Source organism: Neopsephotus bourkii, unplaced genomic scaffold, assembly GCF_033783945.1.
Source record: "Neopsephotus bourkii isolate Nb327-2 ecotype Australia unplaced genomic scaffold, CSIRO-AGI_Nbou_v1 NB_1820, whole genome shotgun sequence".
Lineage (NCBI taxonomy): Eukaryota > Metazoa > Chordata > Aves > Psittaciformes > Psittacidae > Neopsephotus > Neopsephotus bourkii.
The window spans coordinates 1058468-1168258 of record NW_026902293.1 but is presented as its reverse complement, the minus strand read 5'-3'; the positions used below and the strand labels follow the sequence as shown (position 1 = coordinate 1168258).

The window sequence follows — 109791 nt, the reverse complement described above, 5'->3', positions numbered from 1 at the left end:
ATTTGGGTGTTCAGTTTTGCTTAATGTGTTTGACAACCAAGTTTTGTTTAGACTTTGTAAATAAGCAAAGGCATTGTGTTGTAGGCTGTCCTGATAACACCAGCTAACCGATTCATCACAATATAAACAGGCTGGGGAGGCAATACTAAATTCACTTCATAGAAATAACATGGATTTTTGTTCATAAACTGAATTTTGAGATGTAGAGTATCCGATCTCAATCATAGACCTGCAGGTGAGAATATGTTATTAAAGTTACGGTCTTTTCCGTATGTGGAATGATGCAAATACTGCTTTGTTAGAGCCTGCTTTTTAACAGTGCACATGTTTAGAAGTATTTTCAAATGTGCTTTCAAGGCAAAACATGTCAATGTCTTTAGAAGAGATTAAATTCTTTCATTATACTGAAGTTTATATTATTTAATTTATCGAAGCCTGGGGGTGAGGAGGTCTATCCCAGAAATGTGTAAGATTCTTGGGGGGATGGGAAGAGTGTTTGTGGTTTCTGGAGAATAAATTCCTTGACTGTAAAGGGGAAACAAGATTTTCTATGTTGAATGTTTTTGTGTGATGGTGGCAGTTGTAACAAATGAGTTGGAAATAGGATGTTGACACTTGAGCTTTGGAAGACAAGAAATGTTTGGTAAATACTTTACAGAGCAAGCTTTTCCAGTCAGCCTGTACAAGAAAAGAAATGCGTTTAAAATAGAAGCTTAGTTACAAACATTTTTTTAGGCAGAAAATTGTTCAGCCTTCAAAGTTTCTTGCATAACTTTATAGAAAAACATCTTTAACTGCATTTATTTGATGTTAACACCTTAATTCAGAAAATGTTTTTTCTACTAACGGAATGGGTTTATTTTTAGCCTGTGTGTAGGTCCTTTGGCAGCGTTTCTTCTGAAGAATTTACTTAAAGATACATAATTAATTGTTTTTTAAGTTAAGACAGGAAGAAATTAATGTCAGATGTTTAATATCAATTATAGTGCTTTGTTTGGAGACCTTTTTAAAGAAGCGAGTCCAAAAAATTGTGTTAAAATCTATTGCAAATTGGATGCCAAGCAGACCTTAATTTTCACTGCTGTTCACAGCATATGTACAGGGCAGGCACAGGTTGGTTGGCATAACCTTCCTCACGCTATGTGCCCCTTAATAATTGTGCCTGATTATGATACTTAAGAGTTGAGAAAATACAATAATTGTCTTTTATACTTACCAGATTATATCTGGACTTTATTAAAAGAACTATAGCAGCAATAGCACTTTCTGTGATATAGGGGTATCCAAGTAGGTGTTCATATCATAGAACCATAGAATGGTTTGGGTTGGAAGGCACCTTAGAAGTACAAGTAGTTCCAACCCCCTTGCCATGGGCAGGGACACCTTCCCCTAGACCAAGTTGCTCAAAGCCCCGTCCTACCTGGCCTTGAACACTGCCAGGGATGGGGCAGCCACAGCTTCTCTGGGCAGCCTGTGCCAGGGCCTCAACACTGTCATAGTGAAGAATTTTTTTCTAATATCTAATCTAAATCTCCCCTCTTTCAGTTTAAAGCCATTCCCCCTTGTCTTACAGGTACATGCCCTTGCAAAAAGTCCCTCCCCAGATTTCTTGTAGACCCACTTTAGGTACTGGAAGCTGCTCTAAGGTCTCCCTGGAGCCTTCTCTTCTGCAGGCTGAACAACCTTCACTCTCAGCCTGTCTTCATAGCAGAGGTGCTCCAGCCCTCTGGTCATCTTTGTGGCCTCCTCTGGATTCACTCAAACAGATCCATGTTCTTCTTATATTAAAATGTTGTTTCACTTAACACTACCTTATGTCTGAGTAACAGCCTTCACCTTTTCTCCCTTCTGTCCCCAAGGTAAAAAGAACAGTTTTTTTGCTTACAGTGAAAGATGAATTCCAAGAAGTACATCCAGAAAACATAGGTGCCTAAAGTTCTGTTCATGCTTTGTTTTGATTACCCAAATCCAGAAGTAAAACTGCCCTGTAGCAAGCTTCGAGTACACTTCTGTTCAGCAGGTGCTTCAGTTTTCTCAGTTGTCTGAAATGGCTCTCCTGTGTCTGAGAGAATGTGAAGTCTAAAGGATGTATAGGAGAAGGATGGAGAAGTGAGGCTGGGACAGCATCTCATTGCTACAAGCTGGCTGCCTTATCTGTTGAACTGCAGTCATGCCACTGCTGACCCAGAACATTCAGATGTTTTATGCAATGAAACATGCCAGGAGAACTGGTGATGAATCTCTCCCATCCAAGAATAGCAGGTTTGTTTATTACCTCTATGGGCATTTTAATCCTCTCAAATGAAAGAGACTGGAATACAATTTAACCCTACAATTACCATACAATTTAAGCTAGTTTTTACAGTAATCTGGTAGAGAAAAAGAGGGGGCTGTGTTCCTTTTAAAGTGTGTGTTTAGTTCTTAAGGGATGCCGTCTTTCTTCTGTAAGGAAGGCTAGAGGTTTCTGCTGCTCAGGAAACACAGCTTCCATATCCTTTGTTAGAAGGCGTTTCCTCATACATAATTGTTAACTTGCTCAGGAGAAAATGTTGGGTTTAAACTGTCTTTTACCAAATTAATCTTTTTTACTAGCACTAAACAGAAGGCAAATATCTGCTCAACGAGCTTGGCTTTTGTGAATCCGACTTGGAAGCCTTTTATTGCACTTTCCAAGTGTGGCAAAGGAAGTGTCTTGTTTTTATCCAGAATTCAGGATTCCACTTGTGGTCACAAATGTGAATTTTAAATTGAAACTTACAACCCCATACCATCTTAGGTAGACCTTAGATTCATCAACATGAAGTATTCATTCTGCAAAAAGTGGTTGTATTACCTTTCCAACTTTTTGTAAGAGATCATTAGTAGTCATTCATATAAATAAAACTGAAGAGTTTACCTTTTTAAGTACAATTTCATACAGCTGTATGTTAGCTTCTGTTTTACTAGATCATCACTAATCTTGATTTACCATTTAATCACCATTTTAAAAGGTTTGGGATTAATTTAGTTACAACATTAGTACAGAAAATCTTTCATTAATGTCATTGAAGCAATACTGATGCCTTTCATGACAAAAGATGTGCTCTTAAGTACTATTCAGCGCACACTTGTTCAAAAATTACTTGACATTGTGCTAGCCTCATCACTTTCTTTTGTTTTCAGATATCCTTTGTAATCAGGAAGTGCACAAGTGCATGATGTTTGTGTGATACACTTTAATCTGCATGTAGTAGAGCCCTTCAGAATATATATATATATATATATTTTCTTTTGTTTGTATTGTGCTAATGACTTTTGGAATTTAAAGGTCATTATATAGAGCACAATATGTTGGCTGAAGGAGCCCATGCAATTTTAATACTGCTTAGCAGGCTGGTGAAAAGAGCAGTCTTTAACAGTATACACATTCTGTGGGAGTTACTGGTTTGTGAAGTGCAGACACTAAAGAAGAATACCAGTGGACTGGAAAGTTATTAGAGCTTAATGATACCCTGCAGTTAGATAAATGCCAAGACAAACCAACCATGCTTATTTTCAAGCCAGGATAAATTGATTTTGTGATAATTTCTTACTTGATGAATTATAAATAATATCTTGTGTCAGTATGATTTTCTCCTGCTGGTCATGTAATACCTTCTCTATAGTATCTTTTCTTTTCCAGACTGACTCACTTTTGCCCTGAAAAAAGTTGGTGCATAATGAGCAAGTATATAGTAATGAACTGTAGTTACAACCCTGCATTCTGTGTGGGTGGAGGTTTGTTTTCCTCCTTTTTGCTCTTTCCTTTTCTGCCCCCCCCCCCCCCCCCCTTCTTTCCTGCTTCAATTAAATCCAGCATTAAGCAGTCTCAAAATAACAACATATTTAGGGGAGTGTGTTGTCTGTTTGGGCTTTTCAAGAGATTCTCTCGGGGTATCTAGGGACCAGCGTTCTGCTGTTGGTGTTGGGCATAAACTTTAACCTAAACCATAGCATTAAAATTTGTTACAGTTTTTCAGGAAAGAGGCACATTGCAGAAATAAAGGGAAAATTGCCTAGAGAATTCTAATTGCTTAGAAGTTGTGGCACATGGAAAATAAGCTTAGAAATTATTTTCTTCTTTTAATAATCATATGGTAACCACAGAACTGCCCAAAACAATATAGTTCTTTTTTCTGTCTCATTTCATCTTTTTATTTCTTGCAGAACAGTAGAATGTATTGTGTGAAATAAAGTATGAGTGTTTGGCCTGTCTTCCAGCTCTTAATGAGGTGTCTTTGCAGGGAAGAGAGATAACTTAAAAGAAATTAAATCCTCCATTTTGTGAAATGACACACTTTGAACTTTTTTTTATATGCATGTCTGATCTTTCTAGCAAGCTGAATTTGACCTAGTTAAACTTACTTTGTTAACATAAGAATTTTAGAGTACTTTTACCCAGCCTGATGGTATGCCAACCATATGCTGGGCTGCATCGAAACGAGCATGGCCAGCAGGTCAAGGGAGGTGATTCTGCTTCTCGGCTCCAGTCATGGTACCCCACCTGGGGTACTGCATGTAACCCTTGGGGCCCCCAACACAAGAGGGATATGAACCCGTTGGACCAAGTCCAGAGGAGGCCACAAAGATGATCAGAGGGCTGGAGCTCCTTTGCTGTGAAGACAGGCTGTGAGGGAGCTGAGGTTGTTCAGAAGAGAAGGCTCTGGGGAGACCTTAGACCAGCTTTCTAAAGGCAGCCTACAAAAAATCTGGAGAGGGGCTTCTTACAAGGGCATGTAGTGATAGGATAAGGGTGAGTGGCTTTAAACTGAAAGAGGGTAAATTAGATTAGGTATTAGAAAAAGATTCTTCATTACGAGAACGGTGACTCCAAAAAGTTGTGGCTGCCTCAACCTTGGAAATATTCAAGGCCAGGTTGGATGGGGCTTTGAGGAACCCAGTCTAGTGGAAGGTATTCCTGCCCATGGCAGAGAGGTTGGAGCTATATGATCTTTCTGATGACTAGGTAACCCTTCCAACCCAAATCAATCTATGATTGTATGGTACATACCGCTTCATAAATTTGACTGCAAGTTCCCCATGAACACTGTGTTTACCAATATGTCTAGTTTGTTTTTTAGAAGTTACTACCTACAGTTTAATACTTTATGTAAACTGAAATTGTGTTGGTAGTGCTTTGAGTATGTTTACTAGAAATTCAGATGAGATAACCAGTGTTGGTATGTTAAGTGGTGGTGTCTGCTGGCTAGACTGTGTCTTAGAGTAGCAGTATATTGACGGGCTTCCTCTTAACTCAGTCATCCAGTGTTGTGCTTGTGCTTCAGAGGACAAGAGCACTTTGATTTGCTGTTTAAGTTTTTTGGTTTACTTTTTTGTGCTGACATGTTGAATGGTGTTTTTGTTTTGGAAGGAGATGATGGAAACTGGTCCATAGTATTGTTAACTTACCATGGATTGAGTATTCTATTGTGGTGCTGTGTAATGAAAAATCTCATCATTATTTGTTTAATAATGCAAATGATGTAAGGGGAAAACAGGTCTCCTGCTGAGTGCATTGAGGAAACAATATCCTAAATTTTGCCTTGCTAGTCCCATTGTCTTTTATCAGAGGAGGTCCCCATTTTGTGCTTTTTATAGTGCTGGAATTAGGTAAAGAGTAAGCTTTAGAAAGGTTACAGTAAATGCCACTGAACTGTGCCTGTCTGGTTCTTCCCTTCTAGGGGTATTTTTTTTTCTTTCTGTTTCCCATACGTCCTTTTTCTACCTATATGTGTCATTTGGTTCATTTAAATAAATGCCCAGGAAAAAACACGATTCAGTGGAAGTCCACTGTGAACTCCAAATTTTAATTTAGTGGAATTGTAGTGAATCTTGTAATTTAAAATAAAGAAGGTGTTAGAATAGCATACATAGTTATACACAGAATAACGTACATATTCCACACATAGATTGTGCAGATTCAACTTACTTTCTTCGTAGTATTTCCTGTGATTACTGATTTTTGAGATGCAGTCAGAAATAAAGTGTAATGCTTTGGGGATACTGTAAATGAACATGGTTTATTAGTGGATAGAGCTGTTGCTTTTCTTTTGGACAGTCGGAAATAGTGCTGTATCACAACAGAATAGTTCTAACTTCCTTCTTTTCTCAATTAAATATGTGTGTATCTGGAATAGAAACCTTACAAGATCTGTGAGATAATGGGACAATTTAATATGTACAAAATCAAGATGGCTGATACTTCCATCTTCTCAGGAACAAATAGTGAAGGGTTTTTACATCTACCTACCAAGGGAAGAGAAGAATATGTGAGAATTCTTGTGCTTTGTTTTGGAATTTAAATGCCGAGACTCTTCTTCCTCTGAAGTAAATAATTTAACTTTATAAACATCAACAGTATGAACTTAAAAATGCATTCACCAGACTCTAATAGTAAAATAACAATTCTTAGGAAAAGATTTTTATAGGCAGCATGATTACAACCATTAGCTTCCATAAACTTGAGATTGCCATATCAGTTTCCATTAGTGCACCATATATGCATTAAATATACCAAGAGAAGTGGACCATACGTAAGCCAGGTATATGTGGAACTTTTGTTTCATGTAACCCAGATATTGACAGTACTGTTTTCACTTTGGGCACAGTGTGGATGGGGCAACTGGTTTGGTTTTCCAGAAAAATTCTAACAATCCACTTAGAAATAAAAGGTAGTCTTCGTGCTCAGTTGGTATTTGTGCCTCAGACATAACGTTGCTAGGAGTTTTGCTTCTGAATTGCATGCTGTATTTGAAGAAGAAGAAATACTGCAGTTTTTGAACAACATTTTCTCGTTCTCTTCATTCTCTTTTGCAAAGACACACTGAATTTGATCAGAAATTGTAGTTAGCTGATTGTGCCAGAGCCTTGTGCAGGTTTAAATCATTCAGTCTGTAGTAAAACTTGCCTGAGTTATTTTCAGGTAAATATCTGATTGATTCTAAATTCCCTGTGGACTGATGTAGCCCAGAGTTCTGTTTGTTTTAAAATAAATACATTTAAGAAAAAATTCTATGCTTCAATGGATTTTTCAGATAAGGACTGAAGCAAGTCCTTATAAATAGCAGAGTTCATAAACCGTGGGTAGGAGTCTCTGTGCATTAAGGTATAAATTTGAAGCTGTGCGTCATCAAAGGTATGTTGTGAGGGTTCCAGCATATTTCGGTTAATAACTTCTCTTACTCTGGAGTCCAGACTGACCTGCATATTAAAACAGAAAGTCACGTAAATAATACTGGTGAATAGTACACGTGGGGGTTTAGGTTTGTTTTACTGTTTGAAAAGGCAGTCTTGTTTATTTAAACTGAAAGAGGGTAGATATAGATTAGACACTAAGAAGAATCTCTTCTGTGAGGGTGGTGAGGCACTGTAACAGGGAAGCCCAGGGAAGTTGTGGCTTGCCCCATCCCTGGCAGTGTTCAAGGCCAGGTTGGACATGGCTTTGAGGAACCTGGTCTAATGGAAAGTGTCCCTGACCAATGGAAGGTATCCCTGCCCATGGCAGGGGGTTTGGAACTGGATGAACTTTAAGGCCTTTTCCTGCCCAGAACATTCTGTGATTTCAGCTGGTGTCCTTCAAGAGTGTAAAAACTGATAAATATACTTGGGCAGAAAATGACTCTCGAAATTTGGAAGTAGTAGTATCTTTAGTATGGATACAGAAATTTTCTCCCTGAGGTGACTTTACTCTGGACAAGGCTGGCTGTGATCCCATTATTACTGAAACCTCAGAGACTGATGGACTATTTCTAGACCAACTTCCTGCTCTGTAATAGAGAGAATTTGTAATTTTTTATGACAGTTTGTTTCCTTGGGAGTTAGTACTATTGTAAAGAGACTGAATTTGGAGCAAGCAGTATGACGCAGACGGAAACTGTAACCCTGTTTTAAGCTGTTGCTTAATCAAATTCCTGTTCAAAAGCAGGGTGAATTGCTGCGAACCACAGATACGGCTATATAATGACTCCATGCAACATACAAATAATGTTCTCTTCTTTTTTTCTGCAAGACTCTAGTGTCAGTAGAGAGACATTAGTATTGCTGGAATAGGCTGACTAGATTTCAAGAGCATCTTTATAAATGCGTAAGTATAGCTTGCACCACAAACAATTAAGTTCAAGCTTTGCAATGATACTGCAAGGTTTAAATTTCCAGTCTACTTGGGAGGATTTTGTTCAAACTGAACTGAGGTGTCTTCAAAACTTGACACGTTTGCTAACAGCAACAGTGATGTGTAGTTTTGAAAACTTTCAGGAAGTCATCGTGTTTGTTCTCTGCCGTATTTTGTCAGCTGCTCTTTGACTAATTTGTGCTTTGCAAATAACACTACTTGTGGTTGCTGTGCTTTTGGGGAGAGCACACATCCCCTTTTAGTGCAAAGAATAAAGAAACTCATTTGTGCAACAGAATTTGATCAGGGATGAAGTGATCATCTGTATATTTGTGCCTCAAACTAAAAATTTCACACCAGAATGCCAGGGTAGCATAGGCAGAGCTTTTGCAGCCAGTGAAAGTAGCTTTGACTACTTTGAGCAGTTTTGAGGTGAGATCCTCAACAATGGGTCTGCCTTTTTTTCCCTTAAATTCCTACTTGATGACAATGGAATAGAGGGGCAATTTTTCCGAGTATTGTAGCTTTAAACACGATATAACTAACTATGCAAAGCAGCATCAAAGAACATATTGGGGAAAATTAAAATACCTCTTTTGGAGAAAGGATAGAAATATAATCTTCATAAATTAGTCTTGCTTTTTCTTCAATGACACTTTTGTTGGATTCTTGTTTCAGTTCCTCACAGGCCATCCAGAAAAGCATGTTTTCCTCACTGAATTCTGTTCGTAGAAATTCACGAAAAGCATTTCTGCCAGCTGGAGTAAGCATCAACTTGTCAAATGATTGAGCCCAGGCATTTACTTCTTCAAGAGTAGGAGCAGGGCTTGAGGAGGAAGAAGAGGACAGGAGGGGGAACGAGAGGACAAGAAGAGAGAAATGAATGACTGTCAACTCAAGCTGTTTGCAGCTACCATCACAATGGAACAAAATCACAAGGTTCATGGGGCTCCATTCCTCACTGGACCTACCTAGTGCAAACTCTAGTAAACATAAGATGCTTTTTCAAAGCATGCTTATAAAAAACTCAGATGCAGATAATTGCTAGTGCTTCAGTGGTGAAATAGCAATTTACTGCTCAAAGTAATTGCAGCAAAGAAGTCCCTCTGAAAAAGCTAAGTATTTTTTTCTATACCCAGTAGTCCTTATTGAATCATTGTTAGAAACTGAATGCAAATATGTAGAAAGAAGCAATGATTCAAAACCCTATAAAAGGTACCCTCCTGTCTTGTTACAGGTGCTCCTGCCTGTTTGAGCAAGAGGCAGTTACCTGACTCTTGGGAGGATTTGAGCTCCTCTTTATTATTGTTGTAAGGCTAAGCACTGCCAGTTACCTTCATTGCATAGCTGCTGGGTGGGAACAGGATGTGTTTTAAAGTTATTTCAGGAAAAAAGGGAGAATGTGTTCACAGTGCTGGTTTTTGATCTGCCATGCTATGAAAGTGGGGATGCAGTTACATCCTCTGTATAAAGTAAAGGATTATAGATCTTGGTTCCTTAAGAGATAAAAGACAGGTGACTGCAAATTCCACATAGACACAAATTCGGGGTAATTCACTTTAATTATTTAGTATATTTTGTTGGCTTTATGTCATTTTAGGTTGACAGAACACTTGGTAAAGACCATACCTTTCCTCGCAGTTTGGAATACCCTCTGCTTGCAGTTCATGAGATGTTCTCCTTGCTCTCTCTTCATCTTGATTTCTAACAGTAAGACTGCAAGGTAGCAAACAAAACTTCAGCTGGCTTTATAGAGGAAGAAGCTGAAGGTACACCAGATGCCTTTCCTCTGATATTTGAAAGAAATTAGGTAGCAAAAGCTAACAGTAGCCACATTACCCATAGTTGCACTCTGACATTAATTTTACACTTGAATAAACCTTGCAAACTTTAATGTAGCAGAATGCTATTCAATATTGTATCACATACATTTTCTATACAGGGGTCATAGATTCATAGAATATCTCAAGTAAGAAGGGACTCATAGAGATAATCATGTCCAAGTGCCTATATGTATATATATATCTATAAATAAACCCACAAGTGTTTATATATATAGGTGTGTGTGTATACATATATGGGATATATATCTATGAATAAATGTACACACATGTACCCTTTATTATGTAGCAGATCTGCTCTCTATTGATGCTTATTATACTGTGTATGCCCAGTGAAAATTTTACTTAAGTTAGATCTGATGCACTGGTTATGAATTAGATTTCAAGGCTCATATAATCACGGAATGGTTTGGGTTGGAAGGGACCTTTAAGGATCATCTAGTTCCAGCCCCTCTGCCATGGACAGGGACTCCTTGCACTAGACCAGGTTGGTTGATTTGGTTTTGGCGTTGTTTGAGCTTTTTTCTTCTTGGCTATGTTTTATATCTATAGGGCATGATGCTTGCCAAGACTCTGGTTTAGAGTGGTGATACCATGTTACAAAAAAACCTAGAGTTCAGAAGCTGAAGTGCAGGTTTTAAGCAAGCTAGACACTTCCGTGTGTGATGTTGGAACTGTAAGCGTCATTTGGATTTCAAATGTAGATCTAGCCAGACAGTGTGGTAACTGATCGCAGCTTTAAGAAAGTGCTAATACATGTTTAAAAATGTGAGGCCTGTGGCGTGAAAAGGAGATAAATATTTGCTCAATATCATTTTGAGTTTGACTGGAAATGAGTATGTCTCATTTGAGACATTATGGTTGCTCCATCCCTAGAAGTGTTCAAGGCCAGGTTAGACAGGGCCTTGAGTAACCTGGTATAGTGGAAGGTGTCCCTGCTCATGGCAGGCGGTTGGAACTGGATGAGCTTTAAGGTCCCTTCAAACTCAAACCATTCTATGATTCTGTGATTTCAGTTCATCATTTCAGAATAAGATTTAAAAACTAAGTAGTATTGTTAATTCTCTGTTCTTTTGGGATATATAGGATTCTGGCCTTTTTTAAATATGAAAAGTGGTATAGTATGTACTCCTCACACACAGATAAGTGATATGCTTGTCAGTTATTTTTGGATTGAGGGGAATCAACAGATCCAATAGAAAAGTGTCTTCATAGGATAATGCATTAAAGGGGAAAAAAAGACAAAAGCAGTAACTGCTCCTTTAAGAGACCATGTCATTCCTCAGAAAATGCCTCTCAGGCAGGCTCTTTCCAAGGTAAAGAAAAACAGACTAGAGCAATACTGCATCTTCTTAGGATTTGGAAAAGTAACAGGTTGGAGGCTTCAGTTGTGGCTGTAGGAATGAACGCAAGCTCTGAGCATCCAGCTGAGACTCATTTCACTAATTCTTCACTCTAAATCTACTATTAAGAGTATGCTGAATATTGGATGTTCAGCAACTTAGCTGCATGACTCATGTAGATTGCTATTTTTATTCCTATTCATAATTTTTCTGTTCAAAGTGCTTGAGCTATTTTGAGGAAAAGCACTGTGAATAGGGAATATAAATAGCATAATTACAGTTTGTTTTGCATTTCTTGCTACTAGAAAACAATTGTTCTCAAAAAAATCAAATTATTTTAAAGCTAAAACAAGCTGCTCTGTTTTGGAGCCTATTCTGGTTTCCCAGGTGATTCTGAAATGCAAATAGGAATGTTAGGCATCATGAAATTCAGGTACTTTCACAGACCCTATTGAGTAAATTGCTTTCTTTGAATTGTTTGAATAGAGAGGTGCACAGAAAATGAGCATCCTGGAAAATATCAGGTAAAATGGCAAGAAAGCAGTTTATCAACAATTTAAAAGATAATGCAAATTTTATGTACTCTTAGTAGCTAAATGTGCCTTATTTTTTCCCTTTTATGGAAAGACTTGTGTTTGTGTAATGCAGCTCTAGACTGAGCCACTTGAGAGTCCATTTTATGGAACCTTAAACCATTCTATAACCATTCTGTATGATTCTATAAGATTGCACTGGACAGGTATGCAAATGACACTGGAATTTGTATTGGGATGCTTTAACATAGATGCAGTCCTGTGAGACGGCAGACTCCGATTCCGTATGGGTACAGTACTTAATGTTTCCTTAAACTCTCCCATAGTTTACCTCTAAGCACCTCCTGAAAATCTTGGTAGGATCACAGCCAGAGTACTTGGCATCCTGCAAAAGAGCTCCAAGCACCCTTTAGTCCTCACAAAATGTTAACTATTTGCATGAGGGAGGGCAGAAGTGGGTATCTCTGCTTCTGATGAGTTGAGTACTAATAGCAAAGGAGTGATCAGCCTTCTCCTGCCTTTAATGGCATACTCCAGAGCATTTGTATCAGCTGCTGTTGGAAAAAAAATGGTGGAATAGTTGCCTAGTATGGGCTGTAATGTTATTTCTGACTTCTTCCCTTCACCTCAGTGCCAGGTTTGCTTGCTTTGAAGTGTGTATGTCGTGGATAGTGCATTTGTAAGAAGCACTCAGCTTGCTCTCAGTGTTTTGGTTGAACTCCTCCAGTTGTTTAAGACTTTTTATTTCAATGCAAGTTCTGGTCTTGCCCATTAATTAACATTTGGCCTTGAACGAGATACAGGACTTCCAGTAGGGGAAGCTTTTGTTTTCAATGAAATCACTTGGATCTGGAGGAGCTGGTTAAGAGAGACATGTGAACACATCACTAATTTAAGGAACCAAGTGATTCCTTTTCCTCTTGTTTTGATGCCTTGATGAATTTTCCTCCTTAACACTTGTCGTGGGAGTTCTTCTGAATTATGTTTTGCTTAACTCTTCATCTTCAGCAAATACCCACAATGTTTGAGGTCTCTGATCCTAAGGATCAGCTGGCAACAGTAATTAATGACGACAGATCCAGTTGCATTTGAAATAAAAGAACGGTGTTGGGCACCTGGTTATTTGCTTTCTGACCTACAAGTTCTACCATCTTCTCCTAACTCCACTTAACAGTCTCTGCTGCTTGTTAAGTCCCAATCCTGAATCTAAAGCAATGACATATTCTGGTATTGCTTTCAGTTTTTAGTGGAAACCCTGTTGAAGCTCAAGGCTGAGAAGAGCCAGTCATGCACGAAACAGACCTTCTATTACACAGTATTGACAACAAAAGTACAACAGAGACACTGTACAGAGATTATTTAAAGAAAATATATTATTTCAATGGCAGAGTAAAAAAAAATAAAAAGAGCAAACTAGAGTAGAAGGTTGTGCATAGTACTAGAGCACAGTAATCTCTCTTAGTTCCAGACTTGCAGAATTACCCAGCTGTTTTGTTTGGCTTGTGTTGTCTATATGCTGGCTATTGCCTCCCTCCCCTGCTGTTCTGTTCCCCAGAGGCTTGAATGAGAGGGGTTACCATGAGCAGCTGCAGCAGCAGCACCAACAAAAGCAGCAGGCATTGGACCCTCGATTTCCTGCACTGAGCGGAGCCTGTGCAGCACCTGGGGTCTCCTGGGTCGCAGACATCTGCCGTTTGCGCATCTCCATCCGCTCTGATCCCATGGGCTACAAGACAGCAAGAAAAGGGGGAAGTAAGAAACATATATATCTCTTTCCTTTTATTTGCCTTAAAAGTTTTACCAAGAAGTGCTGAAGGCCACAGCCCCAAAGGAATTGAAAAGCTAAATGCCTGATTTTATTCTTTTTTCCCCACAGAAGCTCTTGGGTGTTGAATGCTTTGGAAGATATACTCATTTGATTTAAGTGCTCTGATGGAAGGCAAAGGGCTAATGAATTCTGCACATGGGTGGGAATACAAAGAGAAGGGAGTGATCATGCAGAGAGCAAAAAATGGAAGTGAGGGCTCTCAAAGAGATGCAGCTCTTAGTACAGTGATATAAGCCTAGGAGTCGAAAAGGGTTTCCTGAGGTTTTGACTTAAAGGCCAGTCCTAAAAGAAATGGTACAGAGTAGGGGTAGTTACAGCCTGTTTTCTTTCTTTGTTTCTTTCTTTCTCTTGATTAGCCAATGCACAGGTTGAGTGATGCTTTAGTGATACTTCTGAGCTCTCCCGAAAATCTGGCCTTTGATGGTATGTCTCAAACCTGCTGGATGACCTGTAGCAAAGGGAAAGGGCCAGTGCTTGTCTGTCCATTATAGGTCTGACTGCCACAGTTTCTTTAATGTGTGTTTCTCTCAAGGAGTCATCAGTTGTTTCTGTAAGATGAGGAATTACTAATGGAGAAAGCAGACAACTGGATGTTAGTATTTAACATGCAGGGTTTTGGTCGCCTCCCCAGCTGAAGACAGCATGAAACAATTTTTGGTGGAAGCACTGGTCATGATTTTTGCACTGTTCTAGGACACCTTTTTGGAGCCTGAATTCTGCAGAATGTGCAGAGAAGGGGTGTTAATGACAAGTACCCTTGAAGTCCCTGTCCCTTTCTGACCTCTCTCTATGAGCTTCAAACCTGCTCTACAGCACTTAATGCTCTCCCTATTATGTTGAGTGTTGTGCCACATCTAAGTGACAGATGTCTTTTATATATGAAATGCCAGCTTGTACAAAGACGAGTGCTTTCTTTTGATTGTATTTGATTTTTGGATATGTTACTAGTCATCCTCCTGTGTCCTGGGTTCCCTGTGTGTGTAGGGTTTTTTCAGGTTGCTAAACCTTTTGAGGCCATGACAGGTGTGGGGGAATAAAAATTAGCTGCTACTGATTTTGAGTTCTTTGAAAAGTTATAATTGAATACAAGGCATGAAAGTTCATAATACAAAGAACTTAACACTGGAGGGTTAAAAGTTGTCTTCTTTTCTGAAATGCTCAGCCGGGTTTAGGAAACATTACTGTTATAACTTGAGGGAGAATGCACAGGCATTGCCACAGACTCCAAAGAGGTGTCAGGAGAAACAAGGAGATTATTTCATCAGAGAGCAGCATTATATTGTGCAGCATTACATTTTGCTGGAATGTTTTTTTATGCAGAATTTGTTTCTTACAGAGCTTAATACTTTTTATTTCTGTGAGAACCACCCACTCTCCCAAGAGGAAATGCATGACATGCTGAGAAGAAGATGCACCTGTTTTGCAGGGAGAATAAAATGTAAGAACAACAATACAGATAGAAATGATAACCCATTTTGTAACTCTGTTCACCTAATCTAACAAGCAATCTCTAAATGCCCAGAAATAGAAAATCAGAGCAAGAACATGGCTCCTAAAACCCCCGCAATCTTTCTTGTTTGAAAATGTGGAAGAATAAAGGCGAAACGTAGAATATATTTGTAGATTCAGATTTCTTTCCTTCAGAGTTTCAGATTTGCAGGAATAGAATGAAGCCCTAAACACTAATTGCCTTCCAGATACCTACACTTTTTAAAATAGCGGATCTTTGTATTTCGATTTGAAAATGATAGTATATAAACCATTACTGGAATGATAACATATCTAACAATAATTCAGGTTGCTCTGGACAGTAAACATTACTGATTACAAAAGCATAGCTTGGATTCAGACACTGTGCAGTTTATACAGACTAATCCAGCTACTCTCACTTTTGAGATGTTTTATGTGGATAGTTCACACATTCATATCTCTAATGCCTATTACAATTGAACTGGCAGTGGTCCAAAGTAGAAAAGCCGGTTCCTGTTTGCTTTTCTTTCTAAGAAGAAAAGTAAAGGATGGCAGAAGTAGGAAGAATACACTCCTCCTCCCTACCTCATCCCACTGCGACTTAAATCTTCTGGATCCATTGTTACCATTTCAGGTTCTTCAGAATTGCTCTTTGACATCTTTAATGAAGAGTATAGAAGTAGCTGTATGGCAAAAACTGTCCAGCAGCATCGTGTCTTTGTTTCGTTTCTGAATCATACACCTTACTTGTAAGTTTTCTGGTGCTGTGGGTTTTTATGAATGTTCACTATTGCATGATATTTCGCACAGTTTGCAGAAAATGAAGGAGTGAGCAACACAAAAATTCAAGGCACACTTTTTCAGATTAAATGATGCATTTTCATTTTTATTTGTCAGACGTATACCAACTTATTGAGTAAGCAAGTAGATTTGGTCATTTGTGTGATGAAGACTTTCTTTGAAAGATATTTTTAGATGCTTTCATAACAGAGCTGTATTAGAGTAATGGGAAATAAGAGAAACAGGATTAGAATGTATCCATTGGCTTAAAGACAACTCAAGCTCTTGAATTACAGAGCTCTTCAGTGATTATTGGGCATGTATTTCCTGTGGCAATTTTCAGTCATACTGTACATTTCATAGAGGTTTGGAGTGGATCACAAACTAATTTGGATGTGACTTCTGTGGGGTATTAACAGGAATACTGTGATAAGATACAGGAAATAATTTACTCCTCTGTGCAAGTACTATGGGCATTGCATGCCAAGAAATAGCATCTTTTCTATCTAGCAAGATGTTTAGAAAGTATGATTTATGCAGAAAAGCCGTAGGAGTTTGGGTTGTTAATGTAGAAAGGGGAACTGAGAAGCATATTGATACCTGATCAGTAAAAGGTTATGGTGTTCTATTCTCTGTTTCTTTCAGAGGGATATAATGAGTTAGCTTGGGCTAAGTAAAATCTAGGCTTGATTCTTATAGATAGCAGGGTAGGGAACCGAGCACCGGTGCAGGTTATTGCAAAGTTGTAGAAACTCCTTTGGCAGATAGTATTAAGACAAAAACGTATCAGACCAGTCCAGTTCACAGCACAAGCAATGAGTAAGTGATCCATTCCCAGCATTATTTTTCTAACTTAATTCTTCCCTGCCTTTTTTTTTTTCCCCCAAGCTGTTGTCAAGCACATCATTCTATCTCACCTTTCCACCTGGACCAGCTCCCTTTGGCTACATAGGAATGATTAATCTGCAGAAACGGATGCCTTACATTAGAAATCTAGGTTTTTGTGGTTCACCCTCTAACCTGAATTGCAAACTGAAGTGAAAATGTTCATGTTTGCAGCCCAATTTGTTTAAACGGTGTATCCCAGCTGTGATTGTACTGAGATCGTGCACTGCCAGACATGAGCCACTGAATGCACAGTAAGAGATGGGCTCTGCCTAAAGGACATGTCTTAATTTCACATGTATATTAATGGATATATAGTGGCTTTCTAAATTTCTTTGCTTTTTTACAAAAGAGATGTAATTAAAAAAAAAAAAAAAGAGGTAAACCAAGGAAACCCAAACCCTACAGTTTTGCAGCTGTGCATGGTGGTATAGCAAGTTTACTATGAGCTCCCTGTCTGCTGCTTTTGCTCTCCCATAGACTGCTTCTTGGCTGGAATAGAAACAAAGGCACAGACACTGAGTTTGTGCAAGTCATCTAAGGATTGTTTTTCAAAGAAAAGTACATTAAAAAGTATTAAGGCTGTCCAAGTATGACTGTACACAGAGCAATATAATGATCTTGGAAGGTGTATGGAAAAAAGTCATAGAGATGAAATCTTGCACTGAGCTAACGACAGAGCCATTAATGGGATGCAAACAGAAAGCCTTGTTTTATGTATGTAGTTGTTTTCCTGCGACCTCTACTATATCCAAAATCTCACTATGGGTTGTCTGAGTTCTCCATCATGCTTTGCTGCTTCTTGCTGCAGCCACCACAGCTGCATAGTGAGCCTTTCCAGACAACTGCTCCAATTACTGTTTTGGGTTGTTCTGTGTGCAGGAGTGGACAGTAGATTTATGAACATCTCCAGTGAATATTATTTGAGTAATTTACAAAAATTCCTTGTTTCTTTATAGTGCAGCCCACACTAGCAACAATTTAAACAGTTGCTTGACTGACTTGTGGGTCTGTGGGAATGGAGGTGGCTATTTTTTGGTCCTCAGTAGACTTCAGTTGCTTGAGTGCAAAAAGGAGAGGATTTGTTTTTTTAGACCTTCAAGTAAAAAGATCTTCTGTTCATATAATATTACAGTTGTTAATTTGGGACATCAGATGGTCAGAATGGGTGATGTACCATGTAAAACCAATTAGTAAACCTACTGCCTGTGTTCTTTGCATCAATTACGAGATTTAACAGTATGTATTTGTTGAAGGATTATTCACCTGTGGCTCCTACTGCTATAGTACATGGTACCAGTGATTAGCAACCTCTTCAAGTTCATTCTCGCACATTATTAATCCAAAGAGCCTCAACAAACTGTAACCAAAACCAGTGGAAGTCTTGACTGCTAATTGTGCAAGAGGGCTTTCCTTATTTGCTAGACTGATATTGTGGGTGATCAGGTTGTTTTAATAATGAAAAAATTGGAATCATCAACAGCATTTTGATCTAACGTCTTACTTTGAATTTGTAAAGGAAATTATATCTGTTGACACCTACATTTAGCTACACAAGTGGTGGAGTGAAGAAAAAGGGTAAGAGGCACATGGGTATTGCTCCCCCACCAGCTCCTGTATGTCATTAAGTACCATAAGAGGTGGCCTAAACTTGACCCCACAACCTGACTGTGATGCTCAAATAATGATCTCTGTTTTCTTAAACCAGTAGTATGATGTTGCAGAGAAATGCAGGTACAGAGCTGGGCAGGGAAAACCTTAGTAGTAGCAATCAGTTGGAAGACTTTGGAGCTTAAGGAGCTCTGAGAGCTGAAGTGTGTGTAAAAGCAAGTGCATTAAAGGATGAGACATAGTTCAGAGCTGTTATTTGGCTGTAGAACAAAAGGGTGCACTCCTGAGGAGAGCAAGGTGTACAGCCATCCGCCTACACGTGGCCCTGTCAGGTAGATCACTTAAGTCTGATAAGAGAATGGTTTTCAATCAGTACAGCATTGAAGTGAGAAAGAACTTGCGATTGAACTGGGCAGATTTCTCTCCACAGAGAAATTACATAATGCAGTTAGAAAAAATAAATAAACTTGGTGCATTTTCTGTAAACATCAATGCAACTGTTCTTCCATCAGCCAAAATATTCTGTTATTACCACATGTGCACTTTGAAAATGGCAATTGGTAAATACAGCCTGTTGTCATACCAGCCCCCCCAGGACAGTCTCTTATTTGGTCTGAATAGCTCTGACATAAAATGCTGACAATCTGAAATAAAACTGATACAGAGCTGTTCTTTCCAAGGTTTTAGGTTGCATGGCATGCAATTAGTATCTGCTTTTAAATGGATTTGCTACTGGCTAGTGTCAAGTATTTTCTGTTTCATTTCCTGGGACAATCAAATATGTCTGTCAACAAAGAAGATGTTTTCTTTGGGACATCAAGATCTTGTCGTGATAAGAGGAAATTATACATGCAATTTTGAAGTATTAATGCTGATTACGTGTAGCATGTGTCAAATTTTCAGTTGCTGAAAAACTACATCACTTCATTATGGCCACTGAAGAGGATTTATACCAGCTGAGGATCTGATCTGGTACTTGTATTTATGCTGTAGAGAAAAGTGACTTTGTATCTTGGGTTGGACTTAGTACCAGGTGGTGCTATGCAGAGGTGTTATGAATTGTCTGAAATGCCTTTCTTCAAAATATAAATGTTTTGTTTAAAAATCCTCCTTCTGCTTCCTGGATGCATTTACACAGATGGTTACAAACAGGGAGAGTTTTATCTTACCACTGAGAGTGACCTTTTCCATCTAACTAAGAAAACGCAGAGGGTGAATAAACTATTGTTCTCTGTTTCCACTCTGACTAGTTTTGTATTTATTCTGTGAGAGAATTCTTACTGTTTTGAGTATAAAGTAAATGTAGAGATGGATGGTTTTAGTTTTTCTACAGTAGTTTAAGTATGTTCAAGCTTCTAGATACATTTCTTTAAACAGTTTAAGATTCAGACCTATGGGATTCTGTTCTGTTTTTATTTATGTCATTTTAAATTCAGGAAGACTAACATCTCACAGGTTCAGGCTCAAATTACTGCTCTGTTTTGGGGGGTTTTCTTATGTCACTTGGGTAGCCTCACTGAGCTTTAGTGCTTTCCCTCTTTAAGATTGAGGTTGCTTCAAGGTAAGAGAGGAAGGTGCACGAAGAGAAGTTACTTCCGAATCTCAGTGGAGGGATTCACCAACCTCTTTTTGTGGCAAGTTTATCCCTGAATATACCCGGATTAAAAAAACCTCAGGTGCTCCCTGGTCTCTTGTTCTTGTTTAATTCTCTGTTACCTGAAAATCCCTTACTAGGTTACTGTACTACAAGACAGATCCATACCCTAAAATTTGTCTTGCTGAGCCATCAAAAATGGCTTTTCTTTCTGTAGGTTATCTCCCTGACACCAAAATGGAAATGTCACTGCTCTAAACTCCCTGTGCCTCCTTTATCTTCTCAGATTTCCAGACCTCTCAGAAGGTGCTATGAGAACGAGCAAATTGTGTGAGAACCCTCTGTGCTGGATGCTCTCTGTGCTTTGAGAACTGGGGTCTGCCTTCTCTGTCCCCACCATCTGGAGCAGCTACGTGCTTTGCTTGAAAACGGGTTGCAGAAGAAAACACAGAGGATTTTAAAACTAGAGATGGACGCTATCTTGCACGTGTTTTCTTAACGGTGTGTATAAATATCTTGTGGGAAGCAGTGAAGAAGGAGCCAGGCTCTTCTCACTGGTGCCCAACGAAAGGGTAAGTGACAATGAGCACGAATTGAAATACAGGAAATTCCATTTAAACAGTAAAAAATATGGATCACTGTGAGGATGATCAAACACTAGCACAGGTTGTCCAGAGAGGCTGTAGAGTCTCCAACCTTGGAAATACTCAAAACCTGACTAAACATGGCCCTGAGCGACCTGCTGCACTTGAGCTTGCTTGATTAATGGGGTTGGGCTAGATGATCTTCAGAGGTCCCTTCCAGCCTCAACCATTCTGTAATTCTGTGAATCACTTTTAGACTACTGATGGAATGAGGTGAGATAGATTTAACCAAAGGACTTCAACCTCTACCACCTCCAGCATTATTTCACCTCATCCTGGGTACAGTTTTAACCAATTGCTGGATATAACATGAAATGTATTTGAGTCCAATTACATCAATTTGACTGTACAAAGTAATATCAGCAGTATCAAAGACACCTGTGTCTGCTTGGTGAGGGATTGGTAGCCATGATTTAATAGAAAATATATGACTTTCTGGTTCATATGTATAGAGAAAGACTAAAAGGTTCTATTCTGATGGTTCCTGGGTAGTCAATGGGATCTGATTTCGGTAATAGCAAGTCACTGTGCATCATCAAGTACCCGAACAGGACAGTCAGTGTCCAGAAGGCAACAGGAGCTTCTGTTGCAGAGTTCCTTGTAGTGGTGGTGTTGTCTGGGTGAGATGAGACTCCCTGAATTGTGCACAGTTCTTAGATCCAGCTGGCCCATGCTCCTTGAGACCACTCCAGCACATGCATGATCCATCCCTCGTGATTATCTTGAGCTACACACAAATCTCTAACTACATTAAACTGTGTACAAGAGACTGTCCTAAGTGATCATTCCTGCATCTTCTTATGACAATTTCTGAGTCACTGGCTACTTACAAGTCTCCTCTATGCAATCTATGTAGAGTTGGATCAATTTTGCAGCCTTGGAGTCTCTGGAAGGGCCATATTCTCCACTCTGGATGTTAATCATCTCTGGAAGGGCCATATTCTCCACTCTGGATCTTAATCAGCATATTGAAACTTAAACTTGTCTAGGCACAGTGGGTCCTGCCTGGAGGAATCCACAGAACTGTCGAAATTAGTCAAATACTTAACTGAGAAAGGGAAGTAAGAGTTGAGTTGATCAGCTCATCTCTGGTTAGTTCACTGTTTCAAGTCAATCTAATGTAGCATCTATGCAAATGCCTGGTGCAGTTTCTGCGTGTCTCAGGGAGAGCGAGGTCCTTCTCTATATAATGATAACAAATTTAGTCCATTATAAATATGTCCCTAAAAAGCAATAAACCAAAAATAGAGGAAAAATAATGACACATGTTCTTGCTTCTTATCCAGCTATTAGCATCTATGATTCAGATATAAAGTACAAGCTCTTAGTACTGAATGCTGATGGGTAGTTAAAAAAAACCCAGAAACCCAGGGGTTTAAGCAAGCATCCGGAAAAGCTACTTTTGATAACAGTGGAAAAACTATGGTATGCCTTAAGAGTAATGTTGATGTACTGGAATACATATGTCTGTTGTGCCTTTTCCACTCCAAGGCATGCCTGTCTGACATTCAGATCATGAGGCAGTTCTGTATGTAACCTGATAAATGCAAAGGAGTGTGAAGGTCAGGAACAGAAACTGTTTCCCTGGCTAAAAGCACTTCAAATTATATTTAACTTAGTTGTAACACTTGTAGTATTTGCTAATGTCTCGGTAGAAAAGGTGGGCTACCAAGCAAATAGTCTTCAAAGGAGGAATGTTTAAAATCTAAGCCGCAAATGTCAAATTTAAAACCAAAACAAAACCCCAACCAAATAAACCCCAAACAAAAGATACACAGAAGATTGTAGACAATGGATTTTGTACTTTTATCCTCTTTTTATGCTAAAGCACAATGACATTTTCTCAGCTTAAAGTGCAGAGATTCTATTAAATATAATTCCTTAGGCATAATGTTTCCTCCTTGCACGCATTACACTCGGGCAGGTGGACAAGCCTTAACTTGTCAGCCCCAGCATGGGGCTTTCACAGGAACTACACAGCTTGTGAAGCCCTGTGGTAGTGAGTGCCCAGATGGGGGTCATCACAGCCGGGCTACTTTTCAGTCAATAACTGAGGCCTGATCCAAACTGCATGAAAGAAGAAAAACCACCTGTTGGCTTTAGCAAGCATTAGGTGAGGGTACGGAACTCTGGCCATTGCTGCTCTCTCTTCAGATCCCCCCAATAATGATAACCAGTGAGCTGGAAAAAAGAGATTCTGTCCATATCTGCTAATGTCATAAGAGGCTTGAAACTGGGGGCAAGCCCTAAGTAAGTCTCTGAATCTGTATTCTGTTAATTTAGAAATATTGGGGGCTGCTCAGCATACTCTCACTGAAGCCTGTGGTAGTTTACTGTCAACTGAAATATGAACAGGAAGCTCCATGTTCATGCTTCTTCCTCTTCATTGACAAATCTGACACACAGGCTTTCTGCATCAAGCAGTGCACTATTTTAGATAGAGAAGAATTATAATAGATGTTAATGATCTCACCCACACATATGCACAGGCTTTAGGCATAGTTATCGGATTGCCCACTTAGGGAGTTAAGAGCAAGAGCTCTTTGAAAGTGATTTTTTTTGGCATATCATAGTGGGGTGACTGAAATGGTTGAGGCTTTGTGAATGCATGACAGAGGTTACCAGAGAGGAGACTGCCAGCCACACAAAATTAAACAGCTTCTCATATCCTTGTTGCACCCAAGTCTGTCAAAGGCTTAAGTGGATAAAATGGCATAGATAAATTCTATGAGCTTAAATAACAATTCTGGGATGCTTTTATGTAAAATGTCCAGAAACTGAGTGCCTTTACCTGGTTACTTAATTTATTTTTCCAGAGGAGCAGTAGCTGGAAAGAGCTGTGTTCATTTATCCATATTAAAGCATTGCTTTACATTTCAAAAGGAATGGCTGAAAGCTTCTCACACCCACATAGTAACCGGTAATGGTACCTTGATCATGTCACCTGTAACTGAGGTCTTCTTCTTACCAAGAACTTAGGCATTTTCTACTCCTTTTTCTCTGGTATTCAGTGCTGCACATTTGGCCACCAGATCAGCCCACTGTCTGCAGAAAACTTCCTACACTGAAGTATTTTTCTGAGTAAAATCTGCTTTCATGTCAAGAAATGTGGTTACTCAGAGTTTCAGTATTTTTGCCTATTTTTTTAGAGGGATGCACTGTATCTGCTCTGGTAGTATTGCAAAGTATTGCTTTGGATTTTATCACATGACACTTCACTGAAGATATTACTCTAACATGCAATCAGGAGGGTCACTCTCTGTCATTGTTTCTTTCATGGGAAAGACATGGGAAGCTTTCCACCAGTTGGATAGAAAGTAACCTGGTCCAGCCATCTGTGGGTACTGCAATAGTGGAGCAGAACGAACACAAACATGGGTGTAACTTTGCTGCGTGCTGAGTCCCTTCATAAACCAGGTTGTGAACTGCAGTTAAGTTACACCAGTGTCAGGTCCTGCTCTGCATAGCCCAGGCTGTTGGCAGCCCTTGTCTTCCGTGGCAGCTGGAGTCAGCCTCAGTGGATGTATGTCAGTTCACACTGGCTAATCAGCTCTCTTGGAAGCAAAAACAAGCAAAAAAACCCTGCCCTTCTCCAGTGTTGGGAGTTTTACTGCTGCTTCAGCCCTGCTCTGGCTGCCTTTAATGTCAGAGGAAGTATCTGCTTCCAGTTATTTTTATGCAGCTTGCTTTAAAAAAAAATCATTCATTCATTCATCCTAATATTTTACAAACCTCTTCACTATGCAAACAGTGAAACCGGTGCACAGAGCAGATTGCTCTGCTCACTCCCATCATCTCCTCCTGAGCGCTTGGTTGCATTGTGCTCAATTATGAATGGTCTCCAAAAAGCCCATTTTACTGTACTATGAAGTGACTCATATCACACAGAAGCTCTGACAGCTCGCACTGGGTATGGGAGTCACATGGTGCCGTATTAGCTGGTGACTCATTTCATGTTGTACTCGGTGCCGAGATCTGACTCACATCGAACTGTGTGAGGAGCTGACTGACACTGTACTGGGCTGAAAGATGGTTAGAATCGGGATGACTCACCCTGGGGTGCATTAAGTAGTGATTCATGTACCCTTTCCTATTGATTCTTATTGTTGCGATTCACTTCGGATTGTACTACACTAGCATCTGGCTGCTTGGGCAGGGGATGCTCTGCGGTAGCAACCCTCTGCCTTGCAAGCTCAGCTGTAGTGCCAAATGGTACAACGTCAGCCAGGAGGAGTATTACCAGACCCAACTGAAAGCTGGATTTGACTTAGCACGCTGTTGTTTGGGTCATGACACTTCCTGGGCTGCTTTGCTTCACCTGGCTATGACAGATCTTAAAAGATGCCTACAAAGTTCAAAGCCATGAACCTCTAGCCAAGAATGCTCTTGTTTCTGAACACCAGGAGATCTCTGCGGTGTTTCCAAGACCTGCTTCCTCCTTGGGATAACTTCTCCTAGTGATGAAAAAAAGATGGGATGAATTTTGGTAACTGGCTGAGCCTTTGTAGTTGTCTGCACTTCAGTTTCATCACCTTGAGACCTGGGCTCCAAGAAGCACAGAAACCTTGTACTCTGACAACTCCTTTGTGGTACTTTAAGCTGAACCCTACTACTCTGTGAAATTCAAACTGTTCCTTTCAAGAGGTGTGTAACAGCCGAGGGGATGCTTCCATGATTAACTATTTGTGATCCAGAGCAATGCTACTAGAAGAAGTAATGATGGGGAGGGAAGTAAATAATAAATTAAACGGGAAATAAAGTAGCTGTTCTCACATCTTAAAGCATTTTACAAATCACAGTGCTAGTTTTATAGTCAGTTGAGTTGAACATGCCCTTAGTTTAGAAGGACGCTCCTAATTTTAACCTGAGCACAAGTACGACTCCTAGCTGATAGTAATTTTGGTGCTCTGTGTAGCTGAACTCATGGTTACTGGTTTTGGTCCCGTAGTCCAGCAACGGTGCCACTGGCACCACAGTATGCACCTCCGCAGAGCGTTGGGCCTGATGCTGATGTTCATTTGTGCAATGGGCACAAAGGTACGAGGAGACTCCTCACCCTCATGTCGTACTGGCAGCACTTAATGGAAAGTTTGGTCTTATATTTTTCAGCAGCAAACATGAAATAATGGAACGGGCACATCAAGTAAATTACATCAGTATTAAACTACTGTAACTCGTACTGGCATGTACAAGGATAATCTTATTTCACTTTCTGCAGTTGTGTCCAATTCTCATTACCTGCCGATGACGAATCTCGGAAAGAGCTCTTTTTCTCACCCGAGGACACATGATGTGGCAGGCTTATACTGGAGAGTCTATATGGGAACTCTCCTTATTGCTGCTCATCTCCCTAACTTGGTGGGGGAAGGCTCCAACAACGGCCGCACCGCGGGACTCCCCTCACGGAAGTGGGTGAGGGGTGATGGATGCTGCCTTGCTTTCATCCGCACTCGTGAGAAGAGGAAGAAGGGCCCCTGGGTGCACGGCGGGAGAGAGCGATCGACCCGAGCGCTGGGTCGACGGAGGCGGCGCGGAGCGGGGCACGATCCCGCCCCGGGGAGAGGCGGCAGGGCCAAGCCCGGGGGGAGCGTCTTGCTCTCCCTCCCGGGGCCGAGGTGGCGGGGTGTCACACGCTGGGAACCCGGGGAGAGCGGCGCCGGGAGCCGGTGGGGAAGGACGGGGCGGTGCGAGCCCCAGCGCTGCCGACGCTCCGGGAGACCAGAGGAAGCGCCTTTGGCGCCCGGTCCCTCCGCTTGCTGCCGGGTAGGGCGCCGTCGGCAGCGCCTCCCGTCCCGTCCCGCTACACCCGGGGCGGCACCAGCTGCAGCACGGGGGTCGCGGCTGCCGGCAAAGAGCCCGCAGTTGCCCGGGGCGCGGTGCCGAGGTGCCCGGCGGCCGCCGGGCGAGACCGAGCGGTACTTACGGTGTCGGCGGCGGGGCCCCCCCGGGATTCCTCGCCCGCTTCCCCTCCGGTAGCAGCGGGCTGGTCGCCCGGGGACGGCTGCTCGCCAGCCCCGCGCATGCGCCCGGCCCTCGCGGGTTCGTCTCACGACGCTGGCCGAGGATGCGGATGGGCTTCGCTGGCCGTGGCCGGAGCCGGGGACAGCGAGGGCGGCAGCCCGCGCTCCCTCCCCTCCGGGCCAGGCACGACGGGGCGAGCTGCGGCCGGGCCGTCCCCGGGGAGGCGAGCACAGGGCAGTGCTGCTTTTCAGGGGCCGTTTGCAACGGGAGTAGCGGCCGCAGCGGCGGCACGGCGCCGGCGGCGTGGGGAGGGCGCGGGGGGAGCCATGGGGCCGGCGCCGGCGGGGGGGAATGCCGGAGAAACCAGCGTGAGAGCGTGTGAGTGTGTGTGCGCGCAGGGGAGGTGGTGGGAAGGGCTTGCAGAGGCGGCGATGCCGCCGCGGGGCTCGGTGCTCGTGTTTTAATGTACATAGATGCCTTAAAGAATAGGAGTCGTGCTTATAAACCCGGGATTGGAGCACGCTTGCATTTTAAGTAACTGCAGGACGCATCCTCCCTCTCCCCCAGCCGTCTCTTGACTTCCTTGGGCGCACAGCTCGTCGCCGAAGGGCTCTCTCGGTCTAGCTCTCCCGGTTTAGCGGAGCAGATGCACCCCGGCCACGGTAGCCCCTGGAAGAAGTGTGCCCCGGGCAGGGGCTGTCGGGGCCGGCTCTAGCCCTGCTTCTCCGGGTGGTCGTCTCTGCAGCGCCCTTACCGACACCGCCACATTTTGGGGACTATTCACCTATAACGCCCCGCCACCGCGGCCCCTCGGGCAGACCCAAACCCGGTCTACTGGGAGGGCGCAGCGCGCCCTTCGGCGGGATAAGTGTTACGGGACGGCCGCTGCTGGCTTGGGTCACCGCCGTCCTCAGGCAGAGCGACACGGTCTTCCCGTGAAACCGAGACCGTCCGGCTGCACGAACGCTTTGCGCCTTCTCGGGATGACTGTCGGGTAGCCCTGCCTTCGGGGTTGCTCCCTTCCCGCCTGTGCACCGGCTGTGGAGCAGCGCGGCCTCAGGAGATGCCTTGCTGGAGCAGCTGGCTTCGGGGAGCGTTTTGGGGAGGATGTAGAAATGGGAAGCAGCGGGCTTTGCCCGTGGAGCGTTGGAGGCTCCCACGCCGGTGTCGGCTGGGGGCACGTGGGCGGGAGCGGCTTTCCCGGTGTGGGGAATAGGAAGAGGAGGAGGAGGAAGGGGCGGACGCGGCCCCACGAGCGGTACTCACGGCGCCGGGGGGCTCGGGGGCAGCGCGGGGCTGCGGCGGCTCGGCTCCGTGGCACGCTGGGCATCTCCGGCGCTCCGGGGAGAGGCGCCTGGGCGGCGGCGGCGCCGGGGCCGGCGGCTGCTCAGCCCAGCGGCCCCGCAGCAGGGCGGCGAGCGGGCAGCGGGCGGCAGCCTCGGTGCCGGCCAGCAGAGCCGCCAAGCCCGTGGGGCCGAAGCTGGGCCCCGTGGCGTCTCGACGGGGCGCCGAGATGAAGCGCGTGCAGGGCCGGCGGGAGGCGAGCTGCGGCCGCAGAAAGGGGCTGGAGAGCAGAGCTGACAGCGGGGCGAGGGGCCCGGCAGGCCTCGGAGTCTGCGGCGTGCGGGGAGGTGTGGAAGCGGGGTGACGGGGCGGGGGGGAAGAGAGAGAGAAACACAAAATAAGCGTTACCGGGGGAGGCGGGAGCCCTGCACAGCCCAGCCCCGAGCGGAGCCCCTCCGCAGCGGTGCTATTCCGACCCCCCCCCCCCCCCCCGGCCGATCGGCGCCTCTGTGCTCGGGGCTGCTCCTCGCTCCGCCGCAGTCACGCTCTCCGATCTTAACTTTCCTAAACCGGCCCCTCAGGAGAGGACTGGAGGAGACTTCTCGTACCGACACGGTTCCCCGTGGTGCTCAGGGCTGGCCATAGTGCCGGAGTATCCCGGGGAAGAGGTTGGTTACTTACAACCTGCACCCCTCAAGTTAAAACGGCCCCAAACAGCAGCCCCCAACCCCTCACCGGGCAGGGCCGCCGCCGCCTGCCTCTGTCCAGGGTCCTGAACCCGCCCAGCTGCTCAGCGGCCACGCTCTGCTGTGCCAGTGACAGGGCAGCATGATCTGCTCCGTCCTGCCGAGTATCAGTGCCCTGGAGAGAGAAAGCCACCTTACTAGAGCATGAGCTCAGAACAGGAACAGAAATCGCTTCCGTTCGGCCTCTGTCTCCCTTTTCTCTAGCAATCATTTCTGCCTATTTCTACTCAGGACTCCATTTTTGCATCAAGCCCAGCCCTTCTCAAAACATTCCCCATTTCTGGCCTACAACCATTCTCTAGACATCAAAGAGACAGTGAGGAACTGAAGTATGCACAGCATGAATAGTGCCCTTCGTACAATGATCGCACTGCCCTTGAAGGCTAAAGCCACTGGCTGCTGCAATGAGAGAACATGGCTGTGGTGCTGTTTGTGCCTGGGGAAGGTATTTGTTAGAGCTGAGACCAGCAGGGAAAGATGCCATTCCTGCACATATGGAGAGCTTGCTGTTGCTTAGCAGCAGAGAGTTCCCCGAGGTCTATTCAGAGAGGTGAACTAGGGTGGAAGCTGGACAATTTTCCCAGGAGAGCTGTAAAAATAGAACGCCCCACCCCAAAACCCCACTCAGTATTTGTCCGTCAGGGTGGCAAGGTTCCCTTCTGCAAATCTCTGCCCTTTTGGTCGTGGCACAAAGCACACAGCTGGGATGCTAAATGCATTACTGTGCTGAATTGCAGTTGTCAAGGCCTGGACAGGACCCATGGAGGTGTTGTAGGTTTGCCAATTAAGCTTAAATGATACTGGCTCACTCCTTGGCACAGAAAAGGGAAGAACATCTCAGTAAATGTACCATGGTAGCTCTTCATGTGCCCTGAGACTAAACACCTGTTACCACTGGCCTTTGAATCCAGCTTGAGTCACTCTGCTAGGAAGGGCAGTCATTTCCCAGACCAGTGAGGGGATGTGACTCCCCTAAACCCTCTCTAGACTACAGTCCCAGGTAGCTTTCTAAATCTTAGCAGGAATGCTTGAACAAATTCAGGTTTAAAAAACTGGCATAGTGTAACCCCTTTGGAAGGGATGGTCTTGCTCCATCCTTTGCATTCCTATCAGGAAAGGCACGATCAACGAACACCTTATCAAAGATGGCTACTTTTTTTTCAGTATTGGTGATGCACAGTGATAGCGTATAGCATTGTATAAAGAGATGGTACTCATGCTCTCCTAAGCCAAGCATCTTCCAGTGCCTGGTGTTTGTAGCCAACTCTACCTAGCTCTGTAGGCAGGTTCATCTGAATCATTGCATATGTATGCAACCACCTAAATCCTTGAAACAGTTGAGCAGTTTAGAGGCTTAAAGTGCTCTCAAAAATAGGCATCTTCTCTTTTCTCCCTGAATAACGGATGCAGGCTGATGTTGAGACATAAGACAGAACTGGATAAACAAGTCCTTGGACTTTGTTGAGATGGGTTTTAACATGGAGCGACCTTAAGAGCTGAAAGACACAGACTGAATCCCTTCAAATGCCCAGAAGGAATCTGAACATGCATTTCTCATGTGTGAAAGAAAATTCCCTTATTCATCAGAGTAGCATGCTATGCTCATGCATGTCTGTGACCTTACTCTTAATTCCTATTGCTGCCCTGCTTTGTACAGGTTAACTTCACTAGGACAGAGAGAAAGCAAAATGTAAACATCCTGACAATCTAATTAGGCATGGGAGTATTTGGCCTGGGTCTTGTTTTTATTTCAAAAAATATGTTATGGAAAATGGAGAGTTTACATCAAAGTGTGTGTTTAATAAAATTATCCCATATAATAGCACCTTCATTTGTAACATATAAGGTAAATATTAAATCAGGACTAAATTTCAATATTGATATTAGCTACTAGTATGTAAGGCATTAGGAAAAGAAAATCTCTTTAGCTTAAACCACAACATAGACTCCCCTGAACATTTCACATTAAGTCTACGTAAGTTATTGACAAACTTTTAGGAGGGAAGTCTATCTAGCATGCAGTAGTTTTGTTTTATTCCACATCAGAAATGAATGGCTTCATCTGAGGGTGCCCTTGCTATTTAATATTGTCCCTTTGTATGTTTCTTAGACTCCATTCTCTCTCTTTCTGCAGACTTGTCCAGTTAATATATTTTCCTAATTTTGTCTTTGTGGAAATGAAGAAAGGTGCTGTTATCATTGCTATTATTATGACTACAATAATATTTTATTATTACTGCAAACTTGTATGACACCTTTTCTTTTGTTCTCATTGAAAATGTTAAGAACAGCTTATAAGAAAGGTAATATAGAACATGTATCTATATTTTAATAACTTTGTATTTCACATTCTTCAACAGTCAGATTTCAGTGGGTGACCTAATGCACACACCACCTCTTTCGGGGGCCTGTTTTGCTTTTAGGTGTTAAAACAGATTGCTGGGCCTCATACCTGAACTTCTGCTCCTTGCCCAAGGAGCGGTCACACACATTTGTGTGGCAAATTACAGGTACCAGTCTATTTTAGTGTTTCCTGCTCACTTCAATTGTTAAATTGAGAGTTTCTAAACTGTTGAATGGAGCTGATTCATAGTGAATTAGGGAGCAATTCAAACAGGAGAAGCCATTTTTTACTATTTTTATTGACATGAAAGTGCACTTGTTACAAATCACTTTGAAGACTGATAGGCTTTTCTGGGAGTGGAGATATTTTCTGGTGTAAAATGAGTTTCCAGGGACTTTAGTTGTACTTCAATTTTCTTTGATATATCAGCAGTATTCTAGTGTTTGCTTCATCTTATTTTTTAATAAAAACTTAAAATGTAAAAAGGAAATAAATTTTTAAAAGATGCATTTTAAATACCTATATATTAAAGTGAACATAACATCAGTCATATTACAGGAAACAGCTTTGTTGAACTTTTAAATGTTTGCATTCTTTGAAAATCAGTTCCTTACAGGTGCAAATAACTTCTCTTAATGAATCTATTGGCAATTGACTTCAAATAGAAGATGTAGGTTCAATGATGATGAGAGGCAAAATAAACCAGTCTTCTAACATGCAAAACCAACCACAGACCTGCATGGTTCCACAGAGAATTAACTGACTTGTCCCCCACACAGAGATCCCTGTTAGCACTTGATTTTTCATCAATGTTAATAGCAATGTGTTAATTCACCAGTAGAATTTACAGCCCAAATGTGAAAATCCCACTGGGAAGTTCCTCTCAATGCCATGCCGTTCATACTGTCAAAATGTATCTGTTGGGCTGCATATATATACAGCACAGGGTTTCTCAGCTTTTTGCTGGAGGACTAAGGTCTTATTCTAAAACCTGTAATTGCATTATGTTAGGACTAATGCTTGAGAAGTTATCATCATGGCTAGACTTGGCTTTGATCTCAGTGCAGCCGGAATTGTTTGCTATTGATGGCTCTGCTTAGTGCTTTTCTAATTACTTCAGCACTGTAAGGTTATTTTCTGGGGTGGTGTACTTTATCAGGGTTGGCCCATCCCAGATGTATGTTCTGCCAAAACTCTGCTTCAGCATTTGTGTTAGTCAGCCTCTACTCTGAAGTCTTGGGAAGTCTGGAAATTAGCCTCCGCTGTCTCCACTCACAACCCTGTTTCTTTTCCACTCCTACATATCACATCCTTCTTACTTCTAAGGAAGAGGGAGCGTAAAGAGAAATAATCTTTGAGATGGTATCAAATGTTAGAAATAGAAGATGTTTTCCTGTAGTAGGACTCAACGCTGGGCTTTATAGCAGCTCAGAGGCGACTCTGCTCCCCATTCTGGCCTCAATCCAGCTGATGCATGCAGACACTGTAGGGATTGTGAGCCCTCGGATGGAGTTCTGTGGCACAACTTATGTGCTTAAAATCCTGGGTGACTCAGAGTTTCTGGCAGATTGATAGACTTGGTGGCTTGGGCAAAGGAGGTCTGATTAGGAATTGCAATATGACACACAGAAAAATGAAATCTTTGCTGAATTACAGCTGCATTAAGAAAACCCGCCCTTCATTTCATTTGTCATGTGTGGCAAATTGAAGCCTCGCTGTATTCTGTATGTTGATAACTAGTTAAAAATGTAATGCTAACTACACTTCTGTTTTTAAATCATGAGGTTAGCATACATCTATAATTCTATCCTCCTTTTTCTTTTTTTTTCAATAAACCTTTGAATCATTTGGAATCATTAAGAAACCCTACAGATTTGGGTTGATTTTAAAAGAAAAATTCACCCATCGCAACAACGCTCTGTTAGTTTATGTCCCAGCGACGTCATAGAACCTGTAACAAAGGTCTGGGCTGACCAGACTGACACTGACCAGAAGAAATTATCTTCTACATATAAAAATTGTGAATTTCCAGCTGATGACAGGAAGCTGTTCAGTAGCTCCCGTGACAAGCTTCCAGAAGGTGTCACTGTGCACCTACAGTTTGAATGGGGACCCTCAACAGCTGAAAAAGAGTGCCAAAGCACTATTCTTTGTGCGGGGTCCTCTTCCCTGCCAATAACGGAAATCAAATGAACTAAAACCGAAGACATAAATATTTTCCTCTTTTCATGATTAGCAAATGAAAAATATCTTTATAGGATCAATGTCACTCAAGAGGTACCCATCCAGCCATAACCTGCATGTATACTCCTGATATTCTGGGTCACGCATAACCTAATTATTACACAGGCTTCATACCACACAGGTGCTTGGTAAGTAATAAATATAGTTAAATTAAAGAAGAATCCAAAACTGACATGACTGCAATTTGTAGGTCTGGAAAGTCGTTGGTAGTTACATTCCAGAGCTGATTCAGAAACAAAGATTAATGGGGCAATTTGGAAGCAATGTTCCTGAACAGCTTGAGGTTTCAAAGTAGATCAGAGTGACTCTGAAAGCCCAGTTGCACAACGTGGCTGCACATTAATATTCCAGCCTGGCAAGATTCCTGAGGAAGTCACTGTGACTTCTGCCACTGACTTTATCAGTTTTTGGACCTTATAAAATATGGAGCAATTGGAGGAATTATGCAGCCATGTTAAAAGGCTGATGGGAGAAAGTCACTCAAAAGATGTGGTGGAGAAAGTGAAAAGAGATCAGAGCTAAACTACACTATAATTCATTCAAAAAAGAAGAACAAAAGAATAAAGATCAGGCAATAACAGAGTGCTACAGAGTATGAGGTTAAAAAGAATAGTATCAGAAATGAGAATGTTCTTGTCTGATGAAGAGCGAACTCTGTGTTTGTCTCATTGCAGGACCAGTTTGAGGTGGTGCCCAGGAGTACTCCTCTATCATCTTGAAAAGACTTTTGAATCATGATGGGAGGAAGAAGAGCTGATCTGATAAGAATGGCAGTGAGGAGAAGGTGTGAACGTATTTGGGTAATGGGAAAACTTCAGGTGATATGCACCCCAGTGTACTATGTTATTAATGGTTCTGAACAAGTACTGATTTAGAGAGGTCATGATACTCCTGTACCCCTGCAGAAGTGAGGGGAAAGGCTTGGCAAAGACCTGCAGAATCTCTTAACTGATCTTTCAGAGATGCCTTATGCGATCTTACCCACATAAGAGTGTATGCCTGGATTAGAGAGACTGTGATTGCAGACAGCGCATATTACTGGCTAAATGTCATATCTGCTTTAGTTTTAGGGGCAGACTTACAAATAGTATCAGTTGCCAGGTGTTCATTGACATCACAGATTACCAAGTTATAGATTACAGATAGAGAGGACCTCAAGAGAAAAAAAAAGGAAAAAAAGGAAGGAAGAATCCCAGAGCTTTCCAGGAAGACACTTGGTATGCTCCTGTGAAACCATGTTTCTCCTGTCTGATGCTCAGAGGGACTAACTCTCGCTTCTGCAGGCTGGACCTTTTCTTCTGGCCACACCGGGGCTGTCTGTTATGTTTCCCTACAATTGGAAATACACTGCACTTTGCTGTGGATTCTACATGGGTCCTGAGAGAGGGAGAACAGCAGTCCAGATGGACAGAAATTTGGACAAACCTATTTTTATATCCCAACCTTATACACTGTTGTTCAAAACAACTCAATAACAGATCACACTTCTGATGGTTTCCCTTTATTTCACTATTGATTTGAAGGACCATGTTCTCCTCCTGGGCAAATGAAACATCCCTCCCAATCTCCTTTCCACAGTTAATTTTAAACTTACCTCCTGACCAAACAGAGAAGACAAAATGGGACTGAATGTGTTCTGACTGCAATAGCCTGTAATTTCTTCTCTGATCTGTAATACCTTTAACTTATTTCTCCTGATGATCTGGAAAGGCTGGTAAGAATCCAGTAGAGTTTGGCTTTTTATTCCCTTTAAAATGTGCCTGCTTAGAAGCCAGTATGATACTTCAGAGTTTTTTATGAGTCTGAAACAATTTTATAGCATGCCATTGTTGGTCAGGTAAATCATTCAAGCAGATGCTATTTTTGTACTTAAATGAAGCACATGCATTTATCTGCATGAGGTCTGTATGAACACAATAAACACAGTGCAGTGAGGAAGTCTGGTCTGTCATAAAAATAACAACCATCTTTTAGAATCAAACATTTCAGTGAACATAAAAAAATGCTAGTTTGAAGAAATGTCCTTGGCATTTGTGCCAGGCTGCGACTCACTTTGTCAGTCTTCGGACTGGAGAATTATCCAACTATTCCATGCCAAACCATCCAGAAGATCGGGCTGCAAACTGATAGACCCTCTCACCCACTTATTTAAAGACCACATTAAATACAGATGTTATAGATATCCCATTTACTGACATGCAGAATTCTGGGTAATGTAATTTATCAATGGAGCAAGAATTTCCAAATGAAAAAACAGGATGAAGGGATGGGCAGGAGCAACTTGGCCACTTTTCCAGTGCAGTCTCAGCACCTGTGCATATCTGAGCACAAACTGCAGGTACCAAACTGCACAAAGAGTCTGAGTGCCAAAGCTTATTTTGGATATTAAACTCCAGGATTGTAAAGGAATACCTAAAGGAAGGTTTTCTTCCTGAAAGACATCTCTCCCAGAAGAATGCTTGTGTTTAAACAAATCAGTTTGGTAATAAAAAGACCATGGATTTTACAAATTCAAGCACTGCAATACAAATAAGTTAATACTTTAAAATATTATAATCCTCTTACCTCTCATAATAAACACCAATCATTATGCAGTTCGTGAAAAAAAGTACTTTATCCCATCTTGGTCTAATCCTGATCCATTGTTTTTTGCTCTTAACTTGCTTACCCTCAAAAGAAACAGTGAAGTCAACAGAACAGTAAGAACTGTTTTCTTCTTTACTGAGCCCTAAAGTAAACCACACAAGATGTCACAGCAAAAATCACAGCTACTTCCTGAAATTAGGCTATGGTCACAAATAGAAACGAATGAATAACGGAACGAAGTTGAACTCTTCTCCTTTTTCTGTATGAATCTCTCAGCCTACACCTGACATCTCTAGACTCCTGAGAACAATTTTAATCCTTCTTGTGAGTGTAATTAAGCACTTGCAAAGGGGAATAAGGAAAACTGATATGACATTTTGTAAGATCATCGGCTGCTGCTTGGATGGCATCACTGGCCAGCTCCTGGTTTGTTGCAGTCTCTTTCTGCTTTTAACAGTTGATCTAACAGTTTAACCATGCCAAGTGCAAGGTCCTACACCTGGGTCAGAGCAATGCCAGGCACAGCTACAGGCTGGGCAGAGAAGAGATTCAGAGCAGCCCTGTGGAGAAGGACTTGAGGGTGCTGGTCAGAGAAAATGAACATGAGCCAGCTTCAGTGTGCACTTGCAGCCCAGAAAGCCAACCGTATCCTGGGCTGCATCAAAAGGAGTGTGACCAGCAGGTGGAAGGAGGTGATCCTCCCCCTCTACTCTGCTCTCATGAGACCTCACTTGGAGTATTGTGTGCAGTTCTGGTGTCCTCAACATAAAAAGGACATGGATCTGTTGGAGCAAGTCCAGAGGAGGGCCACAAGAATGATCAGGGGGCTGGAGCACCTCCCATATGAAGACAGGCTGAGAAAGTTGGGACTGTTCAGCCTGGAGAAGAGAAGGCTGCGTGGAGACCTCATAGCAGCCTTCCAGTATCTGAAGGGGGCCTATAGGGATGCTCAGAGGCACTCATTAGGGACTGTAGTGATAGGACAAGGGGTAATGGTTAAGACTTAAACAGGGGAAGTTTAGATTCGGTATAAGGAATAAGTTCTTTACTGTAAAGGTGGTGAGGCACTGGAATGGGTTGCCCAAGGAAGTTGTGAATGCTCCATCCCTGGCAGTGTTCAAGGCCAGGTTGGACAAAGCCTTGGGTGACATGGTTTAGTGTGAGGTGTCCCTGCCCATGGCAGGGGGGTTGGAACTTGATGATCTTAAGGTCCTTTCCAACCCTAATTCTTCTATGATTCTATGCTATGGTATTTTAGATTATCTTTATTTTGAGAATAACACTAGAAGTATACTGCTGAGGACAATCAGCCTCCTGAACTGTTTTCAACCCCATCTAGTGGTAGACTGGAGATCTGTATAATTAAAGACAATACCTGAGTTTCCCAAAGTTCCAGTGCCCAGCACAAGGATGAGCTGAGGAAAAGACCAAAACATCTCAGACATCAAAACCAGACAGTAAACAGGCTCAGACTCACTGCAAACCAGGCCTCTCCTCCTCACAGATCTTTGCCATTTCCCAAGCATTACCCTTCAGCACACCTTTTGGATCTGACTGATGGAAAAATAACGTTCAGCCTGCCTCAGCGTTAAGTTTGAATACTTGAGATTAAATATACACTTACTTCTATTGTACATGAAAAGTAGTTTCACCCCTTGTGTTGCCTCCAGTCTCTCCCTTGCATTTGCTGGCTTGGCAGGGCTTTGGGCTTGACCGGCTCTCAGGAACATGCACATGGCTGTCACCTAGCAACATGGAGCTGCACTTTGAAATGATGATATTTGCAGTAGGATATTCTGATCTCTTTTTGCATCTTTCTTTTGACTAGAAGAAGCAAACTCATAAAGAGATGCAAATAAATGTGAGTAAAAAGCTGTCTTGTTATTGCACAGAAGGGGCCAGCAAAATGACTGAGTAAGTTGTGAATGGCTTGAAAGAAACATTTATTTTCCCCTAGACTCTTTGAATTCTTTTGTGGAAAGAAATTGCTGTGAAAAAACCTGTATGTGATTTATGACTTCTGTGTCTTTGCACCAGCCATAGGAAACAGGTATCGGGTAGCACACATTGTGTACAAACAGGCAAGGGTCAGGAGTAAATTATTTTTCATGCTCACTACATATACATCAGGGAGAAATGGATTTAAAAAGTAGGCAGAGATATTTAGGTTAATGGGTTTTTAATGGTAAGATAGTGAAGCACTGGAACAGGCTGCCTAGACAGTGGAGTCTGTGTTAGCGAGGTTTTAAAGAGCAGGCGAGGTAAACATGTGCCAAGAAGGGCTTAAGGATGGTTGATCCTAGCAGCAAAGGTCAGATGACATTTTCAAGTTCCCCCACAGAACTGCCTTCAGTGATACTGCACCCCACACCACTCTCAGGTGATGTGGGATGCATAGGTTTTACTAATTAGAATGGACTGGTTGAAACTTGCAACCTGGGCATGACTTATTCTGGCACTTACAGATTCCTTTGGCACTCAGAAATTCCTGAGAAATCTGAGCCGAAAAAGAGAGCACAATTCCACTTTCAATTGGACATGAGGTGTATAGGAAATAAAGCAGGATGTGATGGGAACTCTGTGCTCAGGTGATCTCTACCACATGACGGCCTCTAGGAGAAACCATAAATCAGAGCCGCACCAGCTGTATTATGTCTTAATCACTCTGGGGCTGGTGATGTACAAAGGCACTTCATTTTGGTTTTGTATTTTACCGGAAATCATTTACTTTCATCAGCCTGGGTGTGAAAGACATGGAGTAAAGGTCAATTATTCCTGATTCACAGACACCTTTTTAAGACTAGATACCTTTTTAAGAAAGGTCTCCATGATTTTCCAGAGAAATGTTGCTTTCCCCCAGTATTGTTTATCTAAACTGTTTATTCTTCATGGTGGAAGGATAACCTAAACTAATACATCTAAACTAATACATTTGTAAATCTGAAGTTACCCATATCTCAAATTACTTGATTCATGTTAGAATGAGTGGGTTATTTATTAGCTAGCATGACATTTTTTCCCCTTAAAGAAGGTCATCTTATAGTAATGAAAAGAGTTAGAACCATAGAATCATAGAATAGTTAGGGTTGGAAAGGACCTTAAGACCATCAAGTTCCAACCCCCCTGCCATGGGCAGGGGCACCTCGCTCTAAACCATATCACCCAAGGCCTTGTTCAACCTGGCCTTGAACACCGTCAGGGATGAAGCATTCACAACCTCCCTAGGCAACCTATTCCAGTGCCTCACCACCCTAACAGGAAAGAATTTCCTCCTTATATCCAATCTAAACTTCCCCTGTTTAAGTTTGAACCCATTACCCCTTCTCCTACCACTACAGTCCCTAATGAAGAGTCCCTCCCCAGCATCCCTATAAGCCCCCTTCAGATACTGGAAGGCTGCTATGAGGTCTCCACGCAGCCTTCTCTTCTCCAGGCTGAACAGACCCAACTTTCTCAGCCTATCCTCATACGGGAGGTGCTCCAGTCCCCTGATCATCCTCGTGGCCCTCCTCTGGACTTGTTCCAAAAGTTCCATGTCCTTTTTATGTTGAGGACAACAGAACTGTACACAGTACTCCAAGTGAGGTCTCACGAGAGCAGAGTAGAGGGGCAGGATCACCTCCTTCGACCTGCTGGTCATGCTCCTTTTGATGCAGCCCAGGATACGGTTGCCTTTCTAGGCTGCAAGCACACACTGAACCTGGCTCATGTTCATTTTCTCATCAACCAACACCCCCAAGTCCTTCTCCGCAGGGCTGCTCTGAATCTCTTCTCTGCCCAGCCTGTAGCTGTGCCTGGCATTGCTCTGACCCAGGTGTAGGACCTTGCACTTGGCATGGTTAAACTTCATGAGGTTGGCATCAGCCCACCTCACAAGCGTGTCAAGGTCCCTCTGGATGGCATTCCTTCCCTCCAGCGTATCAACCGAACCACACAGCTTGGTGTCATCGGCAAACTTGCTGAGGGCGCACTCAATCCCACTGTCCATGTCAGTGACAAAGATGTTGAACAAGACCGGTCCCAACACCAATCCCTGAGGGACACCACTCGTTACTGGTCTCCAGCCGGACATTGAGCCATTGACCACAACTCTTTGTGTGCAGCCATCCAGCCAGTTCTTTAACCACCGAGTGGTCCATTCATCAAATTGATGTCTCTCCAATTTAGAGACAAGAATGTCATGTGGGACAGTGTCGAACGCTTTACACAAATCCAGGTAGATGACATCAACTGCTCTACCCCTGTCCATCAGTTCTGTAGCCCCATCATAGAAGGCCACCAGATTGGTCAGGCAGGATTTCCCCTTAGTGAAGCCATGCTGGCTGTCACCAAGCACCTTGTTGTTTTTCATGTGCCTTAGCATGCCTTCCAGGAGAATCTGCTCCAAGATTTTGCCAGGCACAGAGGTGAGACTGACTGGTCTGGAATTCCCCGGGTCATCCATTTTCCCCTTCTTGAAAATGGGGGTTATATTTCCCTTTTTCCAGTCATCAGGAACTTCACCTGACTGCCATGATTTTTCAAATATGATGGCCAGCGGTTTAGCAACTTCATTTGCCAGCTCCTTCAGGACCCGCGGATGGACTTCATCAGGACCCATGGACTTGTGCACGTTCAGATTTTCAAGATGGTCTCGAACCAGTTCCTCTCCTACAGTGGACCCAAGGTCTTCATTCTTACAGTCCCTGTGTCTGCCTTCCAAGACTTGGGTGGTGCGGTCAGAGCCTTTGCTAGAGAAGACCGAGGCAAAGAAGTCATTCAGAACTTCAGCCTTCTCCAAATCCTGTGTAGCTAGTTCACCCAAGAGCTTCCTGAGGGGGCCTACGTTCTCCCTAGTCTGTTTTTTATTTGCTACGTACCTGTAGAATCCCTTCCTGTTATCCTTAATATCCCTAGCCAAGTTTAATTCTAACTGGGCCTTAGCTTTACTAACCTGGTCCCTAGCTTCCCGGACAACATCCCTGTACTCTTCCCAGGCCGCCTGTCCTTGCTTCCACTTTCTGTAAGACTCTTTTTTCATTTGAATTTTCCTCAGCAGGTCCTTATCCATCCAAGGAGGTCTCATGGCCCTCCTGCTGCACTTCCTTCTAGTTGGGATGCAACACTCCTGAGCCTGTAGCAGGTGATCCTTGAAGACCAACCAAGAGTCTTGGGCTCCCCTGCCCTCTAGGGCTATATCCCATGGAACCTTACTAAGCAGGTTCCTGAAGAGGCCACCTGAGCAACTCCTGAGAGCTGCTGTTATGCAGGTCAGTCTAGGATCATTTTGCTGAAAAATTTTCAGAACTAGTGTAAAAATAGTTTATCTTTTGGCGTTTTTTTTTATTCACTGAATTCTTTCTGTCAGTAATATCCCAATCAGCTCAGAATTCCGCTTTTTTCATTTCAAAAGTGGACAGCTAAAAAGAAAGTATTAAGGCTATTTCAAAGGTAAAATATGTAAATCACTAAATTGGAGAAACACATGGCTGCAAATTAGCACAAATTACCTCTGCGGACTAGAAAATTTGTACACCATTAATGTGCAAGTAATCCACCCACTAAAGCGTAGCACATGATTATTTTGACAACTTTTACAAAAGAATGCCCTCTGATTGCTGTCTGCACGGCTATTGCTGGCTCATAGACAAGGCTGAGCACCACAGCTTCTATTCTCACAACAGGGTTTCTGGATGCAAAAGAAAAATATTTATTAATTTAAAAAATATTATTATGCCATGTAATTGTAGGACAGTTTGAAAAGAAAGACACTGTAACGAGCTCTTCGTTTCACAGAATAGGGACCTCTGCAGACTGTTTATTCCAACCTCCTGCTCTCTGGCACCCTAGGATCGTGCCAGGAAGGGTTTGAATACCTCTGAGGATCGAGATTTCACAACCTCTCTGGGCATCCTGTCTCACTGTTCACCATCCCCACAGTAAAAAATAACCAAACAACTTTCTGCCTGATAGAATAATTCCTTCATAAACTGTGTTCATCTGTTCTTACAATTATGTATGATGTTAAAGATTAAAACATACTATATTTAAAGGAGTTAATGGTATAAGCTGCCTGAGGCAGACTAATCTACTATGGACATTCACAGGAGACATGGGGAGATGAAAACCCCATCCAAACATGAAAGGTCTCTGCAAGGCTGCTGAGGAGTAGCAAGCAAGTGGTGAAAATGAGTCCTATCCAGTGATACTAGCCAAACCAGTGACTTGTTGCATGTTGTTCAGGGCTAGGTTTGCTAAAGGGTGTCCCATTCACAGCACACCGTGCTCCTGCATGGCTTCCAGAAGGACCCACAGACCTAAACTAGGCACTGGCATGTGCTTTCTCATTCTGTGTACACAGAGCTGGTATCTAAACATGCCATCCAAAACCACCAACACACTGCATGGGGAGCTGCCTCACAAGGACAGAGGAAACTCCCAGTCGCAGGAAAGAGCATTTGTGCTGCATCTCTCAAAAGAAGTCAGGGGACTGGTTTCTGCACTCTATGTGCATTGCCCTTCATCTGGGAGCCACAGTCCCAGATAGCACCCAGCTCCTGCCTCAGACCTACATGTCTGAATGCTGCTGTTAGGATATAGGTTGGAGATACAGGAAGCAACAGGCTCAGATCCTTTTTTCACTCTGAGTTTGCATGGGTTGATCTCCCAGGTTGGTGGCCTGGCCACTGGAGGTGGTCTGTCAGCCTCAGCTTTGAGAACTGCCCTCCCTGGCTTGGACCCAGCTAAAACCAGATGGAGGGAAAGACGGATGACTTTCCAACCCAGCTGCAAGGGACCTCCCTGTGGATTTTGGACTGGGCCTCACTGAATAGCTGTTAAAAAGGGGGAAGCATTTATTTTTGCATTTCAGACCCTTGCGTGGTCAGTACCTTAAGCACAGTAAAGCATCACCACCCCCTCTATATAAGGAATACTAATTTATTATACAGCAAAGAATGATTTCAACACAAGGGAAGGCAGGGACCCCAGACACATTGCGGTCAGTAGTTAGGTTATTCTTCTGCTGTGTATGGTTTCCAGTCACCTCAGGGGAAGGTTTTGAACCTGCACTTTCCATAATTTGAGCAATATCAGTATTTGATGGGCAGTCAAATGTAAAAAGCACTCTCCTCTCCTGTGGCAGGACAGGACTAACTTCAGGAGCATGTCTGTGTCTGATTCACAATGGAAAAAAGAGTTGTATGCCTAATGTTATTTGGTATTTCTGTTGATGGCCACTTCTCCAGAGTGGTGGCTTGTTGAATCCTATCCCTGTGTACTCAGTCATGCTCACACATACGCAGACACCTAGTCCACGGCTCAGACACACAGGCTCTAGAGGACACCAGCACACCTAAATGCAGCATGGAGTGATGCTGGACATTGGGGTGAACAAGGCCTGTTGTAGATCATGCTGGTTTTAGCTATGAGAGTAACTTTTAATAGCTACTAATGTTTATTTTGATTCTAGTCATGTATGGGTTACTTCCATCTTACGTGTTTGTTTTACTTCCCTGACCCAACACAGAAAACTGTAGGATCTTTACTCAACCAGCAGGTTCGTGCCCTAATGAATGAAATGTCTTTAGCATAGTTACAAGTAATATAGTTAAACTAACAGATTTACCACTTTAGATGATGAGATGGAAAGGAGGACTCTAACCCCCCAAATGGCTAGTGTAGTCCTCACAGCATGGATGACCTGACCTTAATTAGTGCTAAAGACCTGGGTATGGAGTAAGCCTGAAATACTGCCTCCTGTGTCCCAGGAGAACTTTGTGACTTCTGAAAGCAGCAATTATGAAACAAATTTTTCCTTGGAGGAGGACTCTTGCAAGCAAGAGAAGCCTCTTCCAGTTTCCACTTGACCCCTCTTGTAGGGTTGGGGGCTGACATGCCTTAAACTTCCTATTAGGTCTGCTGACAAGATATGCACCAATATTTTGCTGACCACTACATGTCTCCAAAGGATTGATACTTTAGGACTGATATAGTCTGTAAAATGTGCAGGAGTAGCCGTTTCTTGACTAGTAAAAACACTTCAGAGACAAGGTAAACACTTGTTACAGAGGGTATAAGTCAGGAAGATGAAATTAACCAGTACAAAAGACCACAGAGATAATGTTCTCCAGTTTGTCCTAGAAATAATTTTGCTTACCTTTAAAACCAACTGCATATGATTTTACCTCATTATCTTAATCTATAACTAGTCAGCAAAATACCCAACTTTTTTCCTACCTAGAAGTATACTGTATTATCAAGGAAGTGATCAGATAGAGTAGGTGCACATAATTTGGTGGTCCTAAATACCCCATAATAATCCCATTTCTCTTCCAGAATTCTGTCTCCCTTTGAAATGTTGCTCTTGAATAGAACAGCACATCAAACATGCCTCATATTTTACATCTGCTGTACAAGAATAACCATTCTATGATTTTAGTACAGACGAGAATGTTAGCTGCAAAGTGATTCAATCCACAGGCATACAGTTTGCGTCCCCTGCCCATCTCAAACATAAGAAATAGATAAAATGTGACTATTAAACTATGTTTCAGCCTATTTAACTAAGCACAACACCTGTTCAAAAGAACAGAAGGAATGTGTTCTTGGCATAAGTTACTGTTTGGTTTGTTCCTAGCGCCCTATGACAAAATCACAAGCTTTAAGACATACAAATGTTACCCTGACTAAGTATGAAAACCAGACTTCACCAAATAAACACTCCTGACATGAACAAGTACTTGGGACATATTATATCGGAAGAGGCTGAGTATATTTACTAATATCAGGACTTTTCCTACTCTTATAAAAGATAAAAACATCTGACTTCAGAGGATCTGTTAACAGTAATTAATGACTGACAGCATTCATCACTTAAAGACATTTGAAGAGTACTTGGCAAAGCAGTGCAGTCATTCAACTGCATGTTGTCCTTTGCAAGTAACATCTTTTATGATTTTTTACTTTCTGGACTTGTTTTATTAAACAAATAATGATTCATAGCAGCTAAGTAATTTAGATGAGCGATGCATGGTCACAAGCAACTTCCACATTACATGCAATTCATGGATTGATGTTTGTCATCTCCAAACCCAAAGGATTTCTTCAGAGCTGAGATTAGCTAGATGTCTCATGAGGAACAGCTGAGTGAACGGGGTTCATTTAGTCTGAAGACACGAATGCTCAGGGAGGTGAGCTGGAACCCACGGGGATCCCACAGCTCATCTTACAGTAATACTCAAGCAAGGCAAACAGGATGGACAGAGATGATCCAAGCAAGGTCTATTTCATAAGGCAGTGTCACAGCAAGGTGGAAATCTACCCTTCAGATCAGAGTTAAGATCAGGTCCCACAGTCACCGGATAAGCCCATGCTCGCAAGGGACAGCTAAGATCAAGCCAGGAAGTCAGCCAAGGTGGGGTTAAGGTCTCAGCCAGGTGGCTCCACCACCACATAAGGCATGGCTCTCACTCAACAGATGCCAGTACTCCTTCAGCATGGCTCAAGCAGACAGTGAATAGGTCCTCAGGGATGAGCTTAAATAGAGTTGTTGGGTCCATGAGTGAGGGTGGCAGCCCCAGGTAAGAGCGGTTGGCCCATTATCACCTACTAGTGCCCTCAGAGCTGTAATATATATGCAACCTCTCACCATCTCCTTGTACAGTGTAATGTTTCTGGGGTGTTTATTTTGTTAACTTGCAAAAAGCTCACTGGAACCACACAAGAATGTGTCTGTATTAGCTCCAGGTTAAGTAAGTCCTTACATCTTTGTGTCCAGAAGCAGTTTATTCACTTTTGCTTTTTACCACTTCTATAACTCAAGATGAAAACATGTCAGAAGAAAAACACTTTTTAAGCAATACAAATGGCGATTAGAAATAAGCAACTCATTGAGTTAATTTAAATGTCATGAAGAGAATTTAAAAGGCCTTTAAACTCTGCCTACCACTTTTCAAAAACATTTCTCTTGTAATTCAGTTTCTCTTTGAAAGCATGTTCAAGAATAAATAAACCTAATTCAAGTGTTCTGTTAAAAGATTTTTTTAAATCCCCATTTATTTAATATTACAACTTTTTTACTATTTGGCATGTAGAATTAGACAACAGCTTGCTGTCAGAAGCAGCCACTGCTCACACTCAGAAATATAAAATTCAAAATCTCACAGAAGGTGGAAATGAACATGGGAACTAATGAGGACTGGGGAATCAGACACAAATTATGGGTCTGAGAACATAGTTTGCCTACAGTGATCAGTGTCATGTATGGAAACATTTTACCAGAAAGAATCTGAACTTTCTGCAGGCTTCAATGCCACCACTATAAATAAAGAAATTTTAATGTTATCTCATCTGTTCTGGGAGTGTGACAAACTGGTCTTGAACCTTACAAACTTCCAAGTTGATTTCCTAAGTACTGGGAAATCATGTAACCTCCCTGACTTGGTTCCCTACCAGCAAAAATTAAAGGTATTTCCTTCCTGTGTGAAGTAAAGCTTGCAATTTATTTTAGTTCACCAGTCTTAGGGCTGTACACATTTCTAGCCGTCTAAGTTTTCTAATTTCCTATCACTAACACAGTCCTTCTAAACTCATGAACTGCTAGTAGCATTGCTTACATTACATATATGAAAGGATCATCTGATGAGGTTTATTAAGTTCTGGAGACATGCTCTCCACAGTATGTAACCTCATACAAGAGCTTCCACATGGCAGCAATTTCATCTGAAGGGTTAGAGTATCTCCTGGGCTGTGGCTGCAGGCTGTCCCTGCTAGCAGAGGCACACTGGCAGAGCTGTAGCATTTATGAAACATAAGCACAGAACAAATAGGACAGACAGCCAGTGGACGAAAGGAACTTTGGACACTAAGTGGTCCTGAACCTTGCAGTACCATTTAGGTCCTTCTGTAGATAAATCCCTTTGCAGAGCAGAGAAATAGTAAGTTGTGTGTGTAATAATAAGTGAGATCCCTGACTCAGTCCTGTGCACCATGTTCTCAGAAACTCAGCAACAAAGAGCCATAAAAGTAATCACCAAGCTGAAAGGAACTATTTACCTGGGATGAAGGGTGGCTAAATGAAAAATGACTGGGGACATGAGCTGTGAAGAACTCAATACATGGGTTTTGAAAGCTACGACCACCAAGGGTTAAATTCAGGAGCCATTATGCCTGTGACAAAACCCCCTCTGCTTTGAGACAGTCAACATGTCCCCAGTGCTAAATGGACAGATAATGAGACAGAATGACATGAAATTATAAAAGGAGTGCACTTGGTTCATTATCAGAAAGTTTCCTGATAGTGGCAAAGGAGGCTGAGTATTTCTTCTGTAGTATTTCCTCTCAGCAAAAGTAACGAAAATTATTTAGGATTTTTGATGAGTGTATTTCTGTAATTCAAATTAAATGGCCTCCTGGAAGCAGATGTGCATTAAGTAAGCAGATTGGATGGAGAAGACAATTCTTGCTTTAACTTGAATATCTGTAGGACAGATGTGGAACAGGGAATGGCTTCTTCCCCTGTCTTGTCTTTCACCAACCCTGCCAACTACCTTGACTGGCTGCCTTATTCCCTCCCCTCTGTGGTGCTAAGGTAGTCTGAGAAACCCCCAGACTTCGTGGTTCTGAGAATGTGTGACTTTGCTGTCACATTCTCTTCTCTACCATGCGCTAGGGTGCACCACTTTGCACCAAAGTTTCTATAAGATATGGTTTCTTGCACCTGCCTCTCTCGCTTTGTTGAGCTGCAGAGGAGTGTGCTACCCCCATAAATAGCTTTCAGGCTTTTGACAAAATCTACATGCTACATGTCTGTTGTTAACCAGCTCTACAGGTTCACTAAAGGGATTTACTGTGATACCCAAACAGACTTCAGTATTATGCTGTGTTTGATTTTGTTTGGATGTCCTTCATTAACTCTCAGTAAAAATCATCTGAGGTAGCATGAGTAAAAATGCAGACCTCTTCAGTGTTTAAACACCATGAAACAACATACTTTCCCTCACCCTTTAAACCACAGATTAGCTTCACAAAGTATGAATCATTTTTATGACTTAGACGGATGTGTTTAATATGTTGTTTGAAAACAGACACTTAACAGGTAGGTAGATCACCACCTCCTTTGTCACTGTGATTGCAACACACTGAGGAAAAGAGGGCATAGGACAAGGCTCAGAAATAAAGAAAAACTACATGAATACTGATGTCGGTGACAAATAGTATATGGCTGTTATACATGACATTAACACTTTCTTTCTGCTTCTTTCCAGATACAGCATTTCACCCCTCCTTCAGGACATTTAGATACCTCTGGATTTTTTCTTACCTTGAAAATCCACTGTGCTCCTTTAATATTTTCTTCTTCTTCATTTTGAAAGGTCTCCTTTGCTTGGCAGTTGTCTGCATGGTAGCTGTGAGTCCTGAAGTACAGCAAAACTTGCCTCCACATTAAGAAATAAAAAGGCTGTTCCTGAATCCAATTTTACAACAACCTTTCTTGGAAAAGGACCACTTCTATTTAACAATGAAACAAAACCAAATCCCAGACATTGGGCTGAACGACAATAACATAGAGATGGCTCGTCCTTACACTGATGGGCAAATGTCAGGGCCTCTTGCAGCTTGCCAGTTCTTCCTGCAGCCTCCACAGTTCTGGAGACAAACAGGATTATCTGCCCTCAGATATCTGCAGTGCCTCATCCCCTCAGCATCATGCTAGTTTAGAGATTAGATATACAACTTCATACGTTTTAGTAAATTGAACACATGTCAGAGGAACAGGCTGTAACAATAATGAAACACATTTTACCACCTTAAAGTGGATGTATTTAATTTGCAGCTTGAAGGAAGAAGCAACTCAGCACGTAGTTATACTCTGCAGGCAGCATGAAATGGAGATGTCTGTCTTAGGTCAGTGGCACCTGTCAATCACATCCTTCTCACCGACTGAACAGATGGTCTACTGGTAATCCTTCCGGCTCCAATGAAAACACCACATGAGTAGCAGCCATCTCTGAGGATAGAGACAAACTAAATATAAAGACTAAGACTCCAGGTAGATTATTAATAGATTATTTCTCTTAACTTTATAGAGGTCTGCCAGGATTTTGCCTTCTGTTTGTCAACATCCACATCCACTTGCTATTTATTTTTGGTGCTTTCTCTTTTGGTTTCTCTTTTGAGGGAGAATCACACACACACACAAAAATAAAAATTGGAGGAATATTAAATTATTGTGAAATTTTAATTTAAAGAATTTTATTAACATTATTTATAGTTTTGGTCATTAGCAATGCTGTTGCAATGAAAACTAAGCAAATAATAGTGTTCCTTGTGTGGGAAAGCATTTGGAAGCCTTTTAAAACATCTTATCCTGGAAAACAGAAAGTCAAACTCATACATATGTTAATGTGCACTAAAAAGAATCAATCTGCTAATATATTAATAATTTCAAAATACTTCTAGTTTTAATAATTTTATATTTTAAGTTAGTACTTTTGTTAGTGTTAGCTGAAGCTTCCAAATGAGAAGTTACCATAAATGGGGAGGCAAGAAAGCTTCCATTTTAAGTGTCTGATGGGAAACTATCTATTTTGAAAGTTTACAACATCTTTTTCCAAGTTGAAAAACATGTCTAAACCAGCATTTTTTTTCTGCCATCAAAAGTTTTGACAGTTAGCACAGTAGATATAAGGTAGATACAATGCTATCTGCCTCCATTTCATCTCTTATGAAAAGGGGTGTCTTGGTCACATCTACAGTGCCATCTGCCTCCATTTCATCTCTCATGAAAAGGCGTGTCTTGGTCACATCTCTGCCTTTTTTTCAGAGAAATCAGAACCAACTGTGTTGGAAAAGACCTCTAAGATAATCAAGTCCAACCTTTACCCCAGCACTGCCAATGTCAGTAAGAGCCTCATCTATACAGTTTCTGAGCACTTCCAAGGACCATGATTCCACCATTTCCCTGGGCAGCCTGTTCCAATGCCTGATCTTCCTTTCAGTGAAGATTTTTTTCCTAATATCCAATATAAACCTTCCCTGGCACAGCTTGAGGCTGTTACCTCTTGTTCTGTTTCTCACCTGGGAGAAGAAATAAACCACCTCCTTTCTCCATCTGGCTTTCAGGTATTCATAGAGAGCAATGAGGTCCCCTCTGAGCCTCCCCTTCTCCAGACTAAACAACTCCAGCTTTCTCAGCTGCTTCTCATAAGACTTGTAGTACAGGCCCATCACCAGCTTCGTTGCCTTTCTCTGAACCCACTCTAGTGCTGAGGAGAAAAATGAAGAGCAACAACAGAACACTTTTCCAGCATTTGGCTTGACAAGCTGAATTGCATTAGAAGTCATCTTACAGGAAGAAAGCTGTTGCATAAGCTCTGGTAATAAGTCTGACTTTGGCAGAGTTACTGCTGAGGTTTAGGTAACCACCTGCTTTTCTGTCCTCTAGCCAGGCTTACTGTCAGCAGCATTCCCTTATTCCTTCATGAAGTTGCTGCTCTGACTTAGCCTCTTCTTGTGAGAGAGGAGGAAGTTAGAGGATATTTTACTTTATTTTATAATTTAATGTAATTGTATTGTAATTGTATTGTATTGTATTGTATTTTTTAACCCAGAAGTGGGCTTTATTTCACCTCATCCTGCAGTGCTGCTTCTACACACTGAGGTGTGGACCTCCTTGTCCAGACAAGAGCTGTTGGCACAAAGCAGCAGAGACTGACAGTGAGAGAAGGAGAGATGCTATAGGCTGCAAAGAGGGACTGGAGACTCTTAGACCCTCCGGCTTTCAATACAGATGTATACATTCATGAGACAGACACCTGTTCCTACTCCTTAAAATAATGTACCCTACTATTTCAACTCCACCTGCATTTATCTCTCAAGGGTATAAATAGTTGTTTTGCACTGGTGTTCTTGTTTCTGCACAGCACTTCACTTTGAGTTTTCTGACAATTGTTCTATTCTAACAGGGAAAAAAATTGAAGTATTTATCATAGAATCATAGAATGATTGGGGTTGGAAGGGACCTTACAGATCATCTAGTCCATTTATTACAATAAAATGTTAGTTTATTTTTCTTTTGAAAACACCATTCCTACTCAGAATATATGTGTGGTTCCTTAACTAAGCATGCAAAACTTAGTTTCAAAGAAGTGGTGGAGCAATCAGAAGATTGCCTGGTATGACATTTGCAAAACTGTGGTGCAGGTTAATTTCTACTTTGCACTACTTTTTTTCTTTCATACTGGAGAGCAGTGCTTTGGGGGTTTACAACAGCATATGCTTTGTTTTTCCCCATGTGTGTGACCTTCAGCTAGTTTCTTCACATTTCTCTGCCTCATTTTATCTAGAAAAAAAAACCCTTCTACTTTATATTAGTGTTGCATGGACTTAGCTGCTGATTCTCAGAAAGGCCTCAAGCTTCACACATTATGAAACCAGCTAGATTCCCTCTAAAGTTTCCCTCTTGCAACCCACAAGCACACTTGTAGTTATTTCTTCTCTGCTGTTGCCTCTCTCCTGCTATAGAGTCCTCCTTGCTAAAAACGAACAGGTTTAATTTAGTGTCTGCACCTGGCACTAGTTCTGTGATAGCAGAAACATGTCCTGCTCTTGCAGTGCACCCATGGGGACTTGCTGCTGAAACAAGTCATGTAAGGAAGCCCATGCCTAAGGCTCACATCCATCCCTTGTCATACAATGTACAAGCTGCTCCTTTCCACACTGCCCTGGGAGGATGGGGTTTAAGCCTTGAAAAAGTAAAAGTGAGCACTCAGAAGATCTGATCTGAATCCTTGGATGAATAACCTTAGGGTAAAATGAACTCTTGTTTTAGGAATGGTAGCTCTCAAAGATGAAGCTAGTCTCTATACTTTTCTAGTGGATAGGTACCACTTTGAGAATGTTCTCTGTTAGAGATTCTGCCATCTCTGATTTTTTTGTCAATAATATTTTGTGACTTAAAGAAGTGTGTTCACTTTTGCTGACCTTCTAAGTGTGCTTTCCTTGGGTAAACTTTCCAAGCCATTTCCTCCATATGCTAAAAACTTGTACAGGCATGCTGGAGACAGCCAGGTGATGTACACAATGCTGAAAGGTTAAATTGCAGGTGTGCAAAACACTTATGTAATTTGCAGAATATATGAGAGACATTGTTCTTACTAAAGAAGGAAAGGATAATAGAAATACACTCATGATGCAGCTGTCTGTACTCTTATGGGCGGATGACTCATCTGCATTCATTTTTCTAGTGTTAAACTACTGACCATTTTTATTCTTTGTGATTCAGGCAATTGATGCATTCTATTCCTACATGCTGATATGCTTTTCGGTTTTCTCTGTGTTTCACACATCAGTAAATTCATCTGAACATAGCAACTTCAAATGAAGATGCACTGCCACGAGTTAATGGATAAGCACTGACTTGACCAAAATTAGCTAAATGAGAATTGTTTTGCAGCACCTGAACCCTGAAGGATAGAGGCTTACCAAAAAAAAGGAGCACAGAACTTCTCCAAATATAACCTTTAACAAGATCCAGTTCAGAGAATCAACCAGCTTGACTAAGGCACCATGAGGTACTCTCTGAAACTGATGATAAAGGATATATTTGCACTGGTTGTTGAGGATTACCTCTTGCTGTCATAGTGATGACAGGCACATGGGACAGATTCCTGCAATGACTGTATAATGTTTTTCTTTCTCAAAGCTTACCCTTGCAATGAAGTTCCTTTACACCAAGCTTGCCTCACAGGATTCACACCAGGTGAAAATTTTCAGATGTGCCTGATGTTTGACAGACAGGAGGTGGGAGCACATGTCAATCTGTAGCATACCCACCATCCTCTGGCAAGGTGTTTTACAGTTCAACTGTGCACTTGTCAAAGGAGTAGCACTATCATCAGCAAAGTTTTCACTACACCGTTTACCTCCTTTCTCAAACACCTGTGAGTGTGAAGAACAGCATGGACTCCAGCCAGATGCTTTTTGCCCCCTGTTGACCCTTCTGCGCTGTGAATGCTGATCATTTCTTCCTGCCCTCTGTCGATATGTCTCATTCAAGAGTTATGAATCAATGCACAGATCTTTCCTTTTAACCCAGGAGAGCTGTTTTTGTTTGTTTGTTTGTTTGTTTGTTTGTTTTTTTCTTCTTAAGAGCACCTCCAGAGGCATGTCAGTGAATGCCTCTTGGAAATAAATCCAAGTGGATGGTGTCTGTCTGTACCAACCTTTCCCACACACATGAAGAACTCCTGAAGAGCTGTGAGACATGATTGTACCTTACAAAGCTGTACTGACTTTTTGTTCATGTTTTGCATTTATTCCATTACATGACATGGAAGAATATGTAGATTATCATGCAGGTATATTGAGGAACAATATACTGTTTTCATTCTCTGATATAGCACATTGCATTCACTCATTTGATTATTGTGTTAGAGACTCTATTAACTTGCCTGGTAAAAATGCCATGTTTAATGTTTGGTAGTTCCTTAAATGCTCCCTGGTACTCCTGTTTAAAAAAACAGTAATTACTATTACAATTATTTCTGCTATCTGCCCTTCTCTCTCTGCTAAGTCAGTAGGGGCATACTTTCAGTCAGTTTACAGAAACTAGGAAAATATATTTTACTGCAGCCTCCCAAACACCTGTGAAATGAATAGTAAAGTCAGAGCTTACCATTTATGATGAAGCAACATGCTGAATCACAGCTTTTCAAAGCTCTTTTCTATAGAAAATGGCAAGTAGCACTCTGTCTTCTTTTAGCCACGCTGAATAGATGGTGCTAGATTCTTGCAGGTGATGCAATTAGGCAAAAATAAATAGTGTGTTATGGAAAAAAAAAGGACCATGGATGACCTAATGCATGCTCCAAATACGAGATGACACTGGGCACTGAATCGAAGGCACGAGTTTATATGTTCTCTGCCTGCTATGGAGCACTGAAACAATACTGGAAGCAGGGACTAAAAGTGAGAGAACCACAGTCCTGTCTGTAGTTGTACTTGGGTTCAGCCAGAACTAATTATAATTAATCAGTGTCCCAGTAATGAAATCCCTTCTTGAATTAAAAAAAAAAAACAAAAAACACTGATAGAGGTACTGTGTAGGTATAATTTAAAGAACAGTGTATCCCCTAAATGGATGTCCTGGAAAATACAAAGACCATAGCAAAATGAAATGTTAACTGCAGACATATCTAGGGAACTCTTATTTTGGCTGTCTCAGTCTGCTTGCACACAAAACTCTTCGATCTGTTTCTCTTTCCCCTGCCTTTTCTCCTTACACGTTAGCAGAATTACCCTTCAGGATCATTTCTGACTAGGAGTAGCGTGTCTGTGCACTTCATCACAGTATGACTGGAAAACTTCACTCAGCAACTGAAATCAGAGAGATGTTTTTTCTTGGAAACATGGAAGCATAAGCCTGTGGTTTCTGAAACACTCAGGCTTTTAGTCTGAAAACTTTCCTGCTCCTTTTGCTTATAGAGACAAAGCTCAACATATGTAGGCCATTTTTACAAAAGGAAGAGGTTGTGCAGGGTCTATATCCCATTGAGATATGGCTTGGGAAGAACGAAATGGTGTGCCCCCAGCGCATGACCCTGTCCAGCTATAAGGGAAGTGTGACACCGCAGGCTGTGAGACCTGGCACACCACAACACAGCATGGGCAGTTAGACCTGCCTACCAGAAGTGGGGGTTCAGGAACTCCTGCCTGTTCTCCAGTTGTAGGAAAGGGCAAATTTGCCCCGTTGCAGCACAAGAGGCAGAAAGCAAGAAAATACTGGGAACTGCAATAAAAGAATGAGGAGCCCAAGGAGGCATTTCAGTGCCTGGGGCATTGCCTGCCATCTCTTTGGCCTCTTCCCCTCCTGGGCCTCTGTCACAGGCTTGGCGGTCCCTCGCCTGGGTGGGAAACAGGGAGAAGCACTGGGTGGCTGAAGGAGCTTGCCCTGAGTGGAGCTTCTAAGCCCTTCTCAGCCAGCCTTGTGTTCTCTGTGGAAACACTGAGCTGTTTCTTATTGGCAAATAGCACTGGTGGGCACTCACGTTGTGTCCTGCCATCAGTCTTCTCAGGATGGGATTAGACCTCCATATATAACTACACATATACGAGTATGCGTACATAATCATAGAAAGGTCTGGGTTGGAAAGGATCTTAAAGCTCATCTCAGTCCAACCCCCCTGCCATGGGCAGGGGCACCTTCCACTAGACTGGGTTGCTCAAAGCCTCATCCAACCTGGCCTTGAACACTGCCAGGGATGGGGCAGCCACAGCTTCTCTGGGCAACCTGTGCCAGGGCCCCACCACCCTCACAGGGAAGAACTTCTTCCTAGTATCTAAGCTAACTCTACCTTCTTCAGCTCAAAGCCATCCCGTCTTGTCCTATCCCTACAGGCCCTTGCAAAAAGCCCGTCTCCAGATTTCCCGTATAGTATATATATATATATAAAAGATATCTATAAATGTGTGTACAATTGCATAAGGCCAAGCACACCGCGTACCACAACCCTGCACGGTCTTGACCACTCAAACCGCCTCCGGACAGTCTCGCGCCATCCTCCCCCCAACACCGCGCGGCGCTCGGGGCGGGGCGTGCTGTCCCTCGGAGGCTGCCGTCGCGGTCACGTGAGCGGCGTCACATGACAGTGGTGACTGCAGGGCCGCTGCTGAGCGGAGCGGGGCCCGGTACGGTACCCGGTGCGGGGTAACGGCGGGGCCTTTGGTACGTGGGCTCCCTTTGCTTGCCCAGGAGCGGCTGCGGTCTCCTTCCTCCCTTCCTCCCACGGCCCTCATCCGCAGGCGTGTCCCTTGGGGTGAGTGGCAGCTGCCGCGGGGACTGAAGTGCGGATGTGCCGCTGCACGGCTTCTCGGGGGGCTCTGGTGGGCCCGGGGCGGCACATTGGGTTCCGCGTGGCGCGGCAGCTTCTCTAAGGGTTTGGGCTCCCACGGGCCTCTTTGGAGGTGTCCGTGAGGCGCTGCAGGACAGGGCCAAGCGTCTTTCTCCTGCCTGTCCCAGGCGCCTCTCTTCTTCTTGGACCTCAGTATTGCTTGCTTAGTCCTGCAGCTGGGGTTACCGACCCTGCCCCGCTCTGTGGCTCAAGGAGCGTTTAAGTCACTTGGGTCGGGTAAGAGCCCGGAAACGTTCAGTTGAAGGACACTGTAAATGGTGCCGTTGTTGCGGATGTCTGCTCACAGAAGTAGTTTTAACTGCTGCTCCGTTTGTTCAGGGTAGTTCCTTTTTTTTTTTTTTTTTTGTTGCTGTTGGAATTACAGTTTCATTCAGTCATGCAAACTGTATGCTTGATAAGGATGGGGCAGAATGTGTCAGTTTGCTCCTGCTTGCCTCTGCGAAGGGAGCCAGAAAAGGCTGGACATAGGCTGTGTGGACAGGATTGATGCAGTTTAGATGGTAAGGAATGCTGCTTCAGCCTCTGCAAACACACTTCTTGTTTTGGCATCAAAGTCAGGGGGAGATTAAACAATAAAGGAGGGAGAAAGGAGTGGTGAAGGTCACTGTCTGTGGTGACACAGCTTCTGTTCCTGTTTCTTGTCCAGTTTGCTTTCGGTATAGAGATGACATGAATTTCCTTGTTAGGCAATGTAACATGAATTTTAATTTACATAACTTGTGTTTTGTTTAATTTTTATTGTTGTTGCTGTTTTATTTTTTTTTTTACAAAACTTTATTTTCTCTGAAACTACTAAATACATTTTTTAGGGAATGGGACACTGGTTTTCTTTTTTATTCTTTAAAATATTAAGACAGATACTCTGCTTTTATATACTCGAATAAGAGGCCTCAAATCTGACTTGCATTTCTAGGTACATTTTGATTACCAATTAAGATGGATATCCGAGGTGCTGTAGATGCTGCTGTCCCAACAAACATCATTGCGGCCAAAGCTGCTGAAGTTCGGGCAAACAAAGTAAACTGGCAGTCATATCTCCAGTAAGTAAAAACTTTCCACATATTATATTTCCCGTCCTTCCCTGTTAAGTATTAGACTTTTTGATATTTTGGGTTACACTGGGACATTAGGTTACAGTGAGGAACATTCTGTCTTGGTCCCATGGAAGTAGTTGGAAAAATCTGAGTGGCTGGGGAAAATTTTCTTATGACTTATTGCCCAAAAGGGAACTCTACTTTTGTGAACTGAACACTAACAGCAAATAATAAAAGTTGGCATGAATATGTGTTAAAACCTTGGAATGTATGTAATGGCACTGGGAACAGTGAGAGAACTATTGTCCAAAAGGGACATAGGGACAAGCTGAGGAAAAGAGATATGTGCATGAGGTAGGGAAACAGCAGAAGAAACAAGCTTTCATTAGTACTCTGAAGTGAAATGCAAGTTTCTTGCAGCCATACATTCCTCATGACAGGTACCTATGAAGAATACTGGCAAAGTGTAAAAGACTATTATCTCACATATAATAGCAAATTACTTCAGTGTTCGCTGCATTGTAAGTGAAGTGGCAGAAATCTTGATTCTAGAGGTACAAACCATTCTGATGATGCTTTGTGATTATCAATGTTACACAGAATAACCACAAAAAGAAAGTTTGGTGGTTTTTGTTCTATTTTTTTTTTTTTTTTTTAGGCTGCTGTGATACATACATAATATGCTGTATATTAAAATGAAGTTGCAAAAACATACACATGCAAACTGAGAAATGCAAACCTAGGAGCTTATTAATGACTATGTATTTTGCCCTGTGCTATGTAATTCAGTCTTGCCTATTCAATTCATTGAACTGTGTTATTTTTCCTCTATGTGGTTGTCTATCTACATTATAAATCTGCATTGAGGAACTGATCTGCTGCTGCAACTTTATTTTTATAGGCTGTTTTTCAGATGGGTCAGTTCCTGGTTCAGTCTATAGTGTGACATTACAGTGTCTTTGCAGGCAAGAGAGGAATGTTGTTGTGATAGCTTGACAGTGGCAGCTACCAGGCACTTTTCAGACAGTTTGTAGTAGCTTTGTTGTTACTGTGTGCCCTGTATCCATGTGATTGGAAGTGTGTCCTGAGAAAAACTGAGCAGCTGTTCCTGTCCTAGTGGCAAATGAACTGCTGCTAATTTGTAGTTAATCAGGATGAAATTGGGAGTACAGTTGTGCACTGTCACATAAGTGAATATGCGATAGTGGTTTTCACTGCTTTTCTAGTGGTTCAGACTGAAGGGCTGGTGAGATTCATCTGCTGCTTTCATTAGTATAAGGGATGGTTCTGTTTTACAAGGAGTTGTATTTTGAATATATATGTAGTATTAATTGCTTGACTCTGCTTTATGTGGTCACCATTTATAATTTTCCTTCATTCTTGGGGCTCTCTCTCTGGTACCGAATAAGGATGGGGGAGTTTTGTGTGTGTCTTTGTCAGCAAACTTCTATGTAACTTCCTTTGACCAGGAGGTAGGGTTGATGGTTCTTTTTTTGACACTAGAAATAGAATTTGACTTCTGTTCTGGAACCTGTGAAAGTATATAGTAGTTCTTAGAAGTATATAGTCTTTGATCAGTTAGACAGGTTTTGGATCCTACTGTAGTGCATCTGGCTAGTGTTTGTTATCCTGCTGTGAGACTGTTCAATGCTTGGTGCCCTTTCTATGTCAATGACAGTGTGTTCTGTTTATTATTGCTCTGAAATGGTTGTGTCTTGTATGTACTGATAACATCCTGGCTGTCTGGCTAAGGTAGCTTCTAGAATGAACCTCAGTGGTCCCAGAGGGATTGTGGAGCGTTGTGAAGATTATAGTTCCTTGGCTGAGGAGTTTCCTTATCATTAGTTGTTGTAAAACATCAGAAGAACTCTTGGTTCTTCTAAGGAGGAAGTAAAATTACACCTGATTTTTGACATGTTCTTACAATGGGCAGGTTTGGATGTGGTGGTGTATTTGAGGCTGGGGCTTTAAAGGATTTATTAATAAATCAGTAGTGCAGCTATACTGACTCATTTCTGGATGGACGTGGACCTGTTTGACCGAGTCCAGAGGAGGCCACCATAATGATCAGAGGACTTGAGCACATGTGATCTCCTGTGAAGATAGGCTGAGGGCATTGGGGTTGTTCAGCCTGGAGAAGACTCCAGGGAGACCTTAGAGCAGCCTTCTAGCACTTACAGGGGATGTACAGGAAATCTGGAGAGGGACTTTTTGCAAGGGCCTGTAGGGACAGGACAAGGGGAAATGGCTTTAAAATGAAGAAGGTAGATTTAGATTAGATATTAGGAAGGAGTTCCTTCCTGTGAGAGTGGTGAGGCACTGGCACAGGTTGCCCAGAAAAACTGTGGCTGCCCCACCCCTGGTAGGTTTCAAGGCCAGGTTGGATGGGGTTTTGAGAAACCTGGTCTAGTGGAAAGTGTCCCTGCTCATGGCAGGGGGCTGGAACTAGATGGTCTTTAAGGTACCTTAGAACCCAAAACATTCTATGATAAAAAGCAGTGGAAACTTCTTGCTTCTGATGTACCTGTTAGGGGCAGGTCAGAGTGGCTTGTTCTAGTCTATGGAGTAGAATGAAGATGGTGATTGTGAAGGACACTTCTCTTGCTTTCTTTGAGCCTCTGTTCTAGCAGTGTGTGCATTTAGTGCAACAAGCTTGCATATGGGGGTGTACTTTAAGTCTTCAGATTAGAGGAAATATGTTTGTTTTCCTTTAGTTAATACATGAACTGAGGCATGGCATAATTTTGTTCCTTAAATTTTAGATAGCTTTTATGTAGTTGGAGTCAAAGAACTTCACAAGAAATTCTAATGAGGTCTTATTATTTTCTTTTTAATCTAGCTGTGCCAGTTGTATGTGTATAAAGATGCTTTAAAAATTGCATCTGTCACAAGAGCATTGGAGTTTGATTTGCACAAGAAGGCATTCTGAAGTTCTTTTCCACTCTGTTCTTCAATGCAAAAGTAGAATGGCTTTCTAATAGCTGGTCAGACTATAGTAGCCTGACTGCTCTTTTAGAGTCAGTTCAGGCTAAAGATTAACTGGCATATTGTTTATTCCATCTCTGAAGGTTATAACTGTAAACTAAATGTCAAACTACGCTAACACAATGCTGATTTTAGGTATTTTCTGTGTATGCTATTGGCACAAAAGGGACATATATAGGTGTGGCAACTATGTATTTACCAGTTTGCCACTGTGTTCATTGCTTGCTACTTTTTTTTAATGCTAAAATTCACACCTTCTTTGTGTTTAATTCCAGTTAGGGTATGTGTCTGAGGGAACAAAAAGTAGCAGAACTTGCAACAGTGGAAGGTGATGTGTAGGTCTACTTACCTTCTGGAAACTACATGTAGAATGTAGTTGAGGCCATTCTGTACAGACTTTCATTCCTTTGGATCTTGAGACTTCCAGTGGTTTAGAGGTGTCGATGCCGCCTTCTAGTTGAAAATGCAGTGGGTTGCTGTTGTGTACTTTGTGGTTGCTTTCAGCATTTGCCTTGTGGTATCTGAATGTCTTTGGGAGAGTGTGTTAGTTTGCCTGAAGCAAGTTTGCTTTTGTTTTCTAGGAGTAGTAACTGAGTTCTGTGAAAAAGTGAACTTGTTTCAGAGTTCAGCCTACCTCTGAATGCACTGTTGGTTTTCTAGGTATACAGCATGACAATATTTCATTTTTAATCAGGTGAAATACCTTATGACTAACTTGTACATAGCTTTCCATGTGTCTTCAAGTACTTTACATATATGCTTGTGAATTCTGATGTTAAAATACCTATTTTATTTTCTTGAGGGTAGTGGAACTTTCTAAAGTGGTTAAAGTATCTTGGACTTTAAAAGCCAGTCTTATCTTAGAAGAAAGAAGTTTCCTAAGTGGTAATGTGTGTGGTTTGCTTTTTTATTTTTATTTTATTTTTTAATTTGGTCCAGTCTTGTAGAGTACATTCAGTCTCTTTTACTGTTTTGATTTTGTAATGTTAAAACTGTTGAGCAATTGGATAAAATGAATACCCTTTAGGTACATGCAAAATTCTGTAGATACCTAGATAAAAGAAATTATGCCTTGTTATGATGTCATCATAAAGAGTTTCATATTTGCTGCAGATGTCAATTTTTAAAAATATTAACAGCAGACAACCCCCAAATTAAAAAACAAACAAAGCCCCCTAACCTTCAGAATGGCTTTTGTTAAATTATTCAACCAAAAAAAGGAACAAGTGCTACTGGAGGAAATGCATAATAAAAAGAAGGAATCACAAGTTTCTGAATCATCGTGAGAGACCAAAAGGTTTTAAAAATGGTAGTCTGACAAATTAATGCATTCTAAATCTTACACAGCTTCAGTTTTCTCTTCTGTAGCTAGTGCTCTCAAGGCAGGCCTTAATAGCTCTCACAGAGTTTTAAAATGTGATTACAGGACTCCTGGTCTAAAATCTCCATGTCTACAGTCCTGTAATCTGCAGTGTACAGATAGATAATAATATAGATTCTCCTGGAAACCATGCTAGGGCGCATAAAAAACACAGTGCTTGGTGACAGCCAATATGGCTTCAAAAAGGGTAAATCCCACCTGACCAATCTGGGGGGCCTTCTGTGATGGGGCTATGGAACTGATTGACAGCAGTAAAGCAGTTGATGTCTTCTGCCTGGACCTGTGCAAAGCATTTGACACTGTCCCACACGACATTCTTGTCTCTAAATTGGAGAGACATAAATTTGATAGGTGGACCACTCAGTGCATAAAGAACTGGCTGGATGGCCGCACACAAAGAGGTCAATGGCTCAGTGTCCAGCTGGAGACCAGTAACGAGTGGTGTCCTTCAGGGATCGGTGTTGGGACCGGTCTTGTTCAACATCTTTGTTGCCGACATGGACAGTGGGATTGAGTGTGCCCTCAGCAAGCTTGCTGATGACACCAAGCTGTGTGGTTCGATTGATACACTGGAGGGAAGGAATACCATCCGGAGGTAACTTGACATGCTTGTGAGGTGGGCTGATGCCAACCTCATGAAGTTCAACCAAACCAAGTACAAGGTCCTACCTTTGTGTTGGAGCAATGCCAGGCACAGCTACAGACTGGGCAGAGAAGAGATTCAGAGCAGGCCTGCAGAGAGGGACTTGGGGGTGTTGGTCGATGAGAAAATTAACATGAGCTGGCTTCGGTATGTGCTTGCAGCCCAGAAAGCCAACCGTATCCTGGGCTACATCAAAAGGAGCGTGACCAGCAGGTGGAAGGAGGTGATCCTGCCCCTCTACTCTGCTCTCGTGAGACCTCACTTGGAGTATTGTGTGCAGTTCTGGTGTCCTCAACATAAAAAGGACATGGAACTGTTGGAACAAGTCCAGAGGAGGGCCACAAGAACGATCAGGGGACTGGAGCACCTCCCATATGAAGACAGGCTGAGAAAGTTGGGGCTGTTCAGCCTGGAGAAGAGAAGGCTGCGTGGAGACCTCATAACAGCCTTCCAGCATCTGAAGGGTACTGGAGAAACTCTTCATTAGGGACTGTAGTGATAGGACAAGGGGTAATGGGTTCAAACTTAAACAGAGGAGATTTAGGTTAGGTATAAGGAAGAAGCTCTTTACTGTGGGGGTGGTGAGGCACTGGAATAGTCTGCCCAAGTACATTGTGGCTGCCGCATCTCTGGCAGCATTCAAGGCCAGGTTGGACAGGGCCTTGATAAACCTGTTCTAGTGTGAGGTGTCCTTGCCCATGGCATGGGGGTTGGAACTAAGTGATCTTAAGTTCCTTTCAACTCTTAACTGTTCTATGAATCTGTGAAAAATGTTATATCCAGACAACTGAAGCTCAGTCAAAATGACTTTTATCTGTTGACAAAAGACTCTGTAGGCACATCCTGGAAAATAGAAAACTAAATGGTTATTAGCAAGAGGGATGGAGGGAAGCTGTGACTTCTTCCACTGTTTGCTTAGAGGTGCTGGGAAGTTCCTGTCTCTTCGAAGACAGGGTGAGAAAAATGTGTAATGGTATGAGTTAGCTGCTGCCAGCTGTCAGAGGCTGCTCTGCTTTTTTTTTCTTTCAATTGGTTGCTAAGGTTTGCTACATAATCAGTTTTTTCTGTTTTAAATTTATATTAATGGAGATGAAATGCATTTGAAATTAGTAAAACTGTTAATCAGATGTATGAGATCCCTGATAAAATATTAACGGCTTGTTTACAAAGCTGTCAAATCCCTTGTGCTGTTTTGTAGAGTTTGGAAAGTGTGTTTTTGAATGGCACTTAGAAGGCAATAAAGAGTAACCCTAACAGCTTTCCCCCCAAGGCAACATCAATCCCAACACTATTTTTTTATTTTTATTTGTATTTTTTTTTCCCTGTGGTCTAATGTAGGATGAAAGTGAAAACTTCAAAGCTGTTTACCTTGACAGTTAGCAGACCTCTTCTAATAACCTGGTTATAAAGAAGCATGTTTCTTCCTGTGATGAGGCTTTTTCAAGAATTAAAGCTGAAAATGAAGGATTCACCTTATGTCATCTTTGAAGTGCTTTCTAAATGCCAATATTCTTATAAACAAGCAGCTCATCTTGTTACTTTCGCATCAATATCATCCAGGAGTCCCTGGCTTGGCCAGCATTGATTGAAACGTGGAAGACTTCTAGTTATGGAACATTAAGTCTACATTTGTGGCAGATGAAATATCCTCATCTTTCAGCAACTATTCAAACCCATCTGTAATAGGCAGGAAAGAACACAAGTCAGTCTAAAAGGCTTGTTGTAGCAGCATGGTTGTCATTAGCTAATTTTTAATCTGTAATTAGTTAAGTTTTGGTAGAAACTAGTCAAGATTTACCACTGTCTTTCTGAATCTTCCATCTAGGATGTCTTAAATGCCTTTCCTCAGTGCATGAGGATATTTCTCATAAAGCAGCTAGAATACAGAAATAGTGTACATGGTACCGGACGACTTATGTTCTTTACTTGAAAAGTAAATAGGTAAAAGATGGCTCTGTGATGAGGCCGTTCTCAAGACATAACTATAGGAAGAAAGATAAGAAGGTATTGTAAGTCTTGCTTATGTTTCTGTGTTTCAAGAATCCAGGGGAGTCAATTAAAAAAAAACAACAACAAAAGAAAAGAACAACCCAATCAGAAACCCCCATCAAACAAACAAAAAAACCAACCGTAAACCAACATCACCACCTCCTGCCTTCCCACCAGATAAGTTTACAAGGATTTTAATGTAACTTCTACTTAGGGAACATCTGGAACTAACCCAGAGTAATAGATGGATTAAAAGAATCTGTGCTACGTAGTTTTGAAAAGTGAAAGGGACATTTGACTCAGTGGAAGTATAAGCGGGGATGCGTCTTGGAAATAAATGAAACAGAGCAGTGGCCAGTATTTTCATCCCCTGTGGCTTTTGTATTGATGATATGCACAATTTTCTTCTTTCCTGAAGCACTCCTGGTATTAACTAATAAAGCTAGTCACCTATTAAAGTATTGGATATTTTCATGACTACCTGGTTTAACATTAGTTTACTTACCTGAAGAGTACCGGACTGTACTATTTTGGCAAGTTTGTTATTTGTTATGATGGTTAAGTTTTGTATTATAACAAAACCCCAATGGTATTTTGCCAGTTCTTCAGCTGGGTCAACAGCTTTCTGAAATAGTACTATGATGGCAGTAACTCGGCAAAGAGAAGATCAAGTAGAGATCTGTTACCTTATAGGTGTCCACAGCAGTTTACTACATCAGGCCCCCTTGATATGTGTTAGAATGAGCTTGCATGCATATCGTTTTTTAAACAAGCAGGGAAAGCTGGAATGTCATAATTAGTGAAAGCTAAAAATACATTAGGAACCAAGTTCTCTGTAGTCCTTAAAAGTCTCTTCAATGCTTATGGTAAATTTAAAATAACAATTCATTTTCTTTTTCAGCACTTCCTTCAGGTTGGATTAGACTGTTATTCATATTCTGTATTATAATTTTCACGTAATATGCTAGCTTTGCGTGTTTCAGTTCTTGCAACTATTTCCACTGCTTCACTATTAACCTCTGCAGGTTGCAGGTGAGCATCTGATCGACTGAGGACCTCAATGGGCTACAGGGGGAACAGCCTAGCTTGCCCATGGTGTGCAGTGCAGGCTACAGGGGAATCTCTGCTCCAGTGTCTCCTCTTCTTTGCACTGACCTTGGTGTTAGCAGGGCTATTCTTCTCACATACCCTCAGTTCCTTCTCCTGGCTGTTAAGTTTGACATAACTCATTGTTCATGTTACTTACAGTTTCATATCTTCTTTTCAGAGGGCAGATGATTTCAGGTGAAGACTGTGAATTTATTCAGAGATTTGAACAAAAAAGAAATCCAGAAGAAAAACAGGAGTTGTTGCAAACAGAAGGCAATCAAGTAACTGTCTTTTAATACTCTACTGGGGAGGAAGATGGAAGGAAAATTTCCTAACTCTTATTGTTTGATGTATATGGTTAAGATGTTATGAAAGAAGTTTAAAATTTGCTATTATAATTCCCCCCCCCCCACCACCGATACAGGTTGGACATTCTTTTAAAAACCTATTAAATAATTACTAAATGTCATCTGACTTTGACTCTGTAGTGGGACAAGCTAGCTGAAGTCTTTCCTCATCCCAGTTTATTTAATCATGCACACTTGTACTTGAGTCACGTTTTTATTTTGAGCTTTTTTCCTTATGCCTTATTGATGATGGCTACTAACAGTGAGATTTCTGCTTAGTTAGTTGAACAATTATAATGTAGTTCCAGCAATAGAGTCCACTGACTGCTAAGGTAGCTTCAGGTAAACATAGGTGTCTAGTGTCATTTTAGCCCGAGTGAGATAGGAGGTATCTTTACTGGACATAGTTGATATGAAATTGATATGTGACCCATGCCATTTGGCTTATTTGAGTCCAGGCAGGATGCCCAAAGACACTTAAATAATACTTGGAGCATTGGAATGTCAGTCTTGAAGCCTGAGTTTCTATCAGTGTCAGAGACCAAGAGGACTGGGGGGGCAGAGGGGAAGGTGAAGTGTAGCAGATGCACTCAAGATGCAAAACTTCTCAGCTCTTTGTTCTACTTTAATTTTAGGCTGTTCCATGTAGGCCTGTGTGTTTAGTGGTTTTTCTTCTTTCACTTCCCCTCTTCCCCCCTGAGACTGTATTGTGTGACTGGTATGTAGTGAACCATAGTTTGCATAGTTATAAAAGCAAATACGGGGTACATGATATGCCACAGTTCAGAGTTCCATTTTTCTTTCAGTTTTAGTTGAATGTGGGGAAGGGAAAGGAGAAAATGTAAAAGGTAGTGTTGTGAATGTTTCAGTCTATTATATCAGCCTGTTGCTGAAATTGTAAAGTTGTTCAGGAGGCAGAAACCAGCTCAAATATGAGCAAGGGTTTGTCTACGAGGCATAGGAGTAAACATGGTAAGAGTGACCTGTCGTTTTTCCCTCGTATTCAAGTTGCTGAAACCTTCTTATGCCATGTCTGGGTTTGTTGCTGTTTTGTCAATTTATTTGGTTCTTCTCACTGCCGTTAAGAAAGAACAGGGGTGGAGATTTTTCTGATCAGTCTTTTAACAAAACACTGTGCTGACTTTCACTAGTGAGTAATTTTTATTTCATTTGAAAGCTGTAAACCAATTTGTAAAGGGTAAGGATTGACATGACAGAAAATCTTCTTTGTAATATAATGTCAAATGTATTCAGCTCTTACAGCAATTGAATAAAATGTTGGGATGCTCAGTGCTTATGTAAGGCTTAATTGTGAATTAATGAGGTCCTAGTTTATATTACCAAAAGGAATGAACACAATTGGTAATATAAATTTTAATGTCTGTCTTTTTTTTTTCTTTTTTTTTTTTAGTGTGCTAAAACATTTATAAATTTGATGACTCATATCTCCAAGGAGCAGACGGTTCAGTACATTCTGACTATGGTTGATGATATGCTGCAAGTAGGTCAATAACCTGTCTTATTTTCAAGCCTTTAAATGCATGCTTGAATGTTTTTTTAGCATAATTCAGGTCTCTTCAGGTGTTTGTCATGCTGTATTAAAAATTTTCTTATAAATTTTCAGATCTTGTCTTCAGAGACCTAAAGTCACATGGGTTAAATCAGTCTTGTGTGAATACATATGTGTATATATTCATATTCTGCAAATAAAACATACCTGTATTCTTGTCTGTTGGCTTTCAACTACGCTTCTTGTGAAACTTGGATGTTAAGGGATGATTTGTAGCCTTTCTTGTTGTGTAGATAGGATATGACTTCTAATTTGAAGGTGTTGAAGCTTTTCCTATGAAGGTGTTAATTTGGCCACATTCAGCAAGACGTAGGTTCTGCAGTTTCATGTTTCCAATGTAACTTTAGACTGTTTAAGACAACATGTTCTGAAATTCTGCATTGTTGAGTTATGAAATGGGAACAAGAGCTGGGTAGAGGGGGAAAATCCCTTCCCTCAACTTGCTCATGCTTCTTCAGATGCAGCCCAGGATACAGTTGACTTTTTGGGCTGCAAAAACACATTACTGGGTGATGTTGAACTTCTCATCAACCGACACTCCCAAGTCTTTCTCCTCAGGGCTGCTTTCGATCAATCCCATCTGCAGCTTTGTCACTCCTCTTTTCTTTGACTTTATTTTTTTTCTCAAGGGTGACAAACGTCAAGAAGCAGAAAAGAGAGAAGGGAGCCTTAATGTCATTCCTTGATAGGACACTGAGTTGGGAGTGCCTATTTTTGTTTTATGCATTTAATGACTTTGTCTTCATGTATGAAAACTCTTTATTATGATTACTTCTGTGAGGAATGGGTCTTGTTTTCTGTGTGAGACATGTCTGTGATGATAATCATTTCACTTGCCTGTCTTTGTAAGTTAGTATGTCTTGCTTTGCTTAGGTGCTTTGACATTAGCACATAGCCTGTAGCTACAATATGCAACAGCTGATACCTCCTGACCTGTAGAATTAATACCCCACAGATAAAGGCTTTCACTAGTCCACTGTTGAATAATTGCATTAGTACTAGGTGGTCACAGAAAGTAGTGTTGAATGATCTCTTATATGCCCTATTAATTCTGCATATGTGTCTAATGAATATGTTTTCTTGACTGCACTGACATTTCTATGTTCAGGGTCTTACCCAGCCACAGAAGTGGCATGTGTGGCATTCTTAACGTTAAACTTAATGACTTCAAATTGTCAGGAGACTAGAGATATATGTATGTATATATTCTCTTTTGTTTGAAATTGATGTCTTTTTCACTTTAGGAGTTCTGCTTCAGTGTCTGAAAGGCTGCACTGGCTTTTGCAGCACTCTGTGTAATTTCATTATTCAGGGATATCTTGCTGCTGGCATAGCAAGAGGGCTTTTGTGCAGGCATCTGCATGGCATCATCCCAGGACTTCCTAATCTTCTATCTCTCCATGAGGCAAAACTGCAGTAGGACTTCTATTTTCTTTTGGTCATGTTCAGAAGGTGGAACACGCTGTCAGTGGTTTCTTATGGAGCCTTGCTTGCACATCTTCAAGGTGTAAGATTCTTGTTAGAAAGCAGCATATTGACCAATGACTCTTGAGTTTAGTGCGGGGGTCTCTGCAGACTGCCTGGGCAGAAGAATCCACAGTAGTGGATATGAAGTCTCCTGTCTTTGCCCAAGTAGTTTTCAGTACACACAAAGATTTTAAGTGAGAAATTATTCAGGGACGTGGTCTTTCATGGTGCCAGTGACTCTTCAAGTGAAATTATTTTGAGCAAGGATGTTCACTGCAGTTTCACGAGACAAACAATATTTGAAAGCTACTTTTGATAGCTGAAACTTCTAGAAACTATCACAGGTTAACAGTATCCAGCTTTTATCTGTATTGATGATGACTGTGTTTCTTCTGTTACCTTGCTATGCTTTTCTTGTGAGGTGTAAAAATCATATCAACTGTATTTTGAGCACACAAAAGCTGTCTAGATGTCTAGGATTGTTCCAGTAATACTACTTACAGATTTGATCATTGTTCTAGGAAAGTTTTCTCTTGGAGGCTGGCAGAAGTGGAATTAATGTGTTATTGCCTTATAAGTATATCACCATTCTGCTTATTTCTGAAGGTGGAGTGTTAGCATACTGGAGTCCCTGAGGAAACAATTATTCTATTCATATGATAAACACTTGGAATAATTTCTCTGGATCAGTGATCCCATCACACTGCACAGTCTGTTACTTATGAAATCTTTAAGAGCCTGCAGCGTAGTTGGCCCATGAAGTTAATAATAAGGTGCTGAATGAATGGAGGACAGCCCTGCAGCTAGCAGAGTTTGAAAATTAAATTAGTTGGGTAGTGGAGACTGAGATGTTGTTCCCTTGTGGGTTTCTCTGTTACAGTGATTCAGGAGTTGTGTACTTGGCTATAGGAGCTTAACTTCAATAGGGAGATATCTCTTAAGAATTAAAGCTTAGTGGGAATGCTGAGATGAAGCAGTAATCCAGGTATTTGATTTTCTGGAAGGCTGTATTCTAGACTATTAGGAAGTAGCAGAGCTCCTCTTTCTCCTCCAGGTTTGCATGGCCTCTTTGTTCTGTTTTAAGGGGAACCATAATAGCTACATATCACAGTGGTTATTAGAGGAGATGCTTGAAGAAACTGCACAGTGCTCAGGTTCAGGTGCTTAATGTTCTCTTGTGGTTCAGCCTAGAAACCTTGGAGAACAGAGTTCTGGTGGCTATGTCTTCTCCTAGGTATGCAGGTTGCCTGAGATATCAGCTGAATCAGTTGCAGCCTCATCTGGTAGAGAAGAGCTCACTTCCGATTGAGAGGAATGGAGAGGCAGGACTATCTTACATCTCTGAATTTTCACTTGTAGCATACACAGCCAAGTTGAACAGGCTTTTGTGTGGAAGTAGCAATATGGGGAAAACTTTGTATGGACCTGATTGAACATAATTGATTGAAGAGTAGTATTCCTCTGGAAAACGACAGTGTTTAGCTTCTCTCTCATTTCTCTCATTCTGCTTGCTTGATCAAAAGGATACATCCATTGTTATTCAAGCAGGTGTTGGAGTGCTGAGATCTAACTAGGGTTTTAAAGGTTTTCTCCTTGCCACAAATGTCTAATCTTAGTGGTGAACCTCTGAAATGAACTGTATCCAACTGTCAGTCTGAAAAATTACTATGGGCTTTTACAAGCCAGGATACACGCTGGTAATATGTGCCAACACAGAGAAGCAAATAACTGCTTTATGTTGAGTGCTTTTACAAGTCTCTCCCCATTTTTACAGGAAAATCATCAGCGTGTGTCTATCTTCTTTGATTATGCAAAACGCGGCAAAAACACTGCGTGGTCCTATTTTCTGCCGATGTTGAATCGACAAGATCTTTTCACTGTGCATATGGTAAGTTTTAAATGAACCTGTTCCTGAAGATGGTAGAGAAAAATGCTGTGTTTATTTTTCTTCAGGAGACTTTTGGAGTTTGAAGCTGAACTACTGCCTGGACTAGAAAGTTTTCCTGTTGCAGTCTAGATGAGCTGTACCTGGGTGATGCAAGCTTCGCTTGGCCACATCTTAGAAAGAAAAGTTACATTGTTTATTGGCATTGTTTTTTTTTTCTGGGGGGTCAAAGCAGGTTTTAAAGGCTTAGAAAAGCAGGGATTTTGGGATTAATTAAACATAGTAAGACATAACTAGAAAAATAAGTTTTGTCATAACTGCCAGTGCTCCTCATGCTGTACAAATATTAGAGTTTTAAGTTCTTATCATGTGAAAGGGAAATACCCTTATCTTGACTAACCTCATTCTCTAATATGCTCAAACTGGTACAGTGCCACTCAAACTCTGTTTGAATATGGTTTGTAAGCGTACTGGGGAAGAAATAATGTGTGCTCTTGTGGTGGCTTCACCCTGGCTGACAGGAAAGCTCCCACCCAGTTGCTTGCACAGTCCCCACAGCAGGACTGGGGGGAGAATTGGGAGGGCAGAAGCAAAAGAACTTGTAGGCCAAGGTAAAGACAGTTTAGTAGGTGAAGGGGAGAGAAGGGAGGGAGTGGAACCTGAAATGAATCCAACAGAAAGGAGTGATGCAAAGCAGTCACACAGCACCAGCAGACTGATGCCCAGCCAGTATAATTCTTTGGTCAGCTCTCCCACTGTGTCCCCTCCCAGCTGCTTGGTGGTCACCATCCCCTTTATCCCCCCAATCTACTCACTGAAAGTGTAGAGTGAGAAACAGAGAAGTCCTAGATGTTGTTCGAGTACTGCTCAGCAGCATCTAAAACTGTGGTATGTCATCAGCACTGGTTCAGTCATCAGTCTAAACCACAGCATCATGTGGTCTGCTATGAAAAAAGCTTAGTTTCCAGAGCTTATAGGACTTCTCATTGAATCCTGAAGTTGTTGCATTTGAAAAATCTATTTATTGAATTCTTTTTCAGGCAGCAAGAATTATTGCCAAACTGGCTGCTTGGGGGAGGGAACTTATGGAAGGCAGTGACTTGAATTACTATTTCAACTGGATTAAAACTCAGCTCAGCTCACAGGTAAAAAAACTACTCCTGTTTAAACACTACAGTGACTTTGGAGATTTTCTTCAAGAATATAGATGTGTGAATAAGGCATATTTTTGGCTTTCCTTTTTTAAAATGAAATTTTACTTCGTCATTTTTAAAGCTAAATATCCTTTATTCGAACACATAGTTTTTAATTTAATATTTTATGTTTTCTACTCCAGTTCTTGAAATGTAAATTAAAAAATAAGGCCTTTTGCCTTTTGGCTTTTCTGTTGGTTACCATTTTTTTTGTTTGTTTGTTTTTTTTTTTTTTTTCCTGGACACTGAGGAACCATTTGAAGGTTTTCTGTATCTCTGTAGTGTTTTGTTTCTCAGAGCTATTTGCTGGGAAGAAAAATCACATGGCAACAGGAAGTGAACATCAAAACTTTTTTCCAATTTGCTGTAGGACAGAGCTGTTATTTTCAGTCCTGTCTCTTCAAACTAAAGAAATCCTGACTTATTTGGACAGTATTTTTATGCCATTAGCTCAGTATGAGCTGCTTACTGCTGGTTAGTGCTTCAAAGATGAATCCTTCTCCTTTCTATTTATTTTTGGAGATTTTGCCTTCAATCCTTATCAAAACCCAGTGATTTGTCATTCTTTAAGTTTTCAAATTCTAATATGAAAATGGATAAAAGTCTTCAGTAAATTCACAGTTAAATAAATAAAAATTCTGATATACCAGGGTTGGGTCCAAGCATATTCTTCTAGACACGATGGTTTGTGTGTGGAAATTCGATACAGTATATTATCATAATATATTGCGCAGGAAAAGAATCTATTAGATTCTTAATACTTTTATGACTAGAGAGATTGGAGAGTTGAAAGAAACTTGGTGACAACTGTTCTGTAAGCATGTTCTTAAACTTTGATTTTTTCTGTTAGAAACTGCGTGGTACGGGGAGTTCTGTGGAAGCAGGAGCAGTCTCCACAACTGATGTGAGTATATCTTTGACTTATGTCAATTTGCTGTTTTGGGCAGGTGATACCAACTCATCAGATTAAGGTGCAGAGCTGTTCTGGTGTCTGTAATAGAAAGTACTTTGAATCAGAATTGTACAACAACAGAGTGCCAGGTGATGGCGCCAAGAAACAAAAGTACTTTTAAAATACTGATTTCTCAGAGAATGCTGACAGTGGAAGTATTTTCCAGATGGGTTTGGGTTTTTAAAACTGTAGAGGTTTTAAAGCTTGAAAAAATGAAAAATAAGTGCAATGAATTTAATATTTCAAAAATACTCTCTGTTTAGCACTGAACTGTTGAACTTGTAGAAGAAACCTGACACTAAGAAGCTCTTGTGATGTGAAGAACTTAGAAAGGACACGTTAGATATTAAAAGCTAACATAGCCCCTTAACCAGTGCTTTCAGAGCTGTAAGCTTTTCATATTTGAATAGCTTGAATTCAGGTGAAAACAGATTGTCCTTTTTTGGTATTCATTTGTACTAAATTTTATGTAGTTATAATGGTGGTTGAGCTTGGAGATGAACTGTGGCAGGATGACAAACACAAGTGATCATCATAACTGGATTTTCTGTTTTGTTGTGGCACAGCAAGGCGGTTTATTGTGGCTTAATGTTGAGTAGAATTCAGTTTGGTCTTTTGTTCCTTTTGCAACCTGAAATTGTTCAGTTTTTCAGAAGACTTAAATATGAACCTGAAATTTTTCTTCTACATGTAGTCATCGCTTTAAAGTGTTAGCTTCATGTTAAATTGCCACCTGACTGGGGTTTAAAATAGAAAAGATGAAAGACTCTTATGCATGACCTTGGATAAGGGGTGAAATTGCAGCCTGAACATAGGAGTTGAAGTATTTCAGTATTTCATGTACAGAATAGCATGCAGAACTGCTAGGTTTCGTTAGGCTGATAGATGTTGGTCATACAGCCTTAAAAGAGTAAATAGTTCTACAGTATGCAACACCACTTGCTATGGAACTGTGAGCTCTTCTGACTTGTTTAGAAATCTGTACGCATTGTACTGTACTCCTGATTGGATGTACTGTCATCACTGCAGGGTTCCAAAGCAGCAGAACTGATAGTGCAGATATGTTCTAGGATAATTAATTTGGGTAAGTGTTATTTTGACTTTGTTAGTGTTCTGACTGCAGATCTAGCTTGTGCAGGATTCCGAAGCAGGTCCTGACTAATTTATTTCAGAGTGAATTAGAGCTGCAGTTGTAGCATTTTACACAAGAGATGATGGCTGGGATCTATTATGAAATTTTAATTATAACAGTATTGAAAGAGAATGCTTTAATGACAGACTCTTTAAAAAGAAAGCTCCAAGTCAGTAGTGCACAAGTTAGTGATGCAGATAAATTAATACATTATTTGAGGTGGGAGGGCTGCCTGTATATTTACAGCTGGTTAATTTGCATGGTAGGTGAGAATGAACCCAAGAAAATGAATGTTCTGTATGATGATTTGGGCCTAGATGTTCAAACTCAGTTTTTCCATAAAGGTCTTAATCTCTGATAAGTGACACAGAATGAGTTAATCTTTATATTTTAAATTTTATTTATTGTTTCTTTTCATGTGGTATTGCCTAACTTCTTCACTCCATTAAATGTTTGAAAGGCTTGACCTTGTATTATGTGAGTGATCTACCATAAGATTTTCAAGACACTTAGTAAAGAAGAAGGATTATAGAGGAAAAAAAAAACCCCACAACATTTTATCAGCAGCATATCTGAGTATTGGCGAAGATGATGTCAAAAGTTGACTGAGAACAAATAAAAAAATGCCGCTTTAGTTGTGCCTTGGGATCTCTGTTGCTGTAGTGGGAGGACAATGTGTTGGCCAAAGCCCATTTTTGAACTGCTGCCCATTTTGTGTATTACTGCACAAAAAAAGGAATGCTTTTCAAGATGAAAAGCTGCTTAATGATTCTGTTCTAGTGACTGTTCATGTAGGAGTCTGAATGAAAATAGAATACAGTGGTGCATCTTCATGCTTTCCTAATGGGAAAGTTTGTCTTTTCTTAGCACGATATACTATGCTAAGCTTTTAATGAGGAAAAAAATAAAATGGAAAGCTAAACTTTGAAGATGATTTTGCATAATCATTTTTCTAATGGTGTTGTTTTGTGAAAATACACCTCTCATTATGATAAGCATGGTACTTAGCATGTGGCACACGCATAGGAAGATACACAATTGTAATGACACCACCGCTGTTTTGTGTTGGAGAATGGGTGTAGAAAGAGCCTGAATTCAACACTGCTTTTTCTACAATGACCTCTAGTAAACTTCTTCAAACTGGTAACCAGCTTGCTGATTTATTTCCCAAAATTTGCTCAATGGAATAACAATTGACTCTGGATGAAGGCAGAAGACAGCCTTCATTCATAGATACCGAAAGAATGCATATTCAAATGGGTTATAAAAATCTGTTATGGTAATGTAAAATAGTATCACTTTCATAATACTTTTTTCCTTTTTAAAACTCTTCATTTATATTTTACTTCCCACTTTTTCTTGTGAGATTATTATTTATTTATTTATTTTAAATAGAGGGTTGTAAAGCATTCTAATAAGAGTGAGCATATTTGACTTGGAAATGTCATTGGAGAAATGCATGTTGAAGTATGACAGTAAAGCCCAGTCTGGAAAACCGAACTTTGGTACTTACTATCTAACTCTTCTTACAAGAAGTGGTATGTTCTTCTCTTCACCTAGAGTTCCCAGTATGTACAATGTGTTGCTGGATGTCTACAGCTGATGCTCAGGGTCAATGAGTATCGCTTTGCGTGGGTAGAAGCAGATGGAGTAAATTGGTGAGCATTTATTTCAATTGATATGGATATACGTACGCACACAATAGCACATTTCCCAGTGACCTCTTTTGGAATAGAGCTCTCCTGCAAAAGACAGCTGATCTGTTTTAGTACAAAGCCTGTTTGTTTTCAAACATTAATACAATCAAATAGACAAATCAAACTTGCGGATACAGGTACCAATGTTGAGGAATGCTACTTTCCACTGAGAACTGCTTTAATAAATATCTGAACAAGAGTATAACTGTTTGTCTTCACCTAAAGGTTCTTTGTTTATTATCTGAGTAAGGACTAATGAAATGAGTTTCTGCTAATCTTCCTTGTCTTTCAGTTTGGAGTTCAGTGTGTAAATATTTGTGAAAGGAGAAACATGTTCTAAAGCTATGCTCAATTGTTGCTTTTTTTTTATTCACATGGCTTCAAATAGGTAATTATCATCATAAATAGCTCTGTGTAAGAATAGGAAGTTGTCACCTTATTTAAGAAATGCTTGTCTATATATAACTTTTCTGTCATGCATGCCTCTATTTGGGTTGGTGGAAAAAGTAGCCCCTGTGCAGAAATGGAGAACAATCAGAAGTTGCCTGTGAAGTGAAAGTTCGAATGATGTTCACGTGTGTCAAGATGACACTATTGAAACAAACTTTTTCACCAAAGAAGCTTTTTTTTTTTTTTTTTTTTCTTCTTTTTAAATAGTGTTAGCTATTTTGGAATGCAGCTGTAAATTGCTTATTAAATTTTCAGAACTTCAGCTGAGCAAAGCTTCTGCATGATTTCTTCTTGGAGATCTTGTGATACTATTTGTTGTTTAGCAGTGCTTTGTGTATCTGTGATGTGTTATTTTATTAGCTGTTTTCTGAGAACTCACTTGTTAAATAATGACTACTTTAGCTCATTTCAGACACTCCTGTGGAGAGATACAGTTAAGGAAACAAGTTCAATTTGTATAGATTTTGTTGTGTCTGCTTACTCCTTCTCCTTCATAACTCTGAAAGGGTAGTTATGTGTTTCTCCGTTTCTCCTAGAATGACTAATAATGCTGTAAACATGCCAGTAGAAAAAGTCTCAGTGAACCTGAAGATGGGTACAGTACATCAGTTCACATGGATATCCTGGGTTCAGCAGTAGCAGTCATTTTTCTCCTTAGTAGCTGGTGCAGTGCTGTGGTTTTGACTTTCAGCCTGGGAACAGCGCTGATGACTCCGATGTTTTTAGTTGCTGCTCAGTGACGTTTACTCTGACCAAGGACTTTGGGAGCCTCATGCTCTGCCAGAGAGGAGGGGAAGCCAGGAGGAAGCAGAGACAGGACACCTGACACAAACCAGCTAAAGAGGTACTCCATACCACAGCATGTCATGCCCACTATATAAACTGGGGGCAATTACCTGGAAGGGTTAGATCACTGTTTGAGTCGGGATGGGTATTGGTCAGCAGGTGATGAGCTGTTGTATTCTCTTCCCTTGTTATTTCCCTTATCATTATTGTTGGTGGTAGCAGTAGTGGCTTGTGTTATACCTTAGTTACTGGACTGTTTTTATCTCAACCCGTGGGAGTTACATTCTTTTGATTCTCCTCCCCATCCCTCAGGGAGTGGGGGGGAGGAACGGGGGTGGGGGAGTGAGTGAGCGGCTACATGTTTCTGGGTTACTGGCTGGGCTTGAACCATGACAGTTCTTTTTGGTGCCCAACGTGGGTCATGAAGTGTTGAGATAACGACAGATCTTACTGGAGTGTGTCTAATCGTATTTGTGATAAGCATTCATTGTTTCGGATTAATAGTCACTTGTCACAATGCTGATTTATTGGCTCTCAAAGTTCTTGCTCTTTATCTCACAGTTTCAGCATGTTGTACCTTACTTACAGCTGGTATTTGCTGCATTAGTGTTTATCAGCTGGGGGCCTTGGGCCTTAGCCCAAGTTCTTGTTTCATTGTACTTTATGGTAATGACTTGTAATGCAATAGAATAATTGATCATGAAACTGATCTGGCTTGCATTCCCTGTGTGGTCACCACCTGTATGCTTTGGGAGGTATATAATAGAAGTGCTTAGCAATTACACATCTTTTTTCCCCTACTTGGGTGGTCAACCTGTGAGGGAGACATTCCCTTATGTTCCCAGGCCCCCCCCCGACTATTTACATCATTGAGAGTTCTGAAGGTTTTGAATGACGTTTAGGTACCCTTGGTCCTGCTTGCTGATTGTGAAGGGGGATCACCGTGTTGGCATGCATACAGAGTGTGTTTTACCCACGACCATTTTGTCTGATCTCGAGAGTTAAGCAGGTTTGGGCCTTGTCTAGGGTTAGACAATGATATAGGAGGACCAAGAGGTTTTCCCTGAGGCTTGACAGTCATGAGTGACAGGGTGTATGAGATAGTATGGATAAGTATCTAGGCCAGTGGGCCCCTCCAGTGCTTTAGAATTTCACCACTGAGCAAGTGCAAAATCCAGAAAAATTAGTAAAACACTTAATGGGGTTTCTAGTTATTCTGGTCATACCAGAGAGGGACAAATCAAAAAGAACTGTTATGGTTTAAGCCCAGCCAGTAACTCAGAACCACGTAGCCGCTCGCTCACTCCCACACCTTCCTTCCCCCCACTCCTGGAGGAATGGGGAGCAGAATTGAAGGAGTGTGACTCCCAGGGATTGAGATAAGAACAGTCCAGTAACTAAGGTATAACACAAGTCACTACTGCTACCACCAATAATAATAATGATAAGGGAAACAACAAGGGAATACAACAGCTCATCACCCGCCAACCAATACCTAGCCCGACCCAAGCAGTGATCTAACCCTTTTGGGTAACTGCCCTCAGTTTATATAGTGGGCATGACGTGCTGTGGTATGGAATACCTCTTTAGCTAGTTTGGGTCAGGTGTCCTGTCTCTGCTTCCTCCTGGCTTCCCCTCCTCTCTGGCAGAGCATGAGGCTCACAAAGTCCTTGGTCAGAGTAAACATTACTGAGCAGCAACTAAAAACATTGGTGTCATCAGCGCTGTTGCCAGGCTGAAAGTCAAAAACAGAGCACTGCATCAGCTACTAAGGAGAAAAATGACTGCTACTGCTGAACCCAGGACAATGGGAAAAGTTGTCATGGCTGTAAGGCTAAGGAGAAAGTAACTGTATCTTTAAAAGATGGCTTTCTGAACAAGCTGCTTGCACAATGGTAAATACTGGTACAGTATTACTGTGAAGTAAATACTGTGAAGCATGCTTTGTACGCTCATCCTCAGCAGCTCTTTGCAATAAACTCCTGTTAACCACTTTTAATGTTTCAGGGTGGTTCAATGTATATTATGCTAATCTTTCAGTATCATGGGTGTCTTGAGCAACAAATGTGGATTCCAGCTCCAGTATCAGATGATTTTCTGTGTGTGGCTGCTGGCATTTAGCCCTCAAATGTGTGAATATCTCCGGCGGTATAATATTGTTCCAGTGCTGTCAGATATTCTTCAGGAGTCTGTCAAAGAGAAAGTAACTAGAATCATCCTTGCAGCATTTCGTGTAAGTATCTGTTGACTGCAATCCCACTATGCTTCTCTCTCAAATCAGATGTTCCTGATGCACAGCTGTTTCTGCTGAACTGTATCAGTAAACTGGATTGAAAGCTTAATTCTTTTTTATTCTTTTATGAACTGAGTTTTGCTACAGGTAAAAGATATGCTATTACAAGTATAGAAGTCTGTTATACAATGTCTTTGTAAAAGTCGAGTAAAGAAATCTGCTGACAGAAGCACTAGTGATTTCCCTTCTTTAGTTCAAGATTTCGTTTCTACTGGTACTAGTGTAAAACACTAGTTACTAATACTTGATAAATTTATCCTTATGAAGCTTTAATTAAAAATATTATTTTAAACACATTTGTCCGACTGACTGACGTAGAAATTATTTGTGTCTACTAATCCAAAAGACTTTTGGTGGCTCTATGAAGATGAATGAGAATATCCATGTAAAAGCAATAAGTTGGCTTCTTGTGTCCATCACTGGTCCTATTTAAGATAATTTGGAATAACTGATCCACTGAGGCTCAATGTTTTCAATGTGAGAGTACCAGTTTACGTTCATTAATGCTAATTGTGCATGTGCACATAGTTTTATGTGTATGCTTGTCAAGTGTCCTGTATGTAATACAGGAGTGTTATAACAACTTGTAATCCTGCTTTAAAACAGGATTTTTATCCTGAATAGGTGTAGACATTGGGAACTGTTCTCCTTGGTGTTATGTTCCAGTAGGAGATGTTGCAAGCAGATTAGGATGGCAAGAGCGGAATTGTTGCTTACTGACTTGCTGATCATTAATAATAAGCTGTGTGGAGGGGCTTACTCTGTAACTTAGTCTCTCTAGCCAAAAGCATCTGCCACTTAGAAAAATTTCTGTTGAAAGCAGTCAGTGGCATGAGGTATTCAGTAGGGGCTATTCTTGTTATGCAGACCTCTGTAGATGTCCTAGTGTTCTTTAGGATCTTAATGTTAGGATTATTCATGGGTGTATAGCAAGACAACTTGGGAGGGCAGGGGAAAGCTGAGAGGCTCGGCAAGTCCTAAAAAATAGGAGAAATAATTGCTAGTTCTTAAATTTCATGTGGTTTACAAGAGGAGACAAAAATGAAGTGTTCTTTTAATAAATAAAGGCTAAGAAAGAGTAAGATGGTTCTGTTCCAGGCTTCAGGGAAATTAACTTAAGCTGGTTTTTTTCTTCAATATTAAAGACTAGTGTTGGCATGAAAATGAGGTTATAAACTAGGAGCCAAGAAATAATAGATTAGAAATTAGACATCAGACCTGTGAGTTCTGAAGTGAAGTTAAAATATGTAGCAGAGGCAAAATAGCCCTTTTCATTTTTTTATTTTGGGAGGGGGGAGGTGAATTGCATAAAGGACTGGGCCTGATGACTCCTCTGATCATCTCTACTGCTTGTGCATTACTGAAGGTATGTCATGAGTCTGGGCAGTTACATATATGTCTCCTCTACTACTTGATTTCTCCAAATCTGACCTGTCTCACCTTTTTGGCAAGTTAACTGCCTGAAGCGTGTAACTGTCATGTTTTGGGGTTTTTTTTCTGTAAAGCAACTTTGAATCAATTACTTTACCTATTAAAATGTGGGGGTGTTTTTCCCTCATTTTTTGTACTTCTGTCTTTTATGTGTTTCCTACCTGTAGCTTATTTTGTACCTTAAGATTATTTTTATCACTGAGTAGTTTACTGATCCATTCTGTTTAGTTATGTGTTCCTGCTTGTACTCTCCTAACCTGCTCCTTGAGCTTGTTGAATATATTGTCTTTGAAGATTCATTATTTGTTCTTTTGCGCTCATTAGCACTTTTAACTCCAAATAATTTAGCATTACTCTCTGTAAGTTACCTTTTACTTCTCACTTCTCTTACTGAAATAAGAATGTGGGGTTTTGCACATTAAAGCAGGAATATGACTTTCAGTATGCAAGTTTTAACATTTACTTGCAGTGTTCTTGCAGCTGATCTGGTATCTGATATCTTAGAAACCTGAAGAGTAATGGTTCTGTGACATGAATGAGGATGATGGAGTCAAATTCCTTCTATATTGTTTCTTTGCTTATTCTGGTACATGTTAGGGCTTCTTTATATAAACACGTGTTCTGTTTGTTAAGGACTTTCTCTTTTATGTGGAATTCATGTTTTCAGCTTTATCAAAAAGTGCAGGTGTCTAGCTGTGAATAACAACATTTGAGGCTGATTAAACTGAGGAGAAGCGTAATGAATAAATGAGACTGAACTTGGCTATTGCGTTCTGTGCTTCTAATTCCAGTCTTACGAACAAGCTTCAGTTTGAGTAAAAATGTTTAATTGGAATACTGCCAAATTCAAAAGAAGATGTTCTAATCCAGATGGTAACTCTTGAGTTCGAAAGATGACTTCAGATTGTTTTTTGTTTGTGGGTATTCTTTTTTTTGGTGGGGGATAACAGGGGGAGGCTTTCCTGCTTTGTGCTATTGCTGCATAGAAATCTAAAAAGATAGTACCAGATAAAAGTAGTTGCTTATAGCAGACAATCTGGTATTTGGGATATAAACTTGGCCTTTTTCTTTGATTAGTCTTAGTAGTCAGCCCAATTTGATCTGGAAAATGACCAACACAGGTGCATTAATACTTTCTAGTATTGAAGGTAGGACACCATCTAGGGGGGGAAAAAGTGTAAATGACCTAAGCTGAACTCAGTAGTGGTTTTGTTTTCCAGCACATAGGGTTGCTTTACTTCTACCTTGCAAGACAGAGCCTTTGTTTTTTTCCTTTTTGTGGTAAGTTCCTATTCATCTGCTGTAGTGACAGATATGGATGCTCCTCCTGCATTGTAAAGTCAGTCCTAAGCAATTTATGCTACTAAATGTCGGTGTAAAGCAGCCACTGTGTGGTAGACTCATACTTTACTTCTTTGCAATGATTATTTTGGGCAAGTGGCCAATTCTGTCAATAAATTAAAAAGCAACAATTTCTTAAAAATAACCACTTTGTTTCAAAGTAGTCTGGTCTTAAAGTGAATTTTTGCTTCCCTAGAATTTGTTAGAGAAATCTACTGAGAGAGAAACTCGCCAAGAATATGCTCTTGCCATGATTCAGTGTAAAGTTTTGAAGCAGCTAGAGAATCTGGATCAGCAGAAATACGATGATGAAGACATAAGTGAAGATATCAAATTTCTACTGGACAAGCTTGGTGAGAGTGTACAGGACCTTAGGTATGCTTCGCAGTGAGAACTTTTTTTTTAAAAAAAAGCAATTATATGAACATTGGTAATTTTTTGTTTATTTTTTAAGGCTAAATAAGATACAGAATTAGGGTATATAAATGCTAGTTGATAAGGTAGAGCATACAGAGATGCTGGTTGTAGATAAAAGTTTCATTTTCTAAGTGTGTGTTTACAAGCTGAATAGGAAATATATAAATCTTCACTTTTGGCTACATCATCTTTGTAATTGATAAATTGGTAAAGGACGTCAGAGGAATCCTATAGAAGTTCCAGTCTAAGCTGAAGACTACCTGATTAGCGTACATTTTGCTATCCAGATAAGCTGAAGTTTTTCTTAGTGTTTGCCTAGTTCTTGCTCTTATGCATAAATTGAACTGCATATTGTAGTTCATGACAAAGGTTTAATTGGGTGAAAGACAAGGACTGGAATCCTTGGTTGGGGAAGTTAAATCCTAGAAAACGGGTGAAACAGCCAGTTAAGCTCCTGAATGCTGTGGTTGTGTGGCTTGTTTTTTCCTCTATTTGCTTGTTTTTCTTCAGGAATTGTGTTTTGGGGTGGATAGAAAGGTATGTGTGAAAACAAATTTTTCTCTTTCCTTTCATGGTTTTGCTGTTTTTAAAGTGTTGAACTTTGAGGCAGGGCACAGTTCTTGTGCTCTGCAGAGAGATGACTTTCATATTTGTCATAGCAAGTTGTGTTCCACCTTTGTCTTAATAGGGACAAGCTTGGGCACACAGTTCAAACTCTGTTTGTAAAAGCTTAGCCAATACTTCATTTAGGCCTTCTATGTTGCAGCTCCTTTGATGAGTACAGTTCTGAGCTCAAGTCAGGAAGGCTGGAGTGGAGTCCTGTACACAAGTCTGAGAAGTTTTGGCGGGAGAATGCTGTAAGACTAAATGAGAAGAATTATGAGCTACTCAAGTAAGTTTTCAAGTCTTGAATAACAGAAATCTTTAATATTTTCTGTTTAACTGAACCTGTATCTAATGTTTTACGTTTCAACATGAAGTAATGCCTATAATGAAAGCAAGTCAGAACATCTTGTTGTTTTTAGAATACATGGTTCTTATTCATGGCTAGTTTTGTTCAGAAGTAGAATTGTTTATTTGCTTTTACTGCCTAAAATGTATGGATGATGATAAAGGGAGTCCGTACCTTAGTCTTAGTTTTGTGTTATTGTTGATCCGTGTAATGATCTCCTATCTTTTAAATACTTGTGCATTGAAAGCTGTGTCAGCGTTCCATGGAAAATCTGACTTGCTGCATTTCATTGCAGTCTCATTATTTTGTCTTGAGACTGTATTTGATATACATAGATTGTTAGATTAAGTGAAGCTGAAGCTCATCTTTCTTTTTGGAGTTAAGGACTTATTTGTTGGCTTCTGAAAGTATGTACTGTACAGATGTCTAGGCTTTAAGCAGCTTGTAAGAGCTCTCAGATATTTAACTGTGTTGTTATTAACTGCTAATGTGTTGTTGTTCTTGTTGAGCATTTGCTAATAAGTGCCAGACCTAACAGAAAATTGGCAGTCTTGAACCGAGAGTTGTTCATGGTTGTACAAACCAAAGAACTTGGTGTGCTGTGTTGTTCTCAACTGCTATGATGCCTTTTAATTTTTAAACAGTTCTGTGTAACAGTGTTTTCCATAAAACTTTGCCCTTTTTCATCCTCTCCTGCAACAGCAAGGTTAATGTTATAAGGTGAGGGGAAGAACAGAGCTGGAGAAAGGCTGATAGATAGCAGGTTTGTCGTACCCGCCTTGCTGTGTCACCAGCAATGTTGCCTTACTGCTCTCTGAATCCATAGTGTTTGATCCTGGGTGCAGGAGCTGGGAAAAGCATGCAAGCAAGACTAGGGTCTGTTGTATAACAAAACCAGCATCATCTGTTGGCCTTGTGTAGATATTGTGCCTGTGTCCCACCCCTGTTCCAGTCTATAAGTACAGCTATCTTGAGGCTGGTACAGTACTGCTGGTCTTGAAACATCTGTATGAAAAAAGGGGATACCTTGTAAACCTTAGGTATAGGTATTGGTATTTGTAGATATAGCTCACTAAACTCAATCTAGTGAATGCTTTAATTCTGTTAACTAGGGCAGGATCTCCATTGTTTTAAGGGCAACTGCATATTTGGAAAAATTTCTGTTCTAGCTTTGCTGTTTAGGTGACTTGTATTTTTATGGTTACAGACTTTGTTATTTTAAGCTTAAACCCAAAGCAAAACCCCAAACAGAAACCTGGGACTTGATTGTTTCAAATCCTTTCTTAGAATCCTGACAAAACTTCTGGAGGTTTCTGATGACCCACAAGTGCTGGCTGTAGCTGCTCATGATGTGGGAGAGTACGTGCGACACTATCCCCGTGGGAAACGGTAAGAAAAATGCCAACGTGTTGTTACTTAAGAGGCTAACTAGAGTATATCCTTTGCTTGTGGCTTTTTTTTGTGCATTTATATTAAAATATACTACACAGGGGTTGCAGGTTGTGTTTAAGTTTAATTCACTAGGAAGGTGAGAAAGCACAGACTAGATCAGGTGAGAAAATACAGACAAAATCTTTGGCTTAATGTATTTCAATGTCTCTTAACAGTGATGGAAGCCTATGTCTAAAGAAATCTTAAGTTGTTTAGACTAAAGCAAAAGACATGAACCAGAAGAAATTAGAAGAACTACCAGGAATTTAAGCAACATCATTCTTACCTTCTATTATGACTTACTGGGCTTACAGTAGGGATGGACTATGTCAGTGATTAAGTCTATTTTGTGAATTAAAACTACAGATAAAAGATTTCTCACAAACAATTGCTATTGTAATTTCAGTGATGTTAGCACATATTCAGTTATCAGTCTTCTATTTTACCATGTTTTCTTTCAGCTACACAAATACACATTTTAATGAAAGTGTTAATGTTTATTGTCAACCTGAATTCCTGTCAAAATACATAAACAGACGTTTCTGCATATTTTTTTTTTAAACCTGGGAGCAAAGATGTTTGCTGAATAATTGCATCTCTAAGGTAAATGGAGACCACTGAAGCAGAAAGAGGCCTTTGGATTTTGCAGGAATTGTGCTCATCAGTCACCCAAAGGGACATGTGACTTAATTTTTGCAGCAAAGTAGTGATCTGTTTCTGATTTCTGCATATGGTTTAATGGGGAAGATGAGGATGGTCTCGTAGGCATGTTGGGAATTACATGAGCACTTCACTCTGCTGTCCTGCCAGTAGTAGAAACATGAACAACAGACTGAAACTTCATGCTGTATGTATGCTAAAAACATTTATTCACTTAGAAAAACTCACAGCCTTTGTAGTCTTTTGAGCATCTTGAACTGAAGGTATTTTTAAAATATTGGACCTGGATGAGAGAACCGAGTGTACCCTCAGCAAGTTCGCTGATGACACTAAACTGGGAGGAATGGCTGACACACCAGAAGGCTGTGCTGCCATCGAGCGAGACCTGGATAGGCTGGAGAGTTGGGCGGGGAGAAACTTGATAAAATTTCACAAGGGCAAGTGTAGAGTCTTGCATCTGGGGAAGAACAACCCCATGTACCAGTACAGGTTGGGGGTTGACCTGCTGGAAAGTAGTGAAGGGGAAAGGGACCTGGGAGTCCTGGTGGATAGGAAGATGACCATGAGCCAGCAACGTGCCTTTGTGGCCAAGAAGGCAAATGGCATCCTGGGGTGTATTAGAAAGGGTGTGGTTAGTAGGTCAAGAGAGGTTCTCCTCCCCCTCTATTCTGCCTTGGTGAGGCCGCATCTGGAATATTGTGTCCGGTTCTGGGCCCCTCAGTTCAAGAAGGACAGGGACCTGATGGAGAGAGTCCAGTGCAGGGCAACTAAGATGATTAAGGGAGTGGAACATCTCCCTTATGAGGAGAGGCTGAGGGAGCTGGGTCTCTTTAGCTTGGAGAAGACTGAGGGATGACCTCATCAGTGTTTACAAATATGTAAAGGGTTAGTGTCAGGGTGATGGAGCTAGGTTTTTTTCAGTGATGTCCAGTGATAGGACAGGGGGCAGTGGGTGTAAACTGGAGCATAGGAGGTTCCACGTTAACATCAGGAAAAACTTTTTTACTGTGAGAGTGACAGAGCACTGGACAGGTTGCCCAGGGGGGTTGTGGAGTCTCCTACGTTTGAGATATTCAAGGCCCGCCTGGACAAGTTCCTGTGTGATGTACTCTAGGTTACCCTGCTCTTGCAGGGGGGTTGGACTAGATGATCTTTTGTGGTCCCTTCCAACCCTTGGGATTCTGTGATTCTGCAAACAAATCAACTGTTTTGCTAATTAGCTCCTGTGTCTTCCAAAAGAAATCTATGACAACTGCTCTATGGAGGGAAAACAAGATACTCTTCAGTAAGGTGTAAACTTGCACTGCTGCCTGCAAGTAGCAAATCTAAAAAAGCTTTGCTACTGGGTGCTCCTGCTTTGAGCTGAAACAATTTTGTTAGTGATTTGCATAATATTTAAACAGTTTGCACACATCTGTCCAAATGTGGCATAATGCTTGGCCTAGTTTGGCCATGCAGTTGCTGCACCAAAGTGGTGAAGTCAGATAAATGGGTGAACAGGACGTGCATCTCCACCTGTAGTTGGGAAAAAAGTACTCCTGGTGGGACCACAGCTCTGCTCAACTGTCAGGGTGCTAAACCTATTCAGAAGTGCATCAGCCTTTGAAAAGAGTGGTCACTAGCAAATAAGAGCTATTATACTACTATTCTAACCCACATTCTTTTATCAAATTCTTGTACTTCAGCTGCTTTCTACTTACAAACTTGGCTTATTTAACTTTCTGTTCTGATGGACAAACTAAAATGCATCAATCTCTTTCTTTTAAATAATTTTCTTTTTAATACAGTGTATTCTTACTAAGCATGACATCAGCAATTTTAGGGCTAAAAGTTAAAATACTGAGGACTGTATGTCAGTTCCCACATCAATTTCTTACCATGATGTATAGAATAATACAATAGTTAGGGTTGGAAAGGACCTTAAGATCACGTTCCAACCCCCCTGCCATGGCAGGGACACCTCACACTAAACAGTGTCACCCAGGGCTCTTTCCAACCTGGCCCTGCGCACCACCAGGGATAGAGTATTCACAACTTCCCTGGGCAAACCATTCCAGTGCCTCACCAGCCTTACAGTAAAAAACTTCCTCCTTCTATCCAACCTAAACTTCCCCTGTTTAAGTGTTAACTCGCTGCCCTATGAAGAGTCCCTCCCCAGCATCCCTGTAGGCCCCCTTCAAATACTAGAAGCCTGCTATGAGGTCTCCATGCAGCCTTCTCTTCTCCAGGCTGAACAGCCCCAACTTTCTCAGCTTGTCTGAGAAACTGCCAGGGATGGAGCATTCACAACTTCCTTCGGCAACCCATTCCAACGCCTCACCACCTTTACAGTAAAGAACTTCTTCCTTATATCAAATGTAAACTTCCCCTGTTTAAGTCTTAACCATTACCCCTTGTCCTATCTCTACAGTCCCTAATGAAGAGTGCCTCTGAGCATCCCTATAGGCCCCCTTCAGATACTGGAAGGCTGCTATGAGGTCTCCATGCAGCCTTCTCTTCTCCAGGTGAAGAGCCCCAACTTTCTCAGCCTATCTTCATACGGGAGGTGTTCCAGCCCCCTGATCATTTTCGTGGCCCTCCTCTGGACTTGTTCCAACAGATCCATGTCCTTTTTATGTTGAGGACACCAGAACTGTACACAATACTCCAAGTGAGGTCTCACGAGAGCAGAGTAGAGGGCCAGGATCACCTCATTCCACCTGCTGGTCACGCTCCTTTTGATGCAGCCCAGTATGTGGTTGGCTTTCTGGGCTGTGAGCGCACACTGAAGCCGGCTCATGTTAATTTTCTCATTGACCAACAACCCCAGGTCCTTCTCCGCAGGGCTGCTCTGAATCTTTTCTCTGCCCAACCTGTAGCTGTGCCTGGGATTGCTCCAACCCAGGTGTAGGACCTTGCACTTGGCAAGGTTGAACTTCATGTGGTTGGCATCAGCCCACCTCACAAGCGTGTCAAGGTCCCTCTGGGTGGCATTCCTTCCCTCCAGCGTATCAACCGAACCACAGAGCTTGGTGTCATCGGCAAACTTGCTGAGGGCGCACTCAATCCCACTGTCCATGTCAGCGACAAAGATGTTGAACAAGATTGGTTGCAACACCAATCCCTGCGAGACACCACTCGTTACTGGTCTCCAGCCGGACATTGAGCCATTGACCACAACTCTTTGTGTGTGGCCATCCAGCCAGTTCTTTATCCACTGAGTGGTCCATTCATCAAATTGATGTCTCTCCAATTTAGAGACAAGGATGTCGTGTGGGACAGTGTCGAATGCTTTGCACAAATCCAGGTAGATGACATCAACTGCTCTCCCCCTGTCCATCAGTTCAGTAGCTCCATCATAGAGGGCCACCAAATTGGTGAGGCAGGATTTCCCCTAAGTGAAGCCATGCTGGCTGTCACCAAGCACCTTGTTTTTCATGTGCCTTAGCATGCCTTCCAGGAGAATCTGCTCCAGGATTTTGCCAGGCACAGAGGTGAGACTGACTGGTCTGTAATTCGCTGGGTCATCCATTTTCCCCTTCTTGAAAATGGGGGTTATATTTCCCTTTTTCCAGTCATTGGGAACTTCACCTGACTGCCATGATTTTTCAAATATGAGGAACAGTGGCTTAGCAGCTTTATGCACCAGCTCCTTCAGGACCCGTGGATGGATTTCATCAGGTATAGTTTACTCTTCCCACGTCTGGCTGGCATTTCACACTCTCATTGCATGACTCACTTTGAGAGTGAAAGCTCTTCATTGGTTTAGAGGAATAACAGAATTCAAATGTCTTAAATGCTTTTTTCTGTTAAGTGTTTATCCTTAACTCCTAACTGGATTGTCCTGCCTTTGAAGGTTGCAGAGGTGAATTCGAACCTAAGACTTGTTGAGTTTACCTGCTGCACGCAGTGGAGACCTAGAGTGGCAGTTCTGGCTAACCTTTCTCTTTGTCTGACAAAAGAAAATATTTGTTAAGTACTACATTTTTGCTTGGCTGTTCTCTAGTGGTGTCAGCTTAAATAATTTTAACTTGCCTTTAAAATTGCACATTGAGGATGAGGTTCTCAAGGTAGTAGCACTGTGGACTTCTAATGAGGCTCAGCCATGTGTGTTTTTAACAGTCTAACAGCAGAGATGCAGTATGGCATTGGTGTTTCCTGTCGCTGAAAGTAAATGCAGGCTAGACATCAGCCTCCAGTACAACTCCCATGTGCCCCAAGAGTTACTGCTATGCAAGATAAACGTTTTCAGTCACTTGAATGCTGTGAACATGGGATTTATGTTTTGCATGTACAAGAGATTGACTCCTAGAGCCATTCCGTTGCTTAGGTTGTGATTTAGAAACAGCTTAACTACGTTCCCTTTTTTATCTTGGTCTGCTTTTGGATATGTAGTGTGGATTTTATATTAGTATTTTCTGCTATAGTGGTATAAACTATTTTCATTTGTCATCATCTTCTGTTTCCTTTCCCCCCCCTTAAATGGGCCATGTTAAAATCTCGCTCTTCTGCATCCAGAAACTTGCTTGACTTGTCACTGTTTTGGCTTGGTGCACTGTTATTATGGGGAACTGCGGAAGTCGTGCACGAATCATAACCAGCTCACTGGGATCTGTTGCTGTTGTAAAGTAAGCGATAGCTGAGGGCAGGGAAAACAGAACTAACAATAGTGTTTTGCACAGGTTTGGAACTTGAAGGAGTGGTATTAACTGTGAACCTTCCTCACACTTTCTTACCTGTGGGTATAAAAAGCGTCTGGGAAGGGATTTGTACCATTAGGCAGTATTGTGCAAGAATGCTGTTCTCTGGCTCGTCATATTCTTAGCCATAATTTCAGTGATGTACTGTCCTCTGAAATATCTTATTACCACTTGTGATTATAGGCTTTTAACTTTTCATTTTGATCCTTGTGTGTTCCTAATGTAAGGAAGCTTGTGAGTTTAATGCCTCATTTTACCTCAGTTCCTGAAAATTCAGTGTTTAAGTCAGTCTTGTAATGTGGAAAAAATTCTTGTTTGTGTTTCATAGTCTTGTCCTCATGTGCAGCAGTTTTATATTTAACTCATAAAAATGTGAGGCAGCTTAAGGGAGGCATAAACAGGCTTTTTTTGACTGCATTACATTGCTAATAATTTTTTGAATTCTTAGCCATGATTTTCCAGCTTAAAACAGCTGCACTTCTCTGAATGCATTCCTGTTGTATGCAACATCCTTATGTGTTTTGATATTTCTGCGAAATAATATTCCCTGTGTTCTCCAGGATGGAGTCATAAAGTGAAACGGGAAATTGTCTTTTTCATCTCCATGCTATGTTTTTATACTTGTTATGCAGTTTGCAAAAATGGGTTGTGCAGCAGGAATGCATTAATTTGGCCATGAAAAGAATAGTAATAAAAGCAGATAGCTAATGCAAGTTTAGAATGGCAGGATAACACCAGGTTAATAGTAATACAAAGGATAGCCTCTTCACAGGATATTATGTTTAACTGCTCAGAGACCTCTGAGAGAACTGATGTAAAAAAACCCATATGTTAGTCAGTGCGTAATCAGTTCATATATTCCCTGCAAATTCTCTCCAACCTTTCTTTGTTATGACAGACCAAAATGTTGCATGTAGAGTGTCATCTGGATGGCGGTAGTTTTTCAAGTTTTAAGTGTATTGCTTTCCATATTTTTTTAAAGAGATGATATATTCATGGCATGATAAAAGGTTTCATCAGTATTTTGTGTGGGATTTGCTATAGCTATTAAAAAGTTATGGCTGACTACTGTGGTAAAGTTTGTAGTGAAAGATGAGCTCAGGCATGTGATTTTTCTGGAAATGGTACCCTAGCAGCCAGTTCTGCATCTTGTACAGGAATAGCTATGTCTCTACTACAGTTTGAATGTCAGGAAACACTGTGAGGTGTACCAGCTGGGTGATTTAATAGGTGTTGGTGTGTTGACAAGCATTTTTTCTGGATTAGGCACTGCTGGACTGTACTGGGGCTTTAGTCTTGTGAAAAATGGAGTGACGTGGTTATCATCAATTTATCAAGGGGAGGGTATTACCTCCTCCTAAGTAATCATAGCTAGTGCAGTACCCTGCCAACTGTCTCAAACGAAGCTGGATGAATAACCCTTTGTGAAAAGGGCTTCTTCCTGGATCATTGTTTATTTCAAAATTTATGGAAGTAAGTAGTGGGTAGCAAAGAAGAGTACAGTACAAACACTTTCTGATGCTGTCAACTCTTGAAAAAACATTAAATTCATAGCTAGTGTGAGAGATCTGCATTGGTAATGTGTCAAATAAGACATATATGTTAGGAAACAAGCACTTTTAACAAATATTATGTGACTTAACCTCTTAATGCCTTGAACATGAGGTGATTGGGTAGGATAGCTGAAGTAGCGTCAATAAAACTGCTCCCCTTCTCTCTTTCAGAGTGATTGAACAACTTGGTGGTAAGCAGTTGGTAATGAACCACATGCATCATGAAGACCAGCAAGTTCGTTATAATGCACTACTGGCTGTGCAGAAGCTGATGGTTCACAATTGGTAAGTGAATAATTAATATATGTGATTAGTTAATATACTACTAACACTGGGAGATATTTGGTGTGGGGAGAGGATTCAAGACAAGAGATTTCTTTAAGGGGGAATAACATTTTTATGTGGTAAGACTGCAGTTTTAAATGATAGAGCAATATGATGCATAAGATCTTAGCTAGTTTTTCTGTGTATTTTGATTGCAGTTTGAGTAGCTTCACCTTGCATGATTGAGTGTCACAAGAGTAATTCACTGCATTTCAACTTATCTGAACTGCTTAATGTTCAATATGAACTGTAATTTAGGCTTGCATTTGTTCGAGTACTTAATTGACAGTTGCTTTTCAAAATGCATGCCTGACCACACTTTTGGATTGTTCTTTGATCTAGTGCTTTTCCCCCACCTATGCTGTTATTTTTCTGTTGCTGTTTTAAGGGGCGTAGGTACAATTTTTCTTGAACTCCTGGGGTCGCAGAAGCTTATGGTCTGGTTGATTATATGAAGCTGAAAATCACTTGTTGGTATCTCTTTCATCAGTAGCTGAGAATAGTAGTTGAAGTGAGGCTTTTCTTTCATTGTTTCTTGACTAGTTCTCTAATAAAGCTCCAAAACCCCAAGTTCTGGTTTACTCTGCCACAGAACTTGCTGGTGAGTGATGCTGCCTTTCCACAGAGCACAGGACCTTTATAGTGAAGAGTTGAAGGACCCAAGATCTGAAAAACTTCAGTGTTTGTGAAATAACTTAGTTTAACTTGACAAACTAATTAATTATGCTAAGCATAAAGCACAGAGAGTTACAAATATTAATTAAGATTTTTTTATCTGGTTATTAATTATGATTTCACCAAAGGTGACATTTTCAATTTGGCATTACCTTAGAAAGATAAAATGCAACAGTACATCTAGTATATTTAAAGAGAGATGTTGAGCTAAAACCAACTAATTTGATTTTGAATTTAAATGACCTTTTATTCTGAAGAGCTTGGTGATTGGAAGTACCTACAACTTCTGTCAGCTTTCTCACTTCTGGCACAATATGATCTTTTTAAAAGGCTGAGTAGTGGTGATGCTAACAGTGTGAAAGTGGTAGGGAACAAGGTTTATCAAGCACATTCTGACTATTGAAGATGGGCTAGCAAAGCTGACAAAAACTCCTGTCCGCTCTCCCTGCAGTGTATCTTCTATAAAAGAAAGATAGTTTTCTCCCTTTTTCTTCTGAAGAATGTTTTTTTACTCTCATGCATGTTATATTAATTTTATTCTGCTTCCTCTCTCATACTGTGGGAGCTTTCTATAGCAGAGAAACACACATTTAAATAACCTACTGTATCAAATTCAGAGTGAATATTCTCCACCTGTAACAACTTTGGTTAAAAATACTGAATGTATTGAGTATTTTTAACCAAATATGAGTGTGTGAAGGTGGAGACACAATGTGTGGCTGAGTGCAATCTAATTTGGGGTCGTTATTGAATATTACATTCCAGTCTCAGTTTGTTGATATGCTTATTTCTCACTATGCTCTTCCCATATTTGAATCACTGAATATTATAAACCAACAATAGCTAAATAGAGATTACGGTGTTGAAGGCTTAGTTACTAAATTTACCTTCTGCAGGGGGACAGGTCTTATTTCATGTGTGTCCTGATGTCTTGAAAATCTGGTAATAAAAATACAAAGCTCTGGTCTTTCTCCAGCACAAATCTCACTGGTAGTAAGTTTTCCTGGATGCCTAACCTGGCTTTTTCTCATTTTCAAGTTAAGCATACTCTATTTTAAGAATATCACATCAGGTCTTCTAGATTTGTCTTGGTTTTTCAATGGTGTGAACATTTCTGTGTGTGATTTTCAGTTAGTGAACCTTTAAACTTGAGGCAGAGATTACAGTTATATCTGGATTCAGACCTTCAGACGTGTCAACAAAAAGGATCTGTTTAAGTGCCATTTTGAGATTAATATTGTCATCTCTCTAGGAAATATGTTCTTGCTTCTTACTGCATCAAGCCTCTGGGACACATTGTCCTTGGTTCATATTTGACAAAACATGTTCCCCTTGGAAGAGGGGTAGCTTGAACTGAGGAAATGACACATTGTTTGTATGTGGGAAGCTAGATCTGTCTTTGTATAGATCTGGCTTTTGATGTGTGTCAGAACCTCTTCTGTTTTATAGCTTGTGTAGGGAGAAGAGAGAGCAGAGTCCTCTGACTGCTGCACAGTGCAGTTCAAGTGCCTACTTATTTAGCTTTGCTTTATCGTAAGATGGGTTACTCAGCAACTTAAAGGTTTTGCTTATCTTGCTCTTCAGAACTGGGGAAACAATAAGCCTTTTTCTCCTTGCTTCCACATGTGTTGGAATTCAGCTACTTCATTGAGAGCAATTGTTTCTTGAGTTTAATTGGCATGGAACAACTCTGAATTACTGTTTGTGACATTAACCTGACTGCCTCTGTCATGCATTTCCTAGCCCTGTAGGCTAACCAGGGGAAGGATTAGAAAATGCTTGCTTTGCCAGGTTGTAGCTTTGGAGCCTAGAACAGCAGAATAAGGAAAACCTTTGGTACCTGAACCAGGTGTCATGGGACAGCTAAAGTGGCATTCTGTTTAAAGCTTAGCTGTATTGTTAAACTGCTAATAACTCAACTTGGAGACAATTAACTCCGAAGTAATTTGAATAGTTAGGTACAAGCTGCTCAACTTGCTTTTTCCTTAGGGGTTTTTAAGACAGGGCTAAATGGGGTGAAATCAGACTGTCAGGCATTCTATTAAATGGTGAAGCTGGGTTGGCAAAAGCAGTAACTGCTGTCAGCTTTTCAGATGAGGTAAGTTCAGGTGAAATATTCTAGTTACATTTGCACGTTAAATGATCATGCACTTGACGAAGCAGGGAGCAAAGATATATTTGTAGCCTTGCTTAATGTCTTTAAATGGTAATTGATCCTGTGTTTTAATCTCACTTGCACTGTGTTAGTCGTGGCACTCCATGCTGACGGTAAAAACCTGTTATTGGCAGATGGAGGAGTTTGGCATGGCAGTGTTGGTGCAGATTTTTTGTGTGCGTCCTGTTCAATTCGTGCTTTAACTATCCATGAGAAACATCATCTCCTTATTCCTTGCCTTTGCTGGTGTTTGGTGGCAATACCTAACTTGACCATTTTAGTATTAGGAAATAGCTTTGGGAACCTTGTGCTTGTTGGAACAATGTTTTTAATGATGTGTACTTTAAAAGAATCAAATAATTAAATTCCAAGTTGACAACACTTATGTATCACTTTAAAGAAACCCAATATTTGAATCTATACAGATGAAGCACATGCCTTTCCTGTGCTTCATGCACAACATTTTCTGAACTTAAGGGATGGGATGCTGTGACTCAAAGCACCTACAGTTAGAAGCCCAAGTTCCTTCTGTGCGCACTTTGTTTTCAGGGCGGTGTAAAGCAATTTCAGTGCCTGAAGTAGATCAGTGGGAATAATCTCTTCTTTAAGATTTGTGAACCTGTAGTCTTCTGGCTTCATTCTAAAGTCATTTATTCTATCCTTCTATTACTTCACTAAAATAAGAGCTAGATGAAGATCTAGGTGAATTCTAGATGTTCTGCATTTAATGAACTAATTTAAATAAGCTAATGAAATAATTTATGTTTGACCTTACTGGTCATCAAGAGCATAGTGCATTAGACTTGCTTGTCTCCTAGCCAGGTTAGGCCCAGGAAAAGTTTGCTCATGACTCATGTAGTAAGTGCACCATATTACTTTAGTCTTGCTCTGCCAGTAGCAGTGCTGTTTGGAGCTTGGGACCAGGGATCAGAAATAAAAAGAGAATTGTTGGAGTATCCAGCCTAGCTGATGTGCAGAGATGGATCATGTATGCTCTTTGTTCTTGTGAATGTAAAGTAAAATGCAGTGACTTAACCTCTGTAGCTGAAATGAGCTATTTGCATTCACCACACAAAAAGGGTGTGGTCAGGCTGGAGAGGGTCTAGAGAAGAGCCACAAATATGATCAAAGAACTGGGAAGCCATGTGAGGAAAAGCTGAGAACTGGGCTTGTTCAGCCTTGAGATAAGAAGGCTTGGGAGACCTTATCACCATGGTCCGGTTCTTAAAGGGTGGTACAAAGAAGATGGAGACTCTCTTTTACAAGGAGTCACACGGTAAAGAAGAGGCAATGGGCACAAGTTACGCTGGGAGGATTCTGACTGGCCACAAGAGGAAAATTTTTCATAAGGGAGCAATCAGCCATTGGAACAATCTCCCCAGGGAAGTGGTGGATTCCCCAACACTGGACACTTTAAAGATTCGGCTGGACAGGGTGCTGGTTCATCTAGTCTAGGTTACGCTTTTCCTGGAAGGGTTGGACCAGATGATCCTTGAGGCCCCTTCCATCCTGGTATTCAGTGAAATAATCTTCAGTATTCGTACAAATGCTACCAAAAACAGAGTGGATCTGATTACAGACTTGTTTGGTTTTCCTCTGGCTGAGTCAGGGTAATGGTGGAACTCACACCATCTTTTGGCAGTTTCTCCCATTGACTAAAATACTGGCCTGTGTTGCCCTACCTTTCTGCTTATGCCCTTACCTCTGTGCTCAAGTATGAGGCCTCATCTCCTCAGGATGCTTTCACCTCTGCAGGCTCTAAGCTATAAACATCCTCTAAACAGGCAGACATTTGGAATAAAGTCTTCACTGCTAGTCAGTGAGTTGATACGTACGTGGAGAGTATGGATATGTTAGCAGATGATGAACAGTGGGAGTCAGGATGCATCATTGGTGCATGGTCAAGTATGGTATTGGAAGTAAAACTAATAAATAGCATACTGAATGAAGCAACAAATTCATATAAGCTTTGAATATACAAAAGATTCATATATGATTTTCAGAGTGCACATCCCAGACAAAATTACTTGCTTTCTATCTTTTAAAGTGTCTAGTTATGTAGAGAGACATTAAAAAACTGAAACTGCCTAGGATTTGCAGTATGCTATATTTAGAAGCTGTTTTTCTATGGAGTTAGTTATTGAATATTCAGCATTTCTTACTATTCTTTGGCATAAAGTTTGTGCTCCAAAGCCCATGTGTCTCCTAAAATAGCTTCTCCTACTATGCTTGCTTTTAGTAGAGAGAAGTGCAAGGTGTAATGATAATTAACTGGCAGCTGTGAAGTTTGATCCTTTCCCCCCTCTTCTTTTTTTTATCCTTGTCCCAAAACTCAGATGTGTAATGCTTAATAGAGTAGGTTTAAATCTAGGGAACAATACATACAAGATAATGGAATCCACTGTATTTATTTACCCCATTTCTTTAGCCTTCATCATCAATACAATTCCTTTTTAGTAGATAACAGGAGTAACTAACAAGTTTGAGAACGTAGTGTGTCCCTGATAAAAAATAGTATTTTTAAGAGGACAGTTCCTAGCTAGAATGAGACAAAAATCCAGTTAGTGATAGGCACACTTGATACGTAGTGTGAGTGTTTCATCTTTTTATTTGAGCATAAATATGTACTCTTGTAAAGTTTCCCTCCATACAGGTAGGGACTGTAGTTTGTAGTGTGTGTGTGCTCTCTGGGATTGTACACTGTGACCATGTTCTGTTATGGGATCTGCACTCTATGTAAAACACACTTTAATATTTCTGGAGCTTCTGTTAACATGGAGCAAATACTTTGCAAATATTAAACATCCTGTTCAGTTTGAATTTTCTTTTTTTTTCTTTTTCTCCAAATAAATTATTTTCATAGGCTGTGCTGAAAAACATGTCACCAAAGAAGTAACTTTTTTTGGATAGTTTCACATCGGATTACTATTAGTTTAAAGATTTGATTTCCTGATAGGAAAATTGAGTTAAACTTTTCAGTACATGTGTTTGTTCTTTTTGTTTGCTTGTGCTGGGTTATCTTCAGCACTTCTTACATTCACCCTTGGTATAATAGACAAATATCTTATAAGCCTTAAACTTTTTTGTTTTTTTTTTTTAAATACTTTGCATTGCATTAATCCACTGAGTCAAGGGAGAAAATTGTATTCAGCAAAGAAGTGACAGAAGAGAACTGCAGATTCCCTGTGTGGTAGCCCTCCAGTTACCCCCTCTCAGTCCAACTCTGAAAGTAGTAAACTAAAGAACATAGCTGTACTATTTCTATTTACTACTGTGAAGAGCAGTGCATTTATTGTTTAAAATATACATATGGTGTATCTAATATATATAGTATATAGTTCATATATAAAATAATGTACAAAACTACAGGCAGCTGAGAGCGGCCTCACAATCACAGGCTGTGGTCGTCATGGGGGACTTTAACTTCCCTGATGTTTGCTGGAAGGGCTACTCAGCAACCCAGCCGCAGTCCAGGAGGTTCCTCCAGTGTATAGATGATAACTTCCTCATGCAAATGGTGGATGAGCCAACCAGGAGAGGTGCGCTGCTGGATCTCATCCTCACTAACAAGGAGGGTCTGATCGAAGCAGTGAAGGTTGAGGGCTGCCTTGGTTGCAGCGACCACGAGATGGTGGAATTCAGGATCTTGTGTGGTAGGGTCAGTAGAATAGCAAGTAGAATTGCAACCCTGGACTTTAGCAGGGCAAACTTTGGCCTCTTCAAGCGATTGCTAGGGGAAATCCCATGGGCTAGGCTGCTTGAAGGGAAAGGGGCCCAAGATAGTTGGTTGACGTTCAAGGACTGCTTTTTCCGAGCTCAAGATCGGAGCATCCCGACACGTAGGAAGTCAAGGAAGAGGGTCAGGAGACCTGCGTGGCTAAATAGGGAATTGCTGGGTATGCTCAAGTGGAAGAGGAGAGTTTACAGGTCATGGAAGGAAGGGCTGGCCACTTGGGAAGAATATAAGGCTGCTGCTAGAGGATGTAGGAAAGCTGCTAGGATGACTAAGGCCTCCTTGGAATTAAAGCTGGCGAGAGGGGTCAAGGACAGCAGAAAGAGCTTTTTCAAATACATGGCAGATAAAACTAACACCAGAGGCAATGTAGGCCCACTGATGAATGGGACGGGTGCCCTGGTGACAGAAGATACAGAGATGGCAGAGTTACTGAATGCCTTCTTTGTCTCTGTCTACTCTGCCGGAGGCAGTCCTGAAGAGCCCTGTACCGCTGAGACCTCAGATGAAGTCAGGTCAACGGAGCGGTCTGCCTTAGTCGATGAGGAATGGGTTAGAGACCAGTTGAGCAATCTGGACATCCATAAATCCATGGGTCCAGATGGGATGCACCCACGGGTGCTGAGGGAACTGGCGGAGGTCATTGCTAGAACATTCTCCATCATCTTTACCGAGTCTTGGGAAATGGGAGAGGTGCCTGAGGACAAGAGTTTCCATTTAAACTTGAGAAGAAACTTCTCAGTGAGGGTGACAGAACACTGGAACAGGCTGCCCATTGAGGTTGTGGAGTCCCCTTCTCTGGAGACATTCAAAACCCGCCTGGACACATTCCTGTGTAAACTTATCTAGGTGTTCCTGCTCCGGCAGGGGTATTGAACTAGATGTTCTTTTGAGGTCCCTTCCAATCTCTAGCATACTGTGATACTGTGAAACTATGCAGTGCCATAATTTCTGATCCAGCAGTATGACATTTTAATATTATATTTCAGGAGCTAAGTATTAACATAGCTCCAGGTTTGGTAGCACCTGGTTTCTTCATTTTCTTTACTGACTAGTGTGGCTGTGTTTCTGTGACAAGGCAGATGAATCTGTGGTGCCCCTCTCCAGCTGACTTTTTTCTGGCCACCACTATTGTTAATGTGACACTGCAGTAACCAGGTTCAAGGGAGCTTATTACCAGAAAGCAACTCACCTGAACAAAAAGTACTGTCTCACCAGAACAGTTGGATAAGTGCTCCATGAGAAAGGCAGGCATTGATTCAAGGGTGGCCGTGTCAGCTTTGTTCCCTGCTGGATTAGATGGGGACTTGAGAGACAGTTGCAACCTTGCCCTCGTGTTGCTACTTCATTTAATACTTGCTACTTCGTCTCCTGCTCAGAAGGTTCCAGAGAGTGTCACATCTGTACAACAAAACAGTTGTTTTTGCAGCAGTGTAACACAAGATGAATGCTTTCAAGGGGTGCTTTAAACTGCTTAGAACTTGGAATGCATCAGTTGTGTATCTTGAATACCAATTTGTGAAGCCATGATAAATTGCCAAAACTGGTGTCTCTCAACAAATCCAGGTTATTGGATTGCTAGTGGAAATGCAATATAAAGATGGCAAGACTGTTCTGTCTGTTCAAACATTCCTTCTGCTGCCTGTCTTGTGAAATTAAGTATTTGTCATATCTTTGACTTGTGTGTAACAGTGTATGTTGGCAATGTTTTTCGAGTGGCTCGAGTCAGACTTCTTATTGTAGCTTTATAACACTTCTGTACCTTTTCATGAGGTGTAGACCTTCTTCAGAACTGGCTTTTCAATTTAATTTTCAAAAGCAGGGGACTCTAGGTTTATGCTTAGGTAGAGAAAAATAAAGTCAGTTTTATATTGCTCTTTGTCAAGGGAAAGCATTCTGCCTCTTAGGAACCTAGACTACTAAAACAAGCTAGAAATTACAGGTGTTCCGAACTGTCAAATATTTTTTGATAACTTGGTTCTTTAATAGGTTGGAAGCAAAATTTAAAATAAATGTTGTCAGAAAAGAGAATGTGTCAGTTTCGTCCTTCCTTTCTTCTATCCTTCATCCACTTTTCTTCCCTTGCCTCCTAAAAAGAATTTTCAGTTCTTTATAAGGCAGTGAAATCTAACTACACTAGAATTTGGAATATAACACTGAAAGTAGTACTAATAAAACAGCAAGGCTTGTTCCCTTTAGCATATGGCCTCTAGAAATCTCTTCTATGCACCATAAAACTTCCCCATATGTCAGAGATTGATTGCCCTTTAATATGAAATTTTCAGGTAGGGTCTTGTGTCAGTTTACAATTATCTCTTTATTTTGTACTCACTGAATTGGTAGCTTACATGTTGGATCAGTTCCTTATGACTTTTGCTAAATGACCAGTACACATTTGTTTCATTTACCATGACACTTAAGTGTATCTTAGCTTGAGGGTGTCAGTGTTTGTCAGACACCAACAAATCTAATTAAATGGAATGAAGCAACAAAGTGGAATAAGGATTTGAGATACAATAACTTCATGTATTCACCTCTAAGTTTTCTTCTTGGAGAAAGCACTCTGGAAACTGCAGAAAAAGTGTGTTTAAAGATAGGCCCGAAAAAGGGTAAATTGCTGGTGTGGAAATCTCACTTGGTTAATCTAATAGAAATGAAAAGATAATTTGCAAATAGAAATTGCTTGCATCTCACCATCAGACTTATGAATAACCAAGAAAGTGAGAAAATGTGGTGTTTCAAATTCTGTTGTTCTGAGAGCTAGTTGGGAAATGGAGGCTTGTGTAGTTACTCTCAAAAGTGGTGTCCTACACTAGCTTGTTTTGACACTTTCTAGCAATGCAGAGGTAATCTTTTGTACTCTTGTAAATTTATACTGAATCAGTTGTTTCATGTTTGAATGCAGTTAACTGTAAATATAAGCTTGTCTGTACCAGCATCATCTGCTTTGTCATAAAGATGGTTTTCTGTTCCACTGTGAGGAAGACAGTCAAAGTAGAACTTTTTGTTCCAAAGAGAACTTAGACCTTTCCTCATTCCATCTTGATTATTAATGCTGGAGGATTAATTGCCACCTTTTTCTGTGTTGCGTGATTTCTAGTACTGATTTCAAGTTAGTGTTACTAGGAACTGTTGCAAGGTACCTTAAAAATATCTACGGAGGTCACATCTACAGTTCCAGCAAGGGTCAGTATGCCAATAATGTGCTTAATTCAAGTCTATTTGTGTCAGGGAGAACAGACTTTTCCAGATGCTTATTGACTTGAGGGAGCACTATTAAGTATGTGGTAACTTTCCTTCCCTTTCTTGGAAAGCAGTTAAGGAATACAGCATTATTTGTAACCATGCACAGTATTACTGGTACATAGAATTTCATTTCTCTTCATCACCTTAGAAGATTTAAAATTAAAATGAGATTTATGTAATGGCTGGAGAGCTGGTGTTTTTGTATTGAGAAAGTGTTTGCTGCTTCTGACTGGCTTTTGAAATATTATATACACTAATACAATGCCTACTCAAGGTAGAAGGCAGTTTTCTAGTGGAGGGAGTTGGTGACTGAATTTGTTGTTGGCCAGGACAGGATTTTGCTCTTTTTCCATGAGTTTGTATTTGAATTTTGTACATCTTGTAGAATGCATACTGACATTCTGCAGATCTCCTTGGTGGCCTGGTTAGAAGTGAAAAATGGTATTATTGGTAAGACTGTGTGCTGAAAGACAATAGGTTTGTAGGCCCCAAAGCTCAGCTATGTCAAAGTTAACAGGATATGTTTTGTATTAGTCTATAATATGAGCTGATCAGGCATACATGAATCTCTGCCAGGCTCATATGTTGTGTTATTTTTTTTTTCTGGGTGAACCATCTTAGAAACTTGATGTGCTTGCAAAAGACCAACCACAATGCTTTTTTGTGGTAAAGTGGTCTTTGTCTGAAGTTATGAAGGAAAGACTAAGAAAGTAAGTGTAGAATAGGGTAAAGTGGTCCAATTTGTGGATTTATAGCTTGCAATTTAAGAAATATCTCATTTCCATTGTAGCATGCATCTCTAATCTGACAGATGCTGGTTTTAATATTTTGCAAAGTCATGTGTTAATCTTGCTGACAAGATTTATTGTTCTTTCAGTGTACATGCTCTTACAGTGCAATGTGTTGAATGCTTGCATTCTTAATGGTAATTCAAATTTTGTTGGGTAAGCATGAATTCTCAAATCCTATTTTTCTTTTAACTAAGTAACAGTGCAGGATAAATAAAATCTTAGATGCTTGACTTGTAATACATGGTGATGGGCACCAAGATTGAAGCTTACAGTGCTACTTAACCTCCTGATGCGATGAAATACCAGTATGTAAAAAAATATACTTGCATCTTATTGCCCTTTTAGTATGTGTTCTAACATAGGGAGAATAGGAGCCTACTGAAGCTAATCTCAGTAGCTTGAGTTTTGGTGGAAGATCAGAGGGAGAAGTGACCAAAGGCCTGGCAGAATAACCTGTCAGTCTGCTCTCCTAAGGCTGCACATGAAGCTTTCATGTTGAAACGTTGTCTAAATCCCTCCTATCAGTCTCTTACCGATCTCTCTCATCATCTGGCATAGACCAGGCAAGAACTTGTCTTAGGTTAACCAATGACATTTGATTTGAAATAATAAGCAAGTAGAAAATTAACTGATACTTGCAGCAGCAGATGGGACAAGGTTTGTGCATTTCAGTGGCCCTTGGTGGTGGCTAAGGAAGTGATGGGGTAGGAACACGACGGTTTTCACCTGGGTTTGTAGCATGATCATGTAGAGCAGTAACTGCAGATATTTCCTCTGTATGGGGAGATGAGATAAAAGGTTTTCCTTGTCCCTGGATTTAAACCTCACATCTGGAAAAGAATGACTGAAATGGCTTTGTAAGGAAGATACTGTGATATCTACTGCATGTCCTTAGAAGTTGAATGTATCCATTAAGGCAGTCAGTACCCACAGAATATGTGACTGCCTTCTCAGAGATTTTGCTGAATACACTGCATTATGACTGGATTTTAGTAAGCCTTGAGCATGCATCTGAACCAGTGTAAGCTATGCAATAGTTGTACTGTTCTGGATTGTTAGCTTGATTCATTTTTCCTGCTTCTAAGTACTTGTGTGAGAAATTCACAGTCAAAATGGTTCATGTGTGCTTTATAAATAAATAACTTTGCAGCCTTTTGATGCTGTTTGCAGAGCCAAGTATGCAGCAAGTGTCAGTTGCTTTCAAGGCTGGATGTCAGATAAGTACTAGAATCAGTACATACCTAAAACAAAGGGAGAAAGAACACTGGGGGAGCAGGAGGAGGTTCGGAAACCCTTCTGTAGTTGCTGGCTGTGTTTCTGGGTGGCTGTCAAATTTTGTTTATTTTGGTGGTACAGCTCTGAGTCCTGCAGAACCACAGGAGAGCAGCTCATTTCTTTCTTTGCCATCAGAAGTCTCTACTTTGAGGGTGGTAATATACTTACTATGATCGAGTCATATCTATTGAGTGCAGCCCAGTTATTAAAATGCTGTGATCCTGCTGCAACACCTGATAAAGCTGTGAAGAAAGGTGCTAAACAGTAATGTAAGTGCAGCATCCAAATTGTGTTATTTTCTTTGCTAGTGGAGTTTGAAGTTAACATTATAGGAATTTTGCTTTTCTAGATACTTAACTTTAAAACTGAGAAAAATGATGTTGGGTGGTACAGTTGTGATCTTAAACTTCATTGTGTGGTAGGATTTGTAATGCCTAGGTAATAGCCATTCAACAGGACACTAAACTGAAAACTAGTTTTTGAAATGTACAGTAAGAACTAATATTTTTAACTTTAAATAAAGCACAAGTGCATATTCTTGAGTTATCTTTTGAGTTCTTTTTAAGGCTTCATTCTAAACATAATTTCTCTGAGCTGCTTCTTATGTTTAATCTGTGTAGGCTGAAATACCTGTTTAGTGAGGAAAAACTGGGTGCTAAGCGTACAATCAGCAGTGGAAAAAAATGTGTATGCCTCACAGGTCCTGAAACCTTTCTTTCTGCTGCTACAGTGGTACAATTATTGAAGTGTACTTTCTGTAACAAGCAATAACCCAGGCACTACTAAAATACCACTTTCATCTTCTTTGCAATTCTGTGAGATGTTGAGGTGCTTTCATAGGAGACAGTGAAAGATGGGAACATTCACAAGGATTGTGCAGTATTACAGAGAATTTAGGTATTGTTGTTCAAGGCAAATGCTAAGAATTTGGAGGGCATTTGTTCCAGTGTTAAGATGACAGGTGTAAAATAAGTGACAAAATAAGCAGTTCAAAATACAGGTAAGGAAATTTTTGGTATACAGCGAGCCTGGCTCAAATATCTGTTCTTTTTTCCAACTCAGACGTACAGTTCTTTAGTCAGTGTCTATTTTGGTTGGCTATGGGTTAAATTGCCATTATATCCATCAGTATTACTTGTGCTTATGCAGCTGGGTTATGGGAAGAGAGCCTTTGCCACAGCTTCTAACATGTATGTTTAGCGAGCAAAGTCTGTGGGCTTCATGGATGTTCTGTCACAGTTGCCAGGACTTCTAAAGATTACGACTGGACTGCTTCTTTTTCCAGTTTTGTTGATGTTCGGTTTGTACCTTATTTTCAGGGCAGTAGATGATGGATACCTAAAGCTTAGGTAGTCTCATAGTAGTTCCAGTTGACTATCAACAAATAGTAAGCATTATTTAAGGATTAATTCTAAGCTTAAAGCTTTTTCCCCTTTCTTTATTCCATACTCCCTGGTCTCCAGGATGTTTCTCAATCTAATTTTTTGTTGTATTTCAGGGAATACCTTGGAAAGCAGTTGCAGTCAGAACAACCTCAAACGGCCACCGCACGGAGCTAAACACTCCCGTCAGTTCATGCTTATAACTACAGTATGTTTGTCTTTAAATTAATATCAAGGGAACAATGAAATCATGTGTTCTTTGCCTGCTACTAGCACACAAAATTTCCAGCTGTCCTCTGGTGATTTTTGCTTGGTAAAAATCTCTTTGTTGAACTGGTTCTGATGATTATGCCTATTAGCTTCTTGTTATATTCTGAATGTATATGAGGAAATGTGGCTAATATATTGTGTTGTTTTATGTATTTATTCTCATAATAAAGAATGTTATTAAAGGATATTCATTCCGTGTTATAATCAGCTGTATTATAATCAGAAAAACTGGTCTTTCAGTGGGTTATCAGTGTTATCACTTCTCAAGATAAGCAGGTAGTCCCTATATGTCTCCAGAGAAATTAATAAAGCTTTTGCTTAGTGTTTCATAGGAAATGCAATAGCCCGAAAAGTGTTGATTATCAGTACTAAAAATACACCAAGTCTCAAAACAGTGGTATAATTGTATATAAAAGCAAGCGTATGGGTTTTTTTGGGGATGGGGTTAGAGACTACACTAAGAAAATCTAGACATGAGAAAAGGAAAAGAAAAAGAAAACACTCCTTTAGTGAAAACTGGTAAATTTCAAATTATTAGTCAAACTGTATAACATCAGTTAAGGCTGATCAGAGATCAGGGCTTCTTTCTGTGTTGTTTTGTTTTTTGTTGTTTGTTTTTTTTTTAATAACATGTTCAGGAACTGATAAACTTGGAATTTCATAGACTGTTTTTGTTATTGAAAAGACTTGTAAATATTAGGGTTCTGGGGTCATTCTAAAATCCATTTTATTTCCTTTATATAAGCCAAATAATTTGGTTGTTGGTATTTTCTGTGTTTTGTAGTCCTCATAGCAAAAAAGATGTAAGCATCAATAAATCAAATATGATACTGGACTGGCATGTGAAAATAGTCTTGTTGCATATATAGGAGCTTGGCCTCAGGTACTTGCAACACTAAACAGTTAATGTTCTTGTGATTAATTTTTAGAATCAAAATAAAAAAAGATGAGAAAACAACTCTACTTCCTCAGTAGTTTTGTGTGGTGCAAGTCTCTGAGAAGCTTGGGGTACTTAGTCATCAAAACAGAAAAACAAATTGGAAGAATTTTTCTTACCCAGTCTGGATTTTCATCTGCATTTATAACTGTAATTTGATCACTGCTGCAAGGGTGAGAGAGAAGACATTTGGGATGACAGCTTGATTTCTTGGCTTGCTTAATCAAAATTGGATTGTGTAGATTAATGACTAGTATTTACCTCTACATATAGGAGATATGGACTTTGATATTGAAGTTAGTATCATGAGGATAGATGCTGAAGCTTCTAAAGAATTAAACTGACTTTAGTTGGAGTGGGGGTTATCTGAATGGATCTTATCTTGGCACTGCATGTTCCCATAGTGATGAGGGATAATAGTGGTGTGGGAAGCTACTGGGAGTTCAAGAGTGCACCTACACTGCCGTTTTTGTCTTGGGTCAGTTGAATGCTCCTGAAATAAATCTCCAATATTTTTCCTGCTTTTTACACTTCAATTTCCATTGCATGGTGGGATCGTTGTATGAATGGGGTTTGTCGATAAAGCTGAACTGCCGGGTGTGTATCCTGTGTGTCTAGGCTACTTGGCAAGTGTGCCGTCCACTGGACCAGGTAAGATATTCTTTGAAGCATGGCCCTTTGAAATTCATGCAGAGTGAAAGCTGTATTCTTAGCACCAAATGTCTTGGTCTACAAGTCAGATTCTCCTGTCACACTTGCTGATTTAAGCATAGCCTGATGCTTACCTTGAAGAGGCTGTAAAAGGTTGGTCCTCTGCTTACAGCTGGACAGGAACCATGACAGGGCATTAATGGAGAAGTAACGTACTCCCATGTTGAAAACAGAATTTTGTGTTGCTTCCTTGTCTGAAGGGAGCACTGAAGCACTGCTTGGTGAGGGAGTTTGGGTTTCAATTGTATGAGTAAAGACAGTGAATGCTACTAATGGCAACTGCTCCTATTTTTTGGGAGCTATTCATAGCATGAAACAAAATTGCTTACGGGGTTGTCCTGAAGCATCTAAATATTGTGTTAATGCATTACACAATTAAATTCTCTCTTTAGCTTTGCTAGTATTACTCTGTGCATAGTTTAGTTCTTTGTTATGTTAAACTCTGTTTAAGTTAGAAATCTGTTGCAGGCAGAAGAAGGTGTATTTAAAGAAATGGTCATGGTGTTTCACTTGCATCAGTGTGCAGTACTGATAGAATCATATAATAGTTAGGGTTGGAAAGGACCTTAAGACCATCAAGTTCCAACCCCCCTGCCATGGGCAGGGGCACCTCACTCTAAACCATATCACCCAAGGCCTCGTCCAACCTGGCCTTGAACACTGCCAGGGATGGAGCATTCACAACCTCCCTGGGCAACCTATCCCAGTGCCTCACCCCCCTAATAGGAAATAATTTCCTCCTTATATCCAATCTAAACTTCTCCTGTTTAAGTCTTAACCCATTACCCCTTGTCCTGTCACTACAGTCCCAAATGTTCCTCCCCAGCATCCCTATAGGCCCCCTTCAGGTACTGGAAGGCTGCTATGAGGTCTCCACACAGCCTTCTCTTCTCCAGGCTGAACAGCCCCAACTTTCTCAGCCAATCTTCATATGGGAGGTGCTCCAGTCCCCTGATCATCCTCATGGCCTTCCTCTGGACTTGTTCCAACAGATCCATGTCCTTTTTATGTTGAGGACACCAGAACTGCACACAATACTCCAAGTAAGGTCTCAGGAGAGCAGAATAAAGGGGCAGGATCATCTCCTTTGACCTGCTGGTCATGTTCCTTTCAATGCAGCCCAGGATACGGTTGGCTTTCTGGGATGTGCGTGCACACTGAAGCTGGTTCATGTTCATTTTCTCATCAAGCAACACCCCCAAGTCCTTCTCCACAGGTCTGCTCTGAATCTCTTCTCTGCCCAACCTGTAGCTGTGCCTGGGATTGCTCCGACCCAGGTGTAGGACCTTGCACTTGGCATGGTTAAACTTCATGTGGTTGGCATCAGGCCACCTCACAAGCATGTCAAGGTCCCTCTGGATGGCATTCCTTCCCTCTAGCATATCAACTGAACCACACAGCTTGGTGCCATCAGCAAACTTGCTGAGGGCGCACTCAATCCCACTGTCCATGTCAGCGACAAAGATGTTAAACAAGACCAGTCCCAACACCAATCCCTGCGGGAAACCGCTTGTTACTGGTCTCCAGCTGGACATTGAGCAATTGACCACAACTCTTTGTGTGTGGCCATCCAGCCAGTTCTTTATCCACCAAGTGGTCCATTCATCAAATTGATGTCTCTCCAATTTAGACACAAGGATGTATGGGAGAGTGTTGAACGCTTTACAGAAGTCCAGGTAGATGACATCAACTGCTCTAGCCCTGTCCATCAGTTTCGTAGCCCCATCATAGAAGGCCACCAAATTGGTCAGGCAGGATTTCCCCTTAGTGAAGCCATGCTGGCTGTCACCAAGCACCTTGTTGTTTTTCATGTGCCTTAGCATGCCTTCCAGGAGAATCTGCTTGAAGATTTTGCCAGGCACAGAGATGAGACTGACTGGTCTGTAATTCCCTGGGTCATCCATTTTCCCCTTCCTGAAAATGGGGGTTATATTTCCCTTTTTCCAGTCGTCAGAAACTGACATGCCATGATTTTTCAAATATGATGGCCAGCGGCTTAGCAACTTCATTCGCCAGCTCCTTCAGGACCCACAGATGGATTTCATCAGGTCCCATGGACTTGTGCACATTCAGATTTTTAAGATGGTCTCGAACCAATTCCTCTCCTACAGTGGGCCCAAGGTCTTCATTCTCACAGTCCCTGCGTCTGCCTTCCAAGACTTGGGTGGTGCGGTCAGAGCCTTTGCTAGAGAAGACCGAGGCAAAGAAGTCATTCAGAACCTCAGCCTTCTCCAAATCCTGTGTAGCTAGTTCACCTGAGAGCTTCCTGAGGGGGCCTACGTTCTCCCTAATCTGTTTTTTATTTGCTATGTACCTGTAGAATCCCTTCCTGTTATCCTTAATATCCCTAGCCAAGTTTAATTCTAACTGGGCCTTAGCTTTCCTAACCTGGTCCCTAGCTTCCTGGACAACATCCCTGTACTCTTCCCAGGCCGCCTGTCCTTGCTTTCACTTTCTGTAAGACTCTTTTTTCATTTGAATTTTCCTCAGGAGCTCCTTATCCATCCAAGGAGGTCTCCTGGCCCTCCTGCTGCACTTCCTTCTAGGTGGGATGCAACACTCCTGAGCTTGTAGCAGGTGTTCCTTGAAGACCAACCAAGAGTCTTGAGCCCCCCTGCCCTCTAGGGCTATATCCCATGGAACCTTACTAAGCAGGTTCCTGAAGAGGCCAAAGTCTGCTCTCTTGAAGTCCAGGGCAGTGAGCTTGCTGCACGCTCTTCTCACTGTCCTAAGGATCTCAAATTCAACCATCTCGTGGTTGCTGCATCCAAGGCTGCCCTGGAGTGCCACATTTCCAACGAGCCCTTCCCTGTTGGTGAGCACGAGGTCAAGCATGGCACCTCTCCTTGTCGGTTCCTCTATTACTTGCAGAAGAAAGTTGTTTTCCACACAATTGAGGAACCTCCTGGATTGCTTGTGCCGGGCCATACCGTCATTCTAACAGATGTCAGGGTGGTTGAAGTCACCTATGAGAACGAGGCCTGTGAGCGTGAGGCTTTTCCTCTCTGCCTATGGAGTGCTTCATCCGCAGATTCCTCTTGATCAGGCAGTCTGTAACAGATCCCCACAGTAATGTCTCCCATCGCTGTTTTCCCTTTAACCCTGACCCACAAACTCTCTGTTAACTGCTCACCAGTCCCCAGACGGAGTTCCACACTCTCCAGCCCATCCCTAACATAAAGGGCAGCTCCCCCTCCCCACCTGCCAGGCCTCTCTTTTCT

General features: G+C 41.2%; 2 protein-coding genes across 6 annotated transcripts; one reads left to right on the top strand and one right to left on the bottom strand.

Moving 5' to 3' along the window:
- Window positions 1-6288: 6288 nt before the first annotated feature.
- RGS20 (regulator of G protein signaling 20) lies at window positions 6289-48670 on the bottom strand. Of its 4 annotated transcripts, XM_061342938.1 has the most exons (6): window positions 48124-48670; window positions 27885-28232; window positions 13423-13571; window positions 9758-9844; window positions 8720-8954; window positions 6289-7218 (listed from the first exon to the last, which is right to left on the bottom strand). In XM_061342938.1, the coding sequence occupies exons 1-6, from the start codon at window positions 48244-48246 to the stop codon at window positions 7030-7032; spliced, it is 1131 nt and encodes a 376-aa protein (XP_061198922.1). In that variant the 5' UTR covers window positions 48247-48670; the 3' UTR covers window positions 6289-7029. The 4 variants fall into 4 exon arrangements, with proteins under 4 accessions (XP_061198922.1, XP_061198923.1, XP_061198924.1 ...); XM_061342939.1 differs by lacking the exon at window positions 27885-28232 and having other exon boundaries at window positions 48124-48657; XM_061342940.1 differs by lacking the exons at window positions 27885-28232; window positions 48124-48670 and adding an exon at window positions 26581-27665.
- A 6741-nt stretch (window positions 48671-55411) lies between these two features.
- ATP6V1H (ATPase H+ transporting V1 subunit H) lies at window positions 55412-105107 on the top strand. 2 transcript variants are annotated; one of them, XM_061342936.1, is made up of 14 exons: window positions 55412-55430; window positions 56628-56754; window positions 65014-65116; window positions 66594-66683; window positions 69994-70107; window positions 71145-71249; window positions 72148-72201; window positions 74942-75039; window positions 78355-78547; window positions 81576-81754; window positions 82563-82688; window positions 84036-84137; window positions 91243-91356; window positions 104769-105107. In XM_061342936.1, exons 2-14 carry the CDS (start codon window positions 56651-56653, stop codon window positions 104827-104829), a joined length of 1443 nt encoding a protein of 480 aa, XP_061198920.1. In that variant the 5' UTR covers window positions 55412-55430; window positions 56628-56650; the 3' UTR covers window positions 104830-105107. The 2 variants fall into 2 exon arrangements, with proteins under 2 accessions (XP_061198920.1, XP_061198921.1); XM_061342937.1 differs by lacking the exons at window positions 55412-55430; window positions 65014-65116.
- The last annotated feature ends 4684 nt before the right edge of the window (window positions 105108-109791 follow it).

What these genes read in the sequence shown, in the direction of transcription:
- RGS20 (XM_061342938.1), bottom strand. Translation starts at nt 48,246, where the DNA reads ATGTGGAGGCAAGTTTTGCTGTACTTCAGGACTCACAGCTACCATGCA. An exon ending in GAGCACAGTGGATTTTCAAG is followed by an intron (nt 28,233 to 48,123) that starts GTAAGAAAAAAT and finishes CGCACGCCGCAG; the next exon opens with ACTCCGAGGCCTGCCGGGCC. An exon ending in CTATCCTTTCTCCAAAAGAG is followed by an intron (nt 7,219 to 8,719) that starts GTATTTTAATTT and finishes TTTAATATGCAG; the next exon opens with GTCAGTCTGGACTCCAGAGT.
- ATP6V1H (XM_061342936.1), top strand. Translation starts at nt 56,651, where the DNA reads ATGGATATCCGAGGTGCTGTAGATGCTGCTGTCCCAACAAACATCATT. An exon ending in TGGTTGATGATATGCTGCAA is followed by an intron (nt 66,684 to 69,993) that starts GTAGGTCAATAA and finishes CCATTTTTACAG; the next exon opens with GAAAATCATCAGCGTGTGTC. An exon ending in GAGAGTGTACAGGACCTTAG is followed by an intron (nt 81,755 to 82,562) that starts GTATGCTTCGCA and finishes TCTATGTTGCAG; the next exon opens with CTCCTTTGATGAGTACAGTT.